Source organism: Clarias gariepinus, chromosome 17, assembly GCF_024256425.1.
Source record: "Clarias gariepinus isolate MV-2021 ecotype Netherlands chromosome 17, CGAR_prim_01v2, whole genome shotgun sequence".
NCBI lineage: Eukaryota > Metazoa > Chordata > Actinopteri > Siluriformes > Clariidae > Clarias > Clarias gariepinus.
This window is the reverse complement of record NC_071116.1, coordinates 14,600,821-14,719,169: the sequence shown is the minus strand read 5'-3', so window position 1 is coordinate 14,719,169 and position 118,349 is coordinate 14,600,821. Positions and strand designations below refer to the sequence as shown.

General features: G+C 37.9%; 4 protein-coding genes and 2 long non-coding RNA genes across 8 annotated transcripts; all 6 read left to right on the top strand.

Moving 5' to 3' along the window:
- Positions 1–33,492: 33,492 nt before the first annotated feature.
- LOC128505724 (uncharacterized) lies at positions 33,493–51,259 on the top strand. The gene is made up of 5 exons (XM_053476288.1): positions 33,493–33,546; positions 40,354–40,668; positions 40,839–41,108; positions 50,882–50,971; positions 51,093–51,259. The coding sequence occupies exons 2-5, from the start codon at positions 40,452–40,454 to the stop codon at positions 51,176–51,178; spliced, it is 663 nt and encodes a 220-aa protein (XP_053332263.1). The 5' UTR covers positions 33,493–33,546; positions 40,354–40,451; the 3' UTR covers positions 51,179–51,259.
- Positions 51,260–57,521: 6,262 nt separating this feature from the next.
- LOC128505473 (uncharacterized) lies at positions 57,522–63,990 on the top strand. The gene is made up of 5 exons (XM_053475912.1): positions 57,522–57,646; positions 57,888–57,945; positions 58,129–58,491; positions 59,788–60,141; positions 62,785–63,990. The coding sequence occupies exons 1-5, from the start codon at positions 57,590–57,592 to the stop codon at positions 62,808–62,810; spliced, it is 858 nt and encodes a 285-aa protein (XP_053331887.1). The 5' UTR covers positions 57,522–57,589; the 3' UTR covers positions 62,811–63,990.
- Positions 63,991–73,820: 9,830 nt separating this feature from the next.
- LOC128505686 (uncharacterized) lies at positions 73,821–74,871 on the top strand. The gene is made up of 3 exons (XR_008355605.1): positions 73,821–73,872; positions 74,107–74,164; positions 74,354–74,871. It is a non-coding gene; the product is annotated as an uncharacterized LOC128505686 (long non-coding RNA).
- Positions 74,872–74,913: 42 nt separating this feature from the next.
- Positions 74,914–76,030, top strand: LOC128505685 (uncharacterized). Its single transcript, XR_008355604.1, has 3 exons — positions 74,914–75,144; positions 75,309–75,398; positions 75,502–76,030. It is a non-coding gene; the product is annotated as an uncharacterized LOC128505685 (long non-coding RNA).
- A 6,562-nt stretch (positions 76,031–82,592) lies between these two features.
- LOC128505589 (uncharacterized) lies at positions 82,593–98,037 on the top strand. The gene is made up of 7 exons (XM_053476100.1): positions 82,593–82,938; positions 92,428–92,454; positions 92,694–92,751; positions 93,000–93,355; positions 94,966–95,319; positions 95,484–95,573; positions 95,682–98,037. Exons 1-7 carry the CDS (start codon positions 82,593–82,595, stop codon positions 95,828–95,830), a joined length of 1,380 nt encoding a protein of 459 aa, XP_053332075.1. The 3' UTR covers positions 95,831–98,037.
- A 10,504-nt stretch (positions 98,038–108,541) lies between these two features.
- Positions 108,542–117,120, top strand: LOC128505434 (tyrosine-protein phosphatase non-receptor type substrate 1-like). Of its 3 annotated transcripts, XM_053475844.1 has the most exons (7): positions 108,542–108,989; positions 109,238–109,295; positions 109,494–109,604; positions 109,691–109,842; positions 111,422–111,775; positions 111,862–111,942; positions 116,170–117,120. In XM_053475844.1, exons 4-7 carry the CDS (start codon positions 109,746–109,748, stop codon positions 116,439–116,441), a joined length of 804 nt encoding a protein of 267 aa, XP_053331819.1. In that variant the 5' UTR covers positions 108,542–108,989; positions 109,238–109,295; positions 109,494–109,604; positions 109,691–109,745; the 3' UTR covers positions 116,442–117,120. The 3 variants fall into 3 exon arrangements, with proteins under 3 accessions (XP_053331819.1, XP_053331816.1, XP_053331817.1); XM_053475841.1 differs by having other exon boundaries at positions 109,480–109,842; XM_053475842.1 differs by lacking the exon at positions 109,238–109,295 and having other exon boundaries at positions 108,967–108,989; positions 109,480–109,842.
- Positions 117,121–118,349: the final 1,229 nt, after the last annotated feature.

The following is a 118,349-nucleotide window of genomic DNA, read 5'->3' as shown; positions in this document are numbered from 1 at the left end:
TTATACAGTACCAGTTAACACGCATATGGGTGATATGGGTGTACTGTTTATTATAACACACGCGTGACATGTAGACCAAAACAAAGTCTTATTAGAGAGGTTAAAGATCCATTTTCTCTCTCTCGCTCTGTGTGTCTGCCTGCACTGATTCCGTTATGCGTGTGCACGTACGTCAATGGACACAGTGCCTCTTCACACATACCCCTCCTCACTCTAACAGAGACTCTGCTCTGACGCGATTCTTTTCAAAGGTAAAAATCCAGGTTAATTTGTTTTATTTTTACTTTACAGCAGTGAGTCCATTAGTGTGTGCACACACTCAAGTGTCAGAGATGTTTCTTGTTATTTTAATGATGTTTCCGTTAGTGTGTGTGAGTGTGAGAAAGTTGTCCCGCTCAGTAGTTCGTCCCCCCTCATAAATAAGAGAGGAGGAAGGGTTACTGTGTAAGACAGGAATAGGGAGAGGTGTTGCACAAACACACACACGCGCACACACACACAAACACACACACACACACACACACACACACGTGCCCAGACAAACACTAACGGAAACGCTCATCTGTCAGGATTTATTTTTACTATTTTCAAAGGTAAAGTGCAGGTTAATTTGTTATATTTTTACTTTATATTTTGTATTAATTCTTTTAATAAATTTATTTTTTTTTGGTTGTGAAACAAATTATCTGAGTTTTTATTACTTATATTACATTACATTTGGGCATTTGGCAGACGCTCTTATCCAGAGCGACTTACATTTTTTTTTTATCTCATTATACATCCTTGCAGTTGAGGGTTAAGGGCCTTGCTCAAGGGCCCAACAGTGGCAACTTGGTGGTTGTGGGGTTTGAACCTGGGATCTTACGAACCGTAGTCCAATGCCTTAACTACCCCTGGGCCCCTATTACTTCTTAGGGGGATTTATGTTTGGATATACAAGCATGCTTCTGGAACAAATTATGCTCGTGAACCAAGGTTCCACTGTATATGGGTAATGTGTTCTGTTACGGATCCACGTCACTCCTTAACATACTGTATTTGAGTAATGTCCGCGCACATTCTACGTTGCGAACAACTTGCCCGCCATCTTACAATTAACATTACCACACTCTTGTTAATGTGACCGAGCATTCATGCCGGGTTCGCTTAAACACTTTGTAATATTAAAAAAAAACGATAAAAACAAGAGCAAACTAAATCCTTTTTAACTGTTTATTCTTCACCATTTACCGAAACTGAACTTAGCACTCGCAAAGTGGCACAACCAATGCACACTTCACGTGTGTGGCGCTGCTGTTATTTGTTTGGACAAGAGAAGGAGAGATTGCTGTGGATCATTTTCTTTCGAAATTTTTTTTAACCGGATTATCTTTGACTGGACATATTCCCCGGATTTCTTACCCTCCGTCATCGGCCTCCCGGACTTAATTAACCGCGGTGAGACCAAACCATACTCGCTATACTCGGATAACACACATACAATAAACACGGACATTTTCCACTCACCCGTTCACATACACATTCAGTTTATTATATGTAATTTGTAAATATTGTTTATATCTTTGTTTGGTTGTGGTGCACCTTTTTCGTTTACTTTATTTAGTTTTGTATAATACACGTTTGCTTTATCTACTTGTTTGTGTTTGTCCTTTTTGCTCACCGGCCTTTTAACGCAACACCAACACACAGATAAAAGACCTCTCGATTTTTGTAGCCACAGAGCATATAAAATTAGCAGGTCGTTACACGGTAAAACCAAGGCCATTTTTTCTATGTATTGCTAAACTGTCAACTTTGTTAAACAAAATGTGGTTAAAAAAAAATTTATTAAAAGATGTCACTTAAATGGTTGATGAAGTTGAAGATGAAAAATCCTACAGTAGATATGTATAATGATGAAAGTAAGAGGATTCCTTTTTTTTTCAAAAAGTATTGGGACTAAACCTCTGTGTGGAAGACTTAATAAAAACATTTTGGGCAATGAACTAACATAAAAAAAATTGGTCAACAGTTTAAAAAAAGTATACACGTTAGCACACTTTATACATGCAATACAGATGCAAGAAAAAAAATTGTCTTTTTAACTGTGTAGTTAAGTTTAAAAGCAATGTATGCAATTTAACTCTGTTCTTTTACTGATGTTTTTACAGGTTGGGCTGTGCGTTATATAGTTGTTGGGATCCTATTTGTCTTATTAATTGCCATTGCTTTGTTCATCGAGGTTTATTATCAATGTCTCAGTGAGTTTGTTTTTATGTATACAATATATAATCAACAATTCGTGTTTCCAGGAATGTTCTGCATGGGTTGAACTGTGTGTAATGTAATATTATAAACTAATAGCTGTTGTTGCCCTTCAGCTGCACGCCAATCAGCTGCTAATGAGATTACATTTACATCAGTGTTAGATCTGAACTTGTTTCACCCTTTCAGGTCTCATACATCAACAGCACAACCTATGGTATCTGCTAACAAGAAAAAGGTTTTGTTGACTTTTCAAGTGCCATTAATATTGTGTAACATCAATATATGTTCCACCAGGGGTCACAATCTTACAAATTCTGGTGCAACCCCTGCCAGCCCCTTCTAAATTTGCAGTGTACTGTACCCATTTATAAAGGTAAATAACACACTGAAAAGTCTTTTTGCTTGTGACTGTGTAAATTATGAAAGTTGTAGTTTTTTTTTTTTAATTGTCTGTTGCGAGTCTGGCTGCTCTCAGTTTATTCTTGAGCTTATTTCTGACTCTGGTCATACTGTGTCTTCTTGTGTTTTGGGTGTTTATCCACATTGGGTTAGTTTTGTGATTTTAGGTTTTTATGCCTGAAAGATTATAATAAGTGCCTCTGAACAGTTAACCCAAGTCAATCCAGTTTCAAACTTTAAATTAACATAATCCTACAGAATAGCCCCAACATATCCTCCACACAATAACTATATTCATAATTGTTTTCTTCCGCCTTGGGCAAGCTGTGGTTGAGGGTGATAGAAATAAATAAATAAATAACCTTTTGTTTGATCACAATTGTAAACCTTAACAATGTAGGATGTAACTTCTTATTTCTAAAATAACCATGTTGGATTCTGTGAGAGTGAAAACAATGTTACTGTGTTTCAGAAGGGTCAAATCATAAGTCTGCATCAAGCAAAAAAAACAAATAAGGAAATTTCCAGAAATACTGGAATTGGGTTAAGAACACCTCAAAACATTGTCATGTGTGCTGTAATCAGAGTTAAATGTGATTCAACCAAATATTGGAGTGTGCAATTTTTATTTTTTGTACATTTTTGCTGCTAGGTAGTGTATCGCAAGACTAAATTCTTGTGTTTTGGCAATCAATAATAAACAAAGGATTTTGGCCTACCTCTAACATGGTATGACTTTTAATCACAGTCTTATTCATGTAAGATATGCAAAGAAATAAAAATAATAAATCTGTTTTTGCTTTAATGGACAGTATAAAATCACAGTACCTGACAAGAACTTATCCATGAGTAAAACTCAGTAACATGTTCCCTTTCAAAAGCTACACTTGATGCTGCGCGAAAGCGCTATGGGAAACGATTCCTCGTGAGCGGTTGTGAAGCACGTGTGTCAAACACGCCAAATATTTTGGCATTTATGACCTCAGGCAGGTGACGTCAACCGATGAGGTGCATCTGGAGGTTATAAATAGGCATGAACCGGAAACACCCTCAGATAATTTTCTCTTCAGGATCCATGTTGTGTGTGTGCATGTGTGCAAGCTTTTTTTTAACAGAAAGCGAAAATAGAAAGTGTCTTACTACTCACCAGAAAGATGGCAGAGTTAGACACGAGTCCTTCCGTCTGTGTAGAAGAATATTTCGCTGAGGGGCGATCTTCGCATTTTCTGTTTGAGTGTTTGGGGGAAGAGCACGCTATCCTCTGGCTTCAGGGAGCAGGTAAGTATTGCGATTTTCTCTCTATTAAAGTCCCGCGCGCTCGGGTTCGCCGTCTTAAAGCGAAACCGCGACCCGCAGCACATTGCTGGCATGCAAATCTGGCGGAGGCGCACGAGACAGTATTTTTCTTTTCTCTCACTCCAGAGCGCTCCTTTAGTGATGAGCCAGTGCGTTAGTTGGTGTTATAGGTGGTAACGCGCGGCCTAACGCGTAGACCTCGATTTGCGGTAAAAATAAATAAATAAATAAAATAAATCCCCCAAACGCTCAAGGTCAGCCAACAGGTGCCTGACGGGTGGCCGGAGGAGGAGGGGCCTCAATGATGGCCCCTTCCTTCCTGGCGACCTCCATGAGTTAACTCTTTCATGGAATAAGCCGTATTTATTCTGTGTTTTTGTGCTATTGACATTTGATTTGCTCCAATGTCATGGATGAAAGCGCGGTCCTTTATGATGATGTCCCAGATCAGAGAGACGCTCACGAGCTATCTCTCTCCTGGGAGCTTATCCTCTTGGGAAAAATCCACACTCTCCACCAAGCGTGTAGACTAACATCTTCGTTGGTGGGAGAAGATTTTTCAGGCAGCGGGTCAGTCTGGTGCAGCCCTGCACACAATGGCATTGCAGGCATACCAGACTGACCTACTAAGAGGTATGAAGGCTGAGTGTCATGTGGAACCCGAGTGCAATGCGGGCACAGCTGTCTCCTGCACGCGCCGAATTCATTATAGCATACTCTAAAGGAGTATAAGCTAGGCGAGGTGGTAATGTCACCGCTCACAGAGTGGTTTCAGTGGTGGCTTAGTGCCTGGGGATTTCATCCACAGGTCTGTCCTGTCGTTGCAAGTTGCTAACGGCAGACATTTTTCCCTTAGGGGCCAGAGTCAGCCTTAGATGGCCGCCCAGCCCAAGGGATTTGGAGAGGTCATCTTCTCGTGTGGCACATCAATCGCCCCAAAACGATGACTCTAGCCTTATTTCTAGCCCTGAAACACTCCCTCCAGCAGTCAAAAGTTTATCATGTCCTAGCGCAGACACTACGGCAGTCTTGTAAATATTCACGGGCCTCATCAGCCTTTCTATTGTGCTTAGGCTTTGCCATTGGCTAGGTAGAGCTATTCTGCATCCTCACCCAACTATCTTCCGCAGTTATCTTCGAAGCTTCTGTTCTCCGCCGTTACAGCTACGGGGCAGTAAGACTTCATTAACTGTGTCTAGTTCATGCTCCTTAGGATTTACAGTACACCACCGCACTAGCCAGTGGTCTAAATCAGAGCAGATTTCATATGTCTTGGGGCCGCAGCCGAAAGGCAGCCACCATTAGACGAGTCAGGTTAGAGATGCTAGTGCCCTAGCCTAGGAGGACAGGAGGGATTCTGTCCCTCGGGATCTTTTACATTCCAGCCCAACTATCTTCTACAGTCAAAGCCTTCTGTCCTCCGCCGTTAGCTCCGGAGCAGTAAAGGCTTCATTCGCTGTGTCCAGCTCATGCTCTTCAATTTACAGCACACCTCTGCATTAAGCCAGGGCCGTAAATTAGAGCAGGGTCTTATACGTCTTGGGGCCACGGCTGAAGGGCAGCCGCCATTAGACGAGTTGGGTTGGAGATGCTAGTGCCCTAGCCCAGGAGGACAGGACAAATTCTGTCCTTCAGGATCTTTTACGTTCCAGGACATAAAACATGTAGACCCAGTGCACTGCCAAACTGTTCAAGTGCTGGAAGTTTCTGCAAAAAGGGCCGAAGGGCAGCCGCCATTAGACGAGTCGGGTTAAAGATGCTAGTGCTCTAGCCTATGAGGCGCGTGGCATACTTCCCCTCTAGTGATTAGGGCCGTTCGACCAGGAAGCTTGCCTCATTTATTGCTCCGGCAAGAGGGGCTTCCAAGCATGGCATGCGGCAGGCTGCCTTCCCGCAAGACATTGGTCAGGCTTCATGGTTGGATGCCAGGCTCGCGGGTCCTTGAGTCGGCATCCCAGGATTATGTCTAGGACTCCTTGAGGATACTGTGCGCACACGACACAACCCTGGGGGTCCAGACACTTGCAGTGCGGCGGAGTGGGTATTCTCGTTCCCATAGCGCTTTCGCGCAGCATCGAGTGTAGCTTTTGCATAGCTTCTGCATGCGTAACTGGACATCCTTCAGACAAAATTAACCTGAGGGTGTTTCCAGTTCATGCCTATTTATACCTCATCGGTTGACGTCACCTGCCTGAGGTTATACATGCCAAAATATTTGGCGTGTTTGACACACACGTGCTTCACAACCGCTCACGAGGAATCGTTTCCCATAGCGCTTTCGCGCAGCATCTCGTTCCCGCTTTTTCAGGAAACAGGGTTACAGCAAAGTAACCCGAGATGTTTTCAAGTACAAAATAAAGTTTCCACTATATAACAAGTAACATGGTTTGGGAGTGTTCCACAAGATGTGCAATTTTTATAAATTTTGAAATGAGCAAGTCTTGATTTACGAGTGGTAATTATGTAAGCAGCCAGACAAAATGATAAAATAATGTACAAATTCTGACATTTCCAAATAATAAAATAAATTAAATACATTTTATAAAATATCTTTACAAAATAACAAATTAAGGAACAAGAAACACAAATTTCCTAAATTCACTTTTTTTCACAACATAAAGCCTTTGAAGCAAATCCCTACTATGCTGTAGGTAACATATGTATGTTTGAACAGTGTAAACTACTCAGTGTAAGATATACTGTATATTTAGTTCCCCTTCAAATGGCACAGCAGATAGACAATACACAAGAGTTTTTGCTTTACCATAAACTGTGTCCAGCAAAAAACAAAAAATGTAAGAAATGTATATTTTTTTAGCCTCTAGCTTATTTGCCAATTTTATATTTAAACATTGCAACATTTAAATAAAAAAGCTTGTTAGTTTGGTCAATTGACCACATGTGGTTATTGTTATTGCGGCTGATTGATTAAACAGAGTCATGTGATTACTGTTGCTATTGTACTGTACATCTGATTGGTGTCACGTGGTAGATCCACCGGCTGCATCTCTTTGGCAAACAAATAGAATATGTGTAGAATAAATAGTTAGAAAAGTACCGAGTCAAGTGTAGCCAAATGCAGCGGAATAAGAGTAGCATTTCTTTTTCGCAAATCTACTCAAGTAAAGGTAATAAGTATGGTTCAGGAAAACCAGCAGTATTTTTTTCACATGTAACTGTAACTCGTTACTACACACCTCCTGTAAAGCAAGAACAAGTGTCATTAGAGAGGTTAAAGATACATTTTTGTCTCTTTGTCAGACTGCACTGATTTCCTTAGTGTGTGCGCGCATCATTAGATGCTAACGGTAACACTGCTCTGTCGCAATTCTTTTCAAAGGTAAAGTGCAAGTTAATTTGTTTTATTTTTACTTTACAGCAGTAATTCCCTTAGTGTGTGCCACACTCGAGTGTCATTAGAAAGGATTTTTGTTAAGTTTTTTCGATGAAACATTGTTTCCGTTAGTGTGTGTTTGTATGTGTGTAAATTGTCCCAAATAAGAGAGGAGGCAGGGTACTGTGTAAGACAAGAGGAGGAAGAGGGGAGGGTGTTCATTTCTTCTTTACCTTTTTAACTTTACCTTCACACAGTGTGTGCACGCACAAACACTATCTTTACATATTATCTTAACTTTTTTTAAAAGGTAAAGTGCAGGTAAATTAGTTTAATTTTTACTTTAGATTTTGTATTAATTATTTTCAGATATTAAAATTATTTTAAAAATTATTTTCTGAGTATTTATTACTTTCTATTTATGCTTTGATTTATGAGTGTTTTCATATACAAGCATGCTTCCGAAATTAATTCATGCTCGCAATCCAAGGTTCCACTGTATTATGAAAAATGGATTTATGTTTGTTTTTTATGGATTTAGATATTTTTTTTAAATAGCACATTACAAAATTATATAATACAGAAACAATATTCTGTTTAAACAGGACCAACCTTTCTCTTTCTTATGGTAGTCCACATTAAGAGAGAATGTTTGTCACCGAACACCTTTTTATTTTTATCATTATCTTAGGTGTCTGATACAATTTAATAGTATCTAGTTTAATTTATGCTGCTATGCAAAAATAAATAAATAAATAAACTTTAAAATATTTTTTTTCTAAATAAACTTCGGAACATGTTCCCTTTTCACAAAAACAACATAGATCTTTTTGAGTATACACAATGTCATTAAAATAAATGTCATTTGAGAATAATTTGTAATATGAGTTTTCAAAAATCAGTGTATTTTTGTAGAAAAAACTAGTGTTTCTATTTTTAGACTTTTACTGCAAAACCTTGCAGATTTTCTTTGCACAGCTAACTGACATGCCAAGAAACTTTAAGCTGTGGTTTATCCTCACATGTTGGGATATGTGCAATCAGATCGATTTTTAAATGATTTTAATCATTCTAAAACTGTAGTTATAATGACCTGAATCTGTCATTAACTTTAAACTGAGCATGAATATCACACTTACTAAATTACACTTACGCAAAAGAGTTAAGATCTGTGGGGTCAGATAAGTGGATCTGCTGGTGTTGCTTCTGATTTGAATGTCTTTGGACTGTGCAAGGAACCCAGAGCATATGAAGGGAACCTGCTACACACGTAGAGAACATGCACCATCCACAGATAGAGAGAGAGACGCAAGAATCGAACCCTCAGCCATGGAGGTGAGAGGCCTCAATTCTAACCACTATACCACCATGCTGCCTATACAGGATACTGTGACCTGGTTGATGCTCCACAACATTTTGTCATCCTGCTGCCACAAAGGAATAATAACCTGAGGTTTTTTAAAATCTGTACCTTTTTAATTAATCAAAAACTTGTTTTTGTAAAGTATGCATTTGCTAATGTTGTCAATATACCTGAGAGTGTGAGATGGGTCCAGGTATAACAGTAGCATCAGCAGTAGATCAGAGATGGCCACAACAGCAGTTAGTTTATAATGCAGTTAATAAAAAAAAATCTCAATCACAGATATCAACCCATGCAAAAACATTTTTAAAACACACCAATTTGTGTTTACTGTGATCCTATACTGTAAATACAAATATAAATTGTTTTTAAAAAAACTTAAAAAACCAAAAGTGAGGTAACATTAAATGAAAATTAAACCAATGAAAAGTTACAAAAAACTGTACATGATTAATTCACTAATTGAATTGAAATAACTATTAAAATTACATGTAACTTCTTCCCTTATCTTTGGAAAATGGAGGAAATGATGTGGAGGAAGTGATGGTATGTTTGGAGACGGGTACGACATGGTGTGATGCGGTATCCAATCAAGAAAACTTGCTAGTTTCTGTTATTGCATAGATACTCAAATGTTCAGTGTGGTTGCTTTTGGTGTGCTCCAACACATGTGTAAAGGAAACATAGCACGTTCAATCATTTAAGTGAAGTTCTAGTTGAAAGCCTGTATAGCCTACACGAAGAAGCTTCTCCTCAGTCTTTCTGTGCTGGCCTTTAGGTTTTAGAAGTGCTGTCCTGACTACAACAGAGAGAACAGTCCACTGTTGGGGTATCTGAGGTCCTTCACAATCTTTCTGGCCTTGTTCAGCACCACTTGCTGTGGATTGAGTGCAGCTCAGCTCAGCTGATCGCACCATTTACATTCAGGCATTTGACAGACGCTCTGATCCAGAGCAATTACAAAAAATGCTGGAACAGTACTTTTAAACACCACCCTCTATAGAGCTTGTCTGTCCTGCATGATGCTGTTTCCGGTCAGGATGGTCTCTATGGTGCAGGATTAAAAGTTCCAAAGCACCATGGAGGGCAGTCTAAAATCTCTCAAGCACCTGAAGTGGTAGAGACCAGGGGCCTCATGTACAAAGACAAGAAGCCACCCATCGCGCACCCTGCCACCCTGAAGCCTCATCCCAACCATGCTGTTTGTGAGAATGAATAAATCATGGGTTGTCCCAGGCCACCTTGCCACAATATTTGTTAGGCGCATTTGAGCATCACATATTTGTACATTTATTAATTGGAAATGTTTCCGATCCACGTATGCAAATTCGTCTTCAGATGGCGCCTTTATAGCAGTGTGCATGCAGTCGATCGCTCCGATTACATTAGGAAAACCGGCGATCGCTGCAAATTGCGCTTTAATGTTTGGCTGGTCAACTGCATGTTATGGAAACCTTATATAGGCTACCTGCTAGACATGCGGATGATCCCATCCCATACAGCTGGCATTGCATGGCTCAAAGACGACTGGCTTAACCCCTAGCGGTCTGCCAGTTCCCTTTGGAAAAAAACTGTTGCCAGGAAACCAAGCAGTGTCAGCACCTGTAAGGGAACGGGTAATGTGTGGCTCCTTGCTGTCTCTCTTTCCAAATTTGGACCCAACTCAGCACAGAGCTCCAAGAGGATAGCTCTTGGAAATCTGAAACGGACAATAAGCCAGTCATCATCGTGGGCCAGAAAATCACTGTGATCCCTAAAAACGTGTTCCCTTCGGATTCGGACATTGACAATGTCCTCTAATAAGGCCAACACTGCCATTGCCATAGACTAAGGGTTGTATACATTTGCAAATGCTTTTATATGTTCTAAATCACATAATTGGTAGAAAAATATTGTGTCAATTAACCCATTTTATCAATTATAAATTAATAGCAATGTTTTTCACATGTGTTGGTGCGATACTTTGTAGTGTGCAATTTAACATAATTGCCTCTAGGAGTCGCCAACGAAAATAAAACAAACGCACACAAGAAATACACGTACGCCAGGCATGACGTTGGCGTGGAAGAACGCACATTCTCACGTTAATTTCACTGTTAGTAAATCCGACCGTGAGCGTGAAAACTGGCGTAAGCAAAGTTTTTGTGCGTACGCAGCGTTGATACTGTACATGAGGCCCCTGGTCTTTTTCACCATGTGTCGATGTGACAACTCTCTCCACTGGGCTTTCGTTAATGACAGGGGTTTGGTAGTTCCTCTCCTGCTTTGTACTGAAGTCCACTATCAGTTCTTTTGTTTTGCTCACATTAGGGAGGAGGTTGTTCCTCTGGCACCAGTTCTTCAGATTTCTAATCTTTTCCAGGTAGCTTTGTAGATTGGCCACTGATTGGTCTATCCAGCATGCGACCTCCCACTGATCTGCAGCTTCCTGTTTAAGCTTTTGTTTATATTTTGGCATGAGTAAGATGGCGACGTGACCGGATTTCCCAAACAGCAGGTGAGATTGTGCCTTGTAGCAGTCTTTGAGTCTTGTCTATTAATGGTCCAGTGTCCTTTCGCCCCTGATAGGGCGGGTTATACATAAATAAAAGTTTGAGGTAGAGGTCCCGCCCCCCCACAATAAGTGCAGAACAAAACTGTTTTTCCTTCCTGTGGCAAGTGACTGAGCTGTGGCTTAGGGTGATAGTATTAAAGATTATGTAGAGTATGTTCTTCTCTTGCAAACTTCCTGTGTTCTCAGGAACTTTACCTTGCAATGTGTGAAAAGGTGTTTCAGATGTGTATATATCATATAGGTCATCTCATTTCATGTAATAGTACTAAAGCACTTTTTATAAACTAATTTTCTAGGATGTTCGATTAAGTAAAAGTTACTAAATCAAACAAGTCGTGATTTGTTTTTATTTTTTATCACAGTGAAGTAAAAAAATATATATACTTAATTTCATTAATTTAGCATTTAAACATATTTTTTTTAATTGTAATCAGTGGCAAACTGATTTGTTTGAGGCAAACACACACAAGTGTGCATGCCTCTTGCCGTAGCTTCTCGTTTTCCATGTAATGGTCTCATTGTGTACAGGTATGCCAGGTGGGGCCAATCCGAAAAGACAACCTTTTTCAATTTGGCATCAATTTCAACATTCAGTCTGGGACCAGTTGAAGCAGAGACTGGATGATCGTACCCCACCCCCATGTGACCTGGCAGAACTGTATGTAGCACTTCTGGAAAAGTGAAACGCATTGCCTCAGAACAACATCAAGAGGCTAGTGAGGAGCATGAGACAAGCTGTCATTGCGGCAAATAGTCGAAACACCTGTTGTTATTTGGGCCATCCCTGTTATTGTCTAAATTTTTGGGGTAATAAATATTAAACCAATGAAAATGGTGTTTATTCTCATACATTATTAGTAATTAGTAATATCAAAGGGAACTTTTACTTATTTTATTCAAATTCAGAGGAAATTGGAAAAGCACGTAGATAATATCCCTAACTTATTGTGAGTAGGAAAGAAATAATCTTTTCTTGAAAGCGATGATTTGGTTGTAGACATAGAATTTTACACTTCCCTGAAATGCAACATGACATAATGAAATACAAAAACAATTTAAAAACATTTAAGTGCATGCTAAAGAGGAATACACAACACAAAAAAAATATGCCGTTCCTTATATGAAGAAACATTCATTGGCGAAATTAATTTATCATTTTTAAATCTTTCTAGAAACGTTTAATAAGGTTCTGGTTAAAGTAACTTCTGGGGACACTATTCTACATTAACATGTCTACTCAACCATCATAAGACACACTCACATACACAAACCTGCTTTATAGCGAATCTGTGTAAAAAGTATAAACAGACCAGATGGAAACACAAAGGAGAGTCTGTTGGCACTTTAAATGCCACTTAAGTAATAACATATCTCTTCTCCAGTTGTTTTTATTGGAGATGTACTGACATTATAGAGGGTGTTCGTGACCCAGTAAGCAGGTGATTAATGGGATAGAACATAGATAATGCTCTAACAAACAATCCTACTAAGATGATGGAGATTTACCTGGTTGTTGCCATGTCTCCTGGAAGTTGTGGTTAGCAGTGTCCTCGTGTGTAATCTGTAAATGGGTTGGGCAATTAAGAACATTTAGTGCATGCTAAAGAGGAATATGCAACACAAAACAAGTATGCTGTTCCTTATAAAATTGTAGCATGGATTCATAATTTCAAGTTTACATACAAGAGCTTTTTGAGAACTTTGGAATAAATATAAAGTATTCAGCCACACACATATTGTTTTCTAGTTACTACTTAAATATGCAAGTAAATGGCTTAAAGATATTTTAGCCAAAACATTCTTTCAGAAACGTTTAACAAGCTTCCGGTTTAAGTCACTTCTGGGGACACTGTTTTACATGAACACGTCTACTCACCCATCATAAGAGTCCCCCACATAAACACACAAACTTCTAGCCAAATCTGCTTTATGGGCACTCCGTATGAAAACTATTAATAGAGCAGATAGAAACACAAAGAAGAGTCTGTTGGCACTTCAAATGTCACTAAAGTAATAACATTTCTCTTCTACATTTGTTCTCATGTACACTGGAGATGTACTGACATTATAAAGGGTGTTCATGACCCAGTAAGCAGGTGATTACGGGGATAAAACATAAATAATACTCTAACAAACAATACTACTATGATGGTGGAGATTTACCTGTTTAGTTGCTGATGATTTCATAGCACTGTTGGCCTTCACAAGATGTTTGATAGTTGGTGGTGTTCACTCTGGATGTTGTTAGCAATGTCCACTTCCATATTCTGTAAATGTATTTGACAATTAGGAACATTTAGTGCGCGCCAAAAGACAAGCAACATAAGAATGTGCAATTCCTTATAAGAAGTAACATTGATGGTAAGAATGGATTTATCATTTCCAGGTTAGACACGGGTGCCTTTGGAGGAACAGTGAGGACTAGCTGGTGAGGTGTTGGTGTGGTGCCATCATCCCCTAGCTTAGGCATTATGCAGGGCTGGAAAGTTTAAAAGTCCCTGGTCTAACTGTCTGCATGTTACAGAGGTTTAATGCTTTTGCCTAAGATCAAGCCATGCAAGTCAAGCTGCGACTCTGAGGGTGTGTGGGGGATGGGCGTGTTCTGGCCCAGGTGGAATGGCCACCTAATACAATAGCTTACCCTCGCTATTAAAATACAAAGGAAGCACTGTGTCAATCTAGGCATTCTGTCTTGAGAATCATTTGTCCTAGAGCTTAGCTTTTTTTTCTCATCAAGAAGAATGTTTAATCATTTTAATAGGATTTTCAATTTTGTGTCAGGTCTAGAACAAGCTTTTAATAACAATCTGACCAATCAGCTCCATTCTCACTTTCTAAAAGTCAGGAGACCTTTTCATTATGACACAGATTAGAGTGGCGTGTGCAAAAATGAAGTAGGATTGGTGAAAGAGTTACAAAGATATTTTTCTTCTTTGCAAAATACTTTACTCCACTCAGAACACCCATTCATTTTCAATGGGAGATGTATGGGGGCAATTTAAAAGTTTATTTTATTTTTTATTTTTTTAATGGACATGATACTTTTTGAATAAGTTGAGATTTTGGAGCAGTTTTTAAAATAGCATCTTGTTTTCCGATGCAACCAAAAATGCCCAAGCAATGGTGCTTGAAAATATCGACCCAATTCATTTTTTTAAATGGGAAAAATAGATCTAAAATCTTTTCATTTTTTTTAATCAGCAGAACATTATTACAAATTGTGAATGAAGTATTCATCTTTATTGTTGGTTATCTCTATTGTTATTAAGCACCTTTAAAACAATCATAAGCTGAGTAAACTTGATGGGTAAATAGACATAGAATCACTTCATGATTCATAATCTCAATAATCAGTTATTATTTTTGTTTTTCTAATCAACAGATTATTTGATTTTTAAAATGGTTGTTTACTGCAACTGATGTTGAAACTATGAAAAAATATAAAAACTAGGAGATGATTCAGGAAAGGAAAAACCAGTTAGACTGAGACCCATGAATCAACACACACTGTTCACACACACCTTTATCTGGACTAATGGGTTCCAGCTGTGATGTCTCCTCATTCTGAAAAGTTACACACTGAACTGCATCTGTGAGACAGCTGATCATTCTTGGCATTTTACCTTCGCAAGAAAATGTTCATATATATTCATTTTAGTGTTCAGTGAGGTTCCTTGAGAATATTCTGTGTAACACCTGTTAACAGACAGCTGAGAATGTGCATGAGAACAGTGTATCTCAGGTAATTTCCACCAGCCGAGCCCCAGCACTTTAGAAATAGAGCAAAGGGCTGGAGAGGAGCGTCACAGCTCAGTATTGCAAATTCAAATCAAATTTCGCTGTCGCTCTTGGTTTGCTCATTAGGGACAGGCTAATCATTTTGATTCATACACATTCCATACAAACTTAAATGATTCTTTTAATTGTGTAAAGCTGCTTTGCATCATTGACAATTGTTAAAAGTGCTATACAAATAAAATTTAATTGAATTAAACATTTGTGGCAGAATGCTTTCAAACCAGGTTATTATTGAAAAAGACTACAAATCCGCCATGACACCGCTAATGGGCTTTATTTTACCGTTTAAAAATTGAAAATGTAATTTAACACAAAATATAAAGTTTAAATTTCTTAAATACATAACTAAATAAAACATGATAATTAGCTGTTTTAAGTTAACACTCTTTACCTTAATTTAATAATTATTTAATTATCTTTTTTGACAACTTTATTGGTCTGTTAAGTGACTTTTTTTGCACACCTAAAGTTTCTGTTTATTTTTAACTTTAAAAAAGTTAATATTTAACTAAACACACATTTAATATTAATAGACTTACCACATCACTGTAAAGGCAGCCAGTTCTACTGTACACACACATGTTAATTGTATACTATACCTACTGCGCATGTGCAGATTACCCACAGGCCTCTAAGTACAGCCGTAATGCGCGTGCGCAGTGCTGCAAATTAGAAACTTGCAGAGTGTGTGAAGCATGTGTGTGAACCCTGTCAGAATGAGTCAGTGTGGGATTCTATGGTGGCTTATGTTAAAGCAGTTCTGTGTCTTTGTCCTTATGATCACAAGTGCCATCATCACATTTTCGCTTGATCCCTGCAATAAAACATCTAAATGTACATGAAACCTGTGCCTTAGCCTGGACAAATGTGTAATTAAAAGAGAGAGGAAGTTGTAGAGCTCTGGCATTTTGCTATTGATTGCCTGCAGTCTGGAGCAAAATATTCTGTCTATCTTCATGTGTCAAATTAATTTGTATTAAATTATAATTGCCTGTTTTTAATTATTATTATTTTTATTATTATTATTAATAATAATAATAATAATAATAATAATAATGTAATTATTGGTGCTACTTGGACACGTCATCAGTGAAGAACCCAGGATCATAGGGTGTTTCGGGTCTCTAATTTTCATACACCCTCACCCAGGCCTGTTGCTCCATGGATCCCCCCTGCAGATCCACAGCCACCGCGAGGCTCTCCCTGCCACCTCTAAGATGTTTGTGGTGGCTTTTTTCGATTGCAGTCCTCTCTGTACGGGCATGTTATTCCACAAGTTCTGACGCGTATCTTTCTTATTGAACTGAATTACTCACAACTCGGACGTCCATGAATTCTTTGTCTCTTTGTTTATTTTTTAACGTCAAACGTTCAACACGTCTTACAGTTTTCTTGCATAAATCCACTATGGTTACAACAACTTATTTGCTGTATCTTATTATGTTTTTTTGATTACGGTCAAAAGCTTGTGTTCTCCACAACTTCCGTATCCTAAACTTCTACCGTGCGTAATAGACATGCAGCTGCGCAATTATGGAATGACGTCACAGAACAACTTACGATTAACATAAATGAATGCTTAACTAATAAACATTAAGCAAACAACAACAGAATCCTAAAAATGAAATATGGCTCTCAAAACTGACAACCATTTTTTTTTTTTTAAGATAGAGCCATGTAGTTTTACCATTCACATTAATCATCACTTTAAACCTTCTAAATGTATACTATTTGCCTTAGAGTGTTCATATCTTTGCGTACCAGAGAAAAAGTCATAACTAGTTATGACATATTTAACAGTCCATTTCACATATGAGGCACAACTTGTCGATAGGTCTTTCCAGTGTATTGGTCTTAGTTTTAACCAGCACACGTCTCACAAGTCCTTTTTTTATCAGGGAACACTTTCGTGATTTATCCGACGACCAATTAATTTCTTGAAGAAGACTTATCAATTATTAGAACTACATCTCCAATCGAAAGTTTTTTTTTTTCTCACTTGAAACCATTTTTGACGCTTCTAAAGCAAGGGCGAATATTCACGCACCCATCGCTTCCAGAATAAGTCAGCAAGGTACTGAATTTGCTTCCACTTGCGACATGCATAAATGTCCTCTTTTTTAAAAAGTCCAGGAGGCAGGTTTGGCTGTCTTTTCATCAACAGCAGGTGGTTGGGTGTCAGGGGTTCCAGATTTGTGGGATCGTCCGTAACAGTGGTAAGGGGTTGGTCATTCATTATTGCTTCCACCTCGCACCGGAATGTATGTGTGGCAGGGCGGCCCGCGGTCGCTCGCTCCTCCGAGGGCAACTAAGGGTTAAGGATAGGACTAAAGATCCGATTACGCCACCCTGGGACTTACCCCAGGGACAAAAAGACTTAAACCACTCAATTTAGAGGTCAAGCACACAAGTTCGACTACTTCACAGCAGGCAGGAGACGTGGATGAGATATTAAAAAATGGAATTTTATTAATAGAATTATTTAAAATACACAAAAAAAAAAAACCCCAGGTCAAACAGGTAAACACAAAATACAAAAAAAGGAAAAACTAATTAGAAAGACCGGACTGAAATGTATATATTGTTGGATAAAATAAAAATAAACAGAATATCGAGAGCTGAGGTTTACAAGGGCCAGACCAGGTAGAGTGGTCTTTTTACCCGAACACACTTCCACACACACACCACTGTGCACAATGATCGCGCGCTTAAACACTACAGGTGTAACACTGCACACAATCGGGAAGAACCACCACCACAGCGAAGAAGACAAATCTGTCACCGAACCTCAGCTCCTACAATAAACAAGAAAATAAACTAAAGACTCCAACAATATTACAGACACCACTTAATATGACATCGTCTGACAACAATGAGTGTCAGGAGCAAACAAGTACATAAGAAATGGTCACAAGACATTAAATGTACTGAGTAGTCTCTATAGCAGGTCAGCCGCCAGGAAATACATTCATTCAAATTAAAAGAAAAAAAAAAGAAACAATTATGGCACCAAAATAACCAAGGAAACAATAAACCAAATACACTTAAGTGAGCCAAGAGAATTTGGAGTACTTAGCCCAAAAGAAGGAGGAAGAAAAAAGAAAACAACCAATATATAAATCATACATTCGACGCAGGGCAACAAAGCAACACGACACCAGACAGATAAACAGTCCCATTTTGATACTAGTCATGGTAGCACTGGCGTGAGGTTAATGGCAGCGTTTTTACTATCAGCATTTAGCAACATTAGCTTCCACACTATTAGCAGCCGTATCTTCACAGCCATATAAGTTAACAGCGCTAGCGGCACAACTCGAGTAGCAACAGCCAAAACAATATTAGCAACGAGAGGGAGTTTCCTATGACAAACACGAGAGAGAAAACATTAATAATCGGTATACCACAGACTCCCAGTGAAAGGCAAGTTAACCCATTCAGGTCTTTGTAGCGAAAGCACATACAGGCACAGGTTTAGTCAGAGCTGTATCCCGTCATAGCACAACAAGGTACAAGGAAGCCTAATCAATATGCAGGAAGAATGTTAATTCCTTTAGGAGCTAATCAACCAAACAAGGTTAAACAAACAAACCTGAAAGGCAAACGCTCACACCAACGTCCGCAACCACAGCGCCGGAAAAATAACAATAATCCTTTTAAGTTACACATACACACACACGAAAGCCAGTTTCCAAAAGCCAGGTTTAAACAACGCGCTTACCTGTCGGCGCTACAAACAAGGACAACAAAGGGGAAATCGGGGGCGTGACGCAACCCAGGTAACATCCAATTAGCAGCCTCTTTTAAAACTAATCTTAAACTTGAACGTATCTGAATTGATGCACCACAACACCCCTAGAGCTCTCTCGACGGAAAGTGCATCTTTACTCAAATCCAAGTCTCTCATGTCTTTGATTCTTTTACTCTCAGGAATAGAAGTCAGTAAGGCACGACTATTACTTGTCCACTTGGTGAGGTGGAACCCTCCACTTGCACAAAGGTTGGTGAGATTGTTATATACTGCTTGCTTATGGTTCGAGACAGACTTTAAACAGTCGTCTACATAAAAGTTTCTAAGTACTGTGTTGACTGCCTCAGCAGATGCATTGCTGCGGTTTTCTTCTGCTGTTTCCTTTTATGGCGAAGTTAGCAACACTTGGAGACGATTTTGCACCAAACAGATGAACGACCATCTTGTACTCGACCAAGTCTTGATCTACATCTCCATTCGGCCACCATAGGAAGCGCAGCAAATCTGTGTCTTTCACATCTGTGAACTCCCACTTGATAATACATGGCTTCCACATCTGCCATCATGGCAACTTCCTCTTGTCTAAAGCGTGTAAGCACGCCAATGAGTAAATTCGTCATGTCTGGTCCCTGTAGGAGCTTGCTATTCAATGATACTCCCTGGTAGCTGGCAGCACAGTCGAAGACCACCCTTAGCTTTTTCTTCTGAGGATGATATACACCATGGTGAGGTATATACCACACTTGACCATCTTGTCGACTCAAGTGAGGGGTAGGGACCTTGACTGCATAACCTTTTTCAAACATGTCGTTCATGAAGTTTGAATACTCCTCATGGCTGCACTTCAGTTGTTGGGCATTTGAATAGCTGCTTCCTTAAATGGAAGACCGATGTAGAAGTGATTATCGGTAGTCTAAAAACTGATAATCCTCTTGTGACAACCCGGCCTTATCATCACAATTCCGTTCAGGAAAATCATGGTTGTACTGTTGTATCAGCATTTGTTCCACACTTTCGATGGAAATTCTGTTGGCTGTAACACTTGCCTGCTCGTTGTCATACATGATTTCCTCTACCGATTCTCGAAAAGGTCCATTTAGAGTCCATCCAAGAGCAGTCTTTACTGCATATGGCCCTTTGTGCCTGCTGTTAATCACTCGCCATGGTTCTAGGAGCTTATACTCTTTGTTGCCTATGAGAATTTCAACTCCAGGATCAATCTGAGGCAATTTCACTTCACTGAGGTATGGCCACTTATCAATGTCGTCCTGTTGTGGAATGTTTTCCACTGAGACTGGGATGCTCTTTTGTGTAAACACTTTGGAAAGTTCAACAAAGGGGTTTTCTTCCAGACCACGAACCTCCAAGTCAGTGAGCACATAGCTTTCTACTTGCTTCTTCGAGTTCATGGTGCTTAACATCATGTCAACTTTTCTGCCTTGAACATTTAACCGCCTTGCTAATGACTCCGTGCAGAAAGTAGCAGAACTACCTGGGTTAGTTTTACCATTACCTGAGCGGTAAAGAGGTAGAGCCACATAGTCTTGTGCGGCAATGTGTAGCATGCGAGGATGTTTCTTTGAGCACGACTGACATGTGATTCTTCTTGTGCAGTCTTTGCTTAAATGTCCCTTTTACTATACATCCAAAGCAACATTCATTCTTTCTCAAAAAGTCAAATTTGTCTTTATATATATGTCTTAGCGTTGACCTGGTAGCATTCATCTAAGGTATGACTTTTCTCACAGAATGCACAAGGTTAAGTGAAAGCACTGATAACTAATGCACCATTACTCTTTGCTGTAATCAAGTCTTTATGATTTTCACCAACCTGTTTTACGCCAGTTGCAAAGCTGCTACCTCTTTTTTTTCCCCTTTTTTAGCTTGGATCCTTGAAGATAATTATTGCAGTGTTTCTTATCACTAGCCAAAACGTCCAGGTCAACTTACAATCTGTCTGACGTTGCATCACTCTCTGGAGCTCTACTGTATCAATGTTATGGAGTGAATATTCATTGTCTTGGGTAAACCGCTCCTTCAAAATACTTGTCTTCTTAGGTCTGACACTTACGGGCACACTTGAATGGGCTGCCTCATGACGTGATGACATTCTACCATATTTTGATGACGCTGTACTTGTCATGTTCATTATGTTCCGATTTGGGAACATATGCACCACTCGATTCGATGACCACACTATGTCTTGTAGGATGTTGTCGTTCTTCACAATCCTAATACACCTTTAATTTAGCATCGGATATTGCAAGCGCCGTGTCGATTTCCAGCTTTTCCATTTTAGCCTTTAATTGTGCTTCCTCAGTTTTTAATTGTGCTTCCCTAGTTTTTAATTGTGTCTTTAATTGTGATTCCTCCATTTCTAACGCCTGCCATTTTTCTAGGGTCGCTGCTTTAACCAACAAGGCTGCTCTGTTAGCTTCTTCTTTAAGACGAGCTGATGATGCTGCAGATGTTAAGGACCTTTTGGATACTGCCATGGCTACACTTTCAGACTTATTAAAAGCAAGTGTCCTAGACTCCACCACTGACACGCTGTCCATTGGTGAAACTTCATTGTTGAATGTGTAAGATATCTTAAAGCGGTTCTTAGTGTTAGCAATCCACCACTCCACTTTTGCCATGAATTCTGTGCAGCACAGCAATTTAGGCTAATACCAGAGGTCCTGATCGGGTACTTTAGCACATCCGCATTGCTTTTAATTATATCTTCTAACAGCCCTTTGTAGTTCTTATGATAATTAGTTTCAACATCATTCAAATTGCAGGCATTGTCCATAAGCAACTCTATTTCGTTGGATTTTGCAGTCAGTTGACTCAACTTGCCTTTTCTGGCATTCATCATTTTGTAAATCCAAACCTTTGTCGACGAGCGCCCTCACACGCTCAGACTCGGTAATGGCAGCGTTGTCATCATCGTCTGCCATAGCAAATTTCAAAGCAGGCAAATCCTTACTTTCGGTTTCAATTACTTATTAGCACTCCCTGCGTGTTCTACGATTAACACAAATGAATGCTTAACTAATAAATTTAAAATGAACACAACAACAGAATTCTAAAAATGAAATATGGCTCTTACACTTTCACTCCAAGGAGTTTGACGGTTTGCAGCAGTGAGTGGCCTGCAAAACCTCTGCACCCGACCTCGACTGGCTCACAGCGAACTTTCCAGCTGCTGTTCCAGCACTCCCAGCTGAGCTCTGCGTACTTAGCCCTCTTCCATTCGTAGGCCTCTTCAATCCGGTCCTCCCAGGGGACTGTCAGTTCCAGGATGACCACTTGCTTGGTAAGCTTTGATTTTCTGATTAATGCTTCTAAGAAGAAGGTTAAAGACTTGTTGCACAAAGAATTGATTATGCCGCAGATTTTGCCTGATAATTCCAGGGTGGGTGCCGTGGATTCAAGTGCTTTTACGCCGACGGAGGTCTGCGTTGCTGATAGAACAGAGTCTAAGTAACGATGTGGTTAAACAGACTTTTCCCTTTCAAAGGCTACACTCGATGCAGCGTAAAAACACTATGGGAAACATCTTGTCATGTTGCCGGTTGTGAAGAATGTGTGTATCAAACACGCCAAATTTTTGGCTTATATAACCTTGGTCGGGTGACGTCATCTGATAAGTTTTAAACGAGATGTCCCTCCGTGTGTATAATCCATATCGGAGGGCGATCTCCACACTTTACTGCTTCGATTAAGTGCTACTGTACGTGCGTGCCTTGTATTCCTTGAGAAGCTTCGAGCCGCCGCGCATTCCTGGGGCTTAAACTCGTGCATCCGGCAGAGCTGTGAGAGACGGATTTAAAAACTCCTTTCTTTTGCGTTCTCATCGGATCGGGAAATTCCTCTGTCCGCTCGCTCGCGGAGATGGTAATAGCCTCTAAGCACAAAAAAAAAATTAAAATAAAATAAATAATTACATTTTAAATAAATAACATTTAAAAATAACATTTTTTAAAAAACATAGACGAACATAGATCTTTGCAATCTCCATATGAGTTAACCCTTTCATGAAGTAGGCTGTATTCATCCCGTGTTTTCCTGCCATCAACTTTTTTTTTTTTTTAAATATAGTTGAGGTGGAAGCGCGTGGTTATATGATGATACGCAGATAAGACGCTTCCAGGATATCTCTCTCCTGGGACATCATCCTTCCTGAAAAGCTATTACTTCCTTTCAAGCTGTGTAGACTTTTATCTTTACTGGAGGGAAAAGCTTTTTAGGCAGCAGGTCAGGTTGGTGCTACATTGCACACCATGGCGGTTTTGCACGCCTACCAGGCTGACCTGCTGAGAGACTTGAGTACTGGCAGGGCTCATCAAGGTAGAAGTAGACTTGTCTCTTCGTGCAACAAAGCAGACGGCTCAAGCTATCGGCCGTTTTATGGCTGCGATGGTTTCCGTGTAGAGGCACTTGTGGTTGAATCTCAGGGGCATCAAGGAGAGGATTGTGCATTCCTCCTTGATGCTCCCATCTCGCCTTCCGGCCTACTTGGTGATGTCGTTAACTCGGTCGCCACAAGGTTCATGAGGCAACCCAGTCGGCCACCCAGTTTCGACCAGGTCTGACTCTTGCGAGGCCTGAAACACACTAGGAGAGTGTTTTAGAGCCGGGCACCCCCTCGTAAGATTGGGGTGCGTCACGCAATCCGCCTCAAAAGAGGTCAGACTGGCATTTTGTCTTCTTCACAAAGAAGCCCTGAGGTTTATGTGCCCAGGACCGTGGGGGGTGGCCCCCCAATGGGAAGAGGCACACAGAATTCCTTTCAAAGAATGAAGTGTTCTCCCTGGCACCCCCAGGAAATCGGTGTTCCAATAAAATGTTAGTTCTTAATTTTTTTTCCTGCCATGTTTCAGGATGCCCAACATCTAACATCGCTTTGCCCAATTTTTAGATTTTGCGGGCTTTACCGCTATCTAAAAATAAATCAATAGAAATATTGCCACAACACAAGAGGTTCCTGAGGTTCGCTTTTGGGGGCGAAGCTTACCAGTATTGGGTCCTTCCATTTGGTCTAGCTCTCTCACCCGCACATACACAAAATACATGGATGTAGTTCTGGCTCTTATGACTCCAGAGCATCCGTATTTGAATTACATGACTGGCTGGCCCAGTCTCTGTAGCTAGCGCTTCGACATCAACATGTCGTCCTAGCTAATCTTTGTTTCTTAGAATTGAGATCCAACGCCATGAAAGCGTGCTCTTTCCTGTTCAGAGGACAACATATTTGGGTGTCACATGAGATTCGAACATAAGCGGGCACAGCTGTCTCTCGCTCATGTCGAATCCATTCTCAACACTCTCAAGGAAATCAAGCTAGACCAGAAAGTGACCATCACTTTCAGAGATCTTAGCTCTCATGGCAGCTGTATCCACGGTGACACCTTTGGGCCTTCTGCACATGAAAGCATTTCAGTTGTGGCTAGGAACCAGGGGATTTCACTCTAGGGCCAATCCCCAATAAGGGCTACGCGCCAGGTGCTTCGTACCCTTCCTATGTGGTTCAGACCCCGGTTTCTGACTCTGGGTCCCACTCTAAGTTCGTCTTGTCTTTGCAGATGCTAACGACAGACACTTTCCTCATGGGCTGGGGTGCGGTCTTAGATGACCGTCCAGCCCAAGGGAGCTGGAGAGGCCATCTTCTCACATGGCACATCAATTGCCTCGAAATGAAGGCTCTATTTCTGGCCCTAAAGCACTTCCTCCAGCAGTTGAGACTACCATGTCCTAGCCCGAGTGGACAACACTATGGCAGTCTCTTATATTAATCGCCAGGGTGGACTGTGCTCGCGCCTCTAAATAGCTAGCGCACCAGGTTCCTGTCCCTCAGGACGATTTACATTCTGGGAAAATTTCATGTAGCAGAGGTGGACCTCTTTGCCTCGCAAGATTAGCAAATGTCCCCTTTAATACTCTCTGACTCTTCCAGCCCCTGGGTTTGGACGCCTTGGCGGCCCCTAAACGGGTCCAACTAAGTCAAGCTGGTCTTCCAGCCAGCGTAATTAAGACTATTCTAAGTGCTAGGGCTGCCTCCCCTAGAAGAGCTTATGCCCTCAAATGGAATGTATTTGAAAGTTGGTGCATGACGAAGCTGTCACGATTAGACGTGGTGTCCTTCGGTTTGCAGAGGCGGATCCAGACGCAGATGCAGGAATGAGGCGTTGACTTCGTGAATGAATGAGTCCGTGCGTGCCGAGCCAGGAAATCGTCTGGCGCTGGAATCGTGCCGCGAGCGTGGAGCTGGGTTGTAGTCGAGGAGAGAGCGCGTTGGGTCGTGAGCCGTGAAATCCGTCAGCCTGGTGTCTGTGACGAGACATGAAAATAAGCCATATCTAATAGACAACTTATGACGTGTCGTAGCTGGGATACGTGGAATGTGGGGTGGATCCGTCGCATGGACGAGGGGAGTAAAAGTCGGACTGCGCATGGGTTGATTATCCTGGTTATAGTAAAAGGTCAGACGAAACAAGGGGAGAGCTTGCGTGAAAGTGTCTTCAAGGGGATGTCCTTCGTGGTGAGCATGACTCGATCTCCTACGTGGTATTTGGGAGCTTTGGTGCGGTGGCGGTCCGCCTGTTTCTTGTAAGAGGAGATAGTTCATAGCAGAGTTCGCCTAGCGCGTAGCTACGTTTTCCTGCAGCGGCGGACAAAGTGTTGGGCTGATGGGGTCTCCACCTCTAATTCTTGGACTGGGAAAAGTGGAGGTTGGTAGCCTAAGCAGCACTGGAAAGGGGACAAGCCTGTCGACGCGGAGGGCAGAGAGTTGTGGGCATATTCGACCCAAGGGAGAAACTTGCTCCAGCTGGTAGAGTCCCGGGTCGTCATGCAGCGAAGGGAGAATTCTAGTCTAGGTTCATACGCTCAGTCTGTCCATTGGACTGGGGATGGAAACCTGACGATAGACTGGGAGTGGCCCCGACGAGCCTGCAGAACGCGCCCCAAAACCGCGAGGTGGACTGAGGACCCCGGTCTGACACAATGTCTGTGGGGGGCCATGAAACCACCGATTTGAAAAAGCGGTCCACGATGGTCATGATGCAGTTGTTGCCGTCGGACGAGGGTAGGCCGGTGACAAAATTAACCGCATTGTGGGACCAAGGGCGCCGAGGAACCGATAGGGGTCTGACGCGGCCAGCAGTTGGTCAGTTGTCCTTCTTACAACGGGTGCAGATGTCGCAGGCTGAATCTGGGCACGTCCTTCCCCAACGTGAACCACCAGAATCGTTGCTGGACGATGAGTTCAGGCAGCGCCTGGGTGACAAGATAGCTTGGATCCATGGGCTCACTCCAGAACTTGTGAGCACAGGCAAGGGGGAACAAAGAGACGGTTGGGTGGAACATTACTAGGTCCGGGCTCCTGGGCCAAGGCCTGCCAAACCATGCTCTCTATGTTCAGTTTCATGGTAGCGACGAGGCAGTGGAACGAGAGGATGGTATCATACGACGTGGGCTCCTGGGAGAGTGAAAACTGGCGTGAGAGGGCGTCTGGCTTGGAATTCCTTGAGCCTGGCCGGTAGGAGAGGGTGAAATTAAACCTGGAGAAAAATAGTGACCATCTGGCTTGGCGAGCATTGAGTCTCTTGGCAGTGCGCCAGATACTCCAGGTTCTTATGGTCGGTCCACACTAGAAATGGGAGCTCAGTCCCCTCTAGCCAGTGTCTTCACTCCTCCAGGGCTAGCTTGATGGCTAAGAGTTCTCGGTCCCCCACGTCATAGTTTCTCTCAGCTGGGGTTAAGTGACGGGAGTAGAATGCGCATGGATGCATCTTGTTGTCTTGGGTGGACCTTTGGGAGAGGATACCACCAACCCCGGTATTGGAGGCATCGACCCACACCACAAACTGATGAGATGGGTCAGGGATAGTGAGGATGAGAGCAGAGGTAAATCTTTGCTTAGGTTTAGCGAAGGCTTGATCGGCTTCCTTATCCCAGCGGAACCGGGTCTGTGTGGAGGTTAGCGAGGTCAGGGGGGCGGCGAGGAAGCTGAACCCTCGTATGAAGCGGCGGTAAAAGTTGGCAAACCCCAAGAACCGTTGGAGGTCTCGCCGCAAGGCTGGTGTGGGCCAGCTAGTGACGGCCTGGACCTAGTCTGGTTCCATCTCCAACATGGACGGAGAAGAAAAATTAAGATGAGAGAAAATTAAAATGTCGTCCAGGTAAACGAATACAAAGGAATTGAGGAAGTCGCGAAAAAAATCCTTAATGAGGGATTGGAAGACAGCGGGAGTGTAAGTGAGGCCGAAGGGGACCACCAAATACTCATAATGTCCCGTAGGGGTGTTAAAGGCTGTCTTCCGCGCGTCTTCCTCACGGATACGGACAAGGTGATAAGCATTTAGCAAGTCGAGTTTCGTAAACGTGTCGGCCCCCTGGAGCAGCTCGAAGGCGGTTGCCATGAGTGGAAGTGGGTAGCGGTTCCTGCCCCCACATTGGAGGAGGATGGGCGAATGATTCCGGTCTCTGTGATGTATGTGTTCATGGATTCTCTTGCTTGGCGAGACAAGAAGTACAGTTGGCCTTTGGGCAGATCCGCTGGCGCTGGAATCGTGCTGCGAGCGTGGAGCTGGGTTGTAGTCGAGGAGAGAGCGCGTTAGGTCCTGAGCCGTGAAATCCGTCAGCGTAGTGTCTGTGCCAAGACGTGAAGATAAGCCGTAGTCGACGGAGCGCGTTGGGTCGTGACATCACAAGCCCACCTCCATACAACGTGTTAAAGAGGTCCTATTATGCTTTTTCAAATATTTTCTTTCATGCAGTGTGTCATGTAGCTGTATGTGAACATAAACTATCTGTGACGCTGACAGTGCACGATAAGTGGAGTTTTTGTCTATAAAAAAGTCGGCTCACATTCGCCTAAACGAATCATTAGCAAATCTATTTTTACTTTGTTACGGCTCTACGGGGAGTAGTAGTAATGGTGGAACAGCCGGGAAAGAGCGGAGGAGAGTAGTAATGGTGAAACAGCGCTTCAGTTATTTGTTTGAACGAGAGAAGGAGAGATTGTTGTGGATAATTTTCTTTCGAAGATTTTTTTTTTTACTGGATTATCTTTGACTGGACAAATTCTATGGATTTCTCACCCTTCGTCATCGGCCTCTCGGACTTCATCCAAGATCAAACCATACTCAGTATACTCGGATAACACGCATACAATAAACACGGACTTCGGACATTTTCCACTCACTCGCGTTCACATACACATACAGTTTATTATATGTAGTTTGTAAATATTGTTTATATCTTTGTTTGGTTGTTGTGCACCTTTTTCGTTTATTTAGTTTTGTATAATACACGTTTGCTTTCTCTACTTGTTTGTGTTTGTCCTTTTTGCTCATCGGCCTTTTAACGCAACACAAACACAAATATAAAAGACCTCTCGATTTTTGTAGCCACAGTTAATATAAAATTAGCTGGTCGTTGCACGGTAAAACCGATGCCATCTTTTCTATGTATTGACTGGGCTCCAGAGCTGTCAATCTGTTATGGTAATGTTGTTTTTTCTTTTCTGACAGACGCTGTGGCGGTAGACCAATCATTAATTACAGTGCCATCTGACCAATCACAGCAGTGAGGGCTCACAGAAAAAAGGGGTTTATGCAGACTGAATCTTCGAACTGCTTCACACGAGTCATTTACAAATCATTTAGAAATGGGGTAAAATTAAATCTATTTTTAGAGAAAACTTAAGTGTTTTATGACCTTGCATACATGTAAACCTGTTTTAAGAGACTCAATATTAACAATATTAGCAACCTTAAAATGGCATAATTGGAGATCTTTAACGGTTGTCACAAACCTTGGGGTGAATGTGTTGCTACATCTATTCCTCTGAAGCTTGCCAACTGTCTTGATTGCTTTCTTCTTGAGAATCTTGAGATTTCTCGCTCCTAACTGCAACTTACTTTCTTAAATCCTGTGAAAACAATACACTTTTACGCTTGTATCTGGTTACCTGAATTTACCCTAAACAAAAACCCTGAATGATGAAAGAAGTCAAACCCCCCTTAAAAGTGTGCAATACTACCTTTAGGTCCAAAGACAAAGCCCTCCACAGTACAGTCAGAGTTAAGCATAAGAGATCCATCAAAGGTTTAAAAGCAAATTACAAAAGAGAGAGATAGAGAACCACTTCACTCACAACGACTTTGGTGGGATACCCAGCACCTCATAAATGACCGAAACAAGTTATAAGCTCTCTGATGTTGATGCATTGTTGGGAGAGGACCTCAACAGACTGACAACCTGGCCCCCCATTGCTTTAAAAAACTTGTCATCATAGACTGTCAAGGGCAAAACAAGGATCACACATCACTGCACATCAGCAATGTCACATTAGAGGAAATCCCCTGGACCACAAACACCTTAGCAGCAAATACTACCTGCAAGAGCAGCTGCTAATGTCCTTCTACAGTAGCACTTCTCCATTTAGAGTGTGTTAAACTACTACAAATTCAAATTCAAATTTTATTTGTCACATACACAAACATACACAGTACGAAATGTAGTGAAATGCATTATACGACTGCCATTGACCCTAAAAGAGAGTTAAATTTTACATATAAGAAATAAATATGAATAAAAGAAATACGATAGAAATTAAATTAAAAAATTAAATTAAACTAGGAAAAATAGAACTAAAAATAAAAATAGAAATGTGCTAGGAAAAAAAATAGAACTAGAAATAAAAATAGAAATATGATGTACAAAATAGAAATATACTGTGCAAATTGAAATATACTGTACGGTGTGTGCAAATATGCATAGAGCAAAGTGTCTTTGTGCACTGGTCCAGGATGTAAACGTAAAACTGTAAAATGTAGTGTAGTTGTGAAGGTAGGTGTGCAAGGTTATTAAAGTGTCTTTGTGCAATGGTCCAGGATGTAACGTACGACATGTAGTGTATATATGAAGGAAGGTGAGCGTGTAATTGTCCATAGTGTTCATGGATGTAAGAAGATTGATAGATTTGACCAATTATGAAAATATTGTGTAGTTCTGCATTGTGGTTGTGGTTGAGAGACCTTATCGCCTGCGGGAAGAAGCTCCTCCTCAGTCTCTCTGTGTTGGCCTTCAAGGAGCGGAATCGCTTCCCAGACCGCAACAGAGTAAACAGTCCGTTATTGGGGTGGCTGAGGTCCTTCACGATCTTCCTGGCCTTGGTCAAGCACCGCTTGCTGTAAATCGATTGCAGGTCAGGGAGCTCGATGCGGATGATGCGCTCAGCTGATCGCACCACCCTCTGTAGAGCTCGTCTGTCCTGCATGGTGCTGTTCCCGAACCAGGTCGTGATATTTCCCGTCAGGATGCTCTCGATGGTGCAGGAGTAGAAGTTCCTGAGCACCTTGGAGGGCAGTCTAAAGTCTCTCAAGCGTCTGAGGTGATAGAGACGCTGTCGGGCCTTTTTTACCACGGTGTTGATGTGACAGGACCATGCCAGGTCCTGCGTGATGTGAACACCGAGGTATCTGAAGCTGTCCACTCTCTCCACTGGGCTCCTGTTGATGACGGGGGTCTGGTAGTTCCTCACCTGCTTTGTACTAAAGTCCACTATCAGCTCCTTTGTCTTACTAACGTTCAGGAGGAGATTGTTTCTCTGGCACCAGTTCTCCAGATTTCCAACCTCCTCCAGGTAGGCCGTCTCATCGTTGTTCGTGATCAGGCCCACCACAACAGTGTCGTCAGCAAACTTGATGATGGTGGTGGAGCTGGTAGTGGCCACGCAGTCATGGGTGTACAGAGAGTACAGCAGGGGGCTCAGAACACAACCCTGGGGGGCTCCAGTGCTGAGAGTGAGGGAGGCTGAGACATGTCCGCCCATCCTTACTGCCTGTGGTCTGCCAGTTAGGAAGTTGGAGATCCACTGACATATAGATGAGCTGAGTCCCAGGTGCTCCAGCTTGGTGGTAAGTGTGGAGGGAATTATGGTATTAAATGCAGAACTGTAGTCGATGAAGAGCATTTTCACATAATTCCCCCTCCGAGTGTCCAGGTGAGTGAGAGATGTATGGAGGAGATGAGAGATTGCATCGTCCGTGGAACGGTTTGGACGATAAGCAAACTGTAGTGGGTCGAGTGTGTCTGGTAGTGAAGAGATGATGAAGTCTCTGACCAGGCGTTCAAAGCACTTCATCACTACTGAAGTGAGGGCTACAGGGCGATAATCATTGAGGGTAGCAGGATGAGGTTTCTTTGGGACAGGAACAATAATGGACTCTTTGAAGCATGTGGGGATCACCGACTGAGATAAAGAGATGTTAAATATCTCAGTGAACACAGGTGCTAGCTGGTCTGCGCAGGCTTTGAGAATACGGCCTGAGATGCCGTCTGGTCCTGCTGCTTTCCTGGTGTTCACTCTCTTGAAGGCTCTCCTCACGTCATGCTCGGTGATGATGAACGCGCTTCCGGTGCTGGCAGTGACTTCCTGTCTGCAGCCGTTAGGGTCGCTAGCATTAGCATCGCTAGCGTCCTTAGCTGCAGCCTCGAAGCGAGCATAGAAAGTGTTCAGCTCGTCTGCCAGAGACACGTCTGCGTTTATCATACCGGATGTTGGTGCTTTATAATCCGTTATTGTCCTTAGTCCCTGCCACAGGCTCCTAGAGTCACTCTGTTGGAGCTGTGACTCTAGTTTCCTCCCGTAGCGCTGCTTCGCCTCTTTCACCGCCTTCCGGACGCTGTATGACGCAGCCTTGTACGGTTCCATGTCCCCCGACGCGAGTCCCGTGTTGTAGGCAGCGGTGCGAGATCTCAGAGCGTCGCGGATGGTTTTATCCACCCACGGCTTCTGGTTGGGAAACGTTTTAATAGTCTTTTTTTCTACGGTATCGTCCGCTAATTTCCCGATGAATCCCACAACCGCTTCCGTAAACACGCTGACGTCACCATCGGAGCTGTTTCTGAGCATGTCCCAGTCTGCGTCATCGAGTGCGTCCTGTAACGCGGCCACCGATTGGTCCGTCCAGCGCGCGACCTCCCTCTGAACCGGAACTTCCTGTTTCAGCCTTTGTTTGTATTTTGGCATGAGGAAGATGGCGGCATGGTCGGATTTACCAAACGGTGGACAAGATTGTGCCTTGTAACCGTCCTTGACTGTGGTGTAGCAATGATCCAGTTTCCTTTCGCCCCTGGTGGGGCAGGTGATGTGCTGATAAAAGTTTGGCGCTGCACGTTTGAGGTTGGCACTATTAAAGTCCCCCGCCACAATAAGCGCAGCGTCCCGGTGTTGTGTCTGGTGCTGTGTGAGTGCCTCATGCAGCTCGCATAAGGCAGTGTCCGTGTCCGCTTGTGGTGGAATATAAAAGGCGCTGATTATGACCGATGTAAACTCCCGAGGAAGGTAAAAAGGACGACACATGATGGACAGTAGTTCCAGGTTTGGTGTGCAGGAGCGTGTGAGAGGAACAACGCTCGCGCTGTTGCACCAGCTGCTGTTCACCATTAAACACACGCCGCCTCCCCTTGACTTCCCCGAGTCCCGCGTCCTGTCCATGCGGTGAACCCGGCCGGCTGGATGGCGTGGTCCGGCACCGCTGGGTTCAGCCATGTCTCGGTGAAGCAGAGGAGATTGCAGTCCCGAATGTCTCTCTGGAACTTTACCCTGGCCCTGAGGTCATCGAGCTTGTTTTCCAGTGACTGGACGTTGGCGAGCAGGATGCTAGGCAGAGGTGTGCGGTGTGCACGTGCTCTCAGCCTGTTCCTGACGCCGGCTCGTTTCCCTCGGGGCCGCCGCTTCGCGTCGCGTCCTTTGTTGTCCCTCAGGATCTCACTCGGCCAGCTCGGATCCGGAGTTAAAAACGTCGAATTGTGAGTACATTGTATACCAATAGAAACAAGAGTGTCTCTATCATAACTAATGTACCCCATGGTGGTAATTTTGCCGGTTTTAAAACGCTGTAAACTAACTTAAAGAACAACCTCACCGGCGCCATCTTGGAATAGATATCCACTTGATACACCAGCAGCTCAAAGGCGGACAGGAAAGCCCTCCAGAAAATCATAAGATGTTCTCAGCTGTCACTGAAAGATTTTTACAAAGCATGCTCCCTTAAAGGGGCAGCTAACATCCTGAAGGACCCTTTTCACCCTGGACACCACTTATTTAAACTGCTGTCCTCTGGTAAATGATTCAGGTCCATCACTTTACAAACCAACAGGCTTAAGTACAGCTTCTATCACAGCATCGTACTAAATGTTTCTAGTTTCACAAACACACACACACATACACACACACACACAGCCTTACACATACACACACACACACACACACACACACAGCCTTACACACACAAAACTATAAACTGAAGGATCACATCAATTGATCTCGCACTTTATACCCCAACTTACAGGTTTACATTCTCTGTATACTTAGGTATGTGTCTATTCACTATATGTTTCTATTTTAGACTCAATATTAAAATTTTGTTGCACATTCTGTATTTTTCAACAAATTGTTGAACCATACAACATGGTTCTTGTACCCTATAAATCACTATACAGTAACTCTCTTATTTATTTGCTTTGTCCGCAGTGTGTTTTTTATATACAAATTATTAAAATCAAAAGTTTACTTGCACAGTAAAGACTTCTCCAATTTCACTGTACTTAGTATAGTGACAAAGAATCTTGAATCGTGTAACTTGCAGCAGTTGGAGGTGTGTGATCGATCATCTGGACAGGACATGAAGTGATGTAGGGTGGGCGTGTATGTGTGTGTGTTTAGAACTTCGTGGTAAGCATGTCTTCAGTGAAGCTTTTGTGGCTTTTTCTAGCCGTTATTATTTGTTCTTCTACTAATGCTGGTAAGACTTACTATCATTAGTTTTCATTATTTTGCTAATGCGCTATTATGCAAAATTGTGTATGTATTGCAATGCTAATATACAAACAAATGTGTAACAACTGCCTTTTCTAGACTTATAGAATGTTACATTACTAAATGAGTCAAGTTATAAAATTCAAGTGATAGAATAGATAATAAAAAATTATTTGACAATATATTTTTATTTTTAACATAAAAACATAACAATCCAGTGATTACAGTACCAATTATTATTTTATACCAGCTATTATTTAAGACAATTAAAAATCTGAACAGTACATTTGTACATCCTAACTTTGGTGTAAAAGGCCGAAATGCTTCTATGTGCTAATCAATCTGTAACTTTGTCACACTCACTCCTTTCTATTTTTATGTCAAGCCCAGTAGCCTACTTTTTTCCACTTGAAAATTGGGCTGTCATGTAATTTTTGCTTTCTTTTCAGACATGCAAATATTATTTTGTAATGTTATTTATTTATTTTAAGGTATGTTTGGAAATAATGAATGGTTTTGTATACAATAATGTAGGCATATAATATACATATATATATAAACATATACAGTATAACAACATGTGTAATACAGATAATATGGTGCCTATACAGTGATACAGAATGTTAAAATGTATTAAAATCTTTTTTTTTCTCATCATTCTACACACAATACTCCACAAAAGTAAAAACAGGTGTGTATAGATTTTTGATAATTTATTTAAAATAAATGACTGAATTCATTTATATAAGTATTTAGACCCATCATTTAGTACTTGGTCAAAACACCTTTGGCAGACAGCCAAATGATGCTACAAGCTTGCAACATCTTTCTTGTGGAAGTTTCCACTCTTCTTGGCAGAATCGTTCAAGCTTAACCAAATTGAACTGGCAGGGTCAGGGCACCATCATTTTCAGATCTCACTAGAAATTGTGTTTTTTTGTGTTCGGATCCAGACTTTACATGGGCGAGTTGTTCTGAAGCCCCTTTTGTTTTCTTTGTGGTATGCATTGGGCCATGGTCTTGTTGAAATGGCTGACATGCAAAGTCTACTGTGAGACCTCATATCGACAGGTACAGTGCCTTTCGTGATTGTGTCCAGTAAAGTCAGTTAGACAGAGGTGGACTCCAGTTAAGTTGTAGAAGTATCTCAAGGACCATGATAGGCGTAGGATGCCGCAAAGCTTAGCTGCAAGTGTCAGGACAGAGCGTCTATACTTCTTAAGAGCTCTCAGGAAGATCAACCTGTCACAACATCTGCTGCTGTCCTTTTATCACTGCTGTGTGGTAAGCATCCTGGTATTTATGGTAGTATTGCAGCTGATAGGAAGGCCCTGGAAGGAATCAACAGATCTGCAGAGGAAATTTTCACTTTATTTGCCCTGCAGAAGAAAGAGAACCCTGTATCGGAAAGACAAGGGAGTTTGGTTTAAAAAAATATATTTATTTTCTGGATTAGGACAAAACCACATTATTTCGGAACAGGAAGAGTCTTCCCAACAGTCTGCACAAGCACTGCTCCGTAATTTACCCTCCAAGACTTCCACACGCAAACTTGCTAAAGTTGGCAGCTCTTTAACATCTCTGTACATAACAAAACAACTGTTTTTACTTTAATATTGTGGAGTATTGCGTGTAGAAAAAGTTTTGAAGATATTTTGGCGGATATGAAGATATAAGCGGGGGAGGGCGTGAGTCATTTCTCCTCTCGTCTTACTTTAGCTTCTCACACACGCACAAACACACTAGCAGAAATACTGCTCAATTGTGAATTATCTTTTACATTTTTCAGTAGTAAATTGCAGGTTGATTTGTTTTATTTTTACTTTATATTTTGTATTAATTATTTTTCTCTGAGTTTTTATTATTTCTTATGGGAGAAATAGGAAGTCGTCCTTTCGTCCACACGTCCACGTCACGCGCTCGTGTACTGTTTAATATAACACACGTGCATGCGTGTAAAGCAAAAGTAAAATCTGTCTCTCTCCCTATCATAAATCACTGATGCCGTTTGTGTGTGTGTGTGTGTGTGTGTGTGTGTGTGTGCACGCACGCAAGTGTTAATAGGGAGTGTGTGCCTCCTCCCTTCTCTTGTCACCTTCACAAACACACTCTCTCCAACAGAAACACTGCTGTTACGATTCTTTTCAAAGGTAACATGCAGGTTAATTTGTTTTATTTTTAGTTTATAGCAGTGATTCCATTATTGTGTGCGAGCACTCAAGTGTCATTAGAGAGGTTCCTTCCTAAGTTTTGAGATAAAACAGTGTTTCCATTAGCGTGTGTGTGTGAAAGTCGTCCCACACTGTAGCCCTTCTCTAAAATTAAAGAGTCATTTAGTTAATTTCATTCTTTTGATCAGAAATTGAATAAAATTACATTTTCACCAAACAGACCCTCAACATACTCAAAGTTTGGCTATAATTCCAGTAATGTAAATATTGCAATGCAGCTAAGCACATATTATGATAAACAGAATAAGCAGCTCACCTCCCATATCTTCTGGTCCAAATCATTTGTTCTTTTGTCATGTGGATCTTATAGACACTATGCAGTGCATTAAACAGGAAACAGAATCAAAATCCAAATTGTTCATTCTCTTGAATCTATTCCACTGCATAGCATTTATGGGAGTCACGTGACATAAGAATGAGCGACTCGGACTAGAAGACTCGTTAAGAAGAACCACTCAATTCTGTTTCCTGTGTAAAACACTGCATGGGGTCTATGGGAGTAACGTGACAAAAGAACGAATTATTTGGACCAAAAGACTCAGGGGTAACTACTCCCTTCTAGTCTTTCTGTTTCCTGTACATAACTTACTGTGGTTTTGTGATGCTTTGCGCACCTGGTAGAAAATGAACGAATCACTTTCTGAGACTACTCTAGTCACAGACTCATTTAAAAAGAAGGAATCGTTCATGATTCCTTCACGGACATTCCTATCCGTGCGCATGCACGTCAACATGTGGGTTACAAAGGTTTTGGTGCTTATGTTCGTCGCAGCTCAACTTCTCAGCGCAGTGGCGCAACAACTCAAAGCAGCGCGCATTGTTTACACCAGGGATCAGCTGATTGACCTGAAGCCAGCCGCTTTAGCTCCAAAACCGGAGGAAATCCCTGTGGAAATTTGGCGTAAGACACACAGAGGAGGCAGAGAAAATAAAAAGCTACGGAGGAAGAGGGAGGCTTTGAGACAACGAAGGCTTACAGAAAAAACTTATAAGCCGTGTCTCCCTACAATCACTATGGGGAATGTGAGATCACTGGGAAATAAGATGGACGAACTGACGGCGCTAACACAGAGCCAGAGGGAGTATCGGGAGTGCAGTTTAATGTGCTTCACGGAGACATGGCTGCACCAGGATATTCCTGATGTTAATACTTTAATCAGCGGCTTCCACACGGTTCGGGCTGACAGAGACTGTGCAGCGAGCGGTAAACGCAAAGGGGGAGGGCTGGCTGTGCTCGTGAACAAACAGTGGTGTAACCCAGCTCACATTACTGTTAAAGAGCGCATCTGCTGCTCGGATGTTGAACAGTGTGCTGTCGGACTTCGCCCATATTATCTACCCAGGGAGTTTTCACATGTAATCATGGTGGCTGTTTATGTTCCCCTCTCTGCAAACCCGAACACAGCATGTGACGTCATTCACTCTGCAATAGCCCGGTTACAGACTCAGCATCCGAATGCATTCATTGCTATTTCGGGTGATTTCAACCACGTGAATATGAATAGGACACTTTCTACTTTCACCCAGTTTGTGAACTTCCCTACCAGGGAAGGAAGGACATTAGACATTATGTATGCTAATGTTAAGGACGCTTACAGCTCTTCCCCCCTCCCCCCACTGGGAAGGTCTGATCACAACTTGATTCACCTCTCACCCTGCTATGTGCCTGTTGTGAAGAGTTTGCCAGCTACTCTAAAAATAGTGAGGAGATGGACAGATGAGGCCAATATGACACTACAGGACTGCTTCGAGGTGACAGATTGGCAGGCACTTTGTGAATCACACAATGACGACGTTGACGGTCTTACTGAGTGTGTCACGGGATACATTAACTTCTGTGTGGACACCACTGTTCCAGCAAGGACTGTCTGCTGTTACCCAAACAACAAGCCATGGATAACAAAGGACATTAAAACCCTACTGAATGTTAAAAAGAGGGCCTTCAAGGCTGGAAACAGGGAAGAGGTGCGAGAAATACAGCGGAAGCTGAAATCAAAGATCAGGGAGGCCAAGGAGGCTTACAGAAGAAAGTTGGAGAGGAAACTTCAACACAATAACATCAGAGAGGTGTGGAGTGGCATGAGGACCATCACAGGTTACAAACCTTACAGTGGTGAGGGAGTGAAGGGCAATGAGGAATGGGATAATGAGCTGAATCTGTTTTTTAACAGATTTGACATAGTTACACCAGTGCACACCCAAACGCTGCTCCCCCAATTGCTCTCACCACAACAGCATCACTGCAGTTCGCACCCCCTTCATTCGCCCCTCTACAACTTTCTGCTTCTCACCCCCCCTCAACACCACTTGAATGCCTTGCTAACACCTTAGCCCCGGACATCCTGTCTGACTGCACTCTCCAGAGTAACACTCTCACACCTCCACTACATGACACCTCTTTAATAAACATCACTGCTGCACAGGTTGAAAGGCAGCACAGCACATCCACAGTCCCTGTGCTGTGGAAAACGTCATGTCTAGTCCCTGTACCGAAGACGTCGTGGCCCAGTGACCCTAAGGATTACAGACCAGTGGCATTAACGTCACATATCATAAAAACCCTGGAGAGACTCCTCCTGGAGCAGCTTCGGCCTATGGTCCAACCACTTATGGATCCGCTTCAGTTCGCCTACCAGCCCCGTCTAGGAGTGGATGACGACATCATCTACCTGCTTAACCGAGTTTACACCCACCTTGATAAGCCAGCAAGCACTGTGAGGATCATGTTCTTTAATTTCTCCAGTGCGTTTAACACCATCCGTCCGGGTCTGCTGGGTGATAAATTAACAACGATGCAGGTGGATGCCCCACTGATATCCTGGATGGTGGATTATCTGACTGGCAGACCACAGTATGTGCGCTTAAAGAGCTGTTTGTCAGACAGAGTGATCAGCAACACCGGGGCACCGCAAGGAACTGTTCTCTCTCCTTTCCTTTTCACTCTCTACACCACAGACTTCAGCTACTGCACAGAGACCTGCCACCTTCAGAAGTTTTCTGATGACTCAGCAGTAGTTGGATGCATCACTGATGGTGACGAGAGTGAATACAGAACTGTGGCGGACAATTTTGTCACTTGGAGCAAGGAGAACCATTTTCAGCTCAATGTGACAAAAACAAAGGAGTTGGTAGTGGACCTGAGGAGGACCAAAGTGTCAGCGACCCCAGTCAACATTCTGGGTGTTGGTGTGGACAGGGTGGAGGAGTACAAATACCTGGTAGTGTACTTGGTCAAAAAACTGGACTGGACTAAACATGTGGACATCGTTTACAGAAAGAGTCAGAGCCGTCTCTATTTTCTGAGACGACTAAGGTCCTTCAACATCTGCCGGACGATGCTGCGGATGTTCTACGAGTCTGTGGTGGTCAGTGCCATCATGTATGCTGTTGTCTGCTGGGGCAGCAGCCTGAGGGTCATGGACATTAACAGCCTCGGCAAGGCCAGTCAAGTTGTAGGAATGGAATTGGACTATGGAGAACATTGTCCAAAATAAGGTCAATACTTGACACTCCTTCACACCCACTACACTATATGATGATAAGCAGCCACAGGAGCTCATTTAGCAACAGGCTAAAACTTCCACGCTGCACAACTGAGAGACACAGGAAATCATTACTGCCGGTCGCAACTATTTAACTCGCATATATGATCACACCAAACCATAAACCACACACATATGCACAATTCACCTTAATAACCATGTATACTGTGTATATGTCTGTTGATAATAACAATGTCAATATAATTTAATGTAGATAAAATTGCTGCTATAGGTTTTACTTTAATTGGTTATTTGACTATTTTTATTATTTTTATTTTTATGTTTATATTATTCTATTCTTATTATTTTTATTTTTATTACTTTATTGTTTTATTTTTATTTTTATTAAAATTTTCTCTACCATCTTTATTTGTCTTCCTAAATCTTTATTTTCATCAGGAGTTTGTTCTGTAATGAAAGAGAATTTCCCCACGGGGATCAATAAAGTAATTCTGATTCTGATTTCTGATTCTGATTCTGATGAGCGACCCACCACTGTTATCTGTCGGGATTTTTTTTACCTTTCTTTAAAGGTAAAATGCAGATTAAGTTGTTTTATTTTCGCTTTATATTTTGTATTTATTGTTTGAATATTTATTTTTTGGGGTTGTGTAACAAAAAATCAGTTTTCAGTATAACTTCTGGAGGAAATTTGCTTTGATATACAAGTGTTTTGATTTACAAGCACACTTCCGGAACAAATTATGCTTGCAATCCAAGGTTCCACTGTACTGTCTTTTACTTACATTTGTTAGGAAAAAGTGTACTAACCTTAAAAATGAAAATAAGATTGTCTATTATCCAAGTTCTTTGATCCAATAACGTGTTATTAATTAAGTAATAATGGATTCAGTCAGTGGTTAAACAACCTTAATTGCATAGTTCACCATAATATAAGTTATGGCAATAACAATATCTATTTATATTATTGCCCAAACCTAGTAGTTGGAAAGTAGGTGATAATGAATTTCTTCATGTCAGTATTTTGCACTATACTAATTTTCTCCTTTACTCTATTAGGTGCAGAGGACATTACAGTGTTCAGTGGAGATGCTGCCTTTCTACCATGCCCTTTACTGTTCAATTACAGAGATTTTGTAAAAATCAGTGTTTTCTGGATGAAGGATAAAAAAAAATCAAGTTTCTGTTCATACAATATTCTAAATAATGACACTCATGACCATAAATGCGGACTTCGGTTTAAAGTAAATACAGGACTTTATGGGTTGAATATAACATATGCTGAAAGCAGTGATGCTGGTGTTTATAACTGTGTGATGACCAGAGTAATACCACCACCATCAGTTGAGAGATATTTAACCCTGTCGCTTAAAGGTAATAATGATTTTAATCTGTTGCTTTTCATTTGCTCTCCAACGTTTTGTGCAGTACAGTAAATTTAATATCATGTTCATCTCAGAAATCCTGTACTATATTGTATAGGTACTGTAACTTGAGAAAATATTGATGATTTTCTGACTTCAGTGTTCTTTCCTCTTCTTCAGTTCTACCATCTCCTACCCTCCAGCTGATAAACAACACTAATTCCTCCTGTGTGGATCTGATCTGCTCTCTGCAAGGTTTGAGTCCACAGCAGGTGAACTTCACATGGACCAGAGCTTCTCAACTTCTTCACCATCAAGTTTCCAGCAGCACAAACAGCAGTCTGATGCTCTGCATACCAAACTGGACAGAAGGAGAAACACTCACGTGTCAAGCTAGTTATTCACACAACCACATACTTAGCAAGAGCATCACACTTCCATACAAATCAAGTGAGCCTTTTAGCTACTTTCTAATGTGGACACAGTTTTTATCAAGCAAGACCAGGTATAAAGATATATGACTAGACCAAGCCATCTTGTGCTTTTGGCAAAATGAGTGAGCTGCTAGGAATTTAGTGGCAGTGAGAAGACTTGATTGACGCATTGGTTAGTATGTGTATGACTCAAAGGAGTGTTATGAACCACACTCAAAACTACTGATGATAATAATATTATTTTATTTAACTGCAAAAGACCAAATGCAGTTAGCCTCACTAACCACAGAGAAACTGACCATAGTAGCCTACTTCGCAACAAAACAAAGAAATGTGAGCTGAAATACAAAGCAAATCACCTGGGGAAACCAAGAGCAGCAGTGACATTACCAAAAACCTTAACAAACCCATCCACTCAAATACATACATTACATCATCACTTACAATATTGAGTGATGTTTACAGTAATACTTTGAGCCATACAGTACATGCACTCACTTATGTGTTAATCATGTATTCTTTTTTTTTCTGCAAATATTTTTATTGAAAAAAGGAAAACAATACAGTACTTGCAGTTACAGACATACAATTTACCTTTCTTCATTTTTCTAAATAAATATATTTATATATTATAAAAAACAACTAAACAAAAAAACACTCAAAAAACAACACCCCCCCCTCAAGTGACAACCCCCCCCCCCCCCCAACCTTGTCCCACACGGCTCAACACAACCACCAAACATATTATGTAAATATAACAGTAACAGTTATATATTTAATCGAGCAATAACCCCAGGCTAGTAAAATAAGAAATAAAAGTTTGCCAATTGTGGTAAAATTTGGCTGTACATCCTCTTAACATATATTTAATTTTTTCAAGTTTTAAAAAACATGACATCCTTAAGCCACTAGGGGATAGTAGGATGTTTAGAAGACTTCCAGTGCAACAATAATAGACATCTCGCTAATAAGGATGTGAAAGCTATGATATCCATTCGTGTAGAATTAAGTGTAAGTGAGCGATCAGGAATCCAAAATATAGCAATTAGAGGACATGGTTGGAGAGTTACCCCAAGAACAGTTGACATAATAGCAAAATAACCCGTCCAGAAATCTTCTAGCTCACGACATAAAAAAAAACATGTGGCTAAGGTTACAGGGAGAGCCATGACATTTATCACATTTGTTTTCCACATCCTGATACATTTCAGAAAGTCTAGACATAGAAAAATGTACCCTGTGTATGACCTTAAATTGAATAAGTCCAAGACGAGCACAAGAGGTGGAAGACCGTACCCTCGCTATAGCCTGTTCCCAAGACTCCTTATCTATTTGAATTCCCAGTTCCCCCTCCCATGTAGACTTAAGCTTAACATTTGAGTGGATACTAAGAGAAAGGAAAGAATCATAGAGTTTAGAAATGGTTCCTCTATGATGAGGAATAAATGATATCATAGTTTCCCACTGCTGTTTTGGAGGTAAAGAGGGGAAATTAGGGCAACACTTGGCAACAAAATTTCGAATAAAAAAAAAAAAGGCGAAACAGGTGGGTAATGGGGAGACCATAACGAGATGACAAATTGGCAAAACTATTGAAGACACCATCCACATATAAATATTTAAATTGTCTTATACCCTTTTCACTCCACACTGAGAATGTCAAGTCCAAGAGTGATGGTGGAAACAAATGGTTATCGTTTACAGGACCCGAGGAAGATGCCCTTACAAATTTAAAGTGCTGTCTAAACTGAAACCAGATCTTAAGTGTGTTAAGAACCACCTGATTATCAGTATACATAGAGGGTTTTATAGGTAAAGAGGAATAAAGGAGAGCCGGTATAGAAGATCCCTTACAGGATGATAGCTCCAATTTACACCAAGAGGATCCAGAAGATTTTAACCAGTAGCAAAGTTTATGGATGTGAGCAGCCCAGTAGTAAGCTAGAAAATTAGGTAATGCAAGTCATCCACTGAATTTGCATCTCTGCAGTAAAGTTTTACGAACCCTAGGTGGCTTCCCTCCCCAAATGAAAGAACCAATAATCTTGTCCAGTGAGACAAAAAAATGTTTTCGGCAAAAATAAGGCGAAATAAAAATTTTGGTAAGATATTAATTTTAACAACATTAATCTTACCGATTAATGAAAGGGGGAGATTACCCCATCTTTGAATATCAGATGTAAACCTTGATATAAGGGGAGTAAAATTAGCTGATTTAAGTCCAGATAGAGAACGAATCACATTAATCCCCAAGTATTTAAACCCCGATGGACTAAGATGAAAGGGTAGATCGGACTGTTGAAGATGACATGCTGACGTATTAATGGGAAAACAGTCACTTTTCCCCAAATTTAATTTATAACCAGAAAATGAGCTAAAATTCTCCAGAATACCAAAAACAGCAGGGATGTAGAGTGCAGGATCGCGTATATATAACAAATCATCCGCATACAATGATAATTTATGTTCAATTCTATTACGAATGATTCCCTAGAATACAGAGGAAGATCTCAATGTGATGGACAGAGGCTCGATGACGATGGCAAAGAGTAAAGGTGACAAAGGGCAACCTTGACGAAATCCACGACCCAGAGCAAAATAATCAGAATAAACATCATTAGTATGAACACTGGCTTTAGGGGACGAATAAAGAAGCCGAATCCAAGAAATAAATTTATCGCCAAATCCAAATTTCTTTAAAACTGCAAACAAGTACTCCCATCCACCCTATCGAAAGCCTTTTCAGCATCCAAAGAAATCACAAATTCGGGAAGTTCAGATAGATGCTTTAAGTAAATACCATTAAAGAGTGTACGAGTATTAAAAAACAATTGACGTCCCTTTATAAAGCCATTTTGCTCTTCAGATATAATACCAGGAAGCACATCCTCTAGGCGAGATGCAATCACTTTAGCCAACACCTTTGCATCGGCATTAAGCAGAGATAATGGCCTGTAGGAACCACAGGAGGTTGGATCTTTGTCATTTTTGAGAAGGAGTGCTATAGTGGCTTGGGTGAAAGTTGGTGGTAATGAACCCCTTTTTAAGGATTCATTTAACACAGATAAAAGCAATGGTGCCAGTTTACCAATAAACTTCAATTGGAAACCCATCAGGGCCTGGGGCTTTATTAGACTGCATAGCTCTAACAGCATTTAATACTTCTTCAACGGAAAATGGGGAGTCCAATTGCCCGGCAATATTAGTATCAATAACAGGGTTTGAATGATTATGAAGAAATTCGTTCATTTTAGCTTTGTCCGTAGGAAATTCTGACTTATATAAGGAAGCGTAATATGCTTAAAAAATAGAATTAATTTCCAAGGGATCTGTGGTAATCGTGTCATAAGTGTTTTTAATACTAGGTATTAAACGCGAAGTGGCTTGTCGTCGTAGCTGATGTGCCAACAAGCGACTTGCCTTGTCGCCATATTCATAATATGAGCCACGACTGCGTAGTAACAAGCGCTCTGCCTCTTTAGTTGACATTAGATTAAATTCTGCTTGCAAATCAAGATGCTGCTTCAGTAATTCTGGAGAAGGGTTTAGTGCATAACTTTGATCAAGGTTACTAATCACAGATGTAGGTTCTTTAAGCCTGGCATTATTCTTTTTATTAGCAAAAACAGAATAAGAAATAATTTGACCTCTCAGGTAGCATTTAAGTGTCTCCCATAGTAGAGAATATGGGACTGAATCGTTTTGATTGAAGGAAAAGAACTCCTTAATAGAACTTAAAATGAATTCACAAAATTCTTTATCTGCCAGAAGAAGAGAGTTAAATCTCCAAAGTGGTGGGCTATGTTTATAGGTAGAAAGTTGAATATCAATTAGCAGAGGTGAATGATCAGATATTACAATACCAGAATAGTCAGAAGAATTAACACATGAATTAAGAGTTCTGTCAATAAAAAAGTAATCAATCCTGGAATAAGAATGGTGCACCTGAAAGAAAAAAGAAAAATTTTTGATTGAAGGGTTGCGAAATCTCCATGGATCAATAAGATCGTTCTGTTTCATAAAATCTGAAAATATTTTAGACATAGATGATGGAGTCAGATTACGAGGATTAGATTGATCCAAGATGCGATCAAAAACACAATTCAGATCTCCACCGAGGATCAGCAAATGGGTATCCAAGAAGGGGATGTTACTCAGCAATCTATTAGCGAATTTAGCATTATCAAAATTTGGGGCATATACATTTACCAACAAAACGTTTTTTTGCATTAGGGTGCCAGCAACAATGATGTATCTACCATTCCTATCAGCGATAACATTGGTCGATAAGAATGGAACTTTCTTATTAATGAGAATGGCAACTCCTCTAGCTTTTGAATTAAAGTTTGAGTGAAAGACCTGACCTACCCAAGGGCTATATAACCTATAATGATCTTTAATGCGAAGATGAGTCTCCTGTAAAAATGCAATATCAGAATTTAAACGTTTCAAGTGTGTAAAAACCTTAGATTTCTTAACAGGGTTACCCATACCTCTGACATTTCAACTAATGAATCTAAGAGGCATGCCTGACCCAGAAATGCTGGGAACTATATTGCCACTAACCATTCAAAAAAAATGTTAATGTAAAAAAACACAACAGCCAAAATGCCAGTGGTCGTAAAGAGCCGAAATGGGACCCCCCCCCACCCCACCCCCAAATACCCCTAAACACAAATACACCCAAAGTCTCCACATAACAGAACAAAGGAGACAGCAGTGTTCCCCAAAAAGCAAAAATGATCCACTAAAGTGAATAGACTAACCGGAGCCCAAACAAAAACAAACAAAAGCGAGAGAGAAAAACTCCCACCGACTTTCACACTGTATAACAGTGTGCGTGTAACTATAAACTCGTTATATTAAAAAAACTAACAGTGCCAAATACTGTTTCCTTAGAAGGAGAACATTCCAACAAAAATACGTAAAAATACAAATAAACAAGTCCTGTGTAAATAGATGCAGTAAGCATAGAAAAGATTGTGCTGGACTAATCCGGAGTACAAGAGTATAATATACGATTTAGTCTTCTTATATAAAAGTGTGAATAAAAAAGCAAACAAACAGTACGGTAATTAGAGCAACACAGTTAAAAAAAAAACTAATAATAATAATTAAAAATTTGCATGTAGCATTAACCCTAATGAGACCGTAAACACTTAGCAGAATTATACACCAAACTAAAGGGCTGTTGAGGCTCACCCAGAAATCACAGTTTTGACATAATCACTGGCTTCATCAGCTGACACAAAGTTCTTCTTAACACCCTTATACGTGATGCGAAGTTGTGCTGGATGAAACAGGCCGTACTGAACACCTTCAATGCCACGCAGCTGTTGCCTGACCGTATTGAATGCAACCTGAGCGCGTGCTATCTTAGCAGTGTAGTCAGGAAAGACTGAGATGGACTGGTCTCCAACTTTAATCTGTCGGCGTTCTCTAGCGCGACATAAAATGTCAACACAGTCAGTGTGGTAATGAAACCTGCATACAATGGCTCGTGGATGGTCGCCGGGCTTAGGTGTGGGTTGGAGGGTCCTGTGGGAACGATCCAAAAGCAGCTCCTTCTCCAGATTAAAGGCTTCCTTTAGCAAGGAGGCCACGGCCGCAGTGGTGCACGTGTCAGGGCCCTCGCGTACTCCCACTATCCTAACATTGTTACGACGCGACCTAGACTCCAAGTCTTCACATTTATTTCCCAGCTTGGTTACGTTAGCTGTAAGGCACTTGATAGTATTTTTCATCTCGGCTCCATCTCCCTGACCGTACCGTTTAGCTCTGACACGATAGCATCATTAGCAGCTTTATCAATCGCCAGCTGCGTTTCCCCGCTTGCAAGTCGAACTTAATAGTAGACAAAACATCACCAAGAGTATCCTGAAGTTCTTTTTTAAAAATATCGGCGATATCTTTCCTCAGCGAGGCTAACAACTCGACTTTAAAAGCATAAATATCCGGATTAGCTTGGCTCGAGGGGGGCTTTACAGGTGACGACTCACTCGAGGATGTGGTCGCAGCTTGCAAACTAGGCCTCAGTTGTGTTTGAATAGTACTGCGAGTTTTAATATTTTTTGCTGCAATTTTACGCAGTCCCGAGTAAAACCTCTGAACTCAACGAACTACAGAATAAAACAGGACTAAAATTATGGTCAAAAAGCGCAATGAATAACAATTTAATCAAAATCGGTGGGAGCTCCCAAACTCACGTCCTACTCCATCAACGCTCAACCTTAGTCCCTTAATCATGTATTCTTAAAGTTAAATTTATTCATTCAATATATTTAAATTTTCATTTAATTTTTTAGGTTTCATTTAATATTCTTACATTTTTCCATTCAATATTCTCATTCCATTTAGTGGTTAAGGCATTGGACTACGGTTCGGAAGATCCCAGGTTCAAACCCCACAACCACCAAGTTGCCACTGTTGGGCCCTTAAACAAGGCCCTTAACCCTTAACTGCTCAAATGTGTAATGAGATAAAAATGTAAGTCACTCTGGATAAAAGCGTCTGCCAAATGCCTAAATGTAAATGTAAATTCAATAACTGGTGGAGATAAAGTCAGAGAGGCCAGATTGAGGTGGTTTGGACATGTTCAGAGGAGAGATGGTGAATATATCGGTAGAAGGTTGCTGAGGCTGGAACTGCCAGGCAGGAGGTCTAGAAGAAGACCAAAGAGGAGATTTATGGATGCAGTGAGAGAGGACATGAAGTTAGTTGGTGTGAGAGAAGAGGATGCAGAGGATAGGGTTAGGTGGAGGCAGATGATTCGCTGTGGCGACTCCTGAAAGGGAACAGCCGAAAGACAAAAGAAGAAGAATAACTGAATGAAATTTGAGAATATTATATGAAACTTGAATATATTAAATAGAATACTAAATATAATGGATGGAACTTAAGAATATTGAGTCAATTCTTGAATATAAGGAATACATTTTGAATATATTGAATGAAAACTTCAAGATGCAGTCGCCATCTAGTGGTTTTATGTGTAATGCGTGAGGTCCTTCACAACCTCTCAAAGCAAATGAACTTTCTGCAAAAAAATCATTCGTAAGAAATAAGTACCCAGACCAACACACAAAACATGTCCATTAGGATCACATTACAGTATCTATGACTATGCAATTAATGAATAATTATTTAAATATTCCTTTATATTTTAATACTATTAAACAGTATTGAACTTAAAAAAAGTATTATTATCATAATAATAATAATAATAATAATTATTATTATTATTATTATTATTATTATTATTATTATTGTTATCATCATACAAAGCACCCATTTATATTGTAAAGTGCAGATGGTTCATACCAGTCAAACGTCTGATTTTCTCTTTTGAACAGGTGAGATGTGTCTGCCTGCAATAATAATAATAATAATAATAGTAATAATAAATGTGTGTGTGTGTATGTGTGTATGCCCTGCGATGAATTGGCACCCTGGTAAGGGTGTACCCCGCCTCATGCCCTAAGCCTCCTGGGATAGGCTCCAGGCCCCCCGCGACCCTGAATACAGGATACAGCAGTATAAAAGATGAGTGAGTGAGTAAGTGATAATAATAATAATAATAATAATAATAATATAATAATAATAATACAGTAAAATAATAATCCCTATTGATACAAAAGAAGGGGATAGGAAAAGGAAAAAAGTGACTTTTAAGTGAGATTGTGCTGCATGTATGATTGTGAATTTCTCTCGCATGTGTGTGATGTTCTCTTAATCAAGTTTGTTTGTGTTCTTATGAATATAAGAGTGCTACATAATTAAACACCATGCAAATATTTTAATGTCACTGTAAAAATTCACATATATTTCCTTCTTTGGATAATACTAGGTCACCAGTGTTGGGGGACGATACTTTTTAAAGTAACTAATTACATTACAAAATTACTGTTTTTAGAAAGTAATCAGTTACATTACTGCATTACTTTCTGATAAAAGTAACTAGTTAGAGTACTTTTCCGTTGCAGAAAATGAAAACTCCTCTGTGATTCCTCATGCATGTTGTTTAGTCAAGACCTTTATAATTATTCTACCATCACTCAGTGAAGTTTGGCCCATAATCTGTTAACTACTTATACCCCTATATCACCTATGAGGTTTCGCGCGTTGGCCGTAAGTACGATTCATCATGACTCACCGCGAGTTTTGGCGCTGTGATTAGGTTTCATCTTTCCGTGTGTCGTTCCTCTCATAGTCAAACCGCATAGGTGAGATAGGGGTGTAACAGCAGAAATAACAATAGGGCGGGTAATCGGGCGGGGTTTGTAGGACAACTTTTACTCACACACACACACACACACACTAATAGATTGGGAATGACTGCTGTCTGGCTCACGGATTACATAAATTGTCTGAAAAACGGATTACATTTTTTTTTAAAAATAACTAAATAACTGAGTACTTAAATGTTGGACCCAACGCAATAGATTACTCATTACATCAAAAAAGTAATCCAAATTACTTTGTAACGCGTTACACCCAACACTGTAGGTCAGTGCCCTCATTCACTCATTTAATGCTTCAGCTGTTGTAAAATTTTGCTGTAGTCTGTAAATGCATTTGAATGTCAACCTATTTTACTATATTGTTGATCTGTTGAACACTGTTACAACTGTTCTGATTATTATTGTTTCTTTGGCATTTGATTGAGGCTTTCACACAGATAGGAATCAAGACAAAACAGTGGCGGAGCCTCATGGCCAAAATCCAGCAACAATTTACAGTATGCAAGTATGAAGAATATGCAGGAATAATTCAAAATAAAAGCTGTTAATATCTGACTTGTAAGAAATAGGCTGGAGCTCAGTAATTTTGCTTGCATCTTCCACAGACACTGGTTATAAATATTGTAGCGTTTTAACCGCTAAGAAGAAACTTGGAGAGACGAGTGAGCTTCCTTGCTACCCAATGCAAATGGCTGGGAGTATTTTATTAAGCATAGCACTGTATAGTATGAACAGCACTTTCACAGAAAAACCACATTTAATTTAGCCTCAGCATAAAATCAAAACATTCAATAGAACACACACACCTAGCACACACCCACAACATGGCCGAAGCCACTAACCTAAACACCTTTCCCCAACAGGGTGAACACACAGCAACCCCTCCCGCAAAGCATGATGGTTGGCAATCGAAACCCCGCCCATGCCACAATATGAAAGCATAAGAAATTGGAAGTGTAACATTGGGGGGAGTGTAAAGATGGGTGATTGCATGAGTCCCACGCTCAAAGCATGTATTTATGCCGAGCAATGCCCCTGCTTCTAATCATAAACCAGAGCAGCTGAGGAAGTGCAGTTATGCGGTTGTCCACTCCAGCCCCACTGGCACTAGGATTTAGCTGTGTGAGCCAGCATGAGCCACTAGCAAGATAACACCACAGAGTATAAGCTAACAAGCTAACCTAGCAAGCAGAGATTGTAATGAGCGAGTCAAATCCATCACTTTGACAGAAAATGCATCTGTTAGATTTAGATTTTTTTTTATAGGCATAGGAACCAATTTATAGGAACCTTACAATGTTTAAGGACAGAGTATTGTAGTTTAGACAAGCTGCACAAAAAATATCGACACAAATAGAGGAAATAGTAGAGGAATTGACATTATGGTGAAGACAAAGCTTTTTAGAGCATTTCAGTGCAGTTTGCCTTTAAAGCAAGGATTATGTATGCTATTTTACTAAAAAAATAAAATTGGTTTAATAACTGAATTTTACTGTTACAGCTTTGTGGTATTGAATTAAAGAGTGTTCTTTTGCTTTTGTCTTTACAGGTTGGACTGTGTGTTTTATAGTAGTTGGGATCTCCATATTCTTATTATTTAGCACAGCTTTGTCCTTTGAGGTTTACGGTCAATGCCTCAGTAAGTTTGTTTTAATATATACAATATATAAATCAACAGTTTATATTTCCAGTAATGTTCTGTATAGGTTGAATTGTGTGTAATGTAAGATCATAAACTAATGCATGTTGTTACCTTACAGTTGCAAATCATCATCATCATCTACCATCATCAGCTGCTGAACATGTTTCACCCTCTCAGGTCTCGTTCATTAACAGCACAAACTGAAACAACTGTATCTGCTGCCAAGGAAAAAGAATGGCCATTAATATTGCGCAACACCAGATATTACATCTCCCTGCTACCATGGGTCAGAATCACAAATTCTGGTGCAACCTTTGCCAGCCACTTATAGGATGATGTGCACTGTGCAAAGTCTTACTAACCTTTGACTGTGTAAATGATGAGCCTTGTAGTTCTGCTGATTTTATATCCTGAGTCTGGCTGCTCTCTCAGTTCAATCTTGAGCTTCCTTTTACCATTGTTTCACTATGTTTTCCTGTTTTTGTCTTCTTGTATTTTGAGTGTTTTTATTTTAAGTTTGTGTGCTTGGGCAGTATAATAAAGTGCCTCTGAAAACACTGAGCTCATTCTCACTTCTAAATGTCAATCTAATGCAGGTTTTAAATCTAAACTTACCTGTTAACTGGGTTTACACTCACATTCACCTTAGGTTACACAGCATTACAGAGAACCATCAGAGAACCAAATTTTCAAATAGACAAGGCAAGCAGACTGAATTCACAGCTTGTTCAAGCCAGGTGCTTGACTGTTCACCAGAATATTTACCTGGTACTTCGTTCAAGCAAATTATCAGTGATCCAACAACTTTGGCAAGTCAATCCAGTTTCTAAGCAACTTGAAATACCACCATCCTAAAAAAAAAAAAAAAAAAAAATCAAGAGAAAGATGCTTGCAAAAAATAAATAGGATAGAAAGAGAGATGAGGAAAGTTTAATGGAGTAGGGATTTGCACGAGTATTTGATTAATCGATTACTCGAACCCATTAGTGACGATCGAGCATGAAAATGACAATAGATTGGCTCTAAAAATGCATTTTTTTTTATTTAAACTACTTTCATTCTTTCTGATTGGTTATGCTGGTTTTTGGGCGGTAGTCTGATATTTGATTGGTTACGGCTGTGAGAGGTTGCGGTCTAGAGACAAGACCAGAGCACAGAGCGAAAATGGCTTCTAAAGCGCGCACATTGTAGTTGTGTGCCACAACTACAATGTGCAGTGAGACCATGTTTCCTGTTTAATGGTCTGTTCAATGGTCCGATCACACACAGTCTCATCACTAGACATTTAAACACACAGGAGTGAGTCCAAGAGTGTCTGAATTAAAAAATGCTGTAGCCGAATCTCTGAAACGGCGCATAGTCGCAGTTGCTGAGGATGCTGAGAAAGTGTATCTGGCTCTGATTGCAGCAGCTTTGGATCCAAGACACAAACATCTCAAGTTTCTTAAAACAGAGCTTCGGGAGAGAGTAAAAGAGAATCTAAAGCAGCTTTGCAAGACAATCCCAAATCCTGTCAGACCCATACAAAGTAAGCCAGACTCAGCAACGGCGCTCAGCACTCTTTTCGGCGAGGACTACAGCATGAGTGTGCATGTTTCTCTGCATGACGCCAAAATTGAAAGCTACTTCAGGGAGCCATGCATCTCTGTAAACCAGCATCCTTTATTGTGGTGGAAAGTAAATAAGTCTCGATTTGCAAAGCTAAGCACCCTTGCCCAGTGGTACCTGTCATGTCTTGCATACTGAAGGAGACGAACGCAGGTGCAAGTTTAGATGAGAAAACACAGGTTTATTATCTTCTTTGTATTAAATAAACATAACAGCACAAAACTAAAACAGAACAAAACCAAATGAAAACGGAACGGCTCAGCAACCGTGTCCCAGGCTGGGTCTGCAGGGGGCTGTGTAAAGCGCACTTGAGAATGCGAGTACTCCCTTCTTGCACGGGAGATAACTAATAGGTGGACTGACGTTCCACAAACATACGTATAACCTTAATGAAAGTCCTTTAAGATCCACCGCCACCTCCTGCAGACGCCACTCAGTCCTGGGAGAGAGAGAGAGGACATACAAAGGGTGAGAAACAAACTTAACGTGCATATCAGTGACCAGACGAGGTGGTATGGGTTCGGCTGGGTTAAATAGGGTGACACAGGAGGTAGACACAGGTGATATTTGTTTAGTGTTTGATTAAATCAACTGGGGGAACAATACCGACACAGACACACTAGGGGGAGACAAAAGCCACAGCTCAGTAATCCGGTGAGCCTGATCTTACTCCCCAGGACTGAGGTGGCCCAGATGTGACAGTACCTGGCTGTTCCTGCAACTTCTGTGCCTGCTGAGCGCTTTTTTTCCACCGCTGGTCGAATTGTAAATAGACTCCGCACTCAGCTTTCATCTGAGCATGTAGACCGACTGATCTTTTTGAACAAAAATATGTTGTCCTTATTTTAATTTTTCCTAGCCATGCATGGTACACTATTTAGGCTGTTTTTGTTTTAAGTTTAAGCAGCATACTTAAATTATGCCGGCTTTACATTTACCTTTACAGACTGATCATTTTAAAAGAAAAGTTATGTTACCTAATCTTTAGGTTTTATAGCTGTGGTAAAAATATTTAGGCTATTTCACTTAAGTTTTCACAGCCAAATTATGCTGGCTTCTAATTTTTGTTAGGCTATGGGCTACTTAACAGTTATAAAATATTAAACTTTATTTTTGCGAACCTTTAACAAAAAAAATTTTTTTGATCCACAGCTGTTGTAATGCTGCTGAAATAAAAATTGTTTTGTTAAAAATAACACGAATAAAAAAACTGAAAGGCAGAGTATCATGTGTGTTTTATTTGTTTTATAAACATAGAAAAAGGTAACTGATCAGAGAGAGTGGGTCTGGGGGTGGGGGGTTGCGTTGGGTTGCGGTGCTTCAGTTACTGTTGTTTTAAAGTAACGGGAGAAGCGCATCCACTACTTCATGACTGGTACGTAGTATTTTGTGGAGCTTATGAATAGGGAAAATGTGAGAGGGAAGGTTGGATGAGATGGGGTAGTGAATCAAGGGAATTAATTAGGTTGAAGTAAGGACATCAATAAAGAGGTTGAAGAGTGGAAAGGAAGTTTTCAGGACAGTAGTGAGACCAGCAATGTTGTATGGAGGTGGCGGAGCTGAAGCTGCTGCAGTTTTACTGTTACTGTAGATGGAGACCAATGGTCTGCTGTGGTGATAAAGAAAGAAGATACCCCAGCCCTAGTTAAAGCAATACTATTGACTTAGATCCCAAACCAAACTAAACCAAGTATACAGTAAATATAGATTGTTCTACATACATATCAGGAGCCACAAACACTGTGTGTAACACTAAATGTAATGTCATATTCTGCATAAGGGAAACTATGACCACTGTGACCTACCTCAAAGCCCCTTTATGTTTGATTGTATGAAGCATAACAATTTCAACAGTTTATATTTAGTTTTTTTTAATAGCACATTAGAACATTTCCAAATAATTGTCATGATGACAGCATGTCCATATATCTGAAGAGCCCTATATTCCTTGTAAATAGGACTTTATTTTTTTTCCTATTATAGCATTAAATATCATAAACCATGCAAAGTATCTTTCCAGTCACCAACTTCCTGTGCTCGTCTAAATATTATTTCACAATCCCACATAAAAAGTAAATGGATGTCAATGATACTTTGTCATTATTATCTCAGGCATCATCTCTTGCAGTGTGATATCAATTACATTTATGTTGCTAAGCAAAAATACTCTCATTCCAAAACAACCTTTTGAAACTATTAAATTTTAATATTACTATATAATGACAACGAAGAAGGGACAAGGGGGCCATGTTTCTACTGTGGTCAGCTGGGCCATTTCTTACTTAACTGCCCGTTAAAAGGCCAGACCCCTCTGTAATTTTGGGTGAACCTTGGGGCCCGGATCTTAGATGTTTTCCCAACCATCGTTCCTGTTTCCCAGTAACCCTGACCCACAAGAATTAACCCCGTGGCACTTATGCCCTGTTGGATTCAGGGGCCAAACAAAATCTGATCTGCTCCTCACTGGCGAACCTTCTTTATATTCCCTCCACGCCCCTGTGTAACACACTCACTGTCCTAGCCCTCGATGGTTGTTCCCATCACCCACTGCACAGTACCAGTCTCTTTGCATTTCTCAGGAAATCACTCAGAAGTCATCTCTTTCTTGATTGTTAAAAGCTCCCGTGCCACTTACTGTCTTGGGTCTCCTATGGCTACAGCTACACAATCCCCACATAGATGGGGGGTCAAGAAGAGGTTTCTGGTATGGAGTGCTTTATGTCTGTCGTCATGTTTCCATTCTGCTTGAAGACTGCTTCAAACTCTTGAACATCCCAGGTGAGTACCATAATCTCTGGAAAGTTTTTAGCAAGTTTCGCACAGTCTTGCTACCGCCCAAGCCGCTTTACCACCCCCCACCCCACCCCGTCTACCTTGATAACATTTTGATTTTCTCCCGCACCCTGAAGAACCACCGATCCCATGTCTGTCAGGTTCTTCAAAGGCTCATGGAAAATAAGCTTTACGTCAAGGCAGAGAAATGCAAATTTCTCCACGACCCCACCTCTTTTCTTGGGTTCATCATATCACCATCAGGTATTCAGATGGACTCAGCTAAAGTAAAGGCAGTCACCGATTGGCCGGTACCATCCTCAAGACGGGAATTTTAACGGTTTTTGGGTTTCGCCAACTTTTACAGACATTTTATCTTTCATCTTTAGCTTTAGTAGAAGAGATTAGGCATTAGGAAATGTATACATACAATTAGGAGTGATGGATTAGTGAGCTGATCTGAGTCTTATTTGACAAGTGGTCGAATGCTGTATGCACACTAAGGAGAGAACAGTAAATGCTTAACCCATACAGTAAAGGTGATCTGGTGGCTCTGCAATGCTGCGGTGGGCTTTTGTTTTTGTAGAAACTTTGTGTATTTTTGTGTATATTTACTTTTTGTGTTTGTGTGTGTCCTGGCTAAATGTCATATCTAGTTTCACATACAGGAAACTGTGACCACTATCTACATCAGAGCCAACACTATTTATGTCCTGCTGTATAAACCATAAGAATTTTGACAACAAATTTTAGGAGTGTTCGATGGTTTACAGCTTGAAAGATATCGATCTACCAAGCCTCCGAGTCTGAAAATTAATTAACAATAACTTTTAGGTTTTTATGCCATGAGAGTTAACTGTTTACACTGTAAGATTCTTCAACATACATCACAAGAATAAATTCTTTATTTATTTAAATTTCATAGGTTTTTTTAGGGTTTCGCCAACTTTTACAGACATTTTATCTTTAATCTTTAGCTTTAGTAGAAGATTTTCACAGGTGTTCAGCTTGATTCTCCTTAATCTTTTGTTGTGCAAACCACAATTTCATTGGTTATAAATAGTCTCTCAGTTTAGTTTCCTTTGTCTGGCATCTGTCGTATTAACTTCAGTTAAAGTAAATGGGTGTTATGTTTCAATGTTCTTGGTGTCATGCCACTTCCCTAGCTTCTGGTTTGTGTTGTTCTTGGTTTAGTTTTGTTCCTAGTTTGTCATGTTATCTCCTAGTCTGTGTTTAGTTCATGTTTAGCCTGTTGTGTTTAGTTTATGCTTAGCCTGTCCTAGTGTAACTCCCTGTCCTAGTGTAACTCCCTGTCCTAGTGTAACTCCTTGTCTTTAGTTATTGTACAGTTTAGATCCTGTTTTGCTTAGCCTTTGGTTTCTCTTGGAACCCGTGTTGCTATCCCTTATTTACTTTATGTAAGTGTTTGTTCTGTCTTCCTTTATTAAAAGACCTTTTTCCACCTGATCACCTCTGTCGCTATACGTTTCTCAAAGCCCACACACAGCACCCGTTACATAAGGCCTGGCACATTCGCATTTGTTTACTCAGAGTAGCATAGATCCAAGGCAGATCCAAACCTGTGTGTGAGATGTGCCTGTTCATGTAAAAATAGCAACAAAAAAAATTCTGTCCCTCAGTTCCAGGTTCACCTCTTCATCCTTCTGCCTTTTGTCTTAGTGGTTACTGTCTCACACAGTCTGTCTGTCTGTTTTAAAGTCTGTTTGCAGCATTTGCAGACCCAGTGACCATCATCCCTGCATTCAGCAATGGAGTTCCTTGACTCTCAGCACAGTTCTTGGTGAAGCGTGTCCAGATGTCAGAGATCCATGTTACATCTGAGATTAATGGCTTGTCTTTTTTTTTTTTTTAAGATTTAATTTTTTCCAGATAATTTCCAGTATTCATTTTCAGATTTTCAAAAACTTCCAGATTTTCTCGTACTGTATGTTGATATGCCAGAAACACTTAGCTGTGATTTATGCTCACATTAGGTGTCGCATTATTTTAACTAAGCAATAAACTTAGATTAAAATATGCTTAGCATCTCTTGGGTGCTTGAGTAAAAAAAAAATTAAAATTAAAAACGTAAAGTTTTCGCATAAAGGCGTCACACTTGAGGGTCTACTACACAGTTTCTGCAGCCATGAACAAACTCTTGCTGACTTTCGCGAAAAGGAAACTGTAGCCACATGCCTTTCTCAGAGCTCATAGTCCTGCTTTATTTCAGGCTGCATGAGGCAGAATGATCACAAGAGGAATGAGTTCATAAATCCTGCATTGTCTACAATGGTGAGAAAGAAGATTTACTTTATCAGTGTAAAATATTTCTTGATTTATATGTCAATAAGTATTAATTCAATCTTTATTATGTTGCTACTGTGTTAAAATACTCAATTGTATGAATTTGTAAAACAAACCACATTATCTGTAATTATTGAATCACCTAAATCATTATTTATGCAAAACATGCTTATCATATCTTTATTTCTGCACTTAAAGAAGCTTTAAACAATTTCTATATCACATGTAGACAACAGTAAGAAGCCGGTTTACCTGCCCTGGTTGCATACTTCTATTAATTCCTTTAGGTAATGTACTTCTGTCTTTTTTTCATTAAGGTAAAAATGAGCATACTAAGAATTATGAGCATATATCTTTTTGTATAAATAAAAAGATTACAACCATGCCTGAGCCCATCAATTTGAAATATTTGATTTAAGCAGTTGCTGTGTTTTAACTTGTAGAAAAACATTAGTATATATATTTTTTAGTCGTGAGTTTACAGAACTGCACTGAAGTCAATCAGACAGAACCCATCAGGGACCATCAGATCCATCAGGGACAGTCAACCACCATCAACTGTCATTACAACAAAAACAGAAGCCAATATCTTTCAGTAAAGTTGAGAACAAAGAACAGAGTCTGTGAATACCGCTATTTTAATAAATCCTGGACTAAAAGTTTCTGTAATGACAACATCAGATTAATATGGATTCCGGAAACAGAAGAAATATCATTTCAGCTCATAAATCTTCAGATAAATAATTCTGGCATGTACACATGTATTGTGGAAAACTACCTTCCACCTCCTACAAGGTGTTTGGGACAGAAGAGGATATTCATTCATGTAAAAGGTACGTGTGCAGCACAATAATCCCTAAACTGGGAAACCTGTTAAATTCCACAAGCCTTGATTATTTCACAAATAATAAGGCAATATTGTATCTCATTACAGGCTTATGTTAAAGGCAAATGTTTTCACATCTACTCACAGATCTGGCAATAACCCAGTATGAGCCAATAAACATCTAAGTTAGACCATATCTAGTTGTTTAGAAATGCTACTCACGATTTTCCAATATGGGCAAGATCTGGCATAGTATTTTACTTCCTGAAAAAGAGATACATTTTTAAGATCCTTACCATTGAGAATTGATCAAGTATCTTTCTTTGTTCCATGGGATCTCTGCTGGAGGAAAAGCTAATTAATCTGATTATTCTAAAGTCAGAATAAATAAACTTGTTCTTTGTGAAATATATATATTTTTTATTATTCATAAACAACCATACTCCACTGTCATCAAATGGTCCTTGGAAACTCATAGGCATTATAATTGGATTAAAATGTAGTTACAGTATGTGAGTGAAAGTGGCACACGTGAAGAGTAGGATGTGATGACTTTTTTTTGTTTGTTTGTACAACATGTTAAATGCCTTTAAGATGCAATGCAACTTTTTTTTCTATGACAATAACATTAAACTGAAATCTGGTCAGCCAAAACATAATTAGCTTGTGTAACCAGTAACATTATGTAGAAGACAGAGGTCCAAAAGGACATCTGGTAAGGATGTTAAAGCCTTAAATTCCTAATATTTATAAAAAAAAATTATAACTACATAATTTTGTATAAAATAATTTGGAGTAATTATAACTACCAAATATTATGCTTTAAGGTGAATATATTCTATATTGTTCTATATTTCTTCATACATTCTTCAAATATTTTCTATATTGTGTATTTTGGTTGTACAGGTTTTTTTTTTTTTTACTTTAGTTTTTATATATATATTTTTTTTTCTAGTTTTATTTACCATATATTTTAATTTTCATATTCATTTCCTTTACTATTCATAGTCTTTTATAATAGGTCATGAGCAGTTGTATAAGCATTTTACTGCATATCGTACTGTGTATGTGACAAATAAAATTTGAATTTGAATTTGATTTGAATTTGAATAAGTGAATGATTGTTCTTTTACACGCACATCATTGCATCAACATGTCAATGAAATCCACTGACTACATCAAAGTCCACTGACTACATCGACTTGACTATCGTACTGTAAATGATGCTATTATTTAATATAGACTGTGTATGTAGGCAAGAGATATTTCCTATAACAATTTTCTTTCTATTGTCTTTCTGCAGCACCTCTACTTGTATCTCTGTCATGTGTGAAACGGCCTGATGGAGTTCCCACAATGCTTTGTGTTGCCGAGGGCTTTTACCCTGCTGATCTACAGCAGGCCTGGCTCAGAGATGGAGAATATATCAGCTGCCCAAACATTTCACTTACACCTATATATAAGGAAAACCTCAACTCTGATGTCAGAAGGACCTACAGCAAAAACTTAAATGGGATTTATAGTGTCACATCGTACCTCCATGTGTCTTCAAGCATAACAGTGTACTACTGCTGGGTCAATCACTCAAGCCTGAGCCAACCCATCGTGGTTAACATCTCCTTGACTGAGTGTACTGAGGGAACAGAGTCATCACCTGGTATGAATTATTTATCTAAACGTAATTAAATATGGTTATTTGTCTATCATTAACTGTTCATTAGTTTAATAAACAACACCTACCTGTACTCTTGTCTCAATTCTGTTTTTTAATTAATGCAGAAAAATGACTCTAAAATACTTTTACTATTTATATGTTTACAGGTTTATCTGTGCGTTATATGGTTGTCGGGATCCTCTTTGGGTTATTGATAGTCACTGCTTTGTTCATTGAAGTCTTTTATCAACATCTCAGTAAGTTTTATACTTACTCGTGTGTGTGCACTCTAAAAAATGATTCTGTGAACTTGTAAATTTCACAGTTATAAAAAAGTTATGTTGCCTTAATAAAATCTCTAAAAGTCACATACATGATTGTTTGAGTTAGACAAATCAAAATAAATGCCTAAAAAAACAATTATTCATTTTGTCTTAAATTTACACTATAATTTAAGTTTACTTCACTAGTAAAAATCAGTATTTGACTAACTGAATTATATTTTTAACATGCACTTAATATTTTTTGATACATTTCAATCAAAATATCTGTTAATGGAGTAATTGTACTGATTAGTTTCAAGAACTACAATTATAAATTATTTCAACTCAATATTCTTTATTTTTAACAACAAAAACTTAAATAATTGAGTAAATTGCCCTGTGCAAGTGCTCATGGGAAGTCTGGTGTAACATCAGAGACAAGAAGGCTGTGAGAATGGACATGAAGCACCTGGAACATTCTGGAACATTCCTTACAAATCCTGGTGAGTAAACAGCTAACACAAGTTACTGTAATAATGACTCTGTTTGCCTGCACACACAACTTTATAGTGTGTGAGTTACTGTTCTGAATCCTGTCACAGCCGAGCTCCAGAGCTAACGATAGCTAGCAACAGGCCAGTCCTGGGGTTCAGTGTGATTTAGCTTGTTTGTTCCAACCACCAAACTGCTTAGCTAAAGCGCGTTTAATACAGACACTTAAAATCTGGTGTAAAAGGAGAGATTTAACACCGAGCAGCAGCGCGTGCATGTCCGGGTTTTTTCCGGGTTTCTCGGTGTAACCGGCCGCGGTTGTGCCGCAATATTTGAATTTCTCCCGCCAAATGCGGTGATTTTGCGCAGCCTACCGCCACTGTGGCGAGGATATAAAACTAACATGTTCAAATAATTAACGCATGTGTACCGGTCCACCTCACACACTGAACCGCGAGTCTGCTCGGTCACTCCGACACTTTAAGGAGGAAACACAGAACAAATCCGGTTTAAACAGCAGAAATGAGGTGCAGTGTCCGGACTCTGGTACTGTTTTATCCGTTACTGTATATGAGTATTTTTAACATGATTAAACACTGAGCACGCAGCAGCAGATGTTATAAAATAAATGTGCTAAGTACTGTACTAGTAACTAAAGCTATGAAATATAAAGATTTAGTGAAAATACAACATCTCAGAATTAGAATTGGGAGAAAGTGAAAACATTATGTATGTTCTGATATGTAAGTAAAAGAACCTAAAACTGATTGATTTTGTGTGTGTGTTTGTGTGAAACATGTTATATATTTTCTATATCTCTTTCACAGCACCAACACCACTAATGAAGAGAAGTTGAATAGAGATAAAACAGGAGGTAAATGTCAACTTTTTTAAATGTTACAGAAGTATTAAATGTGTAACCATTGAATCAAAGATAGAAATAGACTATTAGTCCAAAAAGTATGTATTTGAACGGAAGTACTATTTTACCAGTCTGGTAGACTTTACAGTAACAGTCACACTTGTACTTACTTGTATACTATTGTTCCTTTTTTAGGTGCCAGCTTATGGGATGGCGGTGTAAGCTCTGCACATTTGTCGTATCATCAAAAGGAATTTCGATCATTACCGAGTGAAGCATGGTCCTGTTGGTCATGGATATTTAGTGACCTGTCTTCATTTAGACTGTCATTGCTTCTTTAAGACCTGACAAGGTCTGCACACACATTTGTATGGATCCCACAGTTTGCAGGAAACTGAAGTGTGAAGGTGTGCAATCTTTCAGATGTAAAATGTGACTCATTAGATTCTAATACAAAAGTCTACTTTCCATGTGTTAACTGTATAATACTTGTGGCAGGAGTATTGTTTCTGAAACTGTTTACTAATAACATAAATTCAGCTCTTTGTTTATGATCTTGTTACATGTCATTTGCAAAGTAAACCAGGTTGAGTTTAGACTTCATGTCTTGTCCAATTTGGCAAATAAATGTTTAATGAAAATGAAAATGTGTGTATTGTTTCTTTCATTCAGTTAAAATATTTAGTAAATGTAGCACATTTGTTTATTAAATAATAGTATAATTTTCAGTATCTTCTTCCTTCCATTTCAATTATATCTACTCAATTATTTTACTCATTTTCACTTTTCATTAACTTCTAATTTTCATTACATTTACTCAATTTTGTACATCATTGTACTAAATATAGTTATTCAAGTCTACTTAATTTTTTTACTGACTTTTACTCAATTCATGAAGTATATTTTACATGATTTTTATATTTTTTTATATTTACTCAATATTTTTAAGTGTAAAAATGTTTCACCAAAAAAATTGAGTACAGCACAGTTTTATTTTTTAGAGTGTGTGTGTCTGTCTTTTCATTAAAGTTTTGCATGGGGCAAGATTTGATTAAGTCATTACACTCTGAACGAACATCTGCCTTTCAGCTGCACGCCATCTCTGGTCTACTGCTGATGCCACTGTTACAACTGAACCTGTCTCACACCCTCAGGTCCATCAACAACATGAATTGAAGCAAATGCATCCGCTACAAGAATAAAAAATTTTTTATTAAAAGTGTCATAAGGATCATGTAACAGCTCATGTTTTTACACTTTCTGGCCGGCAATAAACATTGTTACCAAGGCACATTACAGGACCATATTATAAATATTCTTCTGTTTAAGACACATGTCAAATCACTGACAAAGTTTGACCTTTGAAGTACACATATGAATTTATTTAAAATAAATATATTTTCTAAATCGACATGGAAGATATTTTGAGGAATTGTGTTTTGTTTGTTTTTGATATGTGTTTTGTCAGTTTTAAATAACTTGTACATAAAAAACAGCAAGCACTGCTACTTAGCTATCTCTCTCTCTTTAAGGCAAATGTAGTAAAACATATAAGAACATCACTTTGAGTCATATAACTTTGTTGTGTTTATAGGCAAGGCTCCTACAGCTTTTCACAACTTGCCAACAAAGATGGCGCTGGCATAAGTAGTGCCCATATGTAGTGAGGTTCATATGAGAACAATGTATACACACTGAATTAGTGTGGAAGTGCCCAGGTTTCCAAAATGTTTTAATAAACAAACAAATAAACAAACAAACAAAACACATCAAGATGAGACACAGAAAAAATACTGTATTTTATCTGAAAAAAAAAACAGACAGATGATCTTTTTGAGTTTTGAGTCAGCTAACATTAGCAAACTTTACATTTATGCAACAATTTCTTAAATAATGAGCAACTTCTAAATGCTTGTCCTTTCATTAGCTAGTCCTAAACAAAGATTTTATAATAATCTGTGCATGTGTATGATGTACAGCCACCTTTGTAGACTGTTACTGGGCATTTTACCACTCATATAGTTTATATACTGTATGTCACTGAAGAAACCATTTTCACCAGCGCAGAGACACTCACATGAAGGTAAAACATGAAAATGATGAACTGCATTATAAAGGTTTTTTTCTTCTGTTAACTTTTGCTGATGTTCCAATACGCTGTAATGAAACACTGTAATAAAATTCTGTGGCTGTGTTTCCTTTATTCTGAAATACAGTATCCATGAAAAGTTTGGACACAGCTTCTAATTCCATGGTCTGTTTTTTCTTTCTTTCTACATTGTAAAACATCATCTCCTTCGAACAGTTGATTTTGAGATGTGCCTGCTACTTATGTTCTTTAAAGCCTTCAAAACATCTCTAATCTGAGGAACTGAAAAATTGTGATTTCTGAGGCTGGAAAATGAACGTATCCTCTTAAGCAGAGGATAGTTTTGGTCTTTTTTTTCCTGGGATGGTCTTCATGAGGGTCAGTTTTATCACGGGGCTTAAAAAGTTTTGCAAACGCAATTGACAATACTGTTCTTACAAGAACTATTTCAGAACAGCTGACCCTAATGTCTTAAAATAACAATTCACTGTTGTTGTTACACATGATACATGTATGTAATGATACATAATTACATATGTGTTATTTCATAGTTTTAAAATCTCCAGTATTGTTCTTAAATGTAGAAAAGATCACCTCACCCAAACAAACGAACATTGAATTAGAAGCAGTGTGCAAACATTTAACTTTTATTTTAATATTTAAAAATATTTTCTTGATTTTATTTATTTGATTTGTATATAAACTATAAAAATTTAATAATGCAAAATTATATTTTTTAATGATGGTTTAAAGTGAACATTTTTGAAATACACAATCTAATAGTAATATGATACTACATAATATATTTCTTTGGTGTAAAAACATAATAAAAATCATCTGATCATAACGCATCTAAAGATTACAAATATACAACCTCAGAGGAACAACAACATACAACTTTTTTCCACAGTGCCATTATTTATTTAACAAAAATGGAGCCCAAAACAAAAAAAAACATTTAGGCAATATTATGTCATTTAAAAACTTGTAGATCCACTTTTAGCAACAATAACTTGAAGAAGTCGTTTCATGTATAAGTCTCTCACAGCGTGTTGGTCCATTATTCTGTACAACATTGCTTAAGTCCTTTGGGCATTTACATATGCACAGCTCTGTTAAGGTCCTCCCACATCATTTCAATTATTTAGGTGCAGTTTTTCGAAAATTCAAAAGTGCTTAATGTTCTCTTTAGACAGAAGTGGCTTTTTACAACGTCTGTTTCCAGTAAGTTTTTTCTACTGCAGGGGATATTGTGAGTGCTCAAAGATCCCAGCTTTTGCCTGCAAATGTAGATATGCTGTAAGGAACCTAACAAACACTAGTGTTTATGTTTAACAGAACACCATTTAATTTATTTTTATTTTTACTGCTTTAAGAAGTTCTGTCTGAGGTTTCTTTAATTTTAAGTTCATGTTAAATTAAAAAAAAAATTTTATGAGAAATTTATGAGAGGGTTGTGTTTGTTTTGTTCTTTTATATTTAGCCTGGCAGCGCACGCTTAAAGGGCTGCGTGCCGCTCTCTCTCTATCGCCGGCATCTTAAAAATACAGAGGCTGGGCCTTTGCCTTTGCTTGCTACGCGCTGTTCTTTGTCTTGTTTTGTCTTTAGCCCTGATACCTTACCAGCAGTGGCGGCTGGTGAAAATTTTTCCTGGTGGGGCTGATGTGACAAAATATTTCTTTGCTTAGTCCAATATAAGAATTAAAATCAACAGTCAGACGATGATTACAATTAACAGTAATGATTTAATCTCCTCCTCAAAATCACCAGTTTCACAGATAAAGTAAATGAACAAATTTCCATTGTATAATACGCCATGCATGCTTAAGGGAGTATCAAATACAATAATCAACATCAAAGGGTATGATCAGCTGGATCACCTTTCAAGCAAAGTTGCATCTCAAAGTGGTTCACACAAAGAAAAACAGTTTTAAAAATGCAATTTAACACAACAGTCTAAAACGGGTATATTAATAAGGATCTCACCGAATTTGGTGGAAACTGCTCTTCGCTCGTTAAGTTCGCCATCATTACTCTGATTGACCGCGCCTCTCTCTGATTGGCCGCGCCTCAAAAGAAAAAAAACTTAAATCTCGCGGTATTTTCTGCGGCTTGGGGCAGAATTTTCAGCGCCCCAAGACCATAAAATTCTGAGAACCTGATTGGCCGCATATTTATTAATTTACCCTAGCAACAGCTACATGACTGGCTATTTGGCTGCACTCAGGGGCGCTTTTTCTCAGCGCCCCATGACAGAAACGATACAAGTCTGTCTGTGGAAATTCACTGGTGAATGAATGTCACTAGGTGGGAAATGTTGTATATGTTATTCATATCGCATGTAGACACATACTGGTGGGTAAACCGAATTTAAAAACTTAATTTGTAAAAAATATATTTTACATTTTTAGCCCCTCTTATCAGGGAGGGCGGTGCCCCAGCGCCCCCTATGGGCCGGCCGCCACTGCTTACCAGTGCTACTTAATGATTGCACAAAGTGCGGAGGTATCAAGACCCTTAAATAGACACGCCGCCAGGTGTGATGTATCCAGGCTGATTGCCCTGCGGCAGTGTTGCCTGGCAACTGCGTGTATAAATGGCCAGAAAGAAGTCCCATTCTGGACAATGCAGAGTATTTAAATGCGGAGACCCGCGTGAGACCCGTGTCGTTACAGACAGTGTATACTTTATTTTATACTGCTGAACCAATTCATTAACTGATTTTTTCGTTCAAAATGTTATTTTTTCTAGAATTTCTTTTTAGCAACATGGCTCAGGTTTGGTATATTTGGGCATTGCAGTGTTAAAGTGAAATGACAGATGCTTGTGACTGTATTTATTCCAGTTGATTCAAATGACATTTGAAATATTTACCCAAACAAATAAATTAAATAGGGAATACATTGCTCACAAATTAAAACCAATTAAATGCTCTCCAGCAGCTCGCTCATGTACTGTAACACAGCAGAGGCGTAGCACAGAACTCTGGGCCCTATGCATAAGTGCTCTCATTGGTTCCCTTCCTTTTCTTTATCCATATTTCTCACATTTTATTTCAGAATTACAATTCTACAATGTCAATTTCAACAGAATAATGTGAAAATTATGTCACTCCATTTGAAGAAAAAAAATGTGGTTAAGCCTTTTACCGGTGCGTTCTGGCCACAATATACCTAAGTATTGAGGGCATGTGGGAAGTTGACATGACTTCAAAATAAAAGCTGTTTTTATTTTCTGACTAGTAAGAAAGGCTGGAGCTCAGTGAATTTGCTCGCATCTTTTACAGACCATGGTTTTGAATATAAAAGCATGAGAAATTAGAAGTGTGACACATGGGAGTGACTGTGTGAGTCTCACGGACTCCGTGAAAGAGTTAGCAGCTTCGACAGTGAATTGCGTGATATGGGGCCTGTGACCCAGAAAAGCTTTGTCTAGCAATGCCTCTGCTTCTAACCATAAACCAGAGCAGCTGAGAAAATGCTATGTGGGTGTCCACTGCAGATCTGTTGTGTGAGTCAGCATGAGCAAAGATAACATCACAGAGTGAAAGCTAACAGGTTAAGCTAGCAAGAAGCAGTTGTAGTGAGCAAGTCAAATCCAACACTGACAGAAAATGGACTGACAAGTAGAAGAAATAGTAGAGAAATTGATTTTATGATTTATATTATATAATATTTGTATTATATACGCTATATGACTCGAAAATTTGATTTAATAAAATAATTTTATTGTTATACCCAGCAGGTATTGAGTGTTCTTTTACAGATTTCTTTACAGTTTAGGCTGTGCATTTTACAGTTGTTGGGATCCTCATTGTCTTATTAACTGGCACTGCTTTGTTCTTTGGTGTTTACAGTAATGTGTGACGGGGCTAAAGCATGGTAGCAGATAAACTATTTATTTAGCAGGTAACTAGCGTCACCATCTCTGCTCGTCTTACTGACTACGGGAATCACTACACTGAGTTAGGGAGGGAGGAAAATCACAACTCAGCTTTATTATACATGTGATACCGGTTCCAAGTTAACAATGGTTGGTCTGAATTAGTAAACTAAGTGTTCATACATGAACAGGACAAATAAAAGTGTTGGTACCGTGCACATCTCGTCACAAAGAAATCCGGGGTTTTACAAAATCCCGCTGATGCAAAACGCTTCTCTCGTTTCCTCCTCTTTCTCTCCTGCAGAATACTTCCGCCTCAACCAATGGGTGCTGCGATAGGAATACGCCCCCTTGTGGTGATGTTGGGTAATGCTTTGCAGACTCATATCTTCCAGCCGTTACAAATGCCTCAGCAAGTTTGTGTTTCTGTATACAATAGATAATCAAGATTACTGTATAAACTAATGCATGTTGTTACTGTACCTTACAGCTGCACTCCATCGTCTACCGACATCAGCTGCTGATGGGATTGTTACATCTGAACTTGTTTCACCTTCTCGGGTCTTGTCCATCAACCACCAGAGGTCGCAATATCCCAATTCCTCGGGCAGCCTTTGCCAAACTATTCTAGGTTTATGTATGTGCAGTATTTATGCTACAGTATGTTAACCAAATTATGAGCCTTTTGCTAATTTTCTACACTGAATCTGACCACCCTCTTAGTTTATTCATACTTTTTAACCTGGTTATACCGTGTCTTCTTGTGGTTTGGTTTAGTTTGGTGTGATTTTAAGTTTGTGTGCCTAGACATTATAATAAATCGCCTTTGAACATGAGAGAAACACTCTCCTTCTGTGTCCAATCTGTGCAATCTCGCTTCCTACTGTCAATATAATGGAGTTATAGTTTGGAATCTAAAGTCAGCTATTAACTGGGTTTACACTCACACTAACCTCAGGTCACTCGGTAATACAATAAAACCATTACCTTGACAAACCAAATGGTAGTTTTAACTGAAGAGTTACTTCACACAGCAAGCATGTGTGGGTAGTGCACAATCTAGAGTAGGGGTCGGGAACCTTTGGCTTGCGAGCCAGATTTGGCTTTTTTGATGTTCGCAGACAAACCTTTAATTAAAAAAAAAAAATAACGTTACAAATATAAAACATTCATAAGTTCATTACCCATCCACACGAGTGTGCAGTGGACAGCGCCGACCTGAGTTATGTCCCTGGTATCTCCATCTGAGATTTTGAGCGACAAGCTGCTGACCTGAAGGCCTCAGACATGTGGGTGATTAACTTCAAGTCACTAAAAGAAAATTTGGAAAGACTTGCACGACAGCAAGCAGAGTTAGTGAGCAAACATAAGTGGGGAGAAATGAAAAAACTTCATCCTGCGGACCAGCTGATTGTCAAAACTTGGAACGCGCTTCTCATCACATACCACACATAGCAGCAGGTGAGTATTGCTGTACTGACATTGTTTGGCTCTATGTATGCATGTGAGTAGTCTGTCTCACATCTAAAGAACATTAAGACCAACCTACGACCACGTTTAAGGATTTAAGTCTCAACGCCTGCAAGAAGCTTAACCTTACCACGTATCAACCAGACTACAAAGCCATCAGCAAAACCATGCAGCACCAGAAGTCGCAATAATGGTAAGAAGTACTTTATTCATCATTGGTTGGCAACAGCATAACAACGTTATTAAAAAGAATTCAGAGTCTTATTGTACTTTAAAAGTGTTGGTCTTGTATAAAATGCACACATTTACTTGTATTTAGTTTTAAACATAATGTATGGCTCTTACAGAATTACATTTAAAAATATGTGGCGTTCATGGCTCTCTCAGCCAAAAAGGTTCCCGACCCCTCATATAGAGCCTTCTGCCATCTGCCTACAATGCATTAAGAATCTTCACCCTTAACACAACGTCCCTCCTTCCACATCAGCATCAAACATCTGTTTTACCACTGAATTTATCATAACCTTGATTTTCTAGTCATGTTGACTGTCACCCCTGCCCATCAGATCTCTCTGTGGCAAGTGAATGAGCTGTATTGTAGGGTGACAGATTTAAATATTTTGTGGAGAACGTTCTTCTGTCGCAAACTTCCTGTGTTCACATGAACTTTACCTTGCAAGTCTACCCCCGCAAGTAAAAAATTAACACCTACCTTATCTCATTATCTTTTTGTCATCTCATGTCATGCAATAATTCCAGGTTTGCTGTAACTCTAAAATTGGTTTCAGAAACAGGTGCTAGAGTTGATATATCTTGATCAGTACAAGCAAGGTAGTTGTTTATAATATTAAGATAATCTTAGAATGGTGTTTGTACTTTAAGTCCTACTTAAAGAATAAATGACTTTTTAGTTAGACTTATTATCCATGTTATTTCCTACCAAAAAACTGCGTCTCAAACTCCTATGTTGTGCAACTTATAAATAGAACTGCTTTGCTTTTGTTTTCTACCAGAATATAAACACACAGAATTGCACATAATTAATTACAACACAGACGGGTCGTTTGGGACTGTCAATCGCAGTCAGCTGTCATTAAAGCACAAACAACAGTCTACATTCTGTTGCACAGATCAAAAGAAAATATTTATTGTTTTTATAAATCTTCCAAAATATATAATGAATTAAAGCATTATTTGAGCTGTAAAAGTAACTAACTGGTGTTCCGAAATTGCCCATAGTGTGTGTGTGTGTGTGTGTGTGTGTGTGCCCTGTGATGGATTGGCACCCTGTTCAGGGTGTATCTTGTCTCCTGGTATAGGCTCCAGGCCCTCCATGACCCTGAAAAACACTCTGAACAATTCACACATTTTCATCCTGTGTAGCATGAGTGAAATGAGTGCTAAATTTATTTAGAAATAATAATTATGCCCATTTAATTGTTAAACTCTTATATTTGAAGTTATTTTGTATTGTTTAAATGCTGCCCTTGGCTTTTAGTTAAAAAACTAATGTTATAATGTTATCATTCATTAAACGTTTTGCCAAACTAGCTAAAAATTGTAATTAAATATGGTTAAAAAGTAACATAGAAACAGTATATTTATAAAATTGCATTTTTAATCAAATCGAGACCCTAAGAGTCGTGATATAATTTTGGGAGGTGATTGGTGATTTACCATAATGTAATGTAATGTAATGTAATGTAATGTAATATAATATAATATAATATAATATAATATAATATAATATAATATAATATAATATAATATAATGATATTTGTGCATTACATAGACATAGTTTCAGTTACAGATTGCGGATAAAAACATTAAGTGCTGTAACTTTCAATGCTCCATTTGGAACCATCTCATTTACTATTGTTTCTTAGTTTTTACTAAATGATGTGCTTTAAAGTAAAGTAAATAACTAAGCAATACTTCTTCATCTGTAACAGTAATGAGACTAGAACTTTTTAATTTAATGAAATTTTAGTTTAAGGCTATAAACATGTATCCCAGGTTTGTTTCTCTTTTTCTTTTGTAAGCCTTTTCAGTATATTTCTCTTTTCAAGATATTATTTACATTTAGTCATTTGGCAGACGCTCTTATCCAGAGCGACTTACATTTTATATTATTATTACATATTATTGGGCCTATCCGCAGATTTACTTTTTTAAAGTGAGGGGAAAATAAGAAAAAAATTTTCAGTAGCTTTAGCATGACATTTTAAAGTATTTGATGGATGATGGATTTTGATACCAACATACATTTTGTTCTAGAATCCAATTTATTTTTTACATTTGGTAACTGCGACACATTAGCTTACGTAATTTGCTGATATGTACTGGCATCAATTCTTCCATGTTCCAAAAAAATGTTTCCTGCGTCGCTCCACCAAAATAATAAACTCATATGTATGAGCCTTTCACCTATATAGTTGTTTGGCATACAACAGACCTTTACACTTTAATGAGGACAGGTAAAGTTTCCTTTGTGCGTGCATTACAGGTCCCAAGAGTTTATAGGTCGTCCACATCTTGCCTTGGCCTTCACAATTTCCTCTACCTGCCATCTCTTAATGACATTTCAGACTGTGGAAACTGCAAAACAAAAGCACTTTGATGTCTTTATATAGCATTCCTCCACTTTATAAGCAACAGTTACAGTACCTTCATTTTCAGCTCCTCAGTCAGCAACTTAGATTAGCTTATGGCTATTGTCAGAACAGGGTTTAATTCCTGTTTTCGGGATTCAAGAATTTTATTTGTCGTCACATACATAGTTGTACATCTACAACACTAGTAAAATGCAATTGCAACAAACTCCAGACTACGCACATTTTCAATAAATAGAAAAGGAGGCTAAAAGAATATGTATGTATAAAATAATAATAAGACTAAGATTACTATGATATAACTTGACCTGAACAATGAGTCCTTAAAATTTAGGTAGTTATAATAATTAGTTTAAACAATTCTGTCAGTTCAGAAATTTAGTCAACAATTTTTATTGTTGCTTTATCCAAGTGTCATCTGAACACGTGCTTTACTGGAAGAGATTAGCCATTAGGAAATATATATATATAAATACATTCGGAAGTGATGGAAACAGTGAGCTGATCTGATGAGTCATATTTTGCTATATATTTTGACAAGTGGTCGAGTGCTGCATGCACACTAAGGAGAGAACAGTAAATGCTTAACCCATACAGTAAAGGTGATCTGGTGGCTCTGCAATGCTGCGGTGGGCTTGTGTTTTTGTAGAAACTTTGTGTACTTCATTTGCCTTTTATCTGTGTTTTGTGTTTGTGTGTGTCCTGGCTAAATGTCATATCTCATTTTACATACAGGAAACTGTGACCACTGTAATCTACATCAGAGCCAACACTATTTATGTCATGCTGTATAAACCATATTTCTAAACCATAAGTTTAGAAATAGGACCAATTAGGAGTGTTGGTTTACAGCCTAAAAGATATTGATTTCTTTTTTTCTTTTTTTTTTTACTTTACCGAGGCTCCCAGCCTGAAAATGAATTAACAAAAACTTATAGGTTTTTATACCATGGGAGTTAACTGTTTACATTATAAGATTCTTCAACATGCACCACAAGAATAAATTCTTAATTTTATCGCCAATTGTTTTTTTTTTTTTTTTTTTATCTACGATATAAAATTTTCACTAAGCAAGAATGTTTAGCCTATTTTACTCCTATAGAGCCTATTTTTTTAAACATCTCATATTATAAAAATGGGCTAGGTTTACAGTTTCTTTTATATAAACTTTAGGTTATTTTTATGATGACGGCCAAATACACAAAGAACGCTCTAGGCTGGGTAAACAGGATTGCATTTTTCTGTACATGATAGAATTAAATAGGGATTGCATGTTAGGTACATCTTCGCATTCACCCACTTCCTTTGCTCTTCTAAACAATTCTAAACACTTCTCAAGTCCACCTCCGCACAAGTTAAAGGTTGTCATCAAACACATTTTTTTCATTTGTTTCATACATATCACATCTTTTGTGGTGTAATATCATTTGTATGTATGTTGCTAGGTAAAATACCATTGAAATAACAATATTTAAAAATAATATATTTAAAACTAGACACCTTCCAGATATAAGTCGATCATAAACTTGGCCTTTGTACATCAGGGCGTAAAATTTACATGACCTGAGAAATAATATTTAATAGATGTCCATGTACCGTAACCACCAACCCCCAATTCATGTTACATCTGAAATTAATGGCTTGTCTTTTTTTTTAAGATTAAATTTTTCTAGATTTTCAAAAACTTCCAGATTTTCTCGTACTTTATGTTGACATGCCAGAAACACTTAGCTGTGATTTATCCTCACATTAGGTGTCACATTATTTTAACTAAGCAATAAACTTAGATTAACATATGCCTAGCATCTCCTGGGCGCTTGAGTAAAAAAAAAATAATAGTAAAATAAAAAACATAGAGTTTTTACACAAATAGGCGTCACACTTGAGGGTCTACTACACAGTTTCTGCAACCATAAACAAACTGTTGCTGACTTGCATTTTGCAAAAAGGAAACTGTAGCCACATGCCTTTCTCAGAGTTCATAGTCCTGCTTTATTTCGGGCTGCATGAGGCAGAATGATCACAAGAGGAATGAGTTCATAAATCCTGCATTGTCTACAATGGTAAGAAAGATGTTTTATTTTATCAGTGTAAAGTATTTCTTGATTTATATGTCAATAAGTATCAATTTGGTCTTTGTGATGTTGCTACTGTGTTAAAATACTTTTGTATGAATTTGTAAAACAAAATACATTATCTGTAATTATTGTATCACCTAAATCATTATTTATTCATGCTTATCATATCTTTAATTCTGCACTTAAAGAAGCTTTAAACAATTTCTATGTCACATGTAGACAACAGTAAGAAGCCGGTATATCTGCCCTGGTTGCATACTTCTATTAATTCCTTTAGGTAATGTACTTCTGTCTTCTTTTCATTAAGGTAAAAATGAGCATACTAAGAATTATATGAGCATGTATATATTTTTTTTGTATAATAGAAAAGATTACAACCATGCCTGAGCCCACCAACTAGAAATATTTGATTTAAGCAGTTGCTGTGTTTTGACTTGTAAAAAAACATTAATATATTTTTTTTCAGTCGTGAGTTTACAGAACTGCACTGAAGTCAGACAGATCAGACAGAACCCATGAGGGACCATCAGATCCATCAGGGACAGTCAACCACCATCAACTGTCATAACAACAAAAACAGAAAGAAACAATCTCTTACAGTAATGTTGAGAACAACAAACAGAGTCTGTGAATACCGCTATTTTAATTAATCCTGGACTAAAAGTTTCTGTAATGACAACATCAGATTAATATGGATTCCGGAAACAGAAGAAATATCATTTCAGCTCATAAATCTTTAGATAAATAATTCTGGCATGTACACATGTATTGTGGAAAACTACTTCCCACCTCCTGCAAGCTGTTTGGGACAGAAGAGGATATTCATTCATGTAACAGGTACGTGTGCAGCACAATAATCCCTAAACTGGGAAACCTGTTAAATTCCACAAGCCTTGATTATTTCACAAATAATAAGGCAATGTTGTATCTCATTACAGGCTTATGTGTGCTATTTTTATTTCTGGATGATTCATAGATAATTTATTTTACAGTATAGCCTGGCTGAGAGATGGAGAATATATCAGCTCCCCAAACATTTCACTTATACCTATATACTGTATAAGGAAAACCTCAACTCTAATGTCACAAGGACCTACAGCAAAAACTTAAATGGGATTTATAGTGTCACATCGTACCTCCCTCTGTCTTTAAGCATAACTGTGTACTACTGCTGGGTCAATCACTCAAGCCTGAGCCAACCCATCGTGGTTAACATCTCCTTGACTGAGTGTACTGAGGGAGCAGAGCCATTAACTGGTATTAATTATTTATCTGAAGTTTATTAAATATGGTTATTTGTCTATCATTAACTGTTCATTAGTTTAATAAATAACACCTACCTGTACTCTTGTCTCAGTTCTGTTTTTTAATTAATGCAGAAAAATGACTCTAAAATACTTTTACTATTTATATGTTTACAGGTTTATCTGTGCGTTATATGGTTGTCGGGATCCTCTTTGGGTTATTGATAGTCACCGCGTTGTTCATTGAAGTCTTTTATCAACTACTCAGTAAGTTTTATACTTACTCGTGTGTGTGTGTCTGTCTTTTCATTAAAGTTTTGCATGGGGCAAGATTTGATTAAGTCATTACACACGAACATCTGCCTTTCAGCTGCACGCCATCTCTGGTCTACTGCTGATGCCACTGTTACAACTGAACCTGTCTCACACCCTCAGGTCCATCAACAACATGAATTGAAGCCAATGCATCCGCTACAAGAATAAATTTTTTTATTAAAAGTGTCATAAGGATCGTGTAACAGCGCATGTTTTTACACTTTCTGGCCGGCAATAAACATTGTTACTGAGGCACATCACAGGGCCATATTATAAATATTCTTCTGTTTAAGACACATGTCAAATCACTGACAAAGTTTGACCTTTGAAGTACACATATGAATTTATTTAAAATAAATATATTTTCTAAATCGACATGGAAGATATTTTGAGGAATTGTGTTTTGTTTGTTTTTGATATGTGTTTTGTCAGTTTTAAATAACTTGTACATAAAAAACAGCAAGCACTGCTACTTAGCTATCTCTCTCTCTTTAAGGCAAATGTAGTAAAACATATAAGAACATCACTTTGAGTCATATAACTTTGTTGTGTTTATAGGCAAGGCTCCTACAGCTTTTCACAACTTGCCAACAAAGATGGCGCTGGCATAAGTAGTGCCCATATGTAGTGAGGTTTATATGAAAATGATGAACTGCATTATAAAGGTTTTTTTCTTCTGTTAACTTTTGCTGATGTTCCAATACGCTGTAATGAAACACTGTAATAAAATTCTGTGGCTGTGTTTCCTTTATTCTGAAATACAGTATCCATCAAAAGTTTGGACACAGCTTCTAATTCCATGGTCTGTTTTTTCTTTCTTTCTACATTGTAAAACATCATCTCCTTCGAACAGTTGATTTTGAGATGTGTCTGCTACTTATGTTCTTTAAAGCCTTCAAAACATCTCTAATCTGAGGAACTGAAAAATTGTGATTTCTGAGGCTGGAAAATGAACGTATCCTCTTAAGCAGAGGATAGTTTTGGTCTTTTTTTTCCTGGGATGGTCTTCATGAGGGTCAGTTTTATCACGGGGCTTAAAAAGTTTTGCAAATGCAATTGACAATACTGTTCTTACAAGAACTATTCCAGAACAGCTGACCCTAATGTCTTAAAATAACAATTCACTGTTGTTGTTACACATGATACATGTATGTAATGATACATAATTACATATGTGTTATTTCATAGTTTTGAAATCTCCAGTATTGTTCTTAAATGTAGAAAAGATCACCCCACCCAAACAAACAAACATTGAATTAGAAGCAGTGTGCAAACATTTAACTTTTATTTTAATATTTAAAAATATTTTCTTGATTGTGCATATCTGTGCTTAAAAATGGTCTCCGTCTATTTACAGAAAACTTAAGATACTGCCTAATGTGTTTTTTTTTAGAGATTTTATTTATTTGATTTGTATATAAACTATAAAAATTTAATAATGCAAAATTATATTTTTTAATGATGGTTTAAAGTGAACATTTTTGAAATGCACAATCTAATAGTAATATGATACTACATAATATATTTCTTTGGTGTAAAAACATAATAAAAATCATCTGATCATAACGCATCTAAAGATTACAAATATACAATCTCAGAGGAACAACAACATACAACTTTTTTCCACAGTGCCATTATTTATTTAACAAAAATTGAGCCCAAAACAAAAAAAAAACATTTAGGCAATATTATGTCATTTAAAAACTTGTAGATCCACTTTTAGCAACAATAACTTGAAGAAGTCGTTTCATGTTTGACTTTATAAGGTCCTCCCACATCATTTCAATTATTTAGGTGCAGTTTTCGAAAATTCAAAAGTGCTTTATGTTCTCTTTAGACAGAAGTGGCTTTTTACTGGTAACTCTTCCTAGCAAACTGTACTTGTTCAGTCCTCTTCTAATTGTGATATCATGAACTTTAACATTTCTCTGAACTTTTTTGTATTTCTCTGAGCATTGTTGAGTCTGACCGTGGGGTAAATGTGCTGGCACATCCACTCATGTCAAGATTAATAATTATTCTCTCCGAATGTTGAACTCCAAACTGTTTGTTAATAGTTTTATAACCCTTTACAGATTGATGTTCAGCAACAACTGCTTGCTTAATTGATTAGCAGCATATAGCTGCAACTTACCCTCTTAAATCCTGTGGAAGCAGTACACTTTTACACATGGCCGTAGTTATTGTGTAACTTGCAGCAGTTAGAGGTGTGAGGTCATCTGGATAGGACTTGAAGGGATGTGGTGTGTGCATGCGTGTGTGTAAATAAGAGTGCCCGCCCTATTAGACAACTCTACTACACTCAAAAGGAAACAATTTAGAACTTTGTAGTAGGCATGTTTTCAATGAAGTTCATGTGCCTTTTTCTAGCTCTTATTTTTCACCGTTATACTAACCACTGGTAAGACTTTTTTTTCTCACTTTTACTTTTAGTTTTTGGTTAAAGTGCTGTTATGCAAAATTGTGTTATGTAATGTATGAATGTACATAAGCTAATGTACAAAATTGCCTTTTATAGACTTTATAGACTTACAATATTCTCAGGTTAGTGACACCATCTTTGTTGGCAACTGTTGCATTAGTTGTATTGGACACACTACCTTTTAAAATGTATAAAAACCTTTACTTTATACAGTATGTGTATTTGTAAATGTCTGCCCTTACTATTTAAGAAATGCACATTAATATGACTGAAACAATTACTTATGACTATGTCTGTCAGTTACCTATGATGTGCCTTATACAACATAGAGTGCTGATTTTAAGTCAACAGTCAATGCACCAAGTATAATAAAAATATAATCGCTTGTTTACAAAAAAAATAAACAAACAAAACTCAGTTAGATAATTTTACATACACAGTGCCAACAGAAGGTTAAAATGTATTTATTTTTTTATTTTTTCCTCATCATTCATATATAATACTTCACAAAAGTAAACAAAATACAAGGCAGCAAGGACAGCCTCATAATTGCTTGTGAATGATGCTACAATTTTGGAACACCTTTCTTTTTTAAGTGTTCTTAATTCATGTTGGCAGAATTGTTCAAGCTCAACCAAGTTGAGTGGGCAGGGTCAGTGCACAGCCATTTTCAGGTCTCCCCAGAGATGATGAGTTGAGACCTGGGCCACTCCAGGACATTTACAGAGATGTTTTGAAGCCACTTTTTATTTGTGTTATGCATTGGGTCACAGTCTTGTTGAACTTAACAGATCTGTCTGTTTTTAAACTTCCATCTCAACCTAAGATCTTGAGGTCTAAGTTCTTATTTTCAGGATAGCTCTTTGTTTTATTTGCATCAGTTTTCCCTCCACAGACTCAGCAAGAACATCACACTACCAGGCAAATCAGATGAGCCTTTTAACTACTCTCTAATGTGGACAATGTTTTTATCAAGCAAGACCAGGTAAGAAGACATGTGACTAGACCAAGCAAGAAGACATTTTTTTTATGTGAAGTCGTTTCTTTGTTTATGGAAACATTTTGTTAATATTTGTTCACATATGGGGCACCAAATGTAACAAAGTTGAATCTCTTTTACTTTTATGAACAGGTAGGGTAACATCAGGTAAATTGGGCCACTTTTTGGTAAATCACTTGGTAAAGCTCCAAAAAAGCACCTAGTGAGACTGATTTGTGTTTTTATTTTTAATATGGTTTTCAACATGGATATGCTGAATTAATTTAATAAATTATTATTGGTTAGGTGCTATAACATTTAAAACATCAGTTGTTGCACATTTTTTAGCTGAGCAGTGTTCAGGTAAAGTGGGCCACCCCTTCAGGTAAAATTAGCCACTCATCAGCTAAAATGAGCCATTTAAAATGCAAAGGAAACCAGTCATTGAAATCAAGCAGAGGACTGCCTGGGCATTTTCAATAGTGGCAGCCTTTGCCCAAGCCCTGCTGAACACCGCAAAGAACTCCATCCTTGACAGCTTCTGCCCAACCATCATCCTTGTCCACTTCCTTCCTTCCTGGTCCCAGTGGTGTTTTAAACTTTTAAAGAGGGCCTTGTTTGCTGGTTGCAATGGATGTGTTGTGTGGGCAGGGTAACACATGATGTGCACGTTGTTGTTCTTCACTAGGTTAATAAACTCCAGGTTATAGACGTGGCTACTGTGGCTGTCAAGGAGGAGAAGGTGGGGCCTGGAGTCATGCTTAGGAAGGGACTGAATGAACATTTGACCCCACTCTAGGAAGAGGTCAGAGGTTATCCAGCCATTGTCTGAACACCTTACGCTGGTGTTCTCCGGGCATCCCTGTAGCCACTCAGAACGTACACGCTTCCCCTTAAAAATAATCATTGTTCGACTATATGTGCCTTCTGCATTGAATGCTGCCAGACAAGTCGTTGTCTCCCCCTTCTCCCTGGCACAAACCTCCACACATGGCGTCTTTGCAGTGTAGATCGCGGCACACCCCATGCTCGTGATAAAAAGTGCACACTCACTTTAATTCCTTTCTTCACTCCCTCCCTGTATTCATCTAAGGCCCCCTTCATCCTCTACTCTTTCCACAGATTGTAGTTTGGCCTTCCTTTTTCTCCCTGTTTTATCGTTGTATCCTTTCCTCTCTGGTCCTTGCTTCTCCTCTCTTTTCTCTCTTTCTGTCTCCTGTCGTTTCCTCTGCATGCCTTTCTCCTCACCTGTTCTCTCACTTCCTGACTCCTCTGCTTGTCTCCTCTCATCCTTTTTCCTCCTCTCACTTCCTTTCTCTTTTCTTCTCCCTCTCTTCTCTCCTCTCGCTTCCTTCTCATTTGCCATACTTAATAAAATAATTAGCACCATTATTACTGTTGGGGGTCATGGTGCGTGTGTATGTTTTTGTGGGTGTGTGTGTGTCTGTGTGTGTGCACGCGTGCATGTGTACATGCAACCTGTGCGGGTGTGTTTCGGTCGGTATGTGAGTGTGTGGGTGTGTGTGTGTGTGTGTATACGCACACATGCACACACACCCTCACAGACACACACTTTCTCTCACACACACACAGACACTCTCTCTCTCTCTCTTTCTCTCTCACACACACACACACAAAAACACTCAAACACATATGTATGTGTGTTTGTGAGTGACACAGATGATGGCCCATTTTAGCTGAAACATGTGGCCCATTTTACCTCAGTGGGTTAAGGTAAATTGGGCCACCAAGAAAAACATCAAATTTTCAAAACATATGTTTATATACCAAACTAACAGCATTATTTCTGATTTATGCCATCAAGAGATATATTATGCATGATATGTTTATGTCCATGTTTGTTTTTTTATAGAGTTATCATCCTTATAATGGGTTAGTTAGATTTGGTATGCCAGACTACTTACCATGCAGCTTTTTGGTGCAGTCTTGAATCAAATCACCTGTTACTTGTCAAGCACAGTTATGAAAACAGTTTGAAATGCTTTGCAGTAATTGGCTCTAAATTCCAGAGACGCTGGGCCTCCTAAACCTTAAATAGCCCATTTTACTTGATGGCCCATTTTACCTGATATCACCCTATACTGTGACATACAAAAATAAGAATTTTTTTTTTATTTGACAAAGTCTAGTTGTAAATATCAAAAGTAAATGCAAATAAATAAAATTATATGAAAAGGTAAAATAAATATAAATAAAAATGCATACTATGAATAATAAATAGAACTTAATGTGGTTGACTCGCAATCATGTACCTGTATTGCTTAAGAGAATTTTTTTGTGTGTGTGCGCGCGTGTGTAACATGGTTGTAATCATTAAAAAATATTATTGAAAATAAAAAAAGATAACTCTTCTTCCCATGATTACCTGAAAATAACAATGATGACTAGGTGTGTAACAATATATCGCAGCAAGATATTTCGCAATGCAAAAATGAGTGGAAAGAGTAATGAAATTTTGTACTCAAGTAAAAGTACTGTTACTTTAGTGAACTTTTACTGAAGTACAAGTAAAGTTACCCTTATGAAAATCTATTTAAGTAAAAGTAAAAAGTAGCTCATTAAAAATTTAGAATAAAAGTTAGAGTTTCTCTTTCTTTTTTTTAACAGCAGGGGTGGAATGGGGGATGGAACACCCTTGCATAATGCAGTGGTTTCCGGGATGCAATTTTTTCCCTTCCCCATTGTATTATTTGTATTACTTTTTATTTTCATTCATATATTTTTCATACATATTTAAAATGTAGTGAAGTAAATACTTTAAACAAAACATACTTAAGTAAAAGTAAAATTACTGATTTAAAAAAAGGAAGAAATCCACAAAAAATCGTTTAAACATTAGTAGGGCAACATGAGTTCGGCTAAAAGTGAAATTGAAGATGTCTGTCTTCTTATAAGTCCATCGTCTGGCAGCATTGTTTTATATGGCAGCATCAAACACTTAGAATATGATGTGCCATTTAAAATGGCATCATCAACGAACGAAGGTTGAACGAAGGCCAAACATCTATACAACAGAGTTTTGCTGCAACATGGTCTCAGTTCTGTGTAAAAGCTCAAAAAATAACCAGGTGCATTGGAGTTTTTATTACAAAAGACATGAAACCATTTTCTGTGACAATCGACAATGTTGGATTTTGTGAATTGGTTAGGGTACTGGAGCCCAGGTACCATATTCCGTCACGGCCGCATCCTGACGTGAAGCCAAGGCAAAGGTGGTCGACGGTCTGAAAAAAGCAGAGAATGTGGCAATTACAACTGCAGATGGACTTTGCGGGCTTGTCAGAGCTATATTGCAATCACAGCGCATGTTATTACTACGGGGTGGGAAATGAAAAGTTTTGTGCTTCAGACTCGCCCGCTTTTAAACTCGCCCGCTTTTAGCCCGCTTTGTTGCACACTGAGTCTAACATAGCCGAAGTTTTAAAAGTGACTTTCCAGAGTGGGAGCTTAATAGGACTTCTCATAGCACTGCAGTTGGTACTGACAACACGGAGGTGGCAGTGAGAGAAGCTGGGTTGTTGCCGCATATTAAGTGTTTCGCGCACACATTGAATCGTGCGTCGCAAGCAGGTTTAAATGTGCCTCGCGTCAGTCGATTGCTTGGTCGCGTAAGAAAAGTCGTGGCCTTCTTTCACCGCAGTGCCACAGCCACAGCTGTGCTCACGGAAAAGCAAAAGATGCTTAGGATCGCATCACATAAGCTTATCATCGATGTGCCAACAAGATGGAACAGCTCCATGGATATGCTGGAACGCTATCTCGAGCAACAAGCGCTTCTCTTTTGAGCACCGAGGTGCACAAAAATGCCCGTCAACTCAATACTCTGGATAACAACGACATCACTGATGCAGAAGAAATAGTAAATCTACTTAAACCTCTAAAAATAGCCACCACTGTCCTCTCTAATGAAAAGAGCGCCACCCTGTCACTTATTGTGCCCTTAAAAACCATGATTGGGCAGAGCATGACACAGGAGGAAAAAGACTCTACAATTATAGCTAACATGAAAGCAGCCATTCTGCAGAACCTATCAGGCAGATACACAGAAGTACAGGATGATCTGCTAGAAAGTACTGCACTGGACCCCAGATTTTGATAGTTGTCCCACCTACTCCCTGGACAAATCAAATTAGTTACAGCAGGTATGTCTGCATTATTTGAGAATCTGTATATTTGTATTTGCATCTTTATGTACTTTGTGATACGTGTGTGTGTGTGTGTGTGTGTATAACTGAAACTGTACTTAACCTCCCCAGTCCTTAATAGTTTGTTTTAATATTTTTTTTATGGCTGGCACTGTGGAGCAAACACAAAAGGAGGGAGGTGCCAGTGATGAAGAACACACTGATGCAGCAGAAAAAAGAGAGACAACACAGAGAGCTGAGCAAGAACAGCCAGCACCTTACAAAAAGACAGCACTGGAAGATCTCCATGGTGCAACTTTTACTAAATCAACAATCACTCAGGCGAAACGTAGGATGATGAGATTGACATTTACAAAAAGGACACTTCTATTCCACTCCTCAGCTGTCCACTGAAATAGTGGAGAGAAAATGCTCTAATGTACCCACTTCTTTTCTCTCTTTCCAAGGCTTACCAAACAGTTCCAGCAACGTCTGTTCCCAGTAAGTTTTTTCTACGGCAGGGGATATTGTGAGTGCTCAAAGATCCCAGCTTTTGCCTGCAAATGTAGATATGCTGTTTTTTTGGCAAAAAAAAAAAACCTGTAAGTAACCTAACAAACACTAGTGTTTATGTTCAACAGAACACCATTTAATTTATTTTTATTTTTACTGCTTTAAGAAGTTCTGTCTGAGGTTTCTTTAATTTTAAGTTCATGTTAAATTTAACAATTTTTTCAGTGACAGAAAGACATATTCAGTTGTTTCTTTGAATACGTACCGTATCGTGACCTGGGCAAATCGTTACACCCCTAATGATGACTCCTGGTAGTTCCTGTTAAACGTGACTTGTGGAATAGTCTATACATTCCATGACGAGGTTTTAATCAGACTTGAGTGAATGACTTAAATTATTTTAATGATCATATTTGAAGGTAAACTGCAGTTATAATGGACTGAGTCAGGTAGAAATCTTTGAATGCTGCAATTTCCTTTAAGGAAAACATGAATAAAGGTTGTTGCAAAGGACACTATGCTAGTAAATAAAATTTTTTAAATAGGTATTTGTACATTTGTGCCTGTAAGATTGACAAGTTGTTAAATAATAAACATAGTGAACTGCATTTCCTCCCTTTGATATGCAAATACAAATGTTGAATAGACTGGCTGGACAAAAATTTAAAGTTAACTTTGTGCGAGAATGTGGATACAAAAATCAATACCAGAGATAATTTAAATGCTTGCTGAAGTTGCATCAAAAAATTTACCTGAGAAATCACAGCTATGTTTAATAGTTAGACTAAATCTATGTTTGGCCATAAGAATTTACACACAACAGTCTTTACGGTTTGATAAAGGCAGTGTTATGTGGTGCGGTATGGAAAGCCGCACCACGAGATGTAATAATGTTTATAAGAGCCCTGACGTATGGCTTTCAGGGGGTCAACAAAATAGGACTTTGTGAGAGTGCTTATGAAAGGCGCGGGAAGATCTTTCCGCATGGTGATAGCGTAAGGTTATTAATAAAGACACTTAAAAGAAAACAAAAGTAAACTTAAAACACTAAATAAACAGATCTCCGCCGTCTACGCGAGACCGGACAGGGCTCTGGAAACTGAAATTAAAAACTATATCCTCTCTGGGCCTTTACCCCTACTGAGGATTTATGAGAGGGTTGTGTTTGTTTTGTTCTATTATATTTAGCCTGGGAGCGCACGATTAAAGGGCTGCGTGCCGCTCTCTCTCTATCGCCGGCATCTTAAAAATACAGAGGCTGGGCCTTTGCCTTTGCTTGCTACGCGCTGTTCTTTGTCTTGTTTTGTCTTTGGCCCTGATACCTTACTAGTGCTACGTAATGATTGCACAAAGTGCGGAGGTATCAAGACCCTTAAATAGACACGCCGCCAGGTGTGATGTATCCAGGCTGATTGCCTTGCGGCGGTGTTGCCTGGCAACTGGGTGTATAAATGGCCAGAACTCCGTGGGGTAGCAACCTGCGGATTTGCCCATTCTGGACAACGCAGAGTATTTAAATGCGGAGACCCTCGTGAGACCCGTGTCGTTACAGACAGTGTATACTTTATTTTATACTGCTGAACCAATTCATTAACTGATTTTTTCGTTCAAAATGTTATTTTTCCTAGAATTTCTTTTTAGCAACATGGCTCAGGTTTGGTATATTTGGGCATTGCAGTGTTAAAGTGAAATGATAGATGCTTGTGACTGTATTTATTCCAGTTGATTCAAATGACATTTGAAATATTCACCCAAACAAATAAATTAAATAGGGAATACATTGCCCACAAATTAAAACCAATTAAATGCTCTCCAACAGCGTTCTGGCCACAATATACCTAAGTATTGAGGGCATGTGGGAAGTTGACATGACTTCAAAATAAAAGCTGTTTTTATTTTCTGACTAGTAAGAAAGGCTGGAGCTCAGTGAATTTGCTCGCATCTTTTACAGACCATGGTTTTGAATATAAAAGCATGAGAAATTAGAAGTGTGACACATGGGAGTGACTGTGTGAGTCTCACGGACTCCGTGAAAGAGTTAGCAGCTTCGACAGTGAATTGCGTGATATGGGGCCTATGACCCAGTAAAGCTTTGTCTAGCAATGCCTCTGCTTCTAACCATAAACCAGAGCAGCTGAGAAAATGCTATGTGGGTGTCCACTGCAGATCTGTTGTGAGTCAGCATGAGCCAAGATAACATCACAGAGTGAAAGCTAACAAGTTAAGCTAGCAAGCAGCAGTTGTAGTGAGCAAGTCATATCCAACACTGACAGAAAATGGTCTGACAAGTAGAAGAAATAGTAGAGAAATTGATTTTATGATTTATATTATATAATATTTGTATTATATACGCTATATGACTCGAAAATTTGATTTAATAAAATAATTTTATTGTTATACCCAGCAGGTATTGAGTGTTCTTTTACAGATTTCTTTACAGTTTAGGCTGTGCATTTTACAGTTGTTGGGATCCTCATTGTCTTATTAACTGGCACTGCTTTGCTCTTTGGTGTTTACAGTAATGTGTAACAGGGCTAAAGCATGGTAGCAGATAAACTATTTATTTAGCAGGTAACTAGCGTCACCACCTCTGCTAGTCTTACTGACTACGGGAATCACTACACTAAGTTAGGGAGGGAGGAAAATCACAACTCAGCTTTATTATACATGTGATACCGGTTCCAAGTTAACAATGGTTGGTCTGAAATAGTAAACTAAGTGTTCATACATGAACAGGACAAATAAAAGTGTTGGTACCGTGCACAGCTCGTCACAAAGAAATCCGGGGTTTTACAAAATCCCGCTGATGCAAAACGCTTCTCTCGTTTCCTCCTCTTTCTCTCCTGCAGAATACTTCCGCCTCAACCAATGGGTGCTGCGATAGGAATACGCCCCCTTGTGGTGATGTTGGGTAATGCTTTGCAGACTCATATCTTCCAGCCGTTACAAATGCCTCAGCAAGTTTGTGTTTCTGTATACAATAGATAATCAAGATTACTGTATAAACTAATGCATGTTGTTACTGTACCTTACAGCTGCACTCCATCGTCTACCGTCATCAGCTGCTGATGGGATTGTTACATCTGAACTTGTTTCACCTTCTCAGGTCTTGTCCATCAACCAGCAGAGGTCGCAATATCCCAATTCCTCGGGCAGCCTTTGCCAAACTATTCTAGGTTTATGTATGTGCAGTATTTATGCTACGGTATGTTAACCAAATTATGAGCCTTTTGCTAATTTTCTACACTGAATCTGACCGCCTTTTTAGTTTATTCTTACTTTTTAACCTGGTTATACTGTGTCTTCTTGTGGTTTGGTTTATTTTGGTGTGATTTTAAGTTTGTGTGCCTAGACATTATAATAAATCGCCTTTGAACATGAGAGAAACACTCTCCTTCTGTGTCCAATCTGTGCAATCTCGCTTCCTACTGTCAATATAATGGAGTTATAGTTTGGAATCTAAAGTCAGCTATTAACTGGGTTTACACTCACACTAACCTCAGGTCACTCAGTAATACAATAAAACCATTACCTTGACAAACCAAATGGTAGTTTTAACTGAAGAGTTACTTCACACAGCAAGCATGTGTGGGTAGTGCACAATCTAGAGTAGGGGTCGGGAACCTTTGGCTTGCGAGCCAGATTTGGCTTTTTTGATGGCTGCATCTGGCTCGCAGACAAATCTTTAATTAAAAAAAAAAAATTTTTTACAAATATAAAACATTCATAAGTTCATTACCCATCCACACGAGTGTGCAGTGGACAGCGCCGACCTGAGTTATGTCCCTGGTATCTCCATCTGAGATTTTGAGCGACAAGCTGCTGACCTGAAGGCCTCAGACATGTGGGTGGTTTAACTTCAAGTCACTAAAAGAAAATTTGGAAAGACTTGCACGACAGCAAGCAGAGTTAGCGAGCAAACATAAGTGGGGAGAAATGAAAAAACTTCATCCTGCGGACCAGCTGATTGTCAAAACTTGGAACGCGCTTCCCATCACATACCACACATAGCAGCGTGTGAGTATTGCTGTACTGACATTGTTTGGCTCTATGTATGCATGTGAGTAGTCTGTTTTACATCTAAAGAACATTAAGACCAACCTACGACCACGTTTAAGGATTTAAGTCTCAACGCCTGCAAGAAGCTTAACCTTACCACGTATCAACCAGACTACAAAGCCATCAGCAAAACCATGCAGCACCAGAAGTCGCAATAATGGTAAGAAGTACTTTATTCATCATTGGTTGGCAACAGCATAACAACGTTATTAAAAAGAATTCAGAGACTTATTGTACTTTAAAAGTGTTGAAAATACAACAGTTCACAGTGGTGAAGTGGTACATGTCTGATTACAACAAACAGCCCCAAGACCAAATTTTCAAACTGATAATGCACAGAGAGGTGCATCCACAGCTACACACTAGCCAGGTGGTTTAGGTGTTCACCAAGATCTTCACCTGGGACTTCTTTCGGGTAATTACAGGAAGTCAGTGATTCAATGACTTAGACAAGTCAATCCAGTTTGAAACCAACATCCTATACAATCACCCCTACATGTCACAAAACAGTTTAGATCTCTCTGTGGCAAGTGAATGAGCTGTATTGTAGGGTGACAGATTTAAATATTATGTGGAGAATGTTCTTCTGTCGCAAACTTCCTGTGTTCACATGAACTTTACCTTGCAAGTCTACCCCCACAAGTAAAAAATTAACACCTACCTTATCTCATTATCTTTTTGTCATCTCATGTCATGCAATAATTCCAGGTTTGCTGTAACTCTAAAATTGGTTTCAGAAACAGATGCTAGAGTTGATATATCTTGATCAGTACAAGCAAGGTAGTTGTTTATAATATTAAGATAATCTTAGAATGGTGTTTTTACTTTAAGTTCTACTCAAAGAATAAATGAATTTTTAGTTAGACTTATTATCCATGTTATTTCCTACCAAAAAACTGCGTCTCAAACTCCTATGTTGTGCAACTTATAAATAGAACTGCTTTGCTTTTGTTTTCTACCAGAATATAAACACACAGAATTGCACGTAATTAATTACAACACAGACGGGTCGTTTGGGACTGTCAATCGCAGTCAGCTGTCATTAAAGCACAAACAACAGTCTACATTCTGTTGCACAGATCAAAAGAAAATATTTATTGTTTTTATAAATCTTCCAAAATATATAATGAATTAAAGCATTATTTGAGCTGTAAAAGTAACTTATCCATTTACATGATACAGTAACTGTGGACAAACTCACGCCAACTCCAAGATGCGTGAAAGAGAAGTTGATATTCATTCATGTAATAAGTAAGAGTGACATATTTACAGGATAATATAATAAAATATAATATAATATGATATAGGCAGAATGGTGGCTTAGTGGTTAGGACTGTTGCCCCGCACCTCCAGGGTTCGATTCCCACCTCTTTGTGCATGGAGTTTGCATGTTATACCCATGCTTGGTGGGTTTCCTCTGGGTACGCCCGTTTCCTCCCACAGTCCAAAGACATGCAGATTAGGCTAACTGGTGTTCCGAAATTGCCCATAGTGTGTGTGTGTGTGTGTGTGTGTGTGTGTGTGCCCTGTGATGGATTGGCACCCTGTCCAGGGTGTACCTCGTTTCCTGGTATAGGCTCCAGGCCCTCAATGACCCTGAAAAACACTCTGAACAATTCACACATTTTCATCCTGTGTAGCATGAGTGAAATGAGTGCTAAATTTATTTAGAAATAATAATTATGCCCATTTAATTGTTAAACTCTTATATTTGAAGTTATTTTGTATTGTTTAAATGCTGCCCTTGGCTTTTAGTTAAAAAACTAATATTATAATGTTATCATTCATTAAACATTTTGCCAAACTAGCTAAAAATTGTAATTAAATATGGTTAAAAAGTAACATAGAAACAGGATATTTATAAAATTGCATTTTTAATCAAATCGAGACCTAAGAGTCGTGATATAATTTTAGGAGGTGATTGGTGATTTACTATAATATAATATAATATAATATAATATAATATAATATAATATAATATAATAATATTTGTGCATTACATAGACATAGTTTCAGTTGCAGATTGCGGATAAAAACATTAAGTGCTGTGACTTTCAATGCTCCATTTGTAACCATCTCATTTACTACTGTTTCTTAGTTTTTACTAAATGATGTGCTTTAAAGTAAAGTAAATAACTAAGCAATACTTCTTCATCTGTAACAGTAATAAAACTAGAACTTTTTAATTTAATCAAATTTTAGTTTAAGGCTATAAACATGTATCCCAGGTTTGTTTCTTTTTTTCTTTTGTAAGCCTTTTCAGTATATTTCTCTGTTCAAGATATTATTTACATTTACATTTAGTCATTTGGCATACGCTCTTATCCAGAGCGACTTACATTTTATATTATTATTACATATTATTGGGCCTATCCGCAGATTTACTTTTTTAAAGTGAGGGGAAAATAAGAAAAAATTTCTCAGTAGCTTTAGCATGCCATTTTAAAGTATTTGATGGATGATGGATTTTGATACCAACATACATTTTGTTCTAGAATCCAATTTATTTTTTACATTTGGTAACTGCGACACATTAGCTTCCGTAATTTGCTGATATGTACTGGCATCAATTCTTCCATGTTCCAAAAAAATGTTTCCTGCGTCGCTCCACCAAAATAATAAACTCATATGTATGAGCCTTTCACCAATATAGTTGTTTGGCATACAAAAGACCATTACACTTTTACGAGGACAGGTAAAGTTTCCTTTGTGCGTGCATTACAGGTCCCAAGAGTTTATAGGTCGTCCACATCTTGCCTTGGCCTTCACAATTTCCTCTACCTGCCATCTCTTAATGACATTTCAGACTGTGGAAACTGCAAAACAAAAGCACTTTGATGTCTTTTTTTAGCATTTCTCTACTTTATAAGCAACAGTTACAGTACCTTCATTTTCAGCTCCTCAGTCGGCAACTTAGAGGAGCTTATGGCTATTGTCAGAACAGGGTTTGATTCCTGTTTTCAGGATTCAAGAATTTTATTTGTCGTCACATACTGTACATAGTTGTACATCTACAACACTAGTAAAATGCAATTGCAACAAACTCCAGACTGTGCACATTTTCAATAAATAAAAAAAGAAGACTAAAAGAATATGTATGTATAAAATAATAATAAGACTAAGAATACTATGATATAACTTGACCTGAACAATGAGACCTTAAAATTCAAGTAGTTATTATAATTAGTTTAAACAATTCTGTCAGTTCAGAAATTTAGTCAACAATTTTTATTGTTGCTTTATCCAAGTGTCGTCTGAACACGTGCTTTACTGGAAGAGATTAGCCATTAGGAAATATATATATACATTCGGAAGTGATGGAAACAGTGAGCTGATCTGATGAGTCATATTTTGCTATATATTTTGACAAGTGGTCAAGTGCTGCATGCACACTAAGGAGAGAACAGTAAATGCTTAACCCATACAGTAAAGGTGATCTGGTGGCTCTGCAATGCTGCGGTGGGCTTGTGTTTTTGTAGAAACTTTGTGTACTTCATTTGCCTTTTATCTGTGTTTTGTGTTTGTGTGTGTCCTGGCTAAATGTCATATCTCATTTTACATACAGGAAACTGTGACCACTGTAATCTACATTGGAGCCAACACTATTTATGTCATGCTGTATAAACCATATTTCTAAACCATAAGTTTAGAAATAGGACCAATTAGGAGTGTTAAATGGTTTATAGCCTAAAAGATATTGATTTATTTATTTTTTTTACTTTACCGAGGATCCCAGCCTGAAAATGAATTAACAAAAACTTTTAGGTTTTTATACCAAGAGGGTTAACTGTTTACATTATAAGATTCTTCAACATATACCACAAGAATAAATTCTTAATTTTATCGCCAATTGTTTTTTTGTTGTTTTGTTTTGTTATCTACGATATAAAATTTTCACTAAGCAAGAACGTTGAGCCCATTTTACTCCTATAGAGCCTATTTTTTTTTAAACATCTCATATTATGAAAATGGGCTAGGTTTACAGTTTCTTTTATATCAACGTTATTTTTTTATGATGACGGCCAAATACACAAAGAGCGCTCTAGGCTGGGTAAACAGGATTGCATTTTTCTGTAGAAAGGTACATCTTCGCATTCACCCACTTCCTTTGCTCTTCTAAACATTTCTAAACACTTCTCAAGTCCACCTCCGCACAAGTTAAAGGTTGTCATCAAACACATTTTTTTTTCATTTGTTTCATACGTATCACATCTCTTGTGGTGTAATATTATTTGCATGTATGTTGCTAGGTAAAATACCATTGAAATAACAATATTTTAAAATAGTATATTTAAAACTAGACACCTTCCAGATATAAGTCGATCATAAACTTGGCCTTTGTACATTAGGCCTTTAAAGATATATGACCTGAGAAATAATATCTAATAGATGTCCATGTACTGTAACCACCAACTGCCAATTCATGTTACATCTGAGATTAATGGCTTGTCTTTTTTTTTTAAGATTAAATTATTACAGATAATTTCTAGTATTCATTTTCAGATTTTCAAAAACTTCCAGATTTTCTCGTACTGTATGTTGATATGCCAGAAACACTTAGCTGTGATTTATGCTCACATTAGGTGTCACATTATTTTAACTAAGCAATAAACTTAGATTAAGATATGCCTAGCATCTTCTGGGCGCTTGAGTTAAAAAAAAAATAGTAAAATAAAAAACATATTTTTTACACAAAGAGGCGTCATACTTGAGGGTCTACTACACAGTTTCTGCAACCATAAACAAACTGTTGCTGACTTGCATTTTGCAAAAAGGGAAACTGTAGCCACATGCCTTTCTCAGAGCTCATAGACCTGCTTTATTTCGGGCTGCATGAGGCAGAATGATCACAAGAGGAATGAGTTCATAAATCCTGCATTGTCTTGAATGGTGAGAAAGATGATTTACTTTATCAGTGTAAAGTATTTCTTGATTTATATGTCAATAAGTATCAATTTAGTCTTTGTGATGTTGCTACTGTGTAAATACTCAATTGTATGGATTTGTTAAACGAAACACATTATCTGTAATTATTGTATCACCTAAATCATTATTTATGCAAAACATGCTTATCATATCTTTAATTCTGCATTTAAAGAAGCTTTAAACAATTTCTATATCACATGTAGACAACAGTAAGAAGCCGGTTTATCTGCCCTGGTTGCATACTTCTATTAATTCCTTTAGGTAATGTACTTCTGTCTTTTATTCATTAATAAATGATGATCATTAATCATTAATAAGCATATATCTTTTTTGTATAATAGAGAAGATTACTACCATGCCTGAGCCCACCAACTTGGAATATTTAATTTAAGCAGTTGCTGTGTTTTTACTTGTATAAAGACTTTAGTATATATATATATATATATATATATATATATATATATATATATATATATATATATATTTTTTTTTTTTTTTTTAGTCATGAGTTTACAGAACTGCACTGAAGTCAATCAGACAGAACCCATCAGGGACCATCAGATCCATCAGGGACAGTCAACCACCATCAACTGTCATTACAACAAAAACAGAAGCGAATATCTTACAGTAATTTTGAGAACAACGTATAGAGTCTGTGAATACCGCTATTTTAATAAATCCTGGACTAAAAGTTTCTGTTATGGCAACATTAGATTAATATGGATTCCGGAAACAGAAGAAATATCATTTCAGCTCATAAATCTTCAGATGAATAATTCTGGCATGTACACATGTACTTCAGTTAAACACATACCACCTCCTACAAGGTGTTTGAGACAGAAGAGGATATTCATTCATGTCAAAGGTAAGTGTGCAGGACAATAATCCCTAAACTAGGAAACCTGTTAAATTTTACTTGATTATTTCACAAATTATAAGGCAATATTGTATTTTATTACATACCTATGTGTCCTTTTTTTATTTCTGTACAGTATGATAAGTTGTGACTAACTTTGCAATGGCTGGGGGGTGGTGGTGTGATAAAGGCAAATGTTTTCACATCTACCCACAGATCTGGTAATAAACATCTAAGTTAGACCATATCTAGTTGTTTTGAAGTGCTACTCGCGATTTTCTAATATGGGCAAGATCTGACATAGTATTTCACTTTCTGAAAAAGAGATACATTTTGAAGATCCTTACCAGTAAGAATTGATCAAGTATCTTTCTTTGTTCCATCGGAATATTTTAGGACATTTAGAATGATTAATAAATACATTCACTCGTTTATGGTAATTAGTATGTTTACCAGTTGATTATTGTAATACTGTAAACAAATTAGTAAAATAACAACTAACTAGTGTAATTAAACAATAAACAAACATTAGAAACCAGATGACAGAGATAAAGCACTGGCATGTACCTGCTATTTTTCACACATTATTTTCTGTGTAGGTTCACTGCAACAGATTATTTGTAAGTACTACATGTAAAATCTTTGGGGTAATTATCATCTTAAGGCACCAAATACTGCAGCATAATCCTGGTAGTTTTTATACAAATTACTAAATATTTAAATATTTCATACAGATAGGGCAGAAATGTAGAGATTTCTTCAAACTTCAGTTGAGTGATGTAAACACTGCCTTCCTAAGCTCCAAATTACAAAAATTCAACCATTTTAAAAAACAAAATGAATTTGCTTTTAAAATTCAGAGCCACCACTTCAGAGAGCCCACATAGACCTTGCGCTGTACATGGGTCAAGCTATCTCTGCTGGGGGAAAAGCTAATTAATCTGATTATTCATCCATTCATCATGGAAATTAGCATCCATACTCCACTGTTATTAAATGGTCCTTGGAAACTCATATAGGCATTACAGTATAATTGAATTAAAATGTAGCTACAGTATGTGGGTGGAAGTGGCACACGTGAAGTGTAGGATGTGATAACTTGTCTTTTTGCTTGTGTGTACAACATGTCAAATGCCTTGAAGATGCAATGCAACTTTTTTTTACTATGCCAATGACATTAAACCTTGAAATCTAGTCAGTCAAACATAAATAGCTTGCGTAACGCAGAACATTATGTAGAAGACAGAGGTCCAAAAGGACATCTGGTAAGGATGTTAAGGATGCCTTAAACTCTCAATATTTGTTTATGAAGCCAGACACTTACTGTATAATTACATGATTTTGTATATAATAACTTGGAGTAATTATAACTACTAAATATTATGGGTTAAGGCAAATAAGTCAATGATTGTTCTTTTACACACACATTAATACATCAACATGTCAATGAAATTCACTGACTACATCAACGTGAAGATTTAAAGAAAAACATCTCCTTTGTCAAAAGATCTGATCAGAAGGCTATCATACTGTAAATTATGCGATATTTTTATTATAGACTGTGTATGTAGGCAAAAGATATTTCCTACAACAATCTTATTTCTATTTTCTCTCTGCAGCGCCTCCTTTTGTATCTGTGTCATGTGTGAAACGGCATGATGGAGTTCCCACAATGCTTTGTGTTGCCGAGGGCTTTTACCCTGCTGATCTACAGCAGGCCTGGCTGAGAGATAGAGAATATATCAGCTCCCCAAACATTTTACTTACACCTATATATAAGGAAAACCTCAACTTTGATGTCAGAAGGACCTACAGCAAAAACTCAAATGGGATTTATAGTGTCACATCGTACCTCCCTCTGTCTTCAAACATAACTGTGTACTACTGCTGGGTTAATCACTCAAGCCTGAGCCAACCCATCGTGGTTAACATCTCCTTGACTGAGTGTACTGAGAGAACAGAGCCATTAAGTGGTATGAATTATTTATCTAAACGTAATTAAATATGGTTACTTGTCTATCATTAACTGTTCATTTGTTTAATAAATAACACCTACCTGTACTCTTGTCTCAATTCTGTTTTTTAATTGTTGCAGAAAAATGACTCCAAAATACTTTTACTATTTATATGTTTACAGGTTTATCTGTGCGTTATATGGTTGTCGGGATCCTCTTTGGGTTATTGATAGTCACAGCGTTGTTCATTGAAGTCTTTTATCAACTACTCAGTAAGTTTTATACTTACTCGTGTGTGTGTGTCTGTCTTTTCATTAAAGTTTTGCATGGGGCAAGATTTGATTAAGTCATTACACTCTAAACGAACATCTGCCTTTCAGCTGCACGCCATCTCTGGTCTACTGCTGATGCCACTGTTACAACTGAACCTGTCTCACACCCTCAGGTCCATCAACAACATGAATTGAAGCAAATGCATCTGCTACAAGAATATTTTTTTTTTATTAAAAGTGTCATAAGGATCGTGTAACAGCTCATGTTTTTGCACTTTCTGGCCGGCAATAAACATTGTTACTGAGGCACATCACAGGACCATATTATAAATATTCTTCTGTTTAAGACACATGTCAAATCACTGACAAAGTTTGACCTTTGAAGTACACATGAATTTATTTAAAATAAATATATTTTCTAAATCGACATGGAAGATATTTTGAGGAATTGTGTTTTGTTTGTTTTTGATATGTGTTTTGTCAGTTTTAAATAACTTGTACATAAAAAACAGCAAGCACTGCTACTTAGCTATCTCTCTCTCTTTAAGGCAAATGTAGTAAAACATATAAGAACATCACTTTGAGTCATATAACTTAGTTGTGTTTATAGGCAAGGCTCCTACAGCTTTTCACAACTTGCCAACAAAGATGGCGCTGGCATAAGTAGTGCCCATATGTAGTGAGGTTCATATGAGAACAATGTATACACACTGAATTAGTGTGGAAGTGCCCAGGTTTCCAAAATGTTTTAATAAACAAACAAACAAAACACATCAAGATGAGATACACAGAAAAAATACTGTATTTTATCTGAAAAAAAAAAAACAGATAGATGATCTTTTGAGTTTTGAGTCAGCTAACATTAGCAAACTTTACATTTATGCAACTAATTATTAAATAATGAGCAACTTCTAAATGCTTGTCCTTTCATTAGCTAGTCTTAAACAAAGGTTTTATAATAATCTGTGCATGTGTATGATGTACAGCCACCTTTGTAGACTGTTACTGGGCATTTTACCACTCATACAGTTTATGTATGTCACTGTATGTCACTGTATGTCTCTGAAGCAGAGGATAGTTTTGGTCTTTTTTTTCCTGGGATGGTCTTCATGAGGGTCAGTTTTATCACGGGGGCTTAATAAGTTTTGCAAACGCAATTAATAATACTGTACTTACAAGAACTATTCCAGAACAGCTGACCCTAATGTCTTAAAATAACAATTCACTGTTGTTGTTACACATGATACATGTATGTAATGATACATAATTACATATGTGTTATTTCATAGTTTTGAAATCTCCAGTATGGTTCTTAAATGTAGAAAAGATCGCCCCGCCCAAACAAACGAACATTGAATTAGAAGCAGTGTGCAAACTTTTAACTTTTATTTTAATATTTAAAAATATTTTCTTGATTGTGCATATCTGTGCTTAAAAATGGTCTCCGTCTATTTACAGAAAACTTAAGATACTGCCAAATGTGTTTTTTTTTTGAGATTTTATTTATTTGATTTGTATATAAACTATAAAAATTTAATAATGCAAAATTATATTTTTTAATGATGGTTTAAAGTGAACATTTTTGAAATGCACAATCTAATAGTAATATGATACTACATAATATATTTCTTTGGTGTAAAAACATAATAAAAATCATCTGATCATAACGCATCTAAAGATTACAAATATACAACCTCAGAGGAACAACAACATACAACTTTTTTCCACAGTGCCATTATTTATTTAACAAAAATGGAGACGAAAACCAAAAAAACATTTAGGCAATATTATGTCATTTAAAAACTTGTAGATCCACTTTTAGCAACAATAACTTGAAGAAGTCATTTCATGTATGACTTTATAAGTCTCTCACAGCGTGTTGGTCCATTATTCTGTACAACATTGTTTAAGTCCTTTGGGCATTTACATATGCACAGCTCTGTTAAGGTCCTTCCACATCATTTCAATTATTTAGGTGCAGTTTTCGAAAACTCAAAAGTGCTTTATGTTCTCTTTAGACAGAAGTGGCTTTTTACTGGTAACTCTTCCTAACAAACTGTACTTGTTCAGTCCTCTTCTAATTGTGATATCATGAACTTTAACATTTCTCAGTTCTGTACGCTAGAAGATATAACTTTTTTTCTTTCTTTTTTTTTGTATTTCTCTGAGCGATGTTGAGTCTGACCGTGGGGTGAATGTGCTGGCACATCCACTCATGTCAAGATTAATAATTATTCTCTCCGAATGTTGAACTCCAAACTGTGTATAAATAGTTTTATAACCCTTTACAGAATGATGTTCAGCAACAACTGCTTGCTTAATTGATTAGCAGCATATAGCTGCAACTTACCCTCTTAAATCCTGTGGAAGGAGTACACTTTTACACATGGCCATAGTTATTGTGTAACTTGCAGCAGTTAGAGGTGTGAGGTCATCTGGACAGGACTTGAAGTGATGTGGTGTGCGTGTGTGTGTGTGTAAGTAAAAGTGCCCGCCCTATTAGACAACTCTACTTCACTCAAAGGGAAACTATTTAGAACTTTGTGGTAGGCATGTTTTGAATAAAGTTCATGTGCCTTTTTCTAGCTCTTATTTTTCACCCTTACTGTATACTAACCACTGGTAAGACTTTTTATTCCCACTTTTACTTTTAGTTTTTGGTTAAAGTGCTGTTATGCAAAATTTTGTTATGTAATGTATGAATGTACATAAGCTAATGTACAAAATTGCCTTTTATAGACTTTATAGACTTACAATATTCTCAGGTTAGTGACACCATCTTTGTTGGCAACTGTTGCATTAGTTGTATTGGACACACTACCCTTTAAAATGTTTAAAAACCTTCACTTTATATGTGTATTTGTAAATGTCTGCCCTTACTATTTAAGAAATGCACATTAATATGACTGAAACAATTACTTATGACTATGTCTGTCAGTTACCTATGATGTGCCTTATACAACATAGAGTGCTGATTTTAAGTCAACAGTCAATGCACAAAGTATAATAAAAATATAATCGCACATACACAGTGCCAACAGAAGGTTCAAATGTATTTAATATTTTATTTTTCCCTCATTATTCATATATAATACTTCACACAAGTAAACAAAATACAAGGCAGCAAGGACAGCCTCATGATTGCTTGTGAATGATGCTACAATTTTGGAACACCTTTTTTTTTAAAGTTTCCTTAATTCTTCTTGGCAGAATTGTTCAAACTCAACCAAGTTGAATGGGCAGGGTCAGTGCACAGCCATTTTGAGGTCTCCCCAGAGATGCTCTTTGTGTTCAGGTCTTGTGTACCTGTGGAGTTGTGTACCTGGGCCACTCCAGGACATTTACAGAGATGTTTTGAAGCCACTTTTTATTTGTGTTATGCATTGGGTCACAGTCTTGTTGAACTTTAAACTTCCATCTCAACCTAAGATCTTAAGGTCTAAGTCATTTTTTTCAGGATAGCTCTTTGTTTTATTTGCATCAGTTTTCCCTCCACAGACTCAGCAAGAACATCACACTACCAGGCAAATCAGATGAGTTTTTTTAACTACTCTCTAATGTGGACAATGTTTTTATCAAGCAAGACCAGGTAAGAAGACATGTGACTAGACCAAGCAAAAAGATTTTTTTTTTTAATGTGAAGTCGTTTCTTTGTTTATGGAAACATTTTGTTAATATTTTTTCACATATGGGGCACCAAATGTAACAAAGTTGAATCTCTTTTATTTTATGAACAGGTATACTGTGACATACAAAAATTTGATAAAGTCTAGTTGTAAATATCAAAAGTAAATGCAAATAAATAAAATTAATTGAAAAGGTAAAATAAATATAAATAAAAATGCATACTATAATTATTAAATAGAACTTAATGTGGTTGACTCGCAATCATGTACCTGTATTGCTTAAGAGAATTTTCGTGTGTGTGTGTGTGTGTGCGCGCGTGTGTGTGTAACATGGTTGTAATCATTGAAAAATATTATTGAGAATAAAAAAAGATAACTCTTTTTCCCATGATTACCTGAAAATAGCAATAATGACTAGGGGTGTAACGATATATCGCAGTAAGATATTTTGCGATGCAAAGATGAGTGGAAAGAGTAATAAAATTTTGTACTCAAGTAAAAGTACTGTTACTTTAGTGAACTTTTACTGAAGTACAAGTAAAGTTACCCTTATAAAAATCTACTCAAGTAAAAGTAAAAAGTAGCTCATTAAAAATTTACTCAGAGTAAAAGTTAGAGTTTCTGTTTTTTTTTTTTACAGCGGGAGTGGGATGGGGGATGGAACACCCTTGCATAATAAATCTGTTCTCTTTGTTGTGCTTGAAAGTGGTTAAATAAAAATATGACCAGGGGTTGGCTTCATAAAAATTTGTTGGCATTTTACTTTCAGCTGTGTCTGCATCACTGGCATCTGTTGTGTCCGTCCCCATCGTTCTAGTGAATTTACCCCCTCAATCAATCAGTGCTGTGGTTTCCGGGATGCAATTTTTTCCCTTCCCCATTGTATTATTTGTATTATTTTGTATGATTTAAAATGTAGTGAAGTAAAATACTTTAAACAAAACATACTTAAGTAAAATTTAAATTACAGATTTTAAAAAATACTTTAAAAAGTAGAAGTACACAAAAAATCTACTCAATTACAGTAATGCGAGTAAATGTAATTCATTACTTTTCACCTCTGGGTATCATAGAGTGTTGCCGATACATTTACAATATGACGGCAGTTGAATCTTATTGGTTAAGCTGCTGACGTAACATACTCTGCAACAGCGTCGCATGTGCTTTCATCGCAGTAGCAGAAATCGCTTGAACATTAGTAGGGCAACATGAGTTCAGCTAAAAGTGAAATTGAAGATGTCTGTCTTCTTATAAGTCCATCATCTGGCAGCATTTTGGTTTTCCAGTCACGCGATAGGACGATGGTAAAAAAATTACAGACAAAACGCAAAATGTTTGTAAACACTGTAAAACAACGCTGCCATACATGGCAGCGTCAAACACTTTGAATATGATGTGCCATTTAAAACGCCATCACCAACGAACAAAGGTTGAACGAACTAACCTGAGAAATCACAGCTATGTTTAATAGTTAGACTAAATCTATGGTATCTGGGTTTGATAAAGGCAGTGTTATGTGGTGCAGTATGGAGAGCCGCACCACGAGATGTAATAATGGGGTCAACAAAATAGGAGTTTGTGAGAGTGCTTATGAAACGCGCGGGAAGATCCTTCCGCTTGGTGATAGCGGAAGGTTATTAATAAAGACACTTAAAAGAAAACAAAAGTAAACTTAAAACACTATATAAACTGATTAAAACTATATCCTCTCTGGGCCTATACCCCTACTGAGGATTTATGAGAGGGTTGTGTTTGTTTTGTTCTTTTATATTTAGCCTGGAAGCGCACGCTTAAAGGGCTGCGTGCCGCTCTCTCTTTCTTTATCGCCGGCATCTTAAGAATACAGAGGCTGGGCCTTTGCCTTTGCTTGCCACGCGCTGTTCTTTGTCTTGTTTTGTCTTTGGCCCTGATACCTTACCAGTGCTACAGTACCTAATGATTGCACAAAGTGCGGAGGTATCGGGACCCTTAAACAGACACGCGGCCAGGTGTGATGTATCCAAGCTGATTGCCTTGCTGCGGCGTTGCCTGGCAACTGCGTGTATAAATGGCCAAAACTCCGTGGGGTAGCAACCTGCGGATTTGCCCATTCTGGACAATGCAGAGTATTTATATGAGGAGACCCTCGTGTGCCCCGTGTGAGACCCGCGTCGTTACAGACAGTGTATACTTTATTTTATACTGCTGAACCAATTCATGAACTAATTTTTTCGTTTAAAAATTTTATTTTTCCTAGAATTTCTTTTTAGCAACATGGCTCAGGTTTGGTATATTTGGGCATTGCAGTGTTAAAGTGAAATGACAGATGCTTGTGACTGTATTTATTCCAGTTGATTCAAATGACATTTGAAATATTTACCCAAACAAATAAATTTAATAGGGACTACATTGCACACCAATTAATACCAATTAAATGCTCTCTAGCAGCTCCATGTACTGTAACACAGCAGCGGCGTAGCACAGAACTCTTGGCCCTATACATAAGTGCTCTCATTGGTTCCCTTCCTTTTCTTTATCCATATTTCTCAAATTTTATTTCAGAATTACAATTCTACAATGTCAATTTCAACAGAATAATGTGAAAATTATGTTACTCCCTTTAAAGAAAAAAAATGTGGTTGAGCCTTGTACCGGTGCGTTCTGGCCACAATATACCTAAGTATTGAGGGCATGTGGGAAGTTGACATGAATTCAAAATAGTTTTTATTTTCTGACTAGTAACAAAGACTGTAGCTCAGTGAATTTGCTCGCATCTTTTACAGACCATGGTTTTGAATATAAAAGCATGAGAAATTAGAAGTGTGACACATGGGAGTGACAGTGTGAGTCTTACGGACTCTGTGAAAGAGTTAGCAGCTTCGACAGTGAACTGCGTGATATGGGGCCTGTGACCCAGTAAAGCTTTGTCTAGCAATGCCTCTGCTTCTAACAATAAACCAGAGCAGCTGAGGAAATGCTATGTGGGTGTCCACTGCAGATCTGTTGTGTGAGTCAGCATGAGCCAAGATAAGTGAAAGCTAACAAGTTAAGCTAGCAAGCAGCAGTTGTAGTGAGCAAGTCATATCCAACACTGACAGAAAATAGACTGACAAGTAGAAGAAATAGTAGAGAAATTGATTTTATGATTTATATTATATAATATTTGTATTATATACGCTATATGACTCGAAATTTTAATTTAATAAAATAATTTTATTGTTATACCCAGCAGGTATTGAGTGTTCTTTTACAGATTTCTTTACAGTTTAGGCTGTGCATTTTACAGTTGTTGGGATCCTCATTGTCTTATTAACTGGCACTGCTTTGGTCTTTGGTGTTTACAGTAATGTGTAACAGGGCTAAAGCATGGTAGCAGATAAACTATTTATTTAGCAGGTAACTAGCGTCACCACCTCTGCTAGTCTTACTGACTACGGGAATCACTACACTAAGTTAGGGAGGGAGGAAAATCACAACTCAGCTTTATTATACATCTGATACCAGTTCCAAGTTAACAATGGTTGGTCTGAATTAGTAAACTAAGTGTTCATACATGAACAGGAGAAATAAAAGTGTTGGTACCGTGCACAGCTCGTCACAAAGAAATCCGGAGTTTTACAAAATCCCGCTGATGCAAAACGCTTCTCTCGTTTCCTCCTCTTTCTCTCCTGCAGAATACTTCCGCCTCAACCAATGGGTGCTGCCTCCTCGTGGTGATGTTGGGTAATGCTTTGCAGACTCATATCTTCCAGCCGTTACAAATGCCTCAGCAAGTTTGTGTTTCTGTAAACAATAGATAATCAAGATTACTGTATAAACTAATGCATGTTGTTACTGTACCTTACAGCTGCACTCCATCGTCTACCGTCATCAGCTGCTGATGGGATTGTTACATCTGAACTTGTTTCACCTTCTCAGGTCTTGTCCATCAACCAGCAGAGGTCGCAATATCCCAATTCCTCGGGCAGCCTTTGCCAAACTATTCTAGGTTTATGTATGTGCAGTATTTATGCTACGGTATGTTAACCAAATTATGAGCCTTTCGCTTATTTTCTACACTGAATCTGACCGCCCTCTTAGTTTATTCATACTTTTTAACCTGGTTATACTGTGTCTTCTTGTGGTTTGGTTTATTTTGGTGTGATTTTAAGTTTGTGTGCCTAGACATTATAATAAATCGCCTTTGAACATGAGAGAAACACTCTCCTTCTGTGTCCAATCTGTGCAATCTCGCTTCCTACTGTCAATATAATGGAGTTATAGTTTGGAATCTAAAGTCAGCTATTAACTGGGTTTACACTCACACTAACCTCAGGTCACTCGGTAATACAATAAAACCATTACCTTGACAAACCAAATGGTAGTTTTAACTGAAGAGTTACTTCACACAGCAAGCATGTGTGGGTAGTGCACAATCTAGAGTAGGGGTCGGGAACCTTTGGCTTGCGAGCCAGATTTGGCTTTTTTGATGGCTGCATCTGGCTCGCAGACAAATCTTTAATTTAAAAAAAAATAATGTAACAAATATAAAACATTCATAAGTTCCTTACCCATCCACACGAGTGTACAGTGGACAGCGCCGACCTGAGTTATGCCCCTGGTATCTCCGTCTGAGATTTTGAGCGACAAGCTGCTGACCTAAAGGCCTCAGACATGTGGGTGGTTTAACTTCAAGTCACTAAAAGAAAATTTGGAAAGACTTGCACGACAGCAAGCAAAGTTAGTGAGCAAACATAAGTGGGGAGAAATGAAAAAACTTCATCCTGCGGACCAGCTGATTGTCAAAACTTGGAACGCGCTTCCCGTCACATACCACACATAGCAGCGTGTGAGTATTGCTGTACTGACATTGTTTGGCTCTATGTATGCATGTGAGTAGTCTGTTTTACATCTAAAGAACATTAAGACCAACCTACGACCACGTTTAAGGATTTAAGTCTCAACGCCTGCAAGAAGCTTAACCTTACCACGTATCAACCAGACTACAAAGCCATCAGCAAAACCATGCAGCACCAGAAGTCGCAATAATGGTAAGAAGTACTTTATTCATCATTGGTTGGCAACAGCATAACAACGTTATTAAAAAGAATTCAGAGACTTATTGTACTTTAAAAGTGTTGAAAGTACAACAGTTCACAGTGGTGAAGTGGTACATGTCTGATTACAACAAACAGCCCCAAGACCAAATTTTCAAACTGATAATGCACAGAGAGGTGCATCCACAGCTACACACTAGCCAGGTGGTTTAGGTGTTCACCAAGATCTTCACCTGGGACTTCTTTCGGGTAAGTTACAGGAAGTCAGTGATTCAATGACTTAGACAAGTCAATCCAGTTTGAAACCAACATCCTCTACAATCACCCCTACATGTCACAAAACAGTTTAGATCTCTCTTTGGCAAGTGAATGAGCTGTATTGTAGGGTGACAGATTTAAATATTATGTGGAGAATGTTCTTCTGTCGCAAACTTCCTGTGTTCACATGAACTTTACCTTGCAAGTCTACCCCCACAAGTAAAAAATTAACACCTACCTTATCTCATTATCTTTTTGTCATCTCATGTCATGCAATAATTCCAGGTTTGCTGTAACTCTAAAATTGGTTTCAGAAACAGATGCTAGAGTTGATATATCTTGATCAGTACAAGCAAGGTAGTTGTTTATATTATTAAGATAATCTTAGAATGGTGTTTTTACTTTAAGTTCTACTTAAAGAATAAATGACTTTTTAGTTAGACTTATTATCCATGTTATTTTCTACCAGAAAGCTGAGTCTCAAACTCTTATGTTGTGCACCTTATAAATAGAACTGCTTTGCTTTTGTTTTCTAGCAGAATATAAACACACAGAATTGCACGGAATTAATTACAACACAGACAGGTCATCTGGGACTGTCAATCGCAGTCAGCTGTCATTAAAGCACAAACAACAGTCTACATTCTGTTGCACAGATCAAAAGAAAATATTTATTATTTTTATTAATCTTTTAAAATATATAATAAATGAAAGCACTATTTGAGCTGTAAAATGGTAAATAAATAAACCAAATAACTTATTCATTTACATGATACAGTAACTGTGGACAAACTCACGCCAACTCCAAGATGTGTGAAAGAGAAGTTGGTATTTATTCATGTAGTAAGTAAGAGTCACATATTTACAGGATAATATAATATAATATATATAGTATAATATAATATGGGCAGAATGGTGGCTTAGTGGTTAGGACTGTTGCCTTGCACCTCCAGGGTTTGATTCCCACCTCTTTGTGCATAGAGTTTGCATGTTATACCCATGCTTGGTGGGTTTCCTCTGGGTACGCCCGTTTACTCCCACAGTCCAAAGACATGCAGATTAGGCTAACTGGTGTTCCGAAATTGCCCATAGTGTGTGTGTGTGTGTGTGTGTGTGTGTGTGCCCTGTGATGGATTGGCACGCTGTTCAGGGTGTACCTTGTCTCCTGGTATAGGCTCCAGGCCCTCCATGACCCTGAAAAAGACTCTGAACAATTCACACATTTTCATCCTGTGTAGCATGAGTGAAATGAGTGCTAAATTCATTTAGAAATAATAATTATGGCAGACGACAGAAATACACGCTGTTCATTTAATTGTTAAACTCTTATATTTGAAATAATTTTGTATTGTTTAAATGCTGCCCTTGGTTTTTAGTTAAAAAAATAATGTTATAAGGAATGGGCTACATTTAATTATTCATTAAGCTTTTTGCCAAACTTTGCTAAGAATTGTAATAAAATATGGTTTAAAAATAACATAGAAACGGGATATTTATAAAATTGCATTTTCAATTAAATCGAGACCTAAGAATCGTAATATAATTTTGGGAGGTGATTAGTGATTTACTATAATATAATATAATTCAATATAAAATAAAATAATATAATATAATATAATATAATATAATATAATATAATATAATATAATATAATATAATATAATATAATATTTGTGCATTACATAGACATAGTTTCAGTTGCAGATTGCGGATAAACATGTGACTTTGCTGTGCTGTGACTTTCAATGCTCTATTTGGAACCATCTCATTTGCTATTGTTTCTTAGTTTTGACTAAATGATGTGCTTTAAAGTAAAGTAAATAACTAAGCAATACTTCTTCATCTGTAACAGTTATGAGACTAGACCTTTTTAATTTAATCAAATTTTAGTTTTAGGCTATAAACATGTATCCCAGGTTTGTTTTTTCTTTTCTTTTGTAAGCCTTTTCAGTATATTTCTCATTTCAAGATATTATTGGGCCTATCCGCAGATTTACTTTTTTAAAGTGGGGGGAAAATAAGAAACAATTTCTCAGTAGCTTTAGCATGAAAATTTTAAAGTATTTGATGGATGATGGATTTTGATACCAACATACATTTTGTTCTAGAATCCAATTTATTTTTACTTTTGGTAACTGCGACACATTAGCTTCCGTAATTTGCTGATATGTACTGGCGTCGCTCCACCAAAATAATAAACTCATATGTATGAGCCTTTCACCTATATAGTTGTTTGGCATACAAAAGACCATTACACTTTTACGAGGACAGGTAAAGTTTCCTTTGTGCGTGCATTACAGGTCCCAAGAGTTTATAGGTCGTCCACATCTTGCCTTGGCCTTTACAATTTCCTCTACCTGCCATCTCTTAATGACATTTCAGACTGTGGAAACTGCAAAACAAAAGCACTTTGATGTCTTTATATAGCATTCCTCCACTTTATAAGCAACAGTTACAGTACCTTCATTTTCAGCCCCTCAGTCGGCAGCTTAGAGGAGCTCATAACTATCGTTAGAACAGGGTTTGATTCCTGTTTTCAAGATTCAAGAATTTTATTTGTCGTCACATATATAGTTGTACATCTACAACACTAGTAAAATGCAATTGCAACAAACTCCAGACTGTGCACATTTTTAATAAATAAAAAAAGAAGACTAAAAGAATATGTATGTATAAAATAATAATAAGACTAAGAAGAGTATGATATAACTTGTATACAATATAATATAAATATATACAGAATAAGAGTAAGAGAATTTATTGGTCTCCGAAATTGTCATTATCTGACATTTAATGACCATTCCTACCCTGAACAATGAGTCCTTAAAATTTAAGTAGTTATATTAATTAATTTTAACAATTCTGTCAGTTCAGAAATGTAGTCAACAATTTTTATTGTTGCTTCATCTAAGTGTCGTCTGAACACGTGCTTCAGTGGAAGAAATTAGCCATTAGGAAATGTATATATACAATTGGAAGTGATGGAAACAGTGAGCTGATCTGATGAGTCATATTTTGCTATATATTTTGACAAGTGGTCGAGTGCTGCATGCACACTAAGGAGAGAACAGTAAATGCTTAACCCATACAGTAAAGGTGATCTGGTGGCTCTGCAATGCTGCGGTGGGCTTGTGTTTTTGTAGAAACTTTGTGTACTTCATTTGCCTTTTATCTGTGTTTTGTGTTTGTGTGTGTCCTGGCTAAATGTCATATCTCATTTTACATACAGGAAACTGTGACCACTGTAATCTACATCAGAGCCAACACTATTTATGTCATGCTGTATAAACCATAAGAATTTTGACAACAGTAAGTTTAGAAATAGGACCAATTAGGAGTGTTAGACAGTTTACAGCCTAAGAAATTTCGATTTTTTTCCCCCTTTTTTTTTTCCCTTTACCGAGGCTCCCAGCTTGAAAATGAATTTACAAAATTTTTTAGGTTTTTATACCAAGAGAGCTAACTGTTTACACTGTAAGATTTTTCAACATACATCACAAGAACAAATTCTTAATTTTATCGCCAATTGTTTTTTTTTTATCTACAATATAAAATTTTCACTATGCAAAGATGTTGAGCCTATTTTACTCATATAGAGCCTATTATTTGAAACATCTCATTTTATGAAAATAACAAAGAACAAAGAACGCTCTAGGCTGGGTAAACAGGATTGCATTTTTCTGTACATTCTGATAGAATTAAATAGGGATTGCATGTAAGGTACATCTTCGCATTCACTCACTTCCTGTGCTCTTCTAAACAATTCTGAACACTTCTCAAGTCCACCTCCGCACAAGTTAAAGGTTGTCACCAAACACATTTTTTTTCATTTGTATCATACGTATCACATCTCTTGTGATGTAATATCATTTGCATGTATGTTGCTAGGTAAAATACCATTAAAATAACAATATTTTAAAATAATATATTTAAAACTAGACACCTTCCAGATATAAGTCGAACCTTTGTAAATTAGGGCGTTAAAGATATATGACCTGAGAAATAATATCTAATAGATGTCCATGTACTGTAACCACCAACTGCCGATTCATGTTACATCTGAGATTAATGGCTTGTCTTTTTTTTAGGATTAAATTATTACAGATAATTTCTAGTATTCATTTTCAGATTTTCAAAAACTTGCAGATTTTCTCATACTGTATGTTGACATGCCAGAAACACTTAGCTGTGATTTATCCTTACATTAGGTGTCACATTTTTTTAACTAAGCAATAAACTTAGATTTAAATATGCCTAGCATCTCCTGGGCGCTTGAGTAAAAAAAAATCATAGTAAAATAAAAAACGTAGAGTTTTTGCACAAATAGGCGTCACACTTGAGGGTCTACTACACAGTTTCTGCAACCATAAACAAACTGTTGCTGACTTGCATTTTGCAAAAAGGAAACTGTAGCCACATGCCTTTCTCAGAGCTCATAGTCCTGCTTTATTTCGGGCTGCATGAGGCAGAATGATCACAAGAGGAATGAGTTCATAAATCCTGCATTGTCTACAATGGTAAGAAAGATGTTTTACTTTATCAGTGTAAAGTATTTCTTGATTTATATGTCAATAAGTATCAATTTAGTCTTTGTGATGTTGCTACTGTGTTAAAATACTTTTGTATGAATTGTATGAATTTGTAAAACAAAATACATTATCTGTAATTATTGTATCACCTAAATCATTATTTATGCAAAACATGCTTATCATATCTTTAATTCTGCACTTAAAGAAGCTTTAAACAATTTCTATATCACATGTAGACAACAGTAAGAAGCCGGTATATCTGCCCTGGTTGCATACTTCTATTAATTCCTTTAGGTAATGTACTTCTGTCTTCTTTTCATTAAGGTAAAAATGAGCATACTAAGAATTATGAGCATATATCTTTTTTGTATAAATAAAAAGATTACAACCATGCCTGAGCCTATCAATTTGAAATATTTGATTTAAGCAGTTGCTGTGTTTTGACTTGTAGAAAAACATTAGTATATATTTTTTTTAGTCATGAGTTTACAGAACTGCACTGAAGTCAATCAGACAGAACCCATCAGGGACCATCAGATCCATCAGGGACAGTCAACCACCATCAACTGTCATTACAACAAAAACAGAAGCCAACATCTTACAGTAAAGTTGAGAACAAAGAACAGAGTCTGTGAATACCTCTATTTTAATAAATCCTGGACTAAAAGTTTCTGTAATGACAACATCAGATTAATATGGATTCCGGAAACAGAAGAAATATCATTTCAGCTCATAAATCTTCAGATGAATAATTCAGGCATGTACACATGTACTTCAGTTGAACACATACCACCTCCTACAAGGTGTTTGAGACAGAAGAGGATATTCATTCATGTCAAAGGTAAGTGTGCAGGACAATAATCCCTAAACTAGGAAATCTGTTAAATTCTACTTGATTATTTCACAAATAATAAGGCAATATTGTATTTCATTATGTGTGCTTTTTTTATTTCTGTACAGTATGATAAGTTGTGACTAACTTTGCAATGTCTGGGGGGGGGGTGGTGTGATAAAGGCAAATGTTTTCACATCTACCCACAGATCTGGCAATAAACATCTAAGTTACATCATATCTAGTTGTTTTGAAATGCTACTCGCAATTTTCTAATATGGGCAAGATCTGGCATAGTATTTCACTTCCTAAAACGAAATACATTTTAAAGATCCTTAAGTATCTTTCTTTGTTCCATCGGAATATTTTAGGACATTTAGAATGATTAATAAATACATTCACTCATTTACGGTAATTAGTATGTTTATTGTACTACTGTAAACAAATGAGTAAAATAACAACTAACTAGTGTAATTAAACAATAAACAAACATTAGAAACCAGATGACAGAGATAAAGCACTGGCATGTACCTGCTATTTTTCACACATTATTTTCTGTGTAGGTTCACTGCAACAGCTTATTTGTAAGTACTACATGTAAAATCTTTGGGGTAATTATCGTCTTAAGGCACCAAATACTGCAGTATAATCCTGGTAGTTTTTATACAAATTACTAAGTATTTAAATATTCCACACGGATAGGGCAGGAATGTAAAGATTTATTTTAAAAAAAGTATCACTTTAGTTGAGTGATGTAAACACTCCCTTACTGAGCTCCAAATTACAAAAATTCAACCATTTTAAAAACAAAATGAATTTGCTTTTAAAATTCAGAGCCGCTGCTTCAGAAAGCCCACATAGACTTTGCGCTGTACATGGGTCAAGCTATCTCTGCTGGGGGAAAAGCTAATTAATCTGATTATTCATCCATTCATCATGGAAATTAGCATCCATACTCCACTGTTATTAAATGGTCCTTGGAAACTCATATAGGCATTACAGTATAATTGAATTAAAATGTAGCTACAGTATGTGGGTGGAAGTGGCACACGTGAAGTGTAGGATGTGATAACTTGTCTTTTTGCTTGTGTGTACAACATGTCAAATGCCTTGAAGATGCAATGCAACTTTTTTTTACTATGCCAATGACATTAAACCTTGAAATCTAGTCAGTCAAACATAAATAGCTTGCGTAACGCAGAACATTATGTAGAAAACAGAGGTCCAAAAGGACATCTGGTAAGGATGTTAAGGATGCCTTAAACTCTCAATATTTGTTTATGAAGCCTGACACTTACTGTATAATTACATAATTTTGTATATAATAACTTGGAGTAATTAGAACTACTAAATATTATGAGTTAAGGCAAATAAGTGAATGATTGTTCTTTTACACACACATCAATGCATCAACATGTCAATGAAATTCACTGACTACATCAACGTGAAGATTTAAACAAAAACATCTCCTCTGTCAAAAGATCTGATCAGAAGGCTATCATAAATTATGCGATATTTTTATTATAGACTGTGTATGAAGACAAAAGATATTTCCTACAGCAATTTTCTTTCTATTGTCTCTCTGCAGCACCTCCATTTGTATCTGTGTCATGTGTGAAACGGCCTGATGGAGTTCCCACAATGCTTTGTGTTGCCGAGGGCTTTTACCCTGCTGATCTACAGCAGGCCTGGCTCAGAGATGGAGAATATATCAGCTCCCCAAACATTTCACTTACACCTATATATAAGGAAAACCTCAACTCTGATGTCACAAGGAACTCCAGCAAAAACTCAAATGGGATTTATAGTGTCACATCGTACCTCCATGTGTCTTCAAACATAACTGTGTACTACTGCTGGGTTAATCACTCAAGCCTGAGCCAACCCACCGTGGTTAACATCTCCTTGACTGAGTGTACTGAGGGAACAGAGCCATTACCTGGTATAGATCTTTCATGATCTTTCATCTTTCAACCTTTGATTGTGCAAAACTTTATTGGTGCATACACTAGTGTATTTTTTTTTCAGGGGTTTTATCCGTCACAGGAATCACTTGTGGTTTGATGGCTACTGTAATGCTGATCTTTGCAGGATGTTATTATCATCTCAGTAAGTTTTAATAGCTTTCTTCATACAAATAATTCCTCTTGCACAGTTTGTGCCTTCATGATGGTTCTGTTACTAAGCATTCAAATCTGTTGCATCACTACTTAAAGACCATATTTGAGATCATAAAAGGAAACTGACAACTGCAATGTTGCATTTCTCAGCCTCTGTGTTTTAGCCATAAATTTAATGCTGTAACTTTGTTGCAGTTATTTTCAAAAATCTATAAATGACACTACAATAGTCTGTAGCTATTTTAAACTACAATACTCATCGAAAGTCTGGATTCAATGTTTATTTGTTTAATAAGTTGTTATATATTCTAGAATAATACTGGAGATTTTAAAACTATGAAATTATGTAATTAATTGACAACAACAGTCTTTTTTTGGACACAGCTTCTAATTACATGTTCTTTCCTAATTTTTATTTTATTTCAACATTGTAAAACAATGCCGAAGTCATCCAAAATAGGCAATAATCTCTTTTAAACAGTTGATATTGAAATGTCTCTGCTACTTGCGCTTATATTGGCTGTAAACTGAGGTGCTCTTAATTGGTGATTTTGGAGGCTGTCTTTGCAGCAGAGACAAGTGTTGGTCTTTCCTGGGATGGTCTTCATGAAAACTAGTTCCATCATGGTGCTTAATGAGTTTTGCAAATGCACTTGACAATACTGTTCTTGCAATATTCACGTCTTAAAATAACTGACTGATGTTGTTGTTGCTGCTGTAGTTAATTAATTACATGTGTGGTATTTTATAGTTTTGAAATCTCGCTATTGTTCTAGAATGTACAAAATAAAATGCAAAAAAACACTGAAATAGGAGGTGTGTCCAAAGTTTTGACTGGTACTGTATGTTTTAATAAATATACAGTATAAGGGGTGAGGATTGTGCAATATAGAGGGTTTTTTTTCCAACTAGGCAAACTAGGATATATGATGAACTGAATTTTATTTTTTTTAACCAACTATACAAACATGACAGCAAAAGTTTTTTTTTAAAGCGTTTATACAGGCAAAGAAATAGCACAGATACATATGATCACATACTTAGGTGTTTGTGGTTGTTTCTTTGACCAAAAAAGGCTGAATGAAGTCTGAATAAAAAATATGTGCATTTTGTAAGTTTGACACTTTTGTGATGTCATTCCCATATTCTGTTAGCAGTACAATTTATACGTTTTTAAAACTGATAACCTTGGTTCTACCTGATATATCCAAAAAATCAAAATGCACAGTTTTATATTTGAATCCATCCCCATCTAGAACCAGTTTTATTCCTGTAAAAGCATTTTTTAAATTAGTCATTAACCAGTGCTTTGTTGCCAGAATTGTTCAGTGCTGCTCAAGTTTTAAGGGTTAAAAAAGTTTGTGTGGACTCAAACAACTGTTATGCACCTGCTCAAAAAAATATTTGTTACTTAATTATAGACCTGGTCAAAAAACTCCTCCTCAAAATGTTATGCAATTTTTGACGTTCCTGCTGACTACACTCCCTTTCTGTTTACATGTATATTGAATCTTGAGGGAGCGTATGGGTGCATCGCATTAATTTCTGTGGCTGTGCACATGCAAACATCAAATGAGCGTAGGATAAGTGAGGCATCCTATTTCCTATCCATTCAATGCTCCATGTCCTATGTAACTTAATGAGCATAACCAGGACAACAGCAACACAAAGACAGTCCCAATACGATTTCCAGTATAATAAATGTTCTGCACTATATACGCTCACTGTACACTTTGTTACGAAACATCTTTACATCTGCATAATTATGATAAATTAAAAAATAATAATAAAAAAATTATTATTATTATTATTATTATTATTATTATAAGGTCAGGAGTTTAATGTTATGTTCACACCAAATATCAGAATAAAGAAAATGTGTGATCTTTGAATAAAAATATTTGATTGTTATTGTGGAAAGGTTGTTAGCACCAGAAGGTTTGCGTATTTCTGTAACTGCTGATTTCACTAAATATTCACACACAAAAATCTGTTGGCTTTAAATGGTCTATGTGAAAATGCGGGTGTAAACAATTAGAATGATCGAAAAAATTAACCGGCATGAGAAGAAAAGCGTGCACAAAACATCAAACATTGAAGTGGATTGGGCTAGAACAGCAGAAGACCACATTTAGTTCCACTTTTGTCAGCCAAAGACAGGAAGCTTGGTCTATGTTGAGGACAGACGCATGCAAAATAAACAGTTGCAGAGTAGGAACAAAAAAAATCACCTGGTCTTTTTCAAGTCTTCAGCTGTTCTAGCCTCATATTCTCATTCTAGGCTGACAGGATGAGAATCTGGTCTTCTCTCGTTCACCTCAAGGTTTAATGTGTTCTGAGATTCTTTTGATGTGCTTTTAGATGTTTGAAGTGAACATTAACAGAAGCTCTTGACCTGTATCTGAAAATCGTTATGCATTGTGGTGTTGCCACATGATTGGATGATCGGATGGAACTGAATATATAAGTAAGTGTAAAGGTTTTGCTGTTAAAGGGGACACTAAGTGCAGATGAATCCATAAAAATTCCCAAAATAATCTGGTTAAGGCAAAAAGAAACACCCGGAATCTATGTTCACAATGATAATTCCCCTTTATGTCAATATTTGATTAGTTTGCTGGAGATGGTTACACATGGTGCAGTACTTACATACTGTATGCTGCACGTCCATGCATTTAGTTTCATGGCAAAGAGCGTTAAATTAATCATTAATCAAACCTGGGGAAACTTACCTTAAACTGAAGAAGCTACGGTGAGTAGTGAAACATGTCTTCTAAATAAGAAAGAAGTCCAGTTGACATGACTCAACTTCCAGAAAACCTGGCGAAAGCAATTTGAGTAATTCCATATGGATACTGATTTTACTTTTCAGTTTTATACACCCTACAGTCCTACTGATAAGTCAAATTCAAGTTAAAATTTTACTCATCACAAACACAACCAAAACACAGTATGATAGAATTGCCCAATAAACATATATTTTTTAAAATAAAATAAAATAAAATAAAATATAATATAAGCAATATATAAAAATTATAAAGATTCTGGCTAAAAAATGTACAATATTTACAGAAGTTACCAAAACTAAAATGGAAAGCTATAAATTATTCAGGATTAACAGATGGTGCAGTAAGAAATTAAAGACTCTAAGGTATAAAAGTATAAGAATACAGAGTGAAAATAGTGTAAAAATATGTTGTGTTGGTATAATTTAAACATGAGTATAAAATGGAATAGTACAGATATGTATGTTAGCAGTGGTGTGGTTGTCCATGTTCCAAAGTTGTGGTATGCTTACCTTGCTTTACTCAAGTATGGATTCAATTTTATTTCCTACAGTGGAACCTTGGATTGCATATAAATATTTTGGAAGTGTGCTTGTTCAGTGTATCAAAGCACTCGTATATCTAAGCAAATTTCCCTATAAGAAATAATGAAAACTCAGATGATTTGTTCCCCAAAAATACTTATATAAAAATAATCAATACAAAATATAAAGGAAAAATAAAACAAATTAACCTGCAGTTTACCTTTGAAAAGAATCGTGACTGCTGTTAGATGAGAGCAAAAACAGGAGAAGGGGGCGGGCTACTGTGTAGGACGACTTTCACACACTGTGCGCGCACACACACACACACACACACTACCGAAATCACTTCTCAAAACAGACTGATCTCTCGCATTACTATAGGCTTTTTCACTTTTTCTTGCAGGACTAAGGGGCGGAGGTGGAGGGAGCGGGGGGGGGGGGGGGGGGGGGGGGGGGTGGTTGGGGGGGGTGGTTGGGGGGCTGGGTGGGGGGGTCTACTGTGTAGGATGACTTTCACACACGAGCACGCACACACACATGCACACACACGCTATCGGAATCACTCCTCTAAACAGAATTATCTCCTTTATTATCAGCCTACAGCCTTTTTTAAAAATATTTTTTTTACAGAGGCTGTTTTTGCAGTAAAGTTACTAAAAAACAGTCATCACACTTGGACATACACACACACACACACACATGGTACCAATTACTCGCAATCCAAGGTTTCACAATACATTGATGTCTTTGGCCAGGGAATATTCTCTGAAAACAGTTAAAATGTACAGTGCTAGAGAATTCTGAAAAAGCAAGCGTATATAATAAGCTTGCATAAAATTAACCTGAGAAAACGTGAAGAATGTATAAAATATGATTTACTGAATGTGTTGGAACTTGTGCTTACAGGAACAAAAAGAAAAAAAAGGACTTATTTTCAGTCTCCAGTAGAAGCACCACCATTGCCTGAGCCTGAGTCTCATTCTATACTGGGGACACTGGGGAACCATCAACCTATTTCACAGGTGTACTCAACACTGGGAAACGAAAAGCCTGTTGCACAGGAGTACTCAACACTGGAAAACTATCAGTCTGTTGCACAGGTGTACTCAACACTGGGGAACCATCGGCCTGTTCCATGCAGAAACAATAGCGATGACATTGCATCTTACTCTCCCTGATACTCACTAAAGAAGCAAATCCCTTAAAAATTGTACTCAATTAACTTTTTCCAAATCTGTGACAAACTGATTCTGCATTTCACCATTTTGAAAACTGTCTCATGCAATTTCAGTTAGGAGGAAATAACACCATGTCATTTATTCTTATTATTGTCCATGCTATTATTATTATTATTATTATTATTGAAGTGATTTTTGTCATTGTTATTTTTATTGATATTGTCTTTTTTCTTATTATTATTTCTTCCCTTCTCATCAAAAAGATGATTATTAGTCAATGTCTTCACACACAGAAAAATAAAAATTCTGAATTCCTAGTTATCTTTTTTTTAATATTAAGAAATGTAGGTGCCTCAGTGGCATAGTGGTTAGCACTGTGGCTTTGCACCTCCAGGTACTCCAGTTTATTGCTACAGTCCGAAGACATGCAGATTAGGCTAATTGGCATTCCCAAATTGTCTGTAGAGTGTGTGTGCCCTGTGATTGACACCCTGTTCAAGGGTTCTACCTTGCATCCAAAGTCTCCTGGGATAGGCTCCACGTTCTCTGCAACCCTCTACTAGATAAACGGTATAGAAGATGAATAAATTAATTAACTATACTGAATGAAATTAAATAAATTTTAATACATTTAGATTACTAAACTTTTCTTTCAGAAGCAAATATATTATAGTTGCTGAACATGGTGAAAGAGAATGAATGGGAAATAAATACAAATGTAACAATCCTGGTCTCTATGATTGTATATATATATATATATATATATATATATATATATATATATATATATATATTCTTTTTTTTTTTTTTTTACTATCAGCAATGATGGGAATTTCCCACTCTGCATTCCTCTTTGCAAATATGCAAACCACATAAACAGAGTAAACAGTATAAATGGCATTCAGCATAAATGACTAATTTCCTGGCTAGGTGTGCACAATCTGCACATGTACGTGTTTTCTGATCTTTTCTATTTCTGCCTTAGATCTGCCCCAGATCTCCTGAGAGCCCCTGCTTATTTTCAGGTTGCATAAGACAAAACAATGCTGTTTAACCTTTTTACATGTTCTCTCTACCAAGACTGTTTAAGTAAACGAAACTGTACAAAAGTTTTTGAGCTTCCCCCCGTATTTCTTCATATTAATTTTAAATGATGTAGATACAATTTACAAATTTGTTGTTTATGTAACAACCTCAGGAGCAACCTCATTTCCCCTCAACAAACAACTCAGCATTCAGTATCACCATTATACTAATCACCAGCCTGATCTTCTGCTATCATCTGCATCTGTTTCTCACTGGTTCATGCCTTAAACTAGATGTTTTATTTTTTTTAGGATCAAATGATTCATACAGTTCTGTGGATCACTATGTGGCTTAAGAAACAAAAATACCTTGCTCTGAAACTGGTCAGGTACAGGGACTGGGTTAAAAATGAGAACCAAAACCTGAGCCAAAAAATGAAAGCAGAAAAAGTCTTTCAGGACGCTAGCCTGGCCCTTTTGGAAGCTGCAAGATTTGATAACATTGTGTGAATTTTCCAATGTCTCTATCTCACACATCTCTTTCTCTTGGTTCTGATATTAATGATTTAACTCTCCCACACTTTCTTTTTGAAAGGTGGCTCAAAACCTTTGTACAGTACTGCACAAAAGAATAATTTTTCTCTTTTCTTTTTAGAATTTTTTAAAAAGGACATTGTCTAACTTATGCCACTGCTGCTACCCACTTCCGGTGCTTTTGTGAACTTTCTCTTTCAAGTCCACCCACATGCATAAAAAGCTGACATGAATGCTACAACTTGTACTGTACACCCCATAAAAAGACCCCAAAACTTAACATTTTTATTTGAGAACTTTGTATGGTCAAAATTCAGCAACTGACATTAAATCAACAAGATTGATTAAA

What these genes read in the sequence shown, in the direction of transcription:
- LOC128505434 (XM_053475841.1), top strand. Translation starts at nt 108,933, where the DNA reads ATGAGGCAGAATGATCACAAGAGGAATGAGTTCATAAATCCTGCATTG. An exon ending in ACTTCTATTAATTCCTTTAG is followed by an intron (nt 109,296 to 109,479) that starts GTAATGTACTTC and finishes TATTTTTTTTAG; the next exon opens with TCATGAGTTTACAGAACTGC. An exon ending in GGGAACAGAGCCATTACCTG is followed by an intron (nt 111,776 to 111,861) that starts GTATAGATCTTT and finishes TTTTTTTTTCAG; the next exon opens with GGGTTTTATCCGTCACAGGA.
- LOC128505589 (XM_053476100.1), top strand. Translation starts at nt 82,593, where the DNA reads ATGGAACAGCTCCATGGATATGCTGGAACGCTATCTCGAGCAACAAGC. An exon ending in ATCCTGCATTGTCTTGAATG is followed by an intron (nt 92,455 to 92,693) that starts GTGAGAAAGATG and finishes TATCACATGTAG; the next exon opens with ACAACAGTAAGAAGCCGGTT. An exon ending in GATATTCATTCATGTCAAAG is followed by an intron (nt 93,356 to 94,965) that starts GTAAGTGTGCAG and finishes TTCTCTCTGCAG; the next exon opens with CGCCTCCTTTTGTATCTGTG.
- LOC128505473 (XM_053475912.1), top strand. Translation starts at nt 57,590, where the DNA reads ATGAGGCAGAATGATCACAAGAGGAATGAGTTCATAAATCCTGCATTG. An exon ending in ACTTCTATTAATTCCTTTAG is followed by an intron (nt 57,946 to 58,128) that starts GTAATGTACTTC and finishes TATATTTTTTAG; the next exon opens with TCGTGAGTTTACAGAACTGC. An exon ending in GATATTCATTCATGTAAAAG is followed by an intron (nt 58,492 to 59,787) that starts GTACGTGTGCAG and finishes GTCTTTCTGCAG; the next exon opens with CACCTCTACTTGTATCTCTG.
- LOC128505724 (XM_053476288.1), top strand. Translation starts at nt 40,452, where the DNA reads ATGAAGGATAAAAAAAAATCAAGTTTCTGTTCATACAATATTCTAAAT. An exon ending in TTTAACCCTGTCGCTTAAAG is followed by an intron (nt 40,669 to 40,838) that starts GTAATAATGATT and finishes CCTCTTCTTCAG; the next exon opens with TTCTACCATCTCCTACCCTC. An exon ending in CACACTTCCATACAAATCAA is followed by an intron (nt 41,109 to 50,881) that starts GTGAGCCTTTTA and finishes TTGTCTTTACAG; the next exon opens with GTTGGACTGTGTGTTTTATA.